General features: G+C 38.7%; 1 protein-coding gene across 1 annotated transcript; it reads right to left on the minus strand.

Annotated features, from left to right (window-relative positions):
• Positions 1-21,196: 21,196 nt before the first annotated feature.
• LRIG3 (leucine rich repeats and immunoglobulin like domains 3) lies at positions 21,197-98,582 on the minus strand. The gene is made up of 19 exons (XM_080392596.1): positions 70,849-98,582; positions 63,491-63,562; positions 63,102-63,176; positions 48,665-48,799; positions 47,877-48,020; positions 45,482-45,625; positions 45,017-45,160; positions 44,460-44,603; positions 42,998-43,078; positions 42,267-42,338; positions 41,822-41,893; positions 39,057-39,220; positions 35,260-35,580; positions 34,425-34,706; positions 33,373-33,825; positions 33,002-33,160; positions 31,755-31,898; positions 31,391-31,666; positions 21,197-28,298 (listed from the first exon to the last, which is right to left on the minus strand). Exons 1-19 carry the CDS (start codon positions 71,037-71,039, stop codon positions 28,054-28,056), a joined length of 3,318 nt encoding a protein of 1,105 aa, XP_080248722.1. The 5' UTR covers positions 71,040-98,582; the 3' UTR covers positions 21,197-28,053.
• Positions 98,583-144,179: the final 45,597 nt, after the last annotated feature.

A 144,179-nucleotide genomic window follows, 5' to 3' on the forward strand; every position in this document is an offset into this window, starting at 1 on the left:
ATTAGGAAAGTAATATATATATACAAAACCTGCTAGTATGTCCTTATTGCATTTTCCTCTAACCATTCTATTAGAAAATATACTGTTACAGACTTATTTTTCTAAATGGCTAAACTGCATGTAACAGCTCATTCCCAAGTAGAATAGTTCTCATTTGTTCTGCTTTGATGTATCTTCTTCTTTTCTCCTGGCTTCTCCTGAGACACTTCTCCTTCCCTGACTTTGTTTATCGTCTTGGAATTGTGTTCTGGTCAATGTTATGCTATTTCATTTAGCTGGATTGTCCCCGGTGAAACCAGGTGAGATGCAGATATAGCTCATGGAAGCAGTAGGTGAAATCCAAGAGAAAGCAAGTGTAGTTGATAGTAACAAAAGTGGGACCTGATCATTTTAGTCAAGGTTTGACCAATTTTGCTCCAGCTATAGTGTGAAACCATGGCCAGACTGCCCTTGCCACTTTCTTCTTCCTGGTTTCATAGTGTATATTCCTCAGAATCTTCTGCGCCAATAATCATAGAAAACTGGGGTACATACGGCCAAGGCATCATTTGGCCAGGGGAGATCTGGTAAAGGATGTCATGTTTCAGCCAATGTTAACTAATGTATTTAAAACTATTGATGAAAGTATTTACACTGAGAGACCACTAGCCAAGAACATAAATAATACTGGAATGAGGAACTTAAGAGACTTAGTTACAAGTTTTTGTACCATCCAAGGTAAGTTCCTTAACCACAAATACCTTCCTTTTTAAAGATGTCAGAATCTTGCAGGTTTGTCCTATTAGGGAAGGAAAACGGAATAAAAATATGAGAAAGATTTAGTTAAAAAGAAAAAAAACCACAGCCCTACTTTTCTCTATCAATAACACCTACACTGTTCATAGTTTATGCCTCGACAACCGAGGTCTTGTGGGTAAAATTTTCAAGAGCACTCATACATTCATGAACTATGACTTAAGCACTATAAAAAATATAAATCCTAAGAGCTGTCTGAAAGGGTCTTTAAGCTGTTACTGCTATTTTCAATAACTCTAGAAAAATGGGAATAATTTCAGAAACTGGAAGAAAATTAATGTTGTACCAGTATTTAAAAGGGATAAACAAGATGACTTGTCTAAAGATATTCTGTCAGCTTGATCTCTGCTCTAAACAAAATAGTAGATCAGACGGTGGAAGATTACATTGATAAATAATAAAATATTATTAGTGCCACTCAAACTAGTCTTCTGGAAAATAGATTCTGTCAAGCTAACATGTTGTGGTTTTTTTTCTGGTGGGATTACAAGTTGAGTTGACAAAGGTAGTAACATTGCTGTATATAACCAAAGTTCAGTCAAACCTTTGGCTGTGGATCTCAGGACATGTAGATTAAAAATACAAGATGCTACAAAGTTAACACAGTGAACAGTACATATATTATCCATTAACTAAGTGACAGATATCAGAGATAGCATCATCAAGCAGGTGTGTTTTTAGTGTGATCCCATAGATATTGCACTGGTAATATATTTTAATGAGTTTTTACCAATGACCTGGAAGATAACATAAGACTATCATTAACAAAGTTTGCAGTTATCAGAAAGAGTTAGAGCTTGGAATTAGAGCTTGGAAAATAATAAAGAGCAAATGTTACTGACAAAGGGCAATCTTCATTGCTATTGTAAGCTAGAAGCTTGCAAACAGTATGTGTTTTGATTTGAACAAGAAAAAAAAAAAAGAAAGAACGAGAGACTAAGAAATAGAGGACATAAACAGTACTAACAGGAGGGGAGATGCTAATATGGGAAACATCCACAGTGATGGTCCTGCTCTGAATTGATCTGATATTCACATAAAATTCTGTGTTTTGAAAGGTGAACAAGATCCTTGAATTTAGTAACAAGAGGGTACTGAGCAAGTGTAAAGCATCAGTAACACTTGTGTATTTGTACCAAAGTAAATATTAGTGGAATACTCAAGCAAATTCCTGTCTGCAGTTTTAGAAGGATTGATATTTGGAAAGAGTTCAGAGAAAATTTGTGAGAATAATTAGATTATAAGAAGATATGACTCATAACAAAAAAAAATCCAGGCAGCCTAATAATTTTATCAAAGATAAAATGAAGGTATGAGGTGATCTTAGCCTACATATACCTATGTAAGGAAAACCATAATAATAAAAAAAGGTTATTCTAAAAGTCATGATCTAGCCACAGTAATATCTAATTCAGGCTAACCTGATGTCCTATGTCACAGGTCAAGGTAGTTAACCACATTGCTTCTTTTTGAACATGTAATTTATGACTCATGCACAGCTATTTATTTCGAACCAAGCAGAATTACAAGCTGGATTTGAATAATTTGAAGTAAGGTTGTATTGCTGAGACAAATGTTAAAAGTCTTAAAAGTTTTTTGAGACAAATTTTAAAAGATTGGTCTTGACTGAGTTTGGACCTACTGAGCAGGAATAAAACCTAAAAGATTTGTCATTTTATAGGAATAATGAGGCTTAGTTATGGATAACATACCTGAAATAAATAGTGCAAATGACTAACAATTTTTTTTTATGCAGAAAATTATCTATTAAAATATAGTGTTCTTTTCTGGGTTTTAATCAAACAGACTTTTTTGTTCCGTTAAGGTCCAACACCTAATTCTTTAAGATAATTAGTAATGAGAAAAGTAGTTCAGTTAGAATATGAAATGCACCACCTCTGTCCCAGATTCCAACTAAACATGGATGACCATGTGAAGAATGAGGTCAGGGAAAATGCTCCCTTAGTTTAAAGAGAAAAGTAACTCATATTTCATATTTCAGAGCTTAGCTCTCAAACAATAGAGTAAAAATAAGTCACAGCTGCTGCCTGAACTGTAAGTGCAGCTGCATGGAGATACACAGAGGCAGGTTCAGAGAGAAACACAGCATCACTTCTGCAATAACAGACAAATGGTTAGTCATATTACTCAGTTACAGTCACTGTGCCAAAAAGGATACATACTGATGTTCAAATTGTTGCAGTGCACAAACCAGTTCAGGAAGAAGGACAATAACACCATCAACTCTTGCTCAGTTATAGGACGTTGCTTAATAACTTATCTGTCTTAGCATGAATGGCTTTATGGTTAGAAAATACTATGTTTAGTTCTTTCAACTGCCTGACCTGTATGGGCAGAGAACCAGTCAGAGATGTCTGCAGAAGGAAGTGCCACATCTATGAAGTGGTGTGTCTGGACTCCCGTTTAGGTGGGGAGAGGCAGAAGGAAGAAGCAGCTGATAAGCATTCAAACTTTGAATGCCTGATACAAGCCTCACTGGTCTAGAAGCAGGGCTGGAAATAACTCAAACAGGATTCCTTGAACAATTTCCAGAAGCATTTGGTTTTGGCTGGGTCAGTAGTACAGCAAGAATAGCCTTTCTGGGATATTTTGGTATTGCTGTTTCCTGTCTCAGACACAAACAAAACATTTGGTCTTTTTCTCCTCTCCTCCCCTCTTTTCTCTTCTCTTCTCTTCTCTTTTCTCTTCTCTTCTCTTCTCTTCTCTTCTCTTCTCTTCTCTTCTCTTCTCTTCTCTTCTCTTCTCTTCTCTTCTCTTCTCTTCTCTTCTCTTCTCTTCTCTTCTCTTCTCTTCTCTTCTCTTCTCTTCTCTTCTCTTCTCTTCTCTTCTCTTCTCTTCTCTTCTCTTCTCTTCTTGTTTTTTCTGCCTTCTTCTCCCCTCTCTCACCCTTTCTTTCACTGCCTTTAACATTTCCAAACAGTTCAGGCTGTGGTTCAGCTAGAGGTTAGGACAAAAGCTTGGATCAATCCCATTGCTTTGGTTGAAACAGACTCACCAAATGACCTACATGCTTCCTAAAGAAGACTGCCAAACACCAAAGCCCAGGACTCTACAGGGTACAGAAAGGAAACGGGAAGCTAATTAATACTATCATTCAGGAAAATGTATTTTTCTTCCTTACGCTTACTGTATATACAGAGATCCATATGTATACATATGTGTATACATACAGCCAGATTCTATCCTTGGCTATGCATACCGTGTTCTCATTGAAACACGGAAGCCACACACATGCATCTGAGGGCAAAATGTGGACCCAACAGCTGGATGATTGAATGTAGCCAAATTAATTACAGAGCTCAATGACCACTGCAAACAACTGAAACTCTGACCGCACTGAGGTCAGCATTGCAGTGCCGTTCCCAGCTCCTGGACGGCAGACAGTGGTGTTTGAGGGAAAAGAACACAATTTTGAAAGTTCTCACCTGTTCATTCTTTCCTTGCACACTAGCATTAGTACCCACCCTTCCTTTGCCAAGGACTGATAGTTACGTACACAGCCACACACAAAGCCTTCCTGGCAACCAAAGGGCTCAGAAACTGAGCACTGCAACCTACTTCGCTGGCAGCACTTAGTGCTAGGGTGCAACCAGGATAGTGATGTTGCTGACTTGGCGAGACATTCTTTAGCTGCTTCTGTTAACATTTCAAGGTTTGGCTGCCACAAGCTGCCTTCTTTACTGGCTCCGTTCAAAGGCCTGAGTGAATTGAGTGCATATAGACTGGGTTTACTTTGTCCTGGTATGTACATACACACACACACACACACAGAGCTGCATTTATTGAGCTGAAAGTAGTGTGTCCATACATATCCTTAACAAAAGTTAAACAAATTAAAATCAATTTTGAATTTGTGATAATAAAAAAAAATACTTTAACATCATAAAAATTGTGATATTATTATTACTAGGCAATAATGAAAAATCTTTGACATAAAATTAATACATAGTAAGTGTTCTGTATTTCTGGGTGTTGTATGAGGTCTTTGGAAATGATCACCTGAAAAAAGGCAATGTACTTCCTTGACTTAGAAAAGAATCTGACATCATACATTGGATTCTAACCCTATCTGCAGTGTCTTTGACAAAAGACATGCACCTTGGCCTGAAAGTCTAGTGGAATTACAGCAAGCTGAATTTTGCTCTCTGTGATTCATGAACTACTTGTTTACCTCTCCCTTTGTTTTAATGCACACACACACACAAGTTCATTCTTTCAGTGCATCCTTTTCTTAAAAATAAAGGGAATGCAAATTACTCTTCCCCCAAGAACTTGTACCACTGCACAGTGGCTGACGAGTAAGTTACTTTCAAACAGCACATCATTAATTTGCTTTGTTTGCCCAATGCTGAGTACAATTTTGGAACGTGGACGACAAGGTGAAAATGCCTTTAGAATACAAATAATTAGCTTGGCTGATTTCTTTAAAGAGATGATTCAGAGTCAGACAGACTGACTAATTTTCACCAGCTGGAAATCCTACCCTACCAGGCAAGAAGGAAGTAACACTGCTAGCATCAAGAGAAATGAGACAAGGGAAAGCATTGACACCACAAAAGCTCACCCCATCAGGGGAAATCTGCAGCTAATAACAGCTTTTAGGTGTAGTTAATTTGGTTGTGCATTAGTTGATTTTGATAATTTTTTTCTTCCTGAAAGTATTCTATATATTTAATATTTTAAATATTGTTCCTCCTGCATCAGAGAATTGTAATATGTTTTACTTATTCACATGAAGAAATATTGAGTTAATGCACAGACTCCACTACAGGATATTCTGTGGCCCCAGGTCAAAAATTTTGCTATATTTTGTAAATTCAAAATAAATTATAGTCTTATAATGAGCTATGAAATTAAACAAACCACACCACAGAACCAGTGGTATTCCAGTAAGGAAAGAAGCTGTGGTTTATACAGTAAGAAGCAATACCCAGTGCAATTAAAGTAACAAAGATAATGATAAAAGAATGGAAGATGGCTATGAAGGACCTGTAGCTGAGATATTTGCATTTGCTTGATGTAGACCTTGTATTCCAGATGCTCACTTAGCCCTCACCCTGTCTCTGCTCTTTCATTGGTGAGATTTGCTCATTCACCTCTGTTCTCTATACTGTTAATGGAAAGTGTCATCCCTTGACCCCATCTTTGTGTAGCTAAGGTTCTTAATTTTCTTTTGCTCTCTTAATATAACAGCCAGTGATGAGTACACCTAGATTCTTCATGTCTTCACACCTCCTTTGCTGTTCTTTAGATGAGGTATTTGTACTTGTTGATTTGTAGAGACAATGAAAAGAAAAAGAGAAAAAAAGGAACAGAATCTGCTGAGCAAATGGATTTCTGAAATCACCTTCCTTTTGCTGATTAAATGCAATTATAAATATAATATAGATATATAATATATGTTAATATTATATTATAAATATAATATAGATCTATTTAAATAAAGTTACTTTAAAAAAAATATTTCCTAAATGTTTTCTCAGGTATGTCACAACATATTCTTTAAATACACATTCCTCAGAATTATAATTTCAGGATATGAGAACCTTTGTTCAGAGCCTGTAACCTTTAGCATTAAAAACCTGATAATGAAGTAATGTTTGATCCTTGATATAGCTCTGGGGGAAAAAAAACCCAAACAAACAAAACAAAAAAAAAAACCCAAAAAAAACCAAAAAACCCAAAAAATCTCTGGCAAGTTAACAAAACATTTTAAAATATTCAAATGGTGGCTTTTTTTTAAGAAAATGGTATTTTGAAACAATGTACGCAGCTATACTGAGTGTATATAGAAATACTGAGCAAATTCACTTTAAAAAGGACATCATCAAACTTTTTAACTTTGATAGGGGAAGCCAGGTTAAAAATAACAAAATATTTATAGTTAAATTGTTTTGTTTGCCTTTTTGCCTTACTTTTCTCCATGGAATATGTGTCTGTTGCAGAGATTTCACAAGTATAAACATCTTTTGCTGTAGCTTGGACAAGTCTGCTGAAGAGATGGCTACACATGAGCAGGGCAAAGCAGTGTAGAAATACCATGTTAACTTTAATTGAACCACATTAAAGATGTGGGGCAAAAGAGTTTCATTAGTGGGTTCAAACACTATGGAAAAAAACTCACATCACTGCCTTCTAGTACACATATTGGCTCATTTAGGACTGGTTCTTATATCTCAGCTTAGCACTGCCTACTCTGAGTTTACATTTTGTGAGTTTAATGCTTCAATGGACAACCTCTGAACAATAACATCCTATGGCTTGGTCCAAGGCCGCTCTGTTTAATTTTGGTTCTGAATGTCTGAAGTTTGGACTGCATCAAATACCTTGATACAGAAGACAGCACTTGTCACTTTTAATAGGACAAAAGGGAGGATACTGCCTGCCTTGAAACCTGGTCAAGAAGCTGAAGGAGCAGATGGCAGAGATTTGCAGCACTAATCTCACTCCCCAACAGTGATGGGTTCATATTATACTGCTTTATGATTTTACTACCTCAACTGCTCCTTTCATCTAGAAATTCTGCAGCTAGACAGACAAGAAATATTTTCAGTTTAATATTTTTAATATTGTTATTTAAATTAAGTTAATTTTAATTCATCAGTTGAGATGGCCAGGAACAATGCAACCACCACCCTCACATTTTTGAGCAATTGCCAATGTTCTTGCCACCTGCTAAGTCACGGATATAAGTTTCTGTCTAAGATTATATCCATGAGTGTACATACATAGATACACTATTAATTTTAACTCCATAAGAATTTTTTTTCTTTTAAATAATTTTTGTGTGTGTCTTGCTACCTTTATCATAATCTTTATTGATTCATTTACATAAATATTTGATGATCATACTCAAGCATGTGATTAAATCTCATATCTGTATTGAAGCATACTGGTCAATATCTAATTCTCATTCACTGCAGAATTGTTAAGGGTCATGAATACACAACATATGCACCATTTTCATAATGAGGCATGCCATGTTTAAGAACACAACTCTATCACAATATCAAAAATTAGTGCAAAACTTCAACTTCTATAAAACTGTAAGTGGGATTAATCACAGTGAAATTTTAAGCACTGATGCAACAGGCAGGTACAGCTGAGTTACTCAGATTCTTTTTATTGTTCTTGGAGAGAAAAAGGCATTAATAAATCAGATTCTATCTGATGTTTTAAATCTGTTAATCAAGGTGATATGAGAGGCTTTCTAGGAGTAGGTATTTCTCATAGCAGTCTGCAAAAGGAGACTGGAATACCATGTTAGGTACAGATTTCTAAAGCACAGATATCTACACCAGAGACATTTTGAAAACTACCATTGTTGTCTCTGACTTTACAGGTGTCTTTTGAAATACAGCCTTTCAGAGAGAGCTATACTGGGCTCTTATATACATACTTTTGCTTGTTAAATTTAATTACTGTTTTTCCCTGTGATTTCCTTCAATTCACCAGACCTACCTCTTGGCCATACTTTTTTCCCTATGAATAATGCAGATCATGTCTCTCTTTCCTCTCCTCATGAAAAAAAAAAATTAAAACCCATGCAGTTACATCTCCATATGCAAGGACTAAAGGAGAGAAAACTGAATACAGTGGATTTTGTGTAGCAGACATATTCTATTAATATACGTAGGATAAATAGCAAGATAGGCAAATGAACTTCTTGTATCTGTTACTACTATCTGTTGTAATCTGTTGCTAGTATAGCATTAACTTGTGATAAGAGTGTCTGCTGCCCAAGTAAGATAGGAGCTGATAAAGAAAATAAATGAATTTGATTTATGTCCTCAAGGCCAATTGCCAGCCCGAAACATATTATGCCAATACCCAATGGTATGTGAAATGGCTCGTGTTAATTCAACAGAAACTTAGTCCAAAGACCTTTGCCTGTATCTTTTCCAAGCTGTGCTACTAAACCATTCAGATCAAAATAAATAGGAAAATAGATCATAAAGGAATTACAATCCCAAAGGTAGTTGACTGAGGCTGAGATGCTCTTGGCAGCACTACAAATGATGTGCATATGATCAGCAAAAAGCATGGAAAAGATGCAAAGGATAGTGACATATTTTGCTATTGTGTTTGTTTTTCTTCTATCTTGTTCATTATGTACAAAATTAGAGGTGGAAGCCACAGCCAGAAAGCAACAGTTCAATGCAAAGTAAAACATAAAGCCTATCCAAATAGCTGGCTGAAATAAACCGGGAACAATAACAAGAGCAGCAACAACACAGAAAAGAGGCCTAGGTAGGGGGAAAAAAACAAAACCAACCAGCAAACAAAAAACAAACCAAGATAAAGAAAACCCTCATCTTCCCATAGCTGTCATCAGTGACTAAAAATATTGAGAAAATAAATTTAAAAAACAATGTAAAAATCAATCATACTCAGTGTTTAATTCTCATATCACCTTCAGGACACATTTCTACCGGTAATCTCTAGGAAAATGCTGCAGCTTTCCTGGGGTCCCACTGGTTCCCACCCTCACCTGACTGCTCAGCCACCCTGCCGTATCATCACTGCCTGCCAAACAAAATTAAGTTGTTGGGGGAAAAAAAAATCTCCCTTAAAAACAAAACCAACATGCATCTGACAAAATTGCTTTCTATTTTTTGCAGAAAATGTCTTTATAAAGTGGAAAAAAATATAAAAAGTTGCAGTTTCTGAGCAAAAATCAATCTAAAGTTTGTTTAAAAGATATTTTATGCCAAATAAAATTTGAAAGACAAATTTTCCACCAGTTCCAACTTACTGTTTCCCAAACCTAGCTTTACAAGAATGTTTTGAACTCTTTAAATTCACCCTTTCCTGTGTGTGGTGCTGGAGGATTTAGTGATACAGGAGCCTTATCCAGAAAAGTTTATGTTAGTAACTTTTTGTGTTTTCGTTCCCAGGAGATACCTTGGTAACTGTGCTTGTGAGAGTGCCTGCAAAAACTGCCTTTTGCACAAATTAATTAATAAAAAGCCAAACACAAAATATGTTTTTGCCTTGTTCTTGTGATCCCCAGAAAAGTAACAGCCTCAAGAGCTATCATTCAGATGAGCCTGGGAAATATACAGCAGAGTAAGCACCTCAAGTGCCTTTCACTACCTACCCTTCCACTTCATGTTCTGAGTTTCTTTATTTCAAAGCTTCCCTGTGAGCACCATACAGCAGATTAAATAGAGGGTGAAAATAGTGCAGTGATGTTATTTTTTCTTCTTTTTGCATTTTAGAAGATTGGGGTTTATCCATCTTTGTGTTCTTCCCTCAGCTGGACTGGGTGCCTCAGAAATTTTGTGCACTTCCCTCTGGGTTCAAATTCAGCCTAGCCCAATGATAAAAAAAAAAAAAAAAAAAAGACATTTGGCTCTGACTTTCCACATGACCTTGATAAGTCACTATACAGTTGTCTGATTTAGTTTCCCCACCATTATAATTTTTAAACGCTATTTTCCTTTCTCTGATGTGTTGATCACACAAACTGAAATTACATTATTGCCAGAAAGCCTGTCACAGGAGTCTGGCAAACTAACAGAAATAGGTGAGAGATTGAATCCCTATAAAAATCCCTTAAAATAGCATTGGGGGCTATTCCAGTTTAGGGAAGATTGCACTACTAGTGCTTGTGACATCCCTGTTATGCATGTAAGGAAGGAAAATTGCTCTCTAGAACTGACAGTCACAAGCTATAAATTCACTACATAAACAGATAAAATATTAAAGCTTGCTTCTCCTTTCTCAGTTTGGATCGCACTCATAGCTTTCTTTTATCAGCTCAGCACTCTTCACACACACACACACAAAATTAAGGTGATTGTTAAAGACTTATAGGTCAAAACCATAAATAAACTATAGCCAGTCAATAGTTGTAATGTACCCCATCTTTTTCTTTTATCAGCCAAGTGTGAAACACAGGCACAGCCATTGAACATTGGTTTAATTGAATCACAGTTGCTTAAGTGCTCTCAAGAGGTGATAAATTAGAAGTGTTTTATGCATGAAATAAATAGGTTTCTGCAAGTTGGAGAAGCAATATGGCATGAACCTAGTAATAAATTGTTGGTTATCCACTAACACCAAATTGCTACCAATAAAAATTATCTATGAGCATTTTAACAAGGAAGGAAGAGTAAACATAAGATTCTACCCCAGACATGATTCTGTTTTGCTTCTTTTGCTCAAATTAGTGCTAAGTTAACTGGAGAGCTGGTCAAATTATTTCTTGAAGGCAATTATTTCAGTAAATGTAATTTATTTTGTCTTGAATAAATGTTCCCCAGAAGATCACTGATTAGATGATTTTATGATTATTTTCCAAATTTTGAGACCTTTACTTTTCTGTAATTTTTTTTTTTAATTCTTGTCAATTTTTAAAAGGGTTTGATTTCCCAAATCATATTGTACTCATTATGTAAAGTCACTGAATATGGATTAAAGGTTTACACATTTACCTGCAAAAATATTTTCTATATTTTATTGCTTTTTAAATTTTTTTCTTAGAAGTTCCTGGGTTAAATCCTGACCTGTCTAAAGCTAGTTGATTTCAGTAAGAGCAAGATGTCATATTGCACGTTTTGTAAGTAACTTAGAAATGCAATGGAATAAAACGGGAAAGGTACTTAAAAATCAGTTTAAAAGGATGGTATTAGGCAAATTTAACAATATTCCCCAATTATGGTCTCATACTGCCTTTTCCCTCTCTACTGGTTTTGGTTGGGATAGAGTTAATTTTCTTCATAGTAGCTTATATGGGGCTATGTTTTGGATTTGTGACCAAAACAGTGTTGGTAACACAGGGATATTTTAGTTATGGCAGAGCAGTGCTTCAAGGCCTTTTCTGCTCCCCACCCCAGCAGCGAGCAGGATGGGGGGGCACAAGCAGGTGGGAGGGGACACAGCCAGGACATCTGGCCCCAACTGACCAAAGGGATATTCCATACCGTGTGACATTATGCTCAGTAATGAAAGTCGTGGGGAAGAACAAGGGATATTTGGAGTCATGGCATTTGTCTTCCCAAGCAACCGTTACACATGATGGAGCCCTGCTTTCCTGGAAATGGCTGATCACCTGTCTGATGATGTGAAATACTGAATAAATTCCTTATTTTTATTTGCTTGCATGTGAAGCTTTTGCTTTGCTTATTAAAACTGTCTTTATCTCAGCCCATGAGTTTTCTTACTTTGACTCTTAGCATTCTCTTCCCCATCTCACTGAGAGGAGTGAGTGAGTGACTGGGTAGAACCAAGCTGCCTACCGGGGTTAAACCACAACACGCCCCTAAAATATGAAGAATGAAGTCTTCCAGTATATTTGGACAACAGTCGAAGTACGAAAAGATATTCAGTGCTGACAGACTGAATGAAAAACTATCTCATGAGCCTAACTGTGCTATAGTGGTGTACTGTAGAAATATTGTACAGGGTACAGTAGGATCCCAGTAGAGAGTCTCCATCTCTTGAGTCAGAGATTGATCAACTCCTCAGGTTCCAGCTCAAGCCAGCTCAGAGTATTTAGCTGCAATCTTATCTGGACTCATTCTTAGCAAACCTCATAACTAGAAAGAAAAAAACAATCTTCTTTTGTCTTTGCTGACATCTTGTTCTATATTTGTATTTTTTCCTCTTGTTTGTTTCCTTAAAGACTTTTCACAACCATCTCGCTCCCTTTTCTCATCTCATATGTGAATAGAAGTCTTTGACACAGAAGATTATAACCACGGCTTTATTAAAAACAAAGTGTAATAATGTTATTTCTTCAGAAGCCTGTTGAACAAGTAAGTGGAAACAAACAGATATAAACACACCCCAAAGTAATCTCAAACTGACAGATGCCTAGAGCTATTCCTCCTTCTCCCCTGCCTTCACATGGAGACTGATGGTGTTATCATTTGTAACAAAGGTCAGGCTGTGAATTCATCCAGCCAAAGATCTAAATTTCTCTTGTGAGATGCCAGTCCTTGTTTTGCACCACCCAGAGACATCCACTCAAGAGACCGGTGCCTGGCTCCAGATCAAGTGACACAGAATGGCTTGTGTGCATGCTGCTCAGGATGCTGTGCTACAGAACCCTGGCAGCAGCCCTACGGGATAGCTGTAGGCCTGGGTTGTCTCCAGGCTCCATTTGGCACCTCTGTAAATTTAAGATATCATTATTTCTGGAGCTTTTTAAAAATTCTTTCTTTCTTCTCCAGATGTAATGCCCTGAAATGGTGTAGGGACTGGGTCACAGCCTGTCAAGCCAATGGTTGTATGTCATGATACCAAGGGCAGGTGTTGCAAGCCCTGGACCTTGGTCTGAAGGCATGCAAGGCTCTGTGGGGGGAATGGTGATACTCCTTCCCCAGCTGGCCACTGGGAACAGCCTTGTACAGGTCCTTCCCAGAAATTTATCTGGATTTTATTACAGAAAGAACTGGTTGATTCACTCAAAAAAAGAGGTCAGGCCTGAAGAGGGAAACTGAGATGTTAAGACAGTGAAGATATTGTCACCCACCTGCAGGATCCCAGCCTGGAAACCTCGTTATGCTCTGCAAGTTTACCGATGCTAGGAATGAATCTTTCTGATATACAAAAGAGGCTTTTGATGTATTAGACCAGCAGATATTTCCTTTTCATCAGACAAACTGATAATGATGTTTGGACATTTCTGAAAACTTGAGGATACTACTTGGGAAGAACGGTAAAATTTCACTAAAGGAAACTAAAACTGAAAGATTCAAACTTAATGGAAAAAAAGAAAAGAAAAGAAAATTACTGTTTTTCAGTCTGCAACTATTTCAAAAGGTCAACTATTTTTTCAGGATTTTATTGACATAGAACAATATTTGCTGTGGAAAAAAAAGTGTTTATCTCTCTTTCAATTCTGTATCTTACAAAACACCTTAACTTTTTTTTATTTACCTGGGTGGTAGTACAAAGTTATAAGAGTTTTGCAGCAGCAAAACATAATTTTCCCATTCAAACTTAAAAATAAATAACTGCATAGTAGAACATTTTATAACAAAAAAGTAAATTAAATACAATACTGCTTCATGTTCTTTGGGCTCATCTCTCAGGATTCCTAATCAGAATGAATACATTAGGCCTTTGGGGAGCGTGTGTCTGTTTTCACATTTGTGTGCTTAAACAAAGAGTTTACGTTCCATCCAGTTTAATAACAAAATCCTAGCTGTTAGAACCTCACACATGAATACAACACTTCTGAATTTATGTTAGTGGTAAAATAGTCTCTCCATCATGTGAGAGAAGAGCAATGCAAAGCAAAACCTGAGGAGCAATTCTTGCTAACCCAATATGTTTTCCTAGGCCTCTGCCCCAAGGACATTTCGTTGTCATTAGAGAAACACAGGCATTTCCAAAGGACCATCTGGACCATGGGCTCAGCCAGCCTCTGCAAGGCAAGGATGACAATGCTTCCCTTTAAACACTCTCATCAAGTGTTTCAGGAATAATAGGATGAATCAAAAAAAGGAAAGACTTCAATTTTCTTTCTCAATTTGTACAATTTCTTGTATCTCTAGACGGTTTTGTGCTCAGCTGATGAGGAGTTTGAACAACCTTTTCAGTTAGGGAAGTATTAATAGGTAACTAAGCATTCTGTTGTGAGAAAACTAATCCCATTTAGATATTGCTGGCTGCCCAATATGTAAGGACAAAACCCTTCACCAAATACACAAAAGCAAAAATCAGACCACAGCCAAAGCTAGAAGTAAGCACCTATTGAGCTAACACAGATTAATTCCGCAGCTGCAGAGCAAAGGCACCTGCCCTATTTGTGAAATTGTGATGAGTGTGAGGAAAACAGAAAAAAAAGAAGCATCTGGTACATAAAGCTGGACCTGTGGAGTGAAATAACCTGGAACTGGGGAATTCTCTGCAGAAAGCTGTGAAGCTACTTCTGCTTACAGAGGACTGACCCTTTCAAAGAATAACCTGCTTTCACCTGCTTGGCCTTAGCTTCATGTCAGGACATGGACAGAGACAGAGGCATTTTGTAATTCAGATGATTATAAACTCAGAAAAGACCAGGTTTCTTTCATAAGTGTCTCGGCTGAAAGCAAAAGGGAGATAAAAAAGAAAAGCAAACCCACTAAGTTTTGAAGGGAGCAGTTACAATGTTGGACATGTAGGTGGTCTGAATATGACTTTGTTTGTTTAGTTAGTCACTTTCTTGGGAAAGCTGAGGCTTTTTTTTTTTTTTTTCCTTTCATTGCTGCCTTCTGTATGTATCATTTCAGGTTTAAGGCTAGAATGTTAATTTGGTACCGTGTAATTAAAATTATTTATGGGCTTTAAACAGCTAACATTTAGTGTGAACAGAATGAAGATCAGACAAGCTAACATGTCAGAGTGTGTTCTTGCTTTTCATTTAAATTCAGGTTTCTGAGAAATGACATATTTTGAATGTTGATCAGATTGATTTATTTCCATTAGTTGTAAGTGCCAATTAATTGCTGGCTGTGTTATGGAGAGATTAGATCATTTTAATAAAGTTCTAAACCCAGTACTCCATTGCACTGTTACCAGCCCCTCCAGTCATCCTATACTTAACTGCTAGAACACTAATAAAATCTTAATGTAAAGAAGAGGAATATACTATTGACTTCAAACGAGGCCACCTTGCACCCAGTGTAACATGACCTGCCTCAGAACAAGCCACTATCTTTTTGTGATCCTGCTCAACAGAAACTTGTTTCTTCCTCCCACCAACCACATCAGTTCTTGTAGGTCTGCAGAATTTGTTAGGGCTGTATTATAAGTTTGGTGGACGCTACAAGGGGACTTTAATCAAACACAAGGGATACACCTACATTCACTTTTTTTGTTTTTCTCCTGGGGGGGGTGTGGGGTGTGGTGGTGTTCAATACTTAACTCAATGTTCAGAATAAAGCTAACTTTTCAAATTACTGCCATTGTTGATTTAGAGAGATGTTTGGTTGGATTTATAAATTTAGAAGAAAGAGATGCCAAAAATGGGTAATAAACCGATAAAAAAATAAAAAATCATATTCAAAGGGAAGTAGAGAAATTTGGATTCTTTAGCTCATTAAGAGAAAGGTTGAGATGGAATACGCTTGGTCTTTATAAAAACATTGCAGTCTAAATACTGGATACAGTTTTGTCTACTTTCAGCAACTGAGAAATGTTATTCCAAAGAGCAAACACCTGTCCTGAGTAAACTTTGGCTGAAAATCAGAAAAAGATTCCTATCTTTCTGAACAAGCACATTTTAGAAAACCTTTCTAAGTGGATTGGACAATGAAAACCCAGATGGCTTCTATGGAGGACCATTTTCTATAGTAATTTATTTGTCATATTGGCAAAATGGACTGAATGCTGACTCTCTCTAGCCCTCCTGTCCTCCATTCCTATTATGAGCATTTAAAGTTACAGAAGAGGATATTGTGTTAATGATCTCAGCTTCAGCATCACATGCACCACTGTTTACAATTACATATCTCTTTTCTTGTTTGCAGCTTTGTCCTGGTTTCAGCTGGGACAAAGTTAATTTTCTTCTCAGTAGCTGGTGCAGTGCTGTGTTTTGGACTTGGTGTGAGAACAATATTGACAGCACACGGATGGTTTTGGTTCTTGCTGGGTAATGTTCACCCTAAGTCAAGGACTTTTCAGTTCCTTGGGCCCTGCCAGCCAGAGGGCTGGGAGGCATGGGAAATTGGGAGTGGACACAGCCAGGACAGCTGACCCGAACTGGTCAAAGGGATATCCCATACCGTATGATGTCAAGCCAAGTATATAAGCTGGGGGAAGAAGGAGGAGGGGGGACATTTGGCATTACGGCATTTGTCTTCCCAAGTAACCATTATGTGGGATGGAGCCCGGCTCTCCTGGGGATGGCCGAACACCTGCTTGCTGATCGGAACAAGTGAATGAATTCCTTGTTTTGCTTTGCTTGCGTGCACAGCTTTTGCTTTACCCATTAAACTGTCTTTACCTCAAGCCATGAGTTTTCTCACTTTTACTCTTTCAATCCTCTCCCCCATCCACTATGGGGGGAGTGATCGAGCAGGTGCCTGGGGCTCAGTCACCAGCTGGAGTTAAACCACGACAAGCTTTATAAACCTGATTGAGGCTATATGAAGTCAGCTGAACCTTGCTTTTTTGTGTCATTCCTACTGAGGAAGAAATATTGTTACAGCACAAAATTTACTCACCTACCCCTACATGTTTAAAAGTTAGGCTTTTAATTTAATCTGGTTGTTTCAAGGCTATCAGCAGAGTTGTGGGCAGCCTTGAACAGCAGTGCAGCTCCTCCTCAGATGGGTTTCCAAGATGCGTGGGAAGAAGCATCTCCTGAGGTACCTATCACTTACAGGACTCAGACTTCACTGAGTCCAGGGGAAACCAAAACAGTTACCAGAGGTTAGAGGCCCAACTTTCTGTCAGCTGAAATGAAGCAGAAAGAACCCTAGCCCTACCACTTGCATCCACTTGTTTGAGTTAAAACCTCCACTAAAATGACCAGACTGCACAGCATGGGCTCTTCACCGTGCATGTGAGAATGTCTTTCAGGTGTGTGGGTTGGGTGGTGTTAATACAAGACAGTGAAAGTATTTTTCATAATGATCTATGGCAGAGCAGTTTGATTTAACTTTGTTCTAAAGAGCTCAAAATGTGCAGAGTAGACCCTTCTTGTGGCAGTAGGACAAATGTCCAAATGTTCTCCTTCATCTCTGCTCACCCTCCAGCCTACAGGGTTTTTTTGGTAGCTGAACATCTCTATTCCTCCCAGTCTGTATCTCCCAGCACACCTATGTGGCCTACTCCTTATATTCCTGACACTCCTCCCTGGTCCCACTCTTTCTCTTTTCCTATACTTGCTCTCCTCCACATTTATTGAGTCTTCTCAAAAGCATACAAGCCACCACAATGCCAAACCCATATTTTAGCCCTTGCCTTTTCCATGCAAGCTGGAGGTCCAAGGCAGGACCTTGCCAGCGGGAGACAGTCTTGTGTGGCTTCTCAGCACTGACACAAAAGAGGGACCAGGAACAGAAGCAGTAACAAGGAGCTACTGCTTTATTACTTAAGGGAAATTATACTGGGTTTGATCACCTTTTGGACCAATTGGTTTTATATAGGACCTATTTTTTCAGTATGCCATTTTGCAACATGAAGGGTAAAAAAAAAATTTACAAGTAAGCTGATTTTGAAGTCTGCTGAGAGTAGAATTATATATTTTCACTTAAATCAAATACTTGGATGGATGGGAGGATCTCGGTTCAAGTGTGCTCCGTTTGGCAGTTGCTGGTATAGATACTGATAACCATAAAACAGTAGATAGCAGAAAAAAATAGAATACTTACTGTTTAGATTCCAATTAAATTAGCTGATTTATTCTGCTAATTCTAAATTCTAATAACCCTTGTCAGTTGAAGATCCTGTTGCATACTAGTGGCTAGACTGTATTTGAAATAAATTTAAGTGAAAGTACCAGATACATATATTACCAGATCTTGTTTCCAAGCAGCTAAATATAGAAAGTGCATGAAGACATTGAGAAGGCCAAATACTCATTTTTACCTTTAGCAATACCTAATTTTAAAGTCTGTAACTGTGAAAATATGCATTCTTTCAATGCTAGTTTTGTGTGCAGTTCAATGTTAGTCACCACATCTGTGGACTATAAATATCATTGTGTACTGTAACTTGGTATTTTGTTCTAAATCATGTTTCTCTAGTGACAATTGAAATAGTGGGTAAGAAGTTCTTAGGCTGAGCTTATTATTTGGTTGTGAAGCATTAATACATCCTAGCACTGATTATAATAAGAGGTGATATTCATAAAATCAGTGTTCCCAGAGCCTGGCTTTCCTGTCAGGTAGTTCAGCAGAACCAGCTCATCAAATTCTCTCTAAGATACCACCAAATGTTTTGCCCTCAGCTGTTGTGTAACAGCTCCTGTGTAGTCCTCATGGATTCAAAGGGAGCAGACAGAAACTATTTATTTTTGGGGAAAGGATGGTCTAACTCCTTGCCAGGCTCAGCACGTGTTCAGGTGAAAGATCAGTTCCCACAGGAGGGGCAGAAGGTTCGGCATGGCCAGGCAGGTGGGGTAGGGGCTGCCTTGTCAGCATGGACCATTCAGCTGGATTAGCTGCATTCCTAAAGGTGACTCTACCTTTAAGTAGCCTAAAAAACCTGTGGGATTCAAAACTGGTTAACTCAACGAAGAGGAAATACCCAAACATCTTGCCTCTCAGAATCGATTGCACAAGGAAACAGGAAAGCAAAAGATGTCAGGACAGTGCACATTCTCGTCCTTGCCCAGCACTGCGAACCATCAGCACAGTGCTCCAGCTCACTGCTGGGTTCTCTTGAAGACAAGGGGCAGCTCGGCTCAGCCCTCTGAGAAGCAGAAGCTCCCAGTGGGTAACTGAAACGGCTCTTTCATCATTACCTGAAGGGCTACTGGGAAGCTTGGCATAGCTTACCAGTGCCAGCTCGTACCCATAGCAGCGACAGCCTACTTGCTTTAATTTGCGTGCACACATGCTCTCTCTAAAACTTTGTTAGCAAGATTATTTTGATTTTAATGAAAGGATTTCTTTTTTTAATTTGCTTCAAGTAGCTGAATTAAATCATTGAAGCAGTGAAGCACCTAGGGAACCCTTTAGGAAGAATAAGTGCATGCAACTTCTACTCCCCACCCTCTACACACACACACGTGCGTGCACGTGCACACACACACACATTATTTATGACTTTGTTTCCACCTGTGCTGACATGGCTGGGAATTTATAACACCATTGAAAAAATTACAAGCAGTACCTCAGAAATTCCACATTTTACTGAGCTGCGTTATTATGGCACATTTGACAGGCAGCCAACTGCTATGTCGGCACTGTAATTGATTTACAGCAACATCTGCAAGAATATTTGAGGAAGAGGAGGAAACCAATGGCCACTTTTGAAGCCAGTGTTTCAAAGAAACTAATGGTGGTGGCAGATTCGCACACAGAAAATACAGAAATAAACAACATGTTTAAAGGGAAATATGCTAAACGTTACAAAAAAAGGGGGGGGGGGGGGGGGGGGAGAAGAAGAAAAAAGTGTATTATTTTTCAGACAGGAGAATAACCACAGCCTTTCCAGGCATGTTTTAACTTAGCTATATAAAACAGCTGGCCCTAAAAAAGCAGACTTTTTTTTTTTCCCCCCCCTGAGGAAAATATGAAGCTCAAAACAGGAAGCCCACATAAGCTCAAAACTCCTTTGTCAAAGACCTCATTAAAAAGAGAAAAATCCCACCAAATTTATATAATAGTTACTTTGTAATTGCTATGAACTATATGAACAAATCCCTACTTTTCCATTTAAGAATGTTTTGAGAGGAGAAAAGAGGTCCAACACTATTGAAGAGCTGGAAAGGCTTGGGTAGGGGAAAGGGGTAGGAATGCCTTTCCCAGATCCCTCTCCTCAGCCTCCGTACCTACAACTTGCTTGCTTCTTTGCAAGACAGTAAGATGTTGAAGAAAGCATGGAAGACAGCTGATGATATTTGGGAATGCTGAATACAGTTTCCATCATCCTGCAACACAGTGCTAAGTTGCTGTTTTTTTAAAAAGTAAACGAAGTTGATCAGACATTATAGACTTCAAGAAGTTTCCCCAGCTGCCTTGTTTAAGAGATGACTGTGTGATGCAGCCTTTGATTTGCATTTCAGTTTAAGGGAGTGAATGTTTGGGCAGTGCTCACACAGCCCCTGAATCAGAGGTGCTGTTTGAGTTCTGCTGGAGCAAGGCACCCCCAGGGTGGGGGTCATCCCAAGAGTGGGGCTGTCACTGAGGCTCCCCTGCCCACAGCACACACAGTGGTAACTCTGGAGAGTCCACTCCGTGCTTGTTCAGAATCAAACCACCTAGGGTTAATGCAGAAAGTGCAGGGACCAGCTTCCTACAATTCTCAAAGGGTACAGAGAGCAGAATATTCCCAACAGCACAGAAAAATATTAAGCCTGACTCTACAACTGTAGAAACTCGAGTCAGAACAGCTAAGAAGAAATCGGGAAGAGATACATGCTCTGGTGGCAATGAGAATCAATCCACAGGGACATGCCAAACTCAGATCAAACGGACCTGGGAAAAGGGATGTGTGGTGGGGAGAGAACAAGCAACACCGCTGCCCTCATCAGCCTCTGCACCTGGTCTGTGTTGCCCTGATAACCCAAAGGGCTCTGCATTCTTTATTCCAGTTCTGAGTGGAAAACTGAGAATTCAAAAATTAAAACAATTTTGCAACAAGTAATTTCAAAGACAAAAATCAAAGCATTTCCATTTTTTCAGATTTTTTTATGTTCTGATGTAAGTGATATAGTAAACCAAAAATCAGCATCACAGAGCTGCTTTTTGATTTCATCTTTTTTTTAAAAAAAAAAAAAAAAAAAACCAAACAACAAAACCTAGTTTGAGTGAAAATGCTATTTCAGATGAAACTGCTGGAGTGTGCTGGTAGGTGAAATAACACAGTTGTTACAAGCTCCAGTGCAATAAACAAACACATTTTTAAAATGAGGCACTTAAGAACCTCAGTTTACATTAAAGCATAATTTTATTCATGAATACAGCTTTCTGATTAGTCATATTTTCCATCATCACCATCATTTTATTACTTTACCTACTGCGTGGTCACACTTAGGTGAAATTTAATTCATTCTAAGCACTTTTTTAAACATAGAGGTTTGTCCCCTTGCCAAAATCTGAGAGCAGATTAACTTCTCCCTGCTTACAGCAAATACCTACGAGGCTGCTGTGTGTGCCCGACACTTTCCATTCTTTAGCTTACATGGAAAGCTGTGTAAGCTAATTATGATGGAGACCATGTTTCCCCTTTTCTGAGGGAAGGTTAACAGAGAAAGAAGTTTACACTAATAAAGAATACGATCAATGTGTGGCAGAAGCCAGGCTCTGGGCAGTTGACCACTGTAGCACCGAGGCTTTCTTAATGCTGTTGGCATACAGACCCACAGCAGGTAGCAGTGCAAGTACAGTTTAAGCCACAGAGTAGCTAGTTTCAGTTATAAGAGCTGGCTTGTTTATGTGTCTTCTACAACTTAAATAGTAGCTTCTTAATTGCTGTGCTAGTCAGCCACAACTGTTAAAAAACTATTTTTTAAAAAAAAGCAACCTCATTCGGAGATGTGTTACAATTATTATGCGGTACCAGTGGAACAAGTATTTTTTTGTATGAGCTTTCTGGTTTTCAACTATGCCAGTCAAGAAATAGTCTGCAAAATCTTTCTGCATGCAGTAAGTCATGTCATGAGAGACCTCCTCATACCATATGAAAGACCAAATCTTTCTGATTATTTATAGGAGTCTAGAATCACAATGAAATTGAAAAGCAGTTTCAAAAACTTCTCTAACATTTCTGGGGTAGATGTGCATATCTCTCCAGATACAATTAGCCCTGCCACCTAGATGGCTCTTTGTCAGCAACAATTCTGCCTATGTGGACCGAGCATCAGACAAGTATCTCACCAAGTATCTCCAGCTCCAACATACTGTGTCCTGCAGAAAATGGCACAAATGCCCCATTCAAGTGCTGATAGGGTGGCAGCTCTAACTCCTTGATAAGCTTATTGAACTGCATTGTGAGTAGTAAATGTTAAAACCGACACAAATTACTCCCTTGGAACAAGGAGATTATTTAGAACTTTATGATATGGCAGGAACTCCAGCCTTCCTCCCCTACATTCACTTTACAGTATCTCTGTTGCTCTGACTTACAGTAGCTCTGATTACTTCCCTCACACGTGGCGTGCCAGCACATTAGCAGCAGGACAGAATTTGATATGGCTGTTAAGTACTGGCACATCTAAGAAAATCAGCATGAAACCTTACCATTTGTTGAATGGTGGCTGCAGCCCTGAATTCTCCATGTTATAGCAATGCAAAATGGAAAACGGCAGCATAAACAAAACCAAAGGACATCAGCATAAATTCCCCCATTAGTCTTTTTCAGTAGATTTCTAAAATAAGTACACTGGACACAAGGATTACTGCCAAAGGTAGTTTCTTTAACTGAATAGGAACTGATGTGGTTTTGCATCATTTTACCGTGAAAGAAGCTGAAGCCTTGCTGTTCAAGGTATTATTTCAAATAGCTGTATAATCAGTACCTGAATTTTGATTATCCAGCAGCGGTCTCAAATCGTAAGTCAGAGCTTCCCCATGCACATCTACAAAGGAAGTGCAGAAAGTAAATAGGATGCACATTGCTATGGCAAATGAGGGGGTCTTTAGACCACGCTGATCCAAGTCTTTCAAAGCAAAGGCTTCAAAAATCTCACAGCCTATTCAGGGGATCTTAATACCTCTGTCAAGTAAGTAAAATCTTAATTTCCAGTGCCGTCATATTTGAAATTCACAGGGCTTTAAATCAGTCACCATTCATTTCCAAACATGGTATATACGGGTGCTCAGATTGCAAACTCCTGCATTGCACTTGTTGGTGAACAGCCCATGGTCAACAGTCCAGCTGAACTGGTGTAACATGAAAGCACTTGTTGTTGGCCAAGGAAAAGTGATCACACTGAAGTACCATCAGTAGTCTGTAATCTAGAGCAATTTATGGTTCTGTTCTCTTTTGTGTGCGAAATAAAAACCTGGGCTCAAGTCACAGTCTAAATTTGTTTTACAAGCAGCAAACTTAAATTACCACCAACTTCACTCTCAGGTCCTGCTGTCCCATAGCATTCTTGAATCACACTGATCACACACACACATTCTGACACAGTGAACCCCATGGACCACACGACCCTGGGAAACTATGCACTGTACCAGCAATATTTAGTCTGGAACACAAACACAGAGTAATGAATGGATTTTGTTTCTTGTCTACCAGAAAAGGAGATCTTACATGCAATAAGACATAACTCTTCAGATGACATGCTTTTTGGTGCATAGCTGCTTTTGGCATTTTAAAGCACAGAGGATAAGTGGAATTAAATACACAAAAAGTATTGTGAAGAACATGGGAATGCATATATTGGATTAAAGTATTTTATACCTCTCTCCTCAATTATGTATTTACTGCATATCCACAACAAGCGCTTCCTAAAGCTGTGGCTAGCCTGTCTCCCCACACTTCCCCTCCTCTCCTCCAGCACCCAGCCACTACGGACTTACTGCCTTCAGCTACAGGGTGCTCTGTAAACTGGATGCATTTGTAACCTCAGTGACAGGGCAAGCAAAGAAACTGGAAACAGAGTAGCGTGCGTTTACCAAAGAGTATCCCCAATGGACACAGGTGCAGTATTGAGTGGTGAGAGAAAAGGCAGCATGGGAAACGGGAGAGGCCTCCTGCGCCTGGGTAAGTAACAGGATGTGCACATGTTATTTCACTGCAACTACCGACCCCTAACACCTAGGCAGAACACCTGTAAGAAGCACTTTTTGCCACACGTAAGTGAACAAAGACACTATGACTTTTATTCCCGGCTATAACACTTCCACACAATATAATAAAGGAGGGTATCTGGTAAGCTTTTCATCTGAGTAAAACCATATGTACAAGAACTGCACCTTGTCATACATCCTGCCTTCACTAGACAGGCTGAGCCCCCCCCCCCCGCTCCCCCACCCCCCTGCCATATTTCCTGAATAAAATAATTTTACACAGCTGCTAAACTAACATCCAACTAGTCAGACGCATTCTTTATGACAAAGCAATACACAAAGTGAGAAGCCTTCACTGAGAAAACACAATTCTCTGAGACGTGCTATATCTGCAACAAGAGGTCTCACAAGTAAAACTTCTGCTTATATTTATACTTGAAAAGAAACACAATCCCCAGTTATGGTCCTGGCTTGTAAGGTTGGCAGAACACAAATGTTAGCAGTATAAATCTTTGGAAATCTTTAATGGATCTTGAATCTTAAGTCTTAGTTTTAAGCTTCTTTGGAGCAATTCAAGGAATAAGGTTCAAGATATCCCCGAGACTGAAATAAGAAATGTTTGGCAACACTACTAAGTATTCAGTTGGAAAAGTAGCAATATTCTTCAGGAGAGAGTTTGAGCCTAGCTCTTTGCTGTTGTGGCACTGTCAAGAACCATTTACAGTTAAGTAATTCATTCCAAGTTAAAAGCATTTGGACCTGAAATACTGTACTGCTCCTTAAGGTTTTGTGTGTTTAAAATAGTAACAGCCTTTGGTTAAGAAACTATGCAGGTATCCCCCAGTGTCATCTCAGACACACCATTTAGGTTACTCAGTTAGGAAATGCTTGCTCCAAAGAGATTCTGGTCACCAAGTAACTCCATTTATCTGTCTAGAATTATTAAAATTATTATTCATGACTTGCAGAAACCATTCAGCAATTATTTGTATGAGTTCATTGGGTAAAACATTTTGTTGTGTAAAGCATTAAGAGGATATCACCTTTGCCTTAAAGGAATATTTTACAAGTTTTAAGTGATATCATGACAAGATTCCAGTTGCCGCTGGTCATAAAACTGCAAAATGTCTGTTCTGTCATTCAGCAACACTTGTTTCTCATTCTAAGACTCTGGAGATGCAGGGTAAGCTTTACTCAGTGTTGGCCACAATTCCTCCCCCCAATCACATCAACTTATGATTTAGCTTTCAGCTGTGTAAATATCAAACTACCAGCTCCATAACATCTGGATCTTCAGAGGGGGAAAGGAAAGGAGAACAAAAAAAAAAAAAAAAAAAAAAAAAAGAGAATGAAGTCAAGAGAACTTGCAAGCCTTTAAAACAGATGTTTGGTTACATCAGTGGTCTTAAAAAGAACTATTAAGATATTGCAAGTATCTTGCAATTTACAGATTGCCACTGTATTTAAGCACAATCAACTTACTAAACATGAAAACACACTGGCAGAAAAGAGGACTTGGGAGCATCCATTTCCATTTCTGGATATTTAAGTCGTCAAATAAAATTTTAAGTCATTTGTACTTTTAGGATGCTAAATGAAACTTGATGAAAAGCAGTTAAAATTCAGTCATTGACCCTGAACATTTATTTGAGTACAGAGATCCACATCCTTGGGTGATTAGGATCTTTATGCTCTCCAACAGTGAGTCAAAAAAAGTACTTAAGGGAGAAGATGAAAAAAGAATAAAAATGACACTGCCACTGTTCCCAACCCTCCCCCACTACAGTAAATAAATTAAAATCCTGTTTTTCATGATGAACCTTTAACATGGAGTCTTAAGAATAAACATTAATTCTGGAATGAAACAAGTACTTACTTTTTTTAACTCTCTCTGTTTTTTCAGATATGTCAAAAAGCAATGTGTGTTTATAAACACAAGCTATCATGGCCCCCGGCTCTACTCCACCTAAAAAAACCCTAGGGTCACTGGAAGAGGGAGAAAAAAAGGAGTTACCAAGTGAAAAAAATTTAAGATTTCTTGCCTTGTTGACTTATAGCTTTGTGCTTAACTCAGGAAAAATTAATCTCCTTCAAAATGCACTTAATTATAATCAAATACCCATATCAATGTCTGTCACCACATTAGCACATCTGGCAGCAATGAAGACAAATTAACAATAAGAGTCAGAAAATCTGGCAATATGATCAACTAAAGCACGCAAAATCCATTCTCTACACTGAGACCACCAGTGACTAAGGATGGATTAACTTCCTGTCTCTCATACTGGTGCCTAAATTAAAGGGAAATTGCATCGCAATCTGGGTACCAGGTTTCTGGCTACAAATAACAAAAAGCCCTTAGCTCAGCTACAACAGGCAGCAAAACCTTTGCTCTAACATAAACTGTGATGTCTGTGATGGCCTACTCTAACAGCTGCTTTTAATTTAGTTTAAAAGAAGTGATTTGGCAACTATGTAAAGTTGCACCTTCAAAGTAGGCAGATTTAAAAAGCCACTGTCCTGTAACATTAACCATTTTGGAGTCTCACTGTTTTAATGCAGCAGTGACGAGATCCACAGCTTTTTAAAATAGTAGGCATCTGTACACAGAAAAACAAAACAGAGTGTTTTTCCTTAGTTTTAATTACTATTTTATAGTAAGCAATCCTCTTTCTCTGACTTCATCTAGTTAAAGGCACTGGGTTCATTACTGCAAATTTAATCCAGCAAGAATTTACAATTGCTCAACTTGACTGAGCAACTCAAAAAAGCACAGATCTCATCTCTGACCAGAAAAGGGCAGCTGAGTAAGGAACAGAAGCATGAGTTAAACCAAAGAAAACATTATCTTCTACTTGGATTACCTTCTCATGTTGGGCATAGAAGTGGTTGCAGAAGCAAAAAAAAGGGAGAAAGGGTATGGGAAAGCAAAGACTTGGGCATGTACTGCACACTTGGCAAGCACTTAACACTAAGCCTAAGACACTTAGAAAAGAATGATGCTACCAGGCAGACAAACAGTGCCCTCTTTTCTTTTACGAAATAGCATTATATGGATCCGTGCATATCCTCCGCCAGAGGCAGACAAGGTATTTGCACATAGGCATGGGCAAGCTGTTGGTACTAGCCCTGTGCACATGAAAACTGAAAACGTGGGCACACACATCTGATAGCGGGAGTTCACAAAGTGGATGATTTGCGCACTTATTTTGCCACAAATAGCTTCAACCCACCTTACCAGTAGTTGTGGCAGGACCACACCCACTCTTAGAAGGTGAACATATTTAACACAGTAAATCTAAAGACACATGTTTTAGTCAAATAAAGGTGCAAACACGCAACAGAAAGCACCTACGTATACAACACTATATACAAACATAATTCATTCATGATTTTCATTCTTCATATACTAATGTGGGTCGAAGACCACATGGCAGCATATTTTATTAAAAGTAATGTGCAAATAAGATGCATGATACCTGCAAACAGCATGGAGTTTCCATTTGTAAAAAAGTACAAGTAACAGTACAAAATTAGAATGCTTACTACTCATTTCAATAAAATGAAGTCTGACATAGAAATACATACGTTGTATTATTTACACCATTAATTTACAAACGATATTATTTGCATAAAACAAAGCTATAAAATAATTAGAAATATAGTACTCCCATAAGGAATGTTTTCCCTGTATAAAAATGTAGAGCATTTTGGCAATTATGCTTTATGTGAATAAAAACGTATTTATTTGTTCTGAATTCATAGTATCACGTGGTTTCTTTCTTCCCTTCTTCCTTTGTGTATTCTCTTTTTAAATAAAATTCCACACTGAGGTAGTAGTATGTCAAAGTATTTCTTTGGTTCCAGAAATCAACGGCAGGTCCAAAAGGAGCTATGTATCCAAATCACAGGATTGGAAAGTAGAAGTCCTAAAGTTTTCAAAGGACTGTTTGTAAGTATAAATGCTATTTTCTCCTCTAGAAACTGTCCTTTCCTTTCCATCTTCATCTGCCTCTGCATCAAAGTCCAGTGAGGCATGAGGATTATTACGGGAGGTTTTTGGTTGGCAATTTGCTGGCTGTCTACAACTTGAAAGAGAGTCCAGCTGAGGCCTCCATAAAGGCTTTCCAAACGTTCCTGAAAGACAGCAAATGAGTAAGTACAGAAATAGTGATGCTAACAGTTTTGTGTCTCACTAAGGGCTGCATGTTAGAATGCAAGCCAAGGATCGACACAAGCAAAAGTTCACCAAAGTGAGATTTTACTTCACTGTTATTTTACCCCTTAAAAGAAAACATCCATATGATCACAAGCATAAGGCAAGATTCTGCCACCTGAGAGATTAGAAACATTTCCAAAGTAAACGTATAGCCACACACAACTTCATTACTCCTGTTTTCATGACTACTTTCATGCCCATTTTTCTTGAGGGAGGGAGGTGAGGGTGGAGGTGGGTACACAGACCAACCTGCGAACATATCACAAGACACTTTCTAATGCAAAAGTCACAAGTCTCCCTGTTTAGTTCTCCAGTGAATGAATGGCACATGAAATCTGCCACGCAGTTCAGCAAAAATTACAAAACCCCAAAAAAACACCACCAACAAAAAAAAAACCCCAACAAAACAAAGCAACAAATGACAAAAAGCTAACATGTATAGAGTTATACAACACCCTCCTACCATGCAATCTGAATGCTAAACCAATCTTTTTCTGGCTAGCATCTCCCATTAATAACAAAGGTCCCGCCAACAAAATTCTCCATTCACACCTCTTCATTGCTTTGTCTGCAAATGGCTAGAAGAGATGTAGCCCAAAGAGAATCTGGCATTCAGTTGAATCTTTATTCGTAAGTATCTGGATTCACTAGCCAAAAAATAGTGTGTCTGTCACTCTTCGCCATTGGGAAGGTGTTAGCATCAACACCTCTTGAAGAAGGGCCCTCTCTTTTTTCACTGGATACAGCATCAAAAGTTATTGTGCCTGTAAATGACACTCAAAAGACTTATTTTCAGAGGACAATGTGCAACCGGTGGATTTTGAAGAACTCAGTTTTTATTAATTATTTTAAACTACAATCATTAATAAATTTTGCACCCAAAAAACCACACTTTCAGTTTTGCTTAGTTGATAGAAGCAAAGGTTTCAAGTACAACTGTAATCTAAGATGTTACTAAAATCAGATTTGGACAAGGTCCATATTTGCACCTATGATCTGCAGAGCAATTTAGCTCCTAATACAACATGAAAAGGTGTTCCTCACAGCACCAAAGCTACAAATTAATCCTGTCCTAAAAAAAAAAAATAAAATAAATCCAAGCTGTGAACTTTCTGGCTCATGCATCAACAGTGATGTTAACGCCAGCTGTCTTCTTCATTGTGATTGTCGAGGCAAAAGGGGGGGCTGAATTTTAAGACAATGATGCTGAAGAAGCCAACCCACAACTAACAAAAAGAGATCTATCACAACTTCTTCCACAGCCACCACCTCCAAGATCTAACCATAGGCTGTCTGACTGAAGAGTACTAATGATTATGAAGCATCCAAGGCAATGACATTGCAACTTGGGTGAGGTAGTAGCTCTGAGACCTGACAAAAGAAAGAAGCTCTGCATAGATTTTTAGGGCAGAAGTGGGAATATGAGCCCTTGAGGCTGCATTAACTCCTGGATATACCCACATACAGTACAATTAATTTCTGCAGGAGACACATGGTAAAGCCCTGTGTGCACAGTCCCACCACAGCAATAGTGGCAGGCAGCCAGGAGGCCATGTGTAGTCCTAGGGCCTCTGCCAGATGTCATGGCATCTGCAATGTTTTACAGTCCAAACATCTGGCTTTCGAAGGGGGAAAACTTCAGAGCTTGTACCTCCTTCCCCACCCCCTGAGAACAAAGAGCCCAGTGATGCACATTCCAGGTCCCCTTGCAGAGCCAGAAGACCGACGCCTTGATCAACCATGCTGACACCAGCCCGGAGACAATCCACGGTACCAGGGCTGCACTTGGTGCTCAGATAACACAGGGATGAAAACAGTATGTGGGTTTATACATGTTTTTAACCAACGAACCAAACCAATACCCAAAATGTAGGGAGCTTCAAAGGTAAAGCAACAGTCTTCTCATTCCCCTCACCTCTACCTGCAATCTGGATTAGAATTTTAAACCCTGAATTAAGCTTCAGGAGCTCTTGTCATACACACCATGAGTAAAGACGACAAAGGAGGGGTAATGAGGGCATTTTCCCACAGTACCTTACTCTGGAGGGTAAATAGTTCTGGCTCACTGTATTATACAATATATCCTCACACAATGGAGTTCAAGTCTCTCCAGCTGCCCTGAGCCCTCCTGGGGCTTTTGCCTGTCAGGCAAAACTCCTGGTATGCCTGAAGTTTGTTAAAGTGTGTTTGAGTATCCTAACATCAATAGAAATCTGCCAGCTATACTAAGGTAAGAAGATAAGAATCACTCCACTGATGACACTGTTATGTAAGTGTAACCTATCAAGATACCCTGGGTAATCTAAATATGCTCATTAAGCAGTTTTACTGTAATCACTTTTCTGTTGCTGAACTTCAAACATTTGGCATGTTGTATTTAACGGTCCTTAAAAGTCAGGCTTCCTGAGAAGCAGAACATGGCTCACAGTCACATCCAGAGGTGAACACGGACTACCGCATGTGACCTGTTACAGCTGACAACTGACGTGTCAGTTCTGCTTCTGACCAAGCCCCAAGCTGCCCCCTTTGCAACACAGGATAGGGTCCATCTCCTGGCTAACTCCTGGTAGGACCCAGCAGGCATCCTGAGTACTGCAGCATCCAACTGTCCTCATGCACAGCAGTGGTGAGAGTGAGCCTAAATGCAATATTGTAAGTTACTCAGGCAGGAAGAAAACAAAAAGACAAGAATACATGCAAAACGTCAAGAACAACTCTCAAACTGCCTTTTCTCAATTACTTCCTGTCTCTCTTCTCCTTCTTTCTAAAGTATTTATATTATACCTTAATAAATTCATGGACACCCACAAAAATAAGCTCACGAAAAATTGCACAAAATCAGTTTTTTCACAATGCCAGCTATATGAACATTTAAACACTACTACAGAATTACCTACTGTAAGAGTGGAAAAGAAGCAGCTCAGAAATCAGTTTTGCTTAGTGTTGGAAGTAGGAAACTACACAGCAAGGATATCAGCAGGTTGAATAAAAAGCAATAGCTAGAACATACCCATGAAAGTGCTGTTACTGATAACAGATGAACGTTCCAAACTTCTGTTTAAATCAAATGTGTCTGAATGCAGACTTTTGCTTTTCAGTCCAGTTCCTTCATTTTGAGTATAAATGGAGTTAATAAATTTGCTACTTGTAGCCTGCATCCCAATAATGCCAACACACTGGTCAAATGGATCTTCCAGTGGAGGCGAGTACTGATAGCATTCCTTTTTCTTTAAATAGCCAGACTCATAAGGGTCCAGGCATGCTGTTCTTTGGTCAGGGCTGCAACCTAAAAAAATGAAAAATTGTTTTTATATAGATTCATCATAGAATAAGATCAAATTATGACTAAAACTTTTTTCCCCTCCCCAACTTACTTGCACTGTATGCTTCAAAGGCTTCAGAGCCATATGTGTTCCCTTTCAAATACAAAGTCCCTGAAGTCCCCAGATAGTGGCATAGGAATGGATCTGCAACACCTTCAAGGTCTGCTTCACTGCCATTATCTAGATGGCAAATGCCTTAAAAATAAAATTGACATGTGAGCATATGGTCTTTTCTTAAGTTTCAGCTTATGGTTTCTTAACTAAGTTTTATTCTTTTAAGAACCCCATCAGTTCAACCACATTTCACAGTGTATTTAGAGCTTAAGTTTAACCTAATCTTTTGATGAGAATTCTAATTCTAGCAAGTGTTCAATTAATTAGCTTGACAGAGAATATGTCACACTGCTTCATTACACAGTCCCTGGATAACAGAACAAACCAAATTACAGGGATCAGAACCAGGGATTTCCTTCCTGTACTGGAAGCCAGGCTTATGCTCCATCACACAGCCACCTTTTGGAGCAGAGTGCTAACAAGAAAATCCCAGGTGGAAGAATCTGAGAGTCACTGGGTGCTCAAACAGCAATACTGACTTTCAGTTCAGTGGTTCCTGAAAGCTGTGAACATGGTCTGCGGTTCTTACTCCACAAACAGGCTGCTCCTCTCACTACCCTACAACTGCAGAATTATCTCACCACTACTCCATTCCCCCCCACCTCAAATCCTGACTGTACCCCTTGACCCCAACCCCTTCCCAGTAAGTTGCCTTTTCCTCCCTAACCCAGATTATGTTCTGCATTCTCAGGGGCCAGATGTATAAATATTAAGTACTGCAGCTTTTAAGTTGCAATCACCTTAAATCCTTTATTGACTCGGACACTAATGACTTTTCTAACAGGAAAGTTTAACCAGTTTTATTATACTAAAGTTACACTGGTATTACCACCTATGCCTACGCTCCATTAAAAGCATTCTTTTCAAGCTGTAACAGAGGAAAGCATGCTGTTGTAACTCCTTTCGGACACTCTTATTTTGGAAAAGCGATCATCAGTTTAATTTTACCTTTGAGACTATAGAGAAAAACTTCATGATTAAAGCAAAGCCATAGCATCATTTGGATGAACAGAACCAAGTTACTTATTACCTCATCGAAACAATACCAAGCAATACATTTCATATGCTCTCTTAAACTTTGTTGAAGACGTTTCTTTAATGTTATTTCTCTTAGCTTGAAAGACAATAGCCAAACTGCAGCAACTCAAGCAACATGGAAAATCTGCTTACTATTTTACACTTACCATTACTGTCCCTCTGCTGCAAGAAATACCCTCCCACAGAAGATGTGAGGAACTGATGATGACTGCCATTTTCAGATGAACCATATCCATCCTGCCTTTCAGCCAGTGTTCCCTGGGATGACAGGTAGCTTGGAATGTCAGCAGGCAAGTTTGTTTCATCTGTGGAGAAGCAAAACACACACAAAAGCCATCAGCATACTTCAGAGTTTGTAGAAGTATTTTTAAACTTGTCAGCAAAGCGCTGAAGGTAACAAGTAATTCACCCTTCTGACTCTGAGTCAAAGCACACAAATGTTCCTACAATAAAGTCATTGCAAAGCAACCACAAACATTTTTTTTTGCTTTCCAAGGCAAACCTTCAGTTTACACACCTGTATTTGTGATGCTGCAATCTTCATTTCTCCTTCTGGTGTGGTAGATGATGACCACCCACACCAAGGAAGTGCCCACCACACAGCAAACCACAGCTATGATCACAATGCCAACTGTAGCCCATCCATCATCATCAAGTGATGGGGCAATGTTTTGAGGAGAATCACAGGTGGGAGTAGGAATTACATTAAGACGGATGTTGCCCCGCTCTGTTCCAAGAGTATTAGACATTTCACAAGTGTATTTCCCAGCATCTTCCACATCTGTGTCCACAATAATTAGTAACTGATTGCCTGCAGCAAAGAAATGTCTTTCCGTTACCACAAGAGGGCTGTCATCCTTAGTCCAATTCAGTCGGGGTGGAGGGCTACCACCAGCAATACACTGCAAAACTGCAGTTTCACCTTTTGTTACAGTTCGATCCAGCAAAGGCCGCAAAAATGATGGTGTTTCTGAAAAGAAAGCATAAGCCATTATACTCTAAATGACCTTGCAAGAATGGGAACATGTCCCTTCACAGCTCAAGAGGAAAAGCTAAATTAAATGCATCAGTAAGGCCTAATAAAGCTTACTCTCATTCTCAGAAAAAACACACTCAAGGAATTTGATCTTAGAGCCTACAGTTTACTTGTCAATTGATCAGACCTAGACACTCAACTACCTTAGAAAGTAAAAAGGCCAAACATACATGCTCAAGATTGCAGAGAAGTAGCTCAAAAATGGTTAATAAAACATCAGGAAATGACAAGTTAAACAAAATCTCCTGTCTCTAAACAAAAATAGAAGCCCCCTTCCCTCCCTCCCCACATATCAGACATAGTGTACGCACTGAGAAACATAACAAACTTATTATTTTGCATCATAATAGTGGTTGTGTGCTGAAGTACGTATTTCTATCTATCTGTAAAGAGAAATTATTTCAGAATATTTTTGTTCCTATACAACACTTTCACAGCTTTGCTACTTTTAATCAGCTTATGAATTTGAAAGTGCTCAGCAATAGTTTTGCTCTTCAAGGAGATTACACCATCAAGGATTGCCAATGTCTTACCTAGTACGGTTAACGTTGCATTAGCTGAAATGCTTCCAGCAGTGTTTTGAGCTGTACAGCTATAAACTCCTGTGTCCTCAATCTTTACATCAACAATAAAGAATACATCATCTTCAGGCATGACATGCATGCGCCTCTTGCGCGCTGCAGGAAAATCTGTTCCACCATCTTTCTGCCAAGCAATCTGCGGGACAGGATGCCCAACTGCAGCACATTCCAAACGTGCCATTGCCCCAGCACGAATGGTTAAGTCCATAGGGATCTTTGTAAATGAAGGCAGCACTAAAGAAAAGTTAGTGATACCAAAATGAATAAATGAAACATAACATTTCGGGGTTTGCACAGCATTTTCTTAACTCTTAATTCTTGGGCCTAAAAGTGCTGGAGAAGCTTACAACCTAAATTTATCAGTAGCCACCAAAGAGAAAGGGAGAGATCTATGAAGTATGTGAGACCATCTAGATCAAAATCTCATTTCTACTAACAGCCTCCTACATGACCTTTCCATAGTACCTTGAAAAAGAGTATACACTTACCTCCTGTGAAGAAAAGACAAATGTTTTTCCATCTTATTACACAGATTTTGTCAGATTTACCACGAATTGTGATTTACTATTTGTTTTTTCCTATACTATGGTTCAGCACAATGAGGCCAGAGGTAACAGAGGTAAAACTGAATGGTGATCTTGGAAGCGGATATATTTTTAGAATTAATCTCAGCTTATTTAAGGCATCTTCTAAAGTCACATATAATGAGAAAGGAAAAAACTATGTTCACATATCTTGATTAAAATCATTCTACTTCAAGTCCCCAAGCAAGAAGTAGCATACTTACTGTTTACTGTAAGTTTGGCTTTGACAGAGTAGGATGAACCAAAATGATTTGAAATAACACACTGGTATTTCCCTTCATTACTGAATTCAACATTGCGCAGTCGAAGGATGGTGGTGTACTCCATCACTTCACCACCCTGGGCCCGGAGATGTGCATAATTCTCCATTTCAGCATCTTGCAGTAATTCATTGTCTTTCTTCCATGCAAAAGTCATTGGGGAATCGCTGCTGCTGGCTGCCGAACATACAAAACTCAAATTGGAGCCTTTGATTGCTGACTGGGTTTCTGGCTGGACAGTGATCTGTGGTTTAGGAAAATCATCTGCACAGAAGGATGAAGGGAGAAAAAGTAACACAGAGGAAGAAGAAAAAAAATACTATACGTGAGGCCTGAGGACTCTTTTAGAAAGCGTTTGTAAGCCTTGTTTTATCGGTTTGAGAGAAGAGTCAGATAGGTATTTATAAAATGGATATACAATGCCTTCGTTCTCAATTTTGTTAGCCTTAGGGCATTTAAAGATACCATATTTAGGAGTTTATTGTGCCAAGTCATCTCTTATTGAAGAGAAAGTACATCTAAAAGCAGACTGTACGTACAGTTTGCTCAACAGCAGCACTAAGGAGGAGACAACTACCCCCTGACATTTGTAAGAACTATTCTGAATGTCAGTCATGAAACTTACCCTTCATCTTTACAACACCTCAGGCTACTGTTGAGTTTTCCTTTATTGAAACCATAGTTCTTCTGCCATCAGAAACTGCAAGTTAATGTCGAGGGTTCTCCTCAAACCCACAAAAAACCATCAAGTCCAAAAGTCACTGTTCCAGTGATTTGTGGCTGCTTGGTCCACCTTACAAACACAGCAGTGCTGAAGTTCCCTTAAGCAGGGCAGCACACAAGAACTTCAGGAGATTAGTTTCTGGAGGTCCCTTTGAAGGTGACTTTCCAATAGTAAAGTGCCATTTTGTGAGTTTACAGAATTACTTGCCTTCTGAACTATTTATTCTTTCAATTGCATATACACTGCATGTACAAAAGGAGCGAGCAACTAAATGTCTGGTCTTCGGTAAGCAAAAGCCTTAGTGTATTCCTAACTTGAAAGATATTTCCTACCTCCTGACAAAGACACAGGCCCAAATTTCACAAGGACTGCAGAAAAAGCCCTGGGCCCCAAATACTCCTTACCGCAGCCCCTGCCTGCACTGCAGAAAGTCAGGTTTTACCTAGCCCCTTTACCTTCTTACGTCTTTATTTGTTTGGGAACAACATACCAGGGTCAACGCATTATTTCCTTGAAGAACCTGTACGCTGTGTGCTACAAAAGAAAATGAGATGGGCTGATAGCCTTAACATGAGCTGCCTGCAGAACACTTGCAAGGCTGGAGCTGCACTCCAGTGACAGGAAAATGTGGATCCCCTGACCTGGGACCCTAAGTATGGGCCTTAAGAATCTCCCAGGCCACTTGGTTTTCCTCCATGATAAACTATACCATTTGCAAATGGAGTTGCTAGTTATCCCTGTGCAAAGTCAGTGAAAGTAAGTAAAACATTGTAAATATTTAAATTAGCCTTGTGAAAGGACAGAACATACTTCATTCTGGTTTAGTTGTACTATCAATGGAGTAATAAAATATCTTCAAATCTTAATTATTTTGGCAGGAAGGGGGGATGAAAAGGTCACTCAAATAAGCAGATACTACTGACTACAGAAGAACACTCTAGGATGAGACTGGCAATGTGTTTTTTCAGAACAAACTGACAGTGTATATGAATATATGTATCACAGAAATGCACACACATACTTCTCATTTTATAGGAGCCAGTTGACTACTACATATAGAAGCTACCTGACTACTATGTAAAGAGAAACAAGTTATTCATCACTTAGATGGTACTTTCTTAGCATTGCTATGTTATCTTGAAGCAATTAATATAGGTCAAAAAAGCATCTATTCTGTTTTTATTCCAGTTACCTTTAGAACACAAATGTCTCATGATTTGTTTCAGCTTGAAAGGCATGATCTTAGGAAGCACAAATTATGCAGATTTTCTATTTTTTAGTTTCACAGATATGGAACCCTTGCCTAACACATGCTTTCCTTTAACAAATTTAGGGTGACTCCCTCCCACCTCCTAACTGTTGTCAAAAATATAACTTGGCTTGATTGGGAAAATTTATAAACTCATATAAATTCTATGTTAATAGATAATTAATAGATTGTTTGTTTTAATTTCAGACAGGACTTAACATGCTCCTCTTGAAAGTTCTGTAAAAGCAAGTGAGGCCACTGGAAACTTCTAAGACAAGGGATGTACAGCCAAATGTCTAGTGATGGCACGCTTTCAAGATTTAACAAACAGTGAAACACTCATTAAGAGATTCCAGTTACTTCTGCATGACAATTACATATTAAATGTAAGAACCTACTCTTAGTACGTCCTTTTTTGCTAATATATCTTAAAAGGTTTGAGATTAATTCATTTAAAATGGCATTCAGCAGCTCGAAGAAAGATCATGATTCCCTGTTGTTTAACAAATGAGATATATATTTAAATCCTCTAATTTAATTTCTTGCCAGAATGAGTTTCTCATAAATAAGGATGTATACTTCATATAGACTCCACTAGCTATTGAGTAATCTGTAATTTCCTGCACTATGTCAACTTCTCCTTTCCAGCAGCAGCCAGATTATGCACCACCCACTCATTATTCAGCATTAACATATTAAACATTTGACTGCTAATAAGGGAAAAAACATTTTTGTACACTATTTTATATTCTGTGCCTGCTTTCCCACTGAAAAAAGGGTATGAGTGGCAATAGTAAAAATTAAGCAGTCATATTTGCTATGAGAGGAAACAAGACAAACATGGTTACTGTTTTGTCACTGAAGACTATGAAGTTTTAATTTTCTTTAGTAAGAAAAATGAAACTTATACAACAGTAATACAAGAAATGCAGTTAGCTTTTAATTTCCTGATACTTTCAAAGTTCCCACTTAATCTATCAGAGTACTCAAACACACATCTTTACTCTTCCCTTTGCATTAAATAGAAAACTTAAGAAATAGGTGATAACCAATGTTACTAAACACACAAAGAAATTTCATTTTAAAGGCAGATGCTATCACCTCAAACTCTCAAGTCTTAAAGTAAAAGTATTTTACTAGCATTTACTCTCTGGCATATTGAAATACAAAATATAAGCAACGTAACTGTGGTAATCTGATGTTTTAAAACACAGTTTACATACAGGCAATAACTTACATGGTCCGAGTAATTTTTGAAGCAGACAACAAGCACACACAAAAAAGATCAGAGCTGAGGCCAGTATGGCTATTTTACCTTCAGATTTTCTCAGCTATGGAATAACCCCAAGACTGATGAAGTATGAAAATAATTTACAAATAATCAAACCAAAAAAATTGCATCTTGAGTTTGCCAAAATGTCTCACTTAAAAATGAAAGTTATCTAAACAATATCCATCTTCTAAATCTAGAGACGTATACATTTACCACCAGAAACTATTGAGCTTTCCCTTGCATGCTATGCTATGCACTATGTAAGCAAGCTGTACATGCAATAAGAGTTACAAAACCACCACTCCCCATCTTGTGCAAAGCCACAAGCTTTGAGCATCTACATCACAGTCTGGGAACTGAGAAGGAAATATTAGCAAATATTAAATCCTCTGCATTTTATTTGAGAAATTAAAACATATCAAAGACACCACAACAAAAATAAATGCATTTGGCAAAATTTGTCCTATGGAATGAGAAATAGAGGCTATACTCACCACAGACAAACCCATCCAGGCTGACAGCAAAAATATTTCTCCCTTTTAGCAGCTGAGGATGGGCACAACTGGCATTTACAAAGCTCTGAAAGTTGTTCTCTGACATCCACTGTGGTAGCCATTTCAACTGGCAGTCACACAAGAGACTTGACGTGTTTAGGTGCCTAAGAAAAAGCAGTTACATTCAAAGCCTGCTTGCTTGTTTTGTCTGTTTGTAATACAGATCTATATGAGCACATCAGTAACAAAACTAAATTTTTAGCCTAAATACATATATCACAAAAGAATTACAGCAATATTATTTAGCTCAGAAGTGGTGACACCATTGTCATGACGCCTACATTCCACGAAGCAGACATGGTATTCTGAACTCCCAGCTTCTGCTACAAATGTAAGGCCAGGCAGTCAGGCTTGTTTGTAGCATCTTGGGTACAAGACTACACTCAGCAACAGGACACACATAATGGGCATGTAGGAGAACAGTCCAGAAGGGAGGTGCCCTGGAAGCTAACATCAAAAAAATGCTGAGACAATTTCATTCCTTCATTTCCGTTTTAGTCAGAATTTATCTTGGGGAAAATATTTTAAAAGGGGAGTAGGGAAACGAAGAATAGTTAAGTGTTGAAATCTAAAAAATGCATCAGATTACCTAAACTATGTGAATAGCTACATTCACAGAGGGGAAAAGAAATAAGAAAGCAAAGGGATATTCTGTGAAGTATCTAGAACCAGGAGTTGAAGTAAGAGAGTTCTCAGTTTTACCTGAGAAATCAGAATCACCCTAGAAAAAACACATTAAAACACACAGTAACAAAATTCCATTTGTTCATATCTTACCTGTTTTTGGAGGAGAGGCAAAAATAATTTATGGATCAAGGGAGAGATACAGCTTTGAAGATAAATGAAGAGATACCAATTCTTGATTTTTTTCTTGAAGTAAAGGAAGAGCGTCTCTGTGCCATTTCCACACTAACACTGCATGGATAAAACCTAGGATGCCAGCTCACCAGTTCATATTGAGATGAAACAGGTCATCATTCACTGCAGTTCTAGGGGCATTCTTGTTATTTTTAGGAGGCAGAGAAACCACAGCATTTTTTGCTACCCTGATGCAGTGGCTCTCTGTCATATTATTTTCAGGTTTATTCTCTCAGGGCCTCAGAATAAAATTACCAGATAGGAATTTATACTTAATAATCTTTCTTCTGGGACAGTACTTTCTACCATCTGTCTATATCTTCTCAGACATAACGGATGTCTACCAGGTGTTTCAAGAAAAGTACAGGAAAAAAAAAAAAACCAACAATTCTTGAATACTTATTTCACTGAAGTGTTCATAGTCTGGTATCTTACAGCATTTTACACCTCCTGGAGCAGTGTTACCCTGTCATTCCATCACATTTGATCACTCTTCAAGTCATCTATATCAATCCCTATTTGTCGTCACTGTGCTCCCACCACTTCTCTTGTGCCAAATCTAGCAATTGCCTTGCAGCTGGCTGGCTGAGTTACCCTGCAGCTGGCTGAGTGAGTTCAGCAAACTAATCAAGCAATACAACCAGATCCAACTCAAGGAAGAAGAAAGGCAGAAAACAACTCACTATGGTAGAAGCATGGCTGCTGCTTTCTAGAGCAGCTGCAGCTACACTAGGATATGGGTAACATCAAACTGAACTTAAATTAATCAAATATTGTCTGGATACAAGAAAGAAATATTTCACAATGTGAACAGTCATATACCGGCAACCTCCCAAGGCATGTGATGGAGTCTCCAGCAATGGAGGTTTTCAAGACACACCTGGACAGGGTGCTAGATAATCTCATCTAGGCTCCCTTTTCCACAGAAGCTGGACCAGATGACTCTTTGAGGTCCCTTCCAAACTGGTCTGTTTTATGATTCTATGAAATACGCAAGGCTCCTTGTTAGTTTATCTATGGCAACCAACTAATATGATAAGATGAAGTAGAGCACCAGCTACTAGGGTGATACTTGACAGGAGTCTGGAGAACACAAATTAAAAACTTCAGACAAGCTTCAGGCAGTTTCTACTTATAATGAGAGCGGCATCTTTTTGCTATTCTTTAGCTTGTTGACAGATTATCCACAAAGCAGCTGAGAACAACAGAAGTGACTAGAGAAGGCTGATATGAATAGAGTTGTAAGATATATGCTAAAGAATTAGCTGTGCTCAAATCACAGAGAACAGTGACAACGTTTTTCTGCATTTATCCACAGAAAAAGAGGGCAAGAGGACAAAAAAAACCCCCAAAAACTCACTAGAAGAATACACCCTTCCCAGTGACCGCCTCATGACTTCTCTGAAGATCTGCCCCTTTGCGACTACAGGACAGAAAGACCCAATTACAAGCGATGACAACCAGGTCTTTACAAAAGAATTACAGCACTGTATTTCACTGGTCCGGTAAGCTTTAGCTCAGTGATAGCACTGCTGATCTTATAGCACATTACATCAAAGTCTCCCTTATCTAATACCTATTAGAGATCAGCCAATTTAAAATAAGGACTCCAGACACCAAATGTAGCAGAAAATTAATGCCTCCTATCCTACAGTCTCTCACTTAAATACAGTCATCACATAAAAACCGAAACCCCCCAAAACACTCGCATACCCTTAAGTGACTTCAGAGAGGTTACAGAGGGAGTTTATTATGGCATCAGGCAATATCTTACATGGCTTTCATTTACATATTTAAATGGATATACGTATATTTAATAGAGGTGGTGTGTTTAGACAGAAACTTACAATTCTTTGAGTTTCTTCATTTGTGAAAATGCATTTCCTTGAACTGACATAATTGCATTGTTACTTAGATCTCTAGGAAAAAAGAAAAATAACATTAGAGGAATAACATTAGAGGACTAAAGAGTAATTTATTAAACTGAATGCATTTAAGACTCAAGGAATAGTTTGCTACCTTAGTGATATACAAAGGATCCCCTAGCTCAAAAACTAAAGAGACGGGATTAAAGAGTTCTACAGCACGCTTAATACGTAACACTTTGTGCATTAATTCCAAAATTCATATTCAACATAACTCCAAAATAGAAGAACCTTCTCAAGATCACAGTAGTAAACAGGGTAAGTGTATTTTACTCAAAATCGTAAGTAAAGCTTGGTAGTCCTACTTTTAATTCATTTACTATCAAAAACTATTTTGTTGGGTTAAATGTTAATTTCTACTACTTACAGGTGTTCAAGTGCATCCAAACCAGAAAATGCCTTCTTTGTAATGGATCTAATCCTGTTTCCCTGGAGTATTCTGAAAAATGTAAGTACACGTTGCAAAAAAGATGCAATAAAATAGAAGCATTTTTGAGCTGAACAATTGCATTTTTGGCATTAATTTCTAAACTATGACTAATATTCACCACTCGACCTTCCCCAATGCAGCAAAATGTCTCACCTCTAGAAGATACTAATTTATTCCCCTTGAGTAAACACCTAGATTTTACAATTATTTTAGAAGATGTTTAATGCTTACAGTTCAGTGATATGGACTACTCTAAATGTACACGCATAAGCATCTTTTTATTTCATAGATGCGCATTTGAAAATTTCAGTGCAATGAAGCCACTTCCACTGAATGCTGCTTTACCAGACAACCTCTGTCACTATGCCTTTGTCATATAATGCACTTATCGCTTCCTATTATGGGAAACCCTCATTCTTTGAGAAATGTTTTCATAATTAGTAGTAATATTTAAAATATTTCAGATTAGTTTGACTTGAACAATCTGGAATTTCTTTTATAGGAAAAGAAAATTTTATAGAGAACAAAGTGGTAAGGGATTATAAGTAATTATCTCAGCTATGGAAAATACATTATCATTAAGTGTTAGGCTTGTCCCTTGAAACACACATAATCTAAGCTAATTTTTTTAAGGAATTATGAGCTACAAATATTGTAGCAATACTCACAGCCTCCTAAGTTTATCTAAGCCAGAGAAGGCGCCATTCATATCTTCAATAGTCCATGATATTTCATTGTTTTTCAGATCCCTGTTTAAGTGGGGAGGAGAAATCAAACCACAAGAGCAATTAAAAAGAACAAGGTACATAGTTCTTCAAGAATATGTATTATGTAAAACAATTTCTGAAATAGCTTTCTGGTAGGTTGTTTTTTGTTTGTTTGGGGGATGTGGGTAGGTGGGTTGGTTTGTTTTAAGAGAAGCTCTTCCTGATTAGCTATTTAATTTCAACTTTTACTGAGAGACTTTGAGGAATATTAGTACTTTTTCCACTGATAATTAAAGAGATTACAAACCTAACAATTTTATGAATTGTTAAAAAAAACAACACACATTCCTCTACAAAGGTATTCAGATACAGGATTATCTTAAGAGAAGGAGTATTATAGGAAGGGAAGGGATCAATGTTTGTCCCTTCGAAATAAAACATACTCATGCATTTGTTAAGTTCATAATATTAGCTAACACACAGAGAACACACAGAGATTTATTAATAAAGTGAATCATTTTTACATCCTACAACATCCACAACACTAGCTTAATTATCTGTGAAGCATTAAAGAGATCAGAGATTTGTGAAAAGAATGGTGTTTCAGCAAAGAATCAACAGGGCTAGAGGAGAGAAAAAAATATCTATGAGGAAAAGTCTAACAATTCCTAGACACTTCACAAGTCTCTGACTTCCTCTCTTTATGATCTATATCCCTCTGTATACTTTAGAAACATAGCATACATCCCTTTGAATTGTTTCTTTCCTAGATGCCCAGAGTGTGAGGATGTGAGCAAACCCCTAAAAGTAAAGTATTAGCACCCTTTTCAAAGCGTAGAGGGAAAGGCAACGATTCCATTCATCTGGCTAACAGATGAGTCAACAGTATGCAATTGGAAAACTTTAATGAGGTGGAATATATTTAGATTAATTTACTTCTTTCTTCCTCTTCCTTTACGAAATGTTATTTCAAAAAATGCTCAAATGCTTAAAGCAATTGCCCAGTCACAACAAGCATCAACATCCATAGTAATACAGAGCTTTGAGTGTCATCTTCTTATTTTTACCGTTAAGGGAAAATGTTGATTCAGTTAAGATACAACTATGATCCAGATCCCTAAAGCTCTGGGTAGCAGTGCTGCTTGCTGCCTTTGAATGGAGACGTGCCTTTCCCATAATAATGCTACAGAAAGTTCATATCATAATTATCACCATCCATTGTGCCCAGCCTTAACAAAAGAGGAAGCCCTCCCTCTCCCAACTATTCTGAAACAAATATCCTACTGTAAGAAAAACATGTGCTGATCTGGGATAGTTAATAAAAGGCCCTTGCATATTTCATATGGGAGAAAAGAAAGTATCTGTAAACACTGAGGGTTTTTCTTAAGGCTTTCGACCTTAACAATTGAGTCTGTCAACCTACAAGGTCTGTAGACTGGAAAGTCCCCGGAAGGCACAATCAGCAATGTAATTTACTTTGTTGTTTCCAATGTACAGTCCAACCAGCACGCTTAAACCAACGAAGCTTGAATCATCTAATCTTGTTAAGCGATTGAACGTTAAATCTCTGCAAATTCAAGGAAAAAATGTATTTTAATGTATGCTGCAGTGCTTATTACTCAGTTCAACCCAGGAGAATTTTCAAGAGTAAAGGTAGGACAAAGTTTTTTCCTTTACAGCTATCACAAAGCCTTTCTGACCACACAGCTTGTGTACTGTTTCAAACAATTCACAAATTATTGCAGATTAACTTCTTTCATTTGAAAATGACTGTTACAGTTTTGGTTCAAATGCCACAGTGAAATGAAGCAGTCACGGTTGGCTTCAACTTCTTTCAACAAAATATAACTGTCTCACAAACAAAAAAGTTGCTGTCACCTTGGAAACTTTGTTATGAAAAATTCACAGATCAGTGGTAAGAAGCTCATGCTTTGGCATGTACCTGGCTTTCAAAACTGGAATAGAATAAAAGCCACTCACAGCTCACTGAGTTTTTGGCAAAATTCCCAGGCATCAGGACTGATCCTGCTGATGGCATTTTGGCCGAGATGGAGTTGCTGCAGCATCAGCAAGCCATAAAGCCAGCCTTTGGTTACCTCTGTTAAGTTGTTATGGTCCAGCTGCCTACAAACACACACAAACATATACAAACAGATAAAAGACATAAGCTTCAGAAACTGTGACATGCACACTTTGCCAAGGGTCCACATCTGACTTCATGGTACTGGCTATATAGTTGCAGCCTTAGTTTACAACTACTTGTATGCATGCATTCAGATTGTGCTATCCTACACGTTCACCAATGACTGCTTGTTGCTTTTCAAGCCACACTAGAACAATTTAATTCGAAAACATCTTTACATTTTATCCAGCAATTCCATTTATTTCGTTCACTTCTACGAAGACGTTATCAGCAGAATCTATCAGCAAGAAGTTTATACTTACAAGACTTCCATGTTGGTCAATCCCCAGAAAGCACCATCCATGAGCCTAGTAACCCCATTTCTCTGCAGTTTTAATGATTTCAAAGCTGGAAGTCCTTGGAAAGTAAGCCCATCTATTTTTTTAATTTTGTTGCGATTCAGCTCCCTGCATCAATAAAATTTACAGTTAAAGCACAGTAAAGTTCACTGCATGCAAACAACCTTTCTTCCCTTCTCTGGAAACAAACCTTATTTAAATGCTTTTCTTGCACATAAACCAACAGAAACAAGATGTAATAAACCCCAAACATTTTACTGTAGTACATTATGTTTAACCATGCTAATACTGTTCTGCCTTTCTGATAGTGAGGACAAGTACTTGGTAGTTCCTTGATATTCAGATTTAAAGAATGTCATGGTTAATCCTGTTTGCTAACTCAAAAGTAAAAGCAAGTTCCTAGTGTTTATCCAGCAGCAGAGCCATTAAGGTTAGCTTGCAATTACAATCAATAATCTTCAGAAAGAAAAAGTTAAAATTTTTAGTTGTGGTAACTAGGCAAAATTAAATATCCTGCGTGATATTTCTTTTTTAAATCTGGAGCCAAGCATACGTTACACATTCCTCCCTCAATCTCCACAACTAGTTATGAATAGTTTCCTCCCTCCTTCTAAAGCAGTCTTAGCACTCACCCTTCTGCCACTACACACACCCCTTGTAGATCAGAAGCTGCGACCTGTGTGTATACTGGAAGGGAGTTACAAGGCGTAACTAGCTGGAGGGCAAGCTGCACTGACAGTAGTATTCAATATTTTCTATTTTCCTGCTCTCCACAACAATTTCTTGGCTTTGGTCTGTTTTAACTCCAAACCCTGCATCAACTCCAAGCAGCCTTCTGACTTTGAGCTATGTGAAAAGGGAAGTCTAGCTTCACACCGGTATAAAGAACTGAATTTTAAACTAGCTAACAGTTGCCAAATTAACAGGTTAATTATTAGCAAGAACTGATACATAGTACAAAGGGACAGGACTAGACAACAGCAAGAAAATAAGAAGAGGTCCTCATACAGTAAGTAACCATCTGCCCCTTCAAGAACGTATTACACCTATTAACCTGCATCCTACCAAACCAAAAAGAATCCTCTCCTTCCAAAACTTACTTCCCCTGGGGAAGTAAAGGCCTAAATAATTCTCTCCCTGTAGTTATACCACAATTATTTTTCAGTCTCAGTCTTCTAAGAATTCAGCTTCTCTCTCTAGCAGCCTGATACAAACCCTACCTGATAACAGACACTCAACAGAGAACCCTACTTCTCTTCCCATGTTTAAATGCACATAAGCAGTGAAGAACATTCAGAAAGAACAGCCTTCAGTTCTTCCCCACTCCTCCTCTGAATACTTCTTTCAGGTGATAACATAAATTTTTGTCCCTCATTGAAGATTAGCTACCTAACATAACTAGGTCATCTTACTGATTAAATTGTGAACCAGCAGAACTTTTTTAGGCAAGAATACCAACAACTTCCAAAATTTGAGTTGAATCTCAATATCAGAAAGTCTACTAAGATCATTAAAAAATCCTGAGCTTTGCAAGACTGTTCTCATACTCTTTTACCAAGGCTTCAGTTAACCTCAACCTCTTCTTGCATTTGTATACAGAAAAGGCACAGTCACTGTTTCCAGATGTGTCAAACATCCTAATGCTTCACTGTTCTTACGACCTTTCCCTTTCACGGTTAACCTAAGCGAGTTCGTACTTTTTAACTCTTGACAATCTAACATGGAAAATAATTATTCAGGGTTTGACAATGTGCAGTCCTAGCCCATCCTCTCGCCAACTTCCTGCACTCTTAAGTTGGGGGTTTTGCGAGGGGGTTTTGGTTATTTTTTTTTAAAAAGGGGGGATATTTCCCCAGCCTCTTCCATATTACATAACTTTACCTATTATTTATTTGGTAAAACTTTTGTAGGCAGCATTGTATCAGTGAAGCTGATGGAAGTCTATTTAATGAAACATATTGCTTATTGTCATACCTTGTGAAATCAAATAAATTCCCTTCATTTCACCACAAAAACAAAAAATAAATAAAGGACCACTGTAGCGAAGTATGTAAGTTTACTTCACTTAGTATTTTTTCCAACACTTTCTTACAGGAATACTGCTCGTACCTCTCTCTCCAGCCTTTTTTTTTTTTTTTTTTAATAGGCAAACATGATTTTAAACACAAAGACTATTCACATCTCACCAATATATAACACTAGTTTTGTTCAGTACAAAGCTGCAGTTAGTAAGGTTTGTAGTAATAGGTTTTCTGTGTCTGTCTCACTCTGCCTCTGGTTAAATTAAAGGCTAAAGTTCAAGCACTGCCAGTGCTCTGGAAAACCTGAAAACAATTAGTCAATTGTAGGTTGCACTTACAGGTGCTGCAGATGGGAGAGTTTAAACATCTTTTGAGGGATTGCTGAAATTTTGTTCCTGTTCAGTTTCAATACTTGAAGTGTGGTAGACAAATTGTCAAAGGTACCAGGCTCCATGGAGGTTATTCGGTTACTGTTAATGTACCTGTTGAAACAATGTCTAGAAGGTTAAATTTACAGTTACTTAATAAATTCTTAATACCAAGTAGTGAAACACAAAGCTTTTGCACTGCCTACTCCTTGAAAAATGGAATTTCATTTATCTTAGTAATTAGAGCTCTTGACAGCTCAGCCTATGGTCAAATAGTATTTCACCACCAACATTTTGCTCTACTCTGCAAGAGTGTACCACTGGCAAAAGATAGCATGCTGCAACACCATTACTTGATTCTCACTCAGTATAGCTCGGACATTGTGGTATTACTGAATAAGGATTAAGGCAGACTCAAAAAAGTCCACAAAACTCCATTGCAACTCAAGATTAGCCCAACCACTGAGAACTTCAGTTCATTTTGCTACATAATTATTTCTCTTGAGACACATCATTTTGTTTCATCTCAAGATGATGAACTTCACTTTTTAGGAATTAAAACATCTCATTACATTACAGCAACTCATGTATTCAAAGTTAGTTTATGTTAAGTGCGACAGGTGAAAAGTAGGAATAAATATTTAAGGCATGTCTGAAAGAAGGTTTAGTACCTTAACAAACCACTGCCAACTTAAGTTTTCCAACAAGTTTTTTAAAAGCAACTTGAAAGAAAAAAAGTAAGACTAAGTTTTGCTTACAGATACTTAAGCTGTAATGATGGAAATGATGATATTTTCAGCTCTGATATGTTGTTGTTGCTTAAGTCCAAAGTTTCTAGATTCTGAAACGGCTTCAGATGTTCAGACAAAATATTGGCAATCTTGTTACAGGTCCTGAAATTTAAGAACAATAGTCTAACGGCTGTCATTTCCAGAGCAAACACTTGTTCACTACATATGACTGACAAAAGTTAGTTCTTAATTCCCCCACTTGAAAATAAGGTTTGGTCAAAGAAAACCAATAAAGCATTATTTAAACATAACATTCATTTCTAGCCATCCCAAATCACAAACTGGAATGCTCTAAATAGATGTGTTCATCAACATTTCTGAAAACATATTCCCAGCAAACAAGATGAAAAAAATTGTGTTGTAATCCTATTACTGTAAGTCACGGCTTTTAAAACAAGATGTAAAACTATCATCATCTATTTCTGAACAGTAGAAATATCCGTTACTTGCACTCAATGTATGTCACAGTGAGATTAGAGTTGTTTTCTATTTTAATCAAATTAACATCACAGTAACTAGACATAGTGTTTGGGGTTTTTGAAAACTCATACGGCATGAAAATCAGACTGAATTCCCAAAAATCAGAGCCAGATTAGACAAGATAGGTGACAATGCACCCCCTCAGAAAGATGTTCTATAATTTTGCAATTAGACCTAAGATTTCATCCTATACATTTTTTTAGTAAGTTAGTGAAGAGTAGAATTTCTGCTTCTTACAGAGGTTCTGGACTTCATGTCTGGTCAAACTTTAGCTGAGCATCACACCCAATTCCACAACAAAAGCTCTGCAACTGTTAAAGACATGGGTATCCTAGTCTACTATAAGGAACACCCCTTCTTTCACTTTCAATGAAGTGTACTTTTTCCAGTAATCATATTTCATGTTCATACCCAGCAACCTACCAGGCTTTCCATCCCAGCTGCATAATGTAGAGAATCATTCACACACATCAGCAAAATTAATTGGGTTACTTGTTTGGGGCTAACAGTACATAGGGGAAAACAGATCACAACCAATTAAACAAATGTAGCCCAAATTGATCCTTATTACCTTTGGATGTTCAAGTCAGTTCCAGCTGTGGTACATTCTGTACCTAGTATGATGAATGATCAAAATTTAAGACTTCTCCCTAACTTCTAGAGACTTCAGGCAAAGATAATTTCAGTAAAATTATCAAGAAAAATATTGATTCTGGAAGGTGTTTGCCTTTATCAGAAGTATTTGCTCTGGATCAAATAGTAAGCCACACATTTAGGATAGCATGGACAACCCTCACAGTTTCAAGGCGTGGGAGGGGATTACTGCTCAAGACAAAAAAGTCCTGACTCAAAAACTGAACCATAAGTTAAATTAATGGGCCTTCTGACCACATATGGGAATGGGTAAGTGATCTTGCAGCCCCTCCAATACTCTGCTTGTATCGTGTTTCATTCCTCAGGCTGTCTGGTAGAGGTACACTGCATTTTTTTAACTCTTAGCTGAAAGTATTTATAATAAATGGAAACAAATTACTTTAATAAAAAACAACAACAAACACCACCACCACATCTCAGTTCCATTGGCCAAATAAGACTGTGAGTTAGATAACAGGTCATAGAGCCTTGCCTTTATGCATTAGTTTGTTTATAAGGTAATTACTAACAAGGTATTAAAACTGCCAATTACTTGAGTGACGAATAAAATTTTCCTTGCAGTAAAAGTGTGCTCCAGCAGAAGCCAGCAATTTCCTGAACTGCACGCCTCCGAAATTGCAGTGTGAAAGTGTTCAGTTATACAGATGGCTTGCACAGTGCTGTCTTTGTGTCAGCACTGCTCCATAAAACAGAAATTCCTCACAACTGGCAGGATAATAGCCCCTGTATTACAAAGTTTAGCTGGACCTAATGGAACCGAATAAAACTCTTCTACAGCCTTCAGATTAGCACTTGAACTATCTGGCAAATTACCTGACACAGACCATGTTACAACAAAACCAACCAAACAAAAAAACCAGCTTGTTTGTTTCAGGGAACATTTCTCTTTTTTGGAGATGGTAAGGCTATACTGTGGGGAGAAAGCAACTTCTTTTATTCACTGAAACAAACAGAGCTACACATGAAAGTCCTAGTCCACCTCACAATTAAAATCAAACTAGCCCTCCCTGCACCTTCCTGCTTACTCATATTTGTAGAAGCTACAAAAATGCAAAATACCTGAATGGTTCACTTCTTATTGCTCCACTCCTAGTCCAATTTTCTCTTCAAAAATAATTTAAGTGCCATAGTTCACACCTGGCAGGAGAATATCCAGCACTGAACATATCCTAACAGTTCTACTTTAACACCCAAATTTAGTTAAAATGAGAAACTTCAGTTCCAATTTTTCTTCGCAATCATCACTTAAGTAAATCAAATAAAAGCAATGTATCAGTTTCCTCAGAACTGCCAAATTACCTTCAAAATTGGTAAGGAAGGACGTGTTTGAAGATTCAAGCCTACCTGTCAAGGCAGAGCCAAACAGTACCCTCTGTGTTGTGTTGGCACAAGGATACACAAGTTTGTTCATGGGGGTGGGACACGACACGACAACAAAACGAAACAAACCCAACCCAAAACCCAGCTTTCCAGAAAAGTACTGCTATTACTGTGCTCAGAGAAAAGGAGCTGCACATGCACACACCGCCTTGCTTTCATTTCACAGACCCTCATGGGGAGATCAGAGCAACAGAGATCCCCTGCAACAAGAGAACCAGCACATCCAAGTTCTTACAGAAGGAGACCTGCAGCAACTTGATCACAATTTATTCACAGCAACATGCTGCAGCTTCCTTACATCTTCTGTTACAGCTGAAGCAGCAGGAGCACCAAGGAATGCAGATAAAACCATCCAAAATACCTGCATGAATGTGAACATGCTTTTTGCAATTTGAGTGCCTACACCCTGACTTGCAGCAAAAAAACCCAACCAAACCCTCAAACACCAACCCAAAAGCACATGCAGATTCATTTAGTTATTTTTATGTAAGCCTGTGTGAACACCCGGTTAAGACAGAGTATCAGTTTGGGTATGAGAAACATTAGCTTTCCCCTCTCAGCATTCATTACTTTAACCATACCACTAGGCCAAAATATCTACAACAGCCCTATCAATCATGGTCTCAAGATTCATTCTATATAAACAACAGCTACAACATATCTGAAATACTGACTTGCAGTTTCCCTGCCTCTCAGAAAATATAAATCAGGACAGCAACTTCCATATCCATTTTGTTAGGGATCTAGTTAACACCATTTAAACATAGTAGTTATTACATGCTGAAAAAAAATCAAAAAAGATCTGAAGATCTGAAACAGTATGATTAGGTATCTCTTGACAAAGATTGACAATATGTAAGGTTTTTCCACCTAAGAGAAATACCTATGCAAGCTTCGTTGCTCTGATCCTATAACATGGAAACCCCAACTCAGAAACAGATTAAGACCAAAAGTCCTAGCTTTTATTTCTATTCAAAGTCTCAGCACAAAAAATACCCTTGCAATTCTTTCTCCAGCATAACTCTTTCTTCCAGGTAGACATTAGTCTGCTGTGTTTTGAGAACCTCTTAAGTTTTGTCTTACACTATGATCCTGACAAGGAAAATGTGTAGAAGCCCGGAGGCAGAGCAACCTGGTAAAAAAGTTGCCTAGAATGACAGTTTTGGAGAGCTGCATCTGTGTACCCTGTTCTCCAAAGATGTTGGAGGCAAAATAATTGTTTTAACACCAGTGTGATTCTGGGCTAATATGGTATCTCCTGTCCCTCAACTAAGGCCTGAGAGGCAGGTTATATTGAATTTGCCCCACAAACAGGCAAATAAATTCATAGTAGGGTCTCTTGCTAAAGACCAACAGGATACCTAAAGAGAAAAAACACTCTGCTAGGGCTAGATATATCTTTCTGAGCTGTGCTAAAACCAAGACACTGGGATTCATAGATGTTTAGTTTGACCATCTTGTGTCTACATGGCTTCCAGATTAGAGCTGGCTTAGAGGCAGCCATATCAGAGCACAGGCAAAGCAGATGTGACTGTCCACATCTCAGCATGTATTGGGTGGTCTTCATTATGTGCCACTACAGCTCAGAGTCTCCTCTTTCATATTTCCTCAAATCATTGTGGCTGCTTCACTTGTTCTTCTCTCCACTCACCCACTGACATCATAGGACTCATGCATATCATCTATCTTTTCTTGCACTCCTGCTCTCGCCCTACCAAGCTCCTTTGACTTCTGGAGCTCTCGTAAAAAAGCAATGATGTCAAGATGCTGGATGGAAGCAAACTTAAGCAAAAAGAAAAAAATATAATTTATAGTAAAGATGAAAGATCAAAACTAATAAACTTCCTCAGAAAGTGCTGGAAGGCATGTGCTTTGTGGCTTTTAGGAAAAGGCTGGACAACTTTAAAGAGCACATATCAGAAGAAGGAGTGTCAGTAACTCCTACAAGAGAGAAAAAAGATTTGGGCTTTTTTTTTTTTATTATTTCTATTCATTTGACTACTAACATTAGCCAGACTGTAATGAAAAACTACATCATTTAAAATATTGTAATTATGGATTCAAGCTGAACTCTACCCTTACGCAAAAAATCCCATTATATGAATGAGACTATGTGCTCCCCCTACCATTAGACACCTGACTTCACTGAATTAAGAACATCCATTTTTTTTTAAATTTTCAATTGTTAGATACAGAAATATTTCAAGTGAAACTGTTTTTCTCCAAGATGAAGATGCCAGAAACAGAGCCAGGATTCTGGCTCATTTCCAGTCTTACTGGTAGGTCTACAAGTCTGATGCCTCCTTCACACACAGGCTTCTCACGTTCCTTGTGGCAAGCAGTTGTTCCTTATTCTGAAGGCCTCCTCCATTCCGTGATCAATGCCTGTCATTGCTCTTTCAAGCCAGATGTCAGCCAGTCTCTGCTCTTATTTTTGTGCTTTTTATGGTATGCAGGCATAAAGTAGAAAATGAAAATTCAGAACTCTGTAGGCTATGGATACCCAGTCCAAAACCTGAAACCAAAGGTTTATTGATTCCCAAACCAAACAAAGTGGGAAAAGGGGAAGAGAAAGATGCAGAATGAAACAACTCTGGGATCAGAGATGTTTCATCATCAAAAAGACAACTGAGGTAAATCCAAACTTCCAAACACCTGATACTTACATAGCAATTCTCTCCTGATTCCAGTCATAGTACCAATATGTAATTAATTAAACTTTGCCTCCAAACTTCCTTTTTGATACCCTGGAGTCTGTTTCCCATTCCACTTTCTGGCCTTCCCAAAATAATCACAAGTTATTTAGCATGTGATAGCCAAGTGAATGTGTAAGTTCATCATTTTATTTTAACAACACTAAACAAAAGTAATGCAGGCATAGCTACTTCAACATGAGCTAACAACAGGAATAATAACCCACCACAGACTTGGTGCACTCTGTGACTTAGTTAATGCTAAAATCTTGGACAACTTTAAGTATGACCCAGATTAAATCCAGCATAGTGCCCTCCAGTATTATAAATCATCTTTCTAATCCGATGTATGGACTCGTTAAGTAAAAACACCTGTCCTTTATTGTTACAGAGCCAGCCTTCCCTTTTTGAGGGTGTTCACCGAAGTCCAGGCTCTTCAGACCACACACCTTTCTAGATCTACTCCTAATCTCAACTGTTAGTAAAAATTGAGGGAAGTTCTCCTATCTGCTTCTATTTCACTCAAGGTACTGAGTCATTACATTTCACTTCTCTACCGGAACAACCACCTACCACTTCTCTAAGATATAACCTAATACTTATGCCTGACATCTTCATTCTGGCTTCCCTCATTCTCTGTACCATATGCCCTTCAACTTGGCACCTCCTCCTTAGCAAAATTTCCTACGATTCTTCCATTTTGTCACATGGGAACAGTGTTCTCTATTTTTCCGATGCATTATTATTCTTTTTAATTTATCTTTTTCTTTAACACTGTTGATCAGAAAATCGTGCCAGTTTTTTCCATTGCAACTAGCTCATAAAATTTGCATTCTTTTCCATTCTCATTGCAAAAGCATTTGTCTAGGCTTTCACTACTTCATATTTTTGCTACAACAAACTCTGTGTTTCTACATACTTCTTCCCTTTCCCATCATTCAGCCTAAATTGCTGCCATAAAAAAATCTAGTTTCCATGTCTGCCAGTCTAAGACAGGTTCCTTTTCAAATTCTTTCATTTACTTCCTCTTAGTCTCCACACCAAATATCAAAGACTGCAAAAACTAATTCCAGAAAGTTTCTTCACTCTAGCTTTTTGCTTGCAACTTCAGCCCAAGTCACACATGGTTTACCACCACTCTCATTTTTGGGACTTTCTCCAAGTACCCTTATGCCTGAAGCCCAGTCTGGCATTCCTCTACCCTTTCTTTCAATCCTTCTTCAAAACAAACTCTTCCAGGCAGCATCCAAATCTTAATCCTTCCCATAATAAAGTGGTAACTGAAGAGATGACAAGGATGTAAAGTATTTGACCAACATTTTCTTAATATTGGGAGCCAGACTTCAGTTTAGCATGCTAGCTTTACAAACACACAATACCACTTTCTCTGGCAAGCACAGAAGGGAAAGGCATCCGCTCCTACTGAATGTAAGCTTTCATTTTCAGGAGTTGCATCTAACCTTCTTTCTCGTGACTTTAACTTTCTAAATGTGAACTGCATTCTCCTGGATTTTACAGGCAGCTTCTAATCCCAGCCTACTGTGAGATGAGAGAGAGAGGCAGATTTCTCATACATAACTATTTCAAATAATCTTGCAAACATGGATTATGAAAAAAAATTCTGTCTTTACAAAAGACCCTTTGCAGGACTTTTCCTCATTAAGACACTCACACAGTGCAAACTATCACTCTTATTTTTACATTGCCAGCTGGGACAAATGTATAATCTATTTTGCATATTTGCTTCAACTTGTTGACTTTTACTTATCAATGTGACTACCTGAAGCATGATCTGGGATGCTCATTATCACAAAATATATTTAAATATACTCTTCCACATTTTGAACAGAAACGGATACACAATACTAAAACAAGATCCCTTCAAGGACACAATTCCCACTTTTCTTCACTAACTTTGCATAAAGTTAGATAGGTATTTAAAATATATGTTGGTTAATCAAGCCAGGACGCAACAGTGCATGCTCAAATTTTGAAGGAGTATCTTTCTAGCAACAAAGATTTTTTCAACAAAGAATGAAAATCCGTGACTAGTATATGCTCTATTACTATGCCTATGCCCCAAAAGACAAAGGTAAGACTATTTTGTTCTTCTTGGTAAGGAGAACAGAAGCATTCATGAAGCTGCCTAAAACAGAGATGAACTTACAAATCTCTAGTCACAGGCTCAGCATCTTGTTCAGCAAAGATCTATGATAAGCTACTCCAGCTTAAGACTTAGTTTTGAAAGCTATAAAGAAAAATCCTTTTTCAGATTATATATTTAATTAGGTAGCATGTACAATGCTGTTCATCCTGAAAGCCCTGTAAGTAAAGATACTGACACTGCAGTATCGTAAGCTCCACATGTGAAAGGTTTGTATTACATTGGAGTTAGCTCTTGTCTCCACTGCCTGATAGCACAATGCTTTACCAACCTCAAGAAACAATCAAGGTTGTAACCAGGTCTTTCACCAATGGGATTTTACTCAGATTGGAGCATGCTGTCCACTGAGGAAATTTTACTGATGACTGAAATCAGGATTAATGAGCAACTAAGCAAGGTAGCAGAAAGGAGCTAATATAAGAAGATAGAAAGCTAAACCTGGGCTCTTCTGATAACTTATTTTAAAATTTCAGAGCTTATTGATGAAGCCTGGTATACACTAAAACTTGCAGATCATCATCTCCAATAAATTCCCCACTGCAGATGTGTAGGTTAGATGAGCAACAAGTAGAACCTCCCATTCAGAGCGCAGGCTACCACCTGGATCTGAAAAAAAACTTTTTAGGCATTCCCTGGGGTTTTGTTTGTTTTCAGTTACCAAAATAGTCTTTTTGTTTTTAAACAAATCACTGTTGACAGCTTAGGTCATTATGCTATTTTATTTTCCCCTTTGGAGAGAATGACTTCATGCTTTTTCAGTACAGAAATTCACTTTAAACTTTTAGACATGCTTTTCAGAAGTGTTCACTGAACGCCAAAGGCTTGAGAATAATGGATCAAGTAATCATAACCAAGTAACCAGAGTCATTTTGTAGTGGCTGATCAGAGAGCTACATTTAAAGTTGAAACTATTTTGCTTACTGTGAAAACTTGTGACCCCTGCAGTCACCTAAGACTGGCTACTTTGAAATCCTTTTGTCCTGTTTTTATCTCCTGACCAATCTTTTTTGTTAATATTTTTTGTTCCTTTACTTTTTTAAACATCCAGGACACCAAATGTGTCTTCAGAGACGATGTATTTAAACTCATCATACACCAACAGAAAGACATTACAAACTGAAGGCTGTAGAAAGCTTTCAGAAAAGTTACTTGTGGATTCAGTCTGGCACCTAACAAACAAGCGGGCACATTTCAAGAAACCTCCACAATACTAGCAACATTTTTCATCATCTCAGAACTCAAAAGTGAAAGGCCATATGATTCCTTGTTTTAACTGCCTTAAAGGCTTCCTGTACAGATGGGGTTGGAGGGTCCCCTCAGCATGACAGAGGAAACCTGTACCACGTTGCACATTCTGTATGTCTCTTACAAACAAAAGATTTCACACTCTGAAAAAAGTGGGAACCTAATACAAACCACATATTAATGTAAAAGTTGAAAAAACTTTACTGAATTGTGAATCATCTGTGCTCCCTTTACTTCCACACTATGAACTTTGTATTTTCCACTCTGGCTTTAGTAAGACCAAATATCTGTTTCTGTTCTAGACTAACATGATCAGTCTTTACAACTTAAGTTACAAGGATATTTCCATCCAAATCAACTGCACTGTATGTACTAGTGCTTTTCAATAAAATAATTTCTATACAATAAAACATAAAATCACAAGTTTATTTAAAACAGTCCATCATTTAAAGGTAGCCTAACATTAGAATTTCACTATATGCACTATAGTCTTTGGCATGTACAGCCCTTCTAGTCTCTACAGACAGCAAGAGGATTACTACATAACATTCTTATTATGCTTATTAATATTAACATATTACTATATAACATACCCTTATTTAATATTAATTCTAACTTAATAGATATATTTTAGTAAGAACAGTAAAATTTAGTTGGTGAGGCAAGATACTTTTAAGACTCAGTGCTGTTCGTTCTCTTTAAAGTTACTGCTGCCTTCCATTTTCCACAGTAGTCAAGGATATAGCGCACTGATGTTGGACGGTGTCTACAATTACGTATTTTTAAGAATCCTGCAAGTAAAGTAGCATGGGTTTGTTAGTTGAACTGTGTATCCTTAAACAAAACCTTAAATAATGTTGCAGCATTTACAAATCAGTCTGTCTTCCTTACAAAACACTAATCACACTAAAAGTAGCTAACATTTTCTGAAGAATTCTAAAATAAAACCCCTATGCAAATAGTACTTGGCAGTTAAGCACCATGCAGAACTTCTATACAAGGCTGTTGCACTTCTATTACTCAGTTTCAACCTATTTCTGAATTCAACCTAGGTACAAAACTTTGTAGCAACGACTGACCTAAAAGGCAACACTAGTTTTCTTCTCATGTACCAGTATCACAGATTCCAGCAGATTTTCAGTGTATGTAGGACAGGACTGGTACATCTTGGATAAGGAATGCCATTGGTATTGGAACCAAATTCAGAACCTTTGCTTGTTCTGCTGGAACAAGGGCATTAAGTGCCCATTTCTCTACCTGACACAAAAGCAATCCACCTATCTAGAAACAATGAAAAGTAACTTGCTTATTCTCCCAGAACTGCACAATTTTCTACCACAACCATTTAAAGCAATTCTACATTAATTTAACTGTTTTGACAAGCACTTCAGAAATGCAAATTAGAAAACATCTAACTTATCTATCCCTAGTAGTAAAATAAACACACCTACATTACCGTGTGTGGCACCTGTACATTATATATTTGTAGTAATCGGTTGTTAAATCCAGCATTCTCCCCAAAAGCTTATGTTGTCCAGCACTTGGAGGGACCTGGCCTCCTGGCTCAAGCTACTGTGCTGACTGGAAGGTTGGCAGTCTCTGGGAAATGGCTGAACTTCTCTCTTTTTGCCTTGGTATTCTACTCTCTTCCTGTCTTCTCTCACAGAAGATAGAGAAAAGGGCTGGGTGGCTGAGCAAAAAGAACACCCTGCAATTTTAATTTCAAATAATTGACTTAAAAGGCCAAATATGCTGAAAGATGCAATAAGACCTTTGCAAGTAACATCACTTTAAGACAGGCATGCCCAAGTACATTGGCTAGATGTTTCAAAAATAAATTTTAGACATCTGAAAGTTACTTTTATGAAGCTGGGTTTCAGTAGGAAAGTCATCTGAACTATCTTAGGAAAGACAAATCCCTTCAGAGAGAGACTTTTCATCTCCGTTCAACCTGAAGAGGATCTACAGTTAGTAACTTCTACTTATGACATTGAACTTTCAAGAATTTAGAGTAAGGAAGATGAATCCTACTCTTTGCTCTGTCCAGAACATAGTATATCTCTTACCGTCAGGCAGGCAGTCACAGTTTCACAGCCTAAGGCCTCCTGACAAGATTTAGTCCAAAGTACCACCCGTTTAGTTCACAGCAGTTTCCAGATTCCCAGGAGGCTCAGAAGCATTCCCATGCCATGTGACAAGATACATACTCATCACATGAATAAAATCATAGATGGATCTCCAGCCATATAATGAGAGTGTGCCTGCATGTGCTTGTATACTCCTTCAAACAGACCTAAGGTCTTCCCAGGCTGGTGGGGGCGGTGTTCCTGCCTGGTGCTTTCCTCTCCCATGGTGTTTAACTTTCAACTGGCATCCATAAATACAAAATGTTGGCATCATTGTTTCATGTTACAGACAGACTGTGACCATGAGACTGGGAACATCTGCTGCTCTGGGTATGTTTACCTTGCATAATTCAACAGTATGTAAATATCTAAGCTAGATAATATCAATTAGATAGCTAGGAGTGAGGCAGCTCCAGAAATAGAAACTACACTAACATGATAATCCACCCATGCTTGTTCATACTGTTCAAAGAATTCAGACATACAGTGCTGTATGGAGGTACCTGCACTATTATTATTCACTGTAGACATACCAGCAGCGTAATTTCCTTTGCAGGGCAAAAATTTCTTGCAGAAAAGGCAAAATGCTAAGGCTTCACAGCTGAATGACAAGTACTTATAAGTGGGGAAAAAAACCTCTTGCAAGATAGTTTCTTCAACAATGAAGATTGTGGCAAGAAAGGAGGGCACCACTTCCACAGCATTCCTTGAAGAATCCTTGGAAAAAACAACTGGCTTTTCAACTGACAGTAATGAACCAACATATATGTATCTCATAAGAAATTTAATCAAATCAAGTTTCAGAAGACTAGCACCCTCTTTTCTGCTATTATTTGAAAGTCAGAACAAAGACTCAATAAGGAAACAGTGGATTGTTTTGGAAAGGCTCCACAAGCTTCTTTCACACAGGAGTTTAAAATCCTGAAGAAAGTCATCAGATGTTTCGAGTACAGTTATTCTGTGAAGTGTAGTTCTAAAAGTTATATTCTTATTGTTCCATATGTATTCTTTTTGCATGACTTCAGATATATTAAGTTAGATTCAACCCCTCCATATAACACACAAAAAAATAAGTGCAAGCATTTTTTCACATCTAAAAGTGTCATTAGATTATTAAATAAAATAGATTAGTCCATCTATGATAACACTATATTACAAATATTCCTATGCCAGAGAACTGCTGTATGTTTATTCCTCTTTATTTATATTCTCTTCTGTAAAATGAGATTTAACATCTTTACATAAATAACTTCCAACCTGTAAGAAAAGGAGGCTCATGGGAGACCTTAATTCTCTCCACAAATACCTGACTGGAGGTTGTAGTGAGGTGGATATTGGTCTCTTTTCCCAAGTAACAAGCGACAGGGCAAGAGGCAAGGGCATCAAGTTGCACCAGGGGAGGTTTAGATTGGATATTAGGAAAAATTTCTTCATGGAAAAGGTTGTCAAGCATTGGAACAGGCTGCCAAGGGAAGTGGTCGAGCTACCATCCCTGGAGGTATTTAAAAGACATGTAGATGTGGTGCTTAGGGACATGGTTTAGTGGTGGACTTGGCAATTTGGTTAATGGTTGGACTTGATAACCTTAAAGGTCTTTTCCTGCCTAAACAATTCTACGACCCTATGATTCTATTCTATGTTTTAAAGTTTTTTGTTTGCAAAAGAAACAAAACACTTTATTTTTTGAAGAATGTAATATCACTTTCTATGTACATCCATTTTGATACCAAACACTTAACTATTATACACTGACATTCACAAGTTAACATGAAACCTTTATATTACTTAATTAATTATTTCTACCAAAAATAATATTAAAGAATCTCTGCTGTGTTCATAGCATAGGTATTAAATCTCAGCTGGAGTGCACTTATATTCAATAATCTCCCAACACCACAGAGAAGAAACGGAAATCAGACCAACTTTAACTGCACTGGTAGTATGATAACAGCTTTTAGAAATACCTTCCCATTCCCTGCCTCATCTTTTAAGCTTCAGTATATATAGCACAGAGCACAGATCTAACAAAGGTTTTCCCATGTTTGACCACGTGAGTAAATGAACCAAGCTAGTGACCTAAAGATATGGAACAACCAATCCAGCCATGACCGATTTTCATTTATTCTAAGGAACACAAAAGTCTTTGCGCAGCTGCAGGATGATTTTAGGTTCATCCAGACTAGTTAAGGTTCCATGAGAAGGGCTAGAGGAGATGCTAAGACAAACTCTCAACTTTGTATTAATCAAAAGTAAGGCAAGAGGATACAAACCACTTGACTATGCTAATATTCCCAGCCTTGTGGTAAAAAGAACCTTAGCAAGGCGGTAAAAAAAAATAATATATTCTTTAGATCGATCATATGTTTAAACTGCAGAATGCTATGCCAGTGTAAAAATGTCAACACTAAGGCAATAGAAGATATTCTTAAATTCAAGAGTTACTTGTCAGACACCATCTGCTTTTTCTTTCATTCTTTTCTAATTCTGATCTGTAAGAAATCACATCAGTATCAAATGTCACTTAGCTCTTATTCAAACAGAGCAGTCCAGACACAGTGACTGCACCAGCTGACTTAGCTGACCTGGGCCTAGAGTAAAAACAAACCCCTATAAATCACCAGATGTAAGCAATTGAATAGTGATCAATTTAATTAACTGAACAGCTTTCCAAAGTTTACTATATTGTTTTAACCCTTCAGGGTTCTTCAAGAAAGGTAACCTGCAATTTGTATTCTAGGGCAGGCTTTGGCCAGAAGGCTACATATTACTAGCTTTAGGTACTTTAGATTCCTATTGATAAAACGCAAATCCCACGCATAAAAAAATGTGTCTTTTCTTTTTGCCAATGAATAGTATGACAGTAACTGTTTTTGTTAGCACTTCCTTCAACATTTTAGGGAAATTAAATCATGGGGTGGGGGGGTGGGGGGGAATCAAACTAATTTCAAGCTAAAACCTCAGGAATAAAATTTCCGTTAAAATCAGCTGGTTTGGTTATGGGCCCTATATGCTTTTTACAACTTTAGACTCATATTACAGATGCCACATCAAGTAACCTACTAATTTCTTTTAAGCAGAACAATGAACATAGACATAATCATGGGTCATAATTACATGTATTAACTTCAGCCATAAAAATATTATGACATGTTAAAATGGGCTTAAAAAGACATTTTAAAGATACTGGCAAAACATCTTTTAACCTAGATACTTGTCCTGAAGTTGCATCTTAAGGGGATTTCCCCATGTGGCCCACTGACATTGACAGAATTCTGCCACGATTTAACACAAGTGGGATTTCAGCCAAGATGCATAATGATAATATAATTCTTGTTTTAAAGTCTGCATTGTACAAGTTTGTATAACGTTTACTAATGTTTGTAGAGTGCCTAGCACAACAGAGCTGAGGCTTCTGGGCACTACCACAACATAAATTAATTCTAATGCAGTCTTTATATCTGAGGGAAGCATAAAAACTACAAAGATTAAGCTCAATTATACACATTTTAAACAACCTGCTAAGTAATATGACATAATCAACTTCCTAACCACAAACTGCTCTATTTCCAATTATTTCACTTTAATCTCTGTAACGCACATATATTCCACAAACCCTGCAGAGTTAGTTCCACTAACTAAGGACAAGAGTAAGACCTACTTACAAAGACAGAAGAGTTATATTTGCAGAGACTGGTCCCAGATCTGGAATGATCTCCAGTTCATTGTTGTTCAACTTCCTATTAATATTAGAAAAGGGAGAGTTAGTTTTGATGTCAAACAGAAGTATGTACACTGGACATGCTAAATTGCTGAACTGTGTCACCCCAAAATTAAAAAATAACTCGTTTCACTTAATGTAAAATATCAGAACAAACATCTTTGCTGTTCAGCCTAGAGAAATAGCTATACAACTGGCATACACAAACACTGGTCGTTTTTCTTTCTTTGGGTTTTTTTGTTTTGGGTGTTTGATTTGGGGTTTTTTGGTTGTTTTGGGTTTGGGTTGTTGTTTTTTTGGAGGGGGTATGTTAGTTAAGACAAATTAACTTACACTTCCTGAAGACTATGAAGGTGATCCAAAAGACTGGTCTTGATTGAAGATAATTTATTGTGACTTAAGTCCCTATGAGATTACAAAAATAAAAAGCCTGTCAGTTTTGTCATAAAATAACACGTAAAGCAATACAATTTCAATCCAAATTATGTTATCATTTGTTTCCAAGTACAATTTTTTGTATTAATAAAATTAGAATAGAAACTGATTTGAGTACACATAGTATAAAGAAGTGTAAATACCTTGATCACTGCCAGCAGTGTCAAAGAATTTCTGTACCTCTGAACAATTTAGAACTGTTCACTGAGATGTGTCTAAGACCCATGAAAAAAATCTCAAGATTTTGACTCGTATACACCAACAACAACCCCTCTTCCCTATCCCTTCACAACAAAAGATCTGGCTAAAACAACGTCTGGTTACAAGGAAAATTCATAAACCAGTACTCATTGCACTCTCATTCCTTGAGTTAATCATAGTATTTTTATCATTTGCTCTTCTTACTTACTTCTGTAAAGCAACACACAGATCGTAAGTACACAACGAGGACTGTACATAAACCTCAATCCTATATTCATACTTCCACGCAATTCAGGACTCCATTCCTACATAATCAAATTTAATGGAGATCATAAATAACAGACATAGGGAGGCCTAATTCTATTCTAAGGTATCGGTATACCAGTCACATTAATAACACTCTTAATTGCACTTGAAGAAGTAGCCCATGCACTTAGCTTGTGCCACTCTGTACTGAAGATACCAAATATATATTGATGCAGTTTGTAAGAAATCTTCTTAACATCTTTGTAGTGTTTGCTACAAAACAAGCCAGGGTAATAAGAATGCATTGATCACTGTCAAAAAATTATTTTCTCTGTAGACACCATGCATCTTTACCATATGTCCTATTGAACATTTCATAGTACCATAAAAAGGAGTCCTAAGAAACATTTGCTGCAGCCTCAGAAGTACTGGAAACATCACAGAAATAAAAGAATGACCATAGAACAGAAGGCAGAGAAGCTCATTACAGAAACTCAAACTTGCACGTCTATAGAGATCTGCACAAGTTGTACAGATCCACAACTGGTCTTGTCACCATGGCTAACCCTGTTGAAGACCTCCCTTTCCTTAAGTCATTCATCCACCAAAACATGCACCTTCTGGCTCCCACACTACCTGTCACTACCTCACCTGCACCAATTCAGCCACCTGCAAAGTATTCACTGAACATTTTAACACTGAGTTTATCCAAGCCAGCAAACAAAACCTGCACTATTTTTAAGGAGTTCTTAAGCTCACTTCAGAGTTTGCAATGTGAACACGTAAAGAATTGTATCAGTACACTTCAGCAGTGAGCTGCTGCAGCATCAAGTAAAGGCAAAGAAATTTCTCACACTTCATGATACTTTTTCCCATGCTAATAAAGGACTGAACAGTCATCCAACATGCCTGGGGTCCTTCCATGTGGGCATGAAGTATATTTCAAGTTCAATCTATGAGGAAAGTCCGGGATTCCTTACTTATTCTGGATAATATAACTCAGTACAGTCACCTATACTGAGCATGCCAAACACAGGCCTGACTGCCACGGACAAGTCTACTCTCGATCCACAGTTCTGGAAGTGAAGAAACCTGATGATCAGCAAATCCTTGCTGCACACAGACCAGAACTGGCTTAAATCAGGCCAGGTTCAGGGGCTGTGCTAGGTGGTCTTCTTCTCTGTGACTAAGCCCTGAAGAACTACAGAACTAGAGAACTCCGGTTTCTCTACATCCAGCATTGCACATCCTTGGACACAGGTGTAATGCTGCAACCCAGTCAGCCACCTAGGTTTCTTCAACAGCACATGCGGACAGTAAAACCATGTTTTAGACTCCCCCACCATTTTGGTGCTTTATGCAGTACCTGTTCAGTGCTGCTGGGAAAATTCCATTGTCCCTTTTGTTCTCCACTGGAGTCAGCATTTAAAAAAAACAATAAAAAAAAATCAAGCATTAAAAGTAATCCCAGTCACATATGGGCATTACAAGGGGTACCAACAGCATTCAGTTACAAGATGTGCTCTAAGCCAGCCACCTGCATCAGGCCCAGTGGGCTGCAGGGCTGTGGCACCAGCACCTGGCTCACAGCCACAAGCAGGGAAGAGGTACACATTAGGTTTCCCAAGCCAGGGCTGCACAGGATCGTGCACAGGGCAGACCCGCAGGTGCAAAAGACATTTTCCAGCACAAAAAAGTGGGAAGGTGAGCCACCTAGAGAAGGGGAACACCCTCCACCACCTTCAGGTGGCCAAAGAGGGAATGTTTTCCAAGACTCTGCTCTGGACTCAAGCACCTAATATACATCCATGCCTTCTTCCAGGTGTCTAAACCCCTACAGATTTTCCTCTTAAAGATGTAAAACCAATACTGTGAAACATTTTCAAAAATCCACAAATGCTAGTTTCATCATTATCATTTTGAGTTCTCCTGTAAATGAAGTTAACTACACTTGATTTAGAGGACTGCGTCTTTCACTGTTTTAAAAATCTAGTGCAAACATTCGTCTGGCCATAGACTGGAGAAAAATCCCTTTATTTAACATCTGAATACATTAGCTGCATAGATTTGAAATTCTCATACTGCATTCTTAAATGTAAATACTGGAAAAAAATATGTCGTTACAAAGATCTAGACAGGAATCTAACTTGGTCCTTTAAAGCAGACAGAGTAGAGACAATTTTTACCCTTAAACTTAATTCAATATTTGGCTTTAGTCTGTAGGGATTATAAGAACTATGCAAATAAACAGCCAAAATTCAGTGAAGTTATGGCTGTTAGTGCATAATATGTTACTGTTCTTCATGCTTCAGACAAGACTCAGGAATCAGTAATTATTTCAACAAAAAGCTTTCAAAGTTAGTGCTAAAAACCTGCATTTCTTCATTTCATCTAAAAACCCTGCAAAAGGTTTATTTAAAACATTTGCCTAAAGGACCTACCAGACAGTAACAGACGTGAGTAGATTTGTTCTGCTGGAGTTATAACATGTTAAAAAAAAAAAAAAAAATCTGGCAGAGTTCTTAAAACTATAAAAATCCTGCAATTACAACCACTGCTGTGCATGATCACCACACTGGAGCCAGACACTTTCACTCATAGCTCAAGCTCACATCCATCTGGAGTCCATCAAGCCAACCGTGAGCGTAACAACTTACACTAGGTTTCAAACTATTTTTTTTGTGTTTGTTTTTTAACACTAAAGATACCCTCAGATTTTCCACATAGCACCTATTTTAAAAAGTACATGCATAACAAATTCCTCATTCCTGGTTTACTCACAGCAGGTTGTCAAACACAAGTTACAAAAAAATCCAAAGCAAAACAACAATAAAAAAAAGCCTCCAGACAATACTGAATCGCCTGTTTCACACAGCTGTATACATGCTTGTCTACCAATTGTTGGATAAAATATGAATTATAAATATTTTACTAAACATTTTATTCCAGTACTACTGGCATGAGAAACTCCAGGGGAAAAAAAGCCTTGCAAGTTACATTTTTAAGTTAAGTCAGAGTGGCTGGAAGTGAACCAAGAGTTAAAATATTCGTCTTTTGCTAATATTCTAAGTGAAGCTTAAGCCTATAGAAGTTTCTGAAACTCATAACCACTGGATCTGAGGCATTTTTAAAATGTAAAAATCTATCATCCCTGTCGCAAAGCTACAAGCACATTTCAAGTCAATGCATTTCTCAACATATCTTAAAACAAGTATGAAGAAAAGGTTTGAAAATGAATCAGTATTTTTCCTTTGTAGAAATGGAGCTGACAACGTTAAAACACCAAGATTATTACTATGCATTTTCCATTTCTGAACTTTCCTTGTCTGTTAAAACCACATTACAAGTGGGAGAAAACCTCCTCTGTGATTACTTTTGCTACTAGAATTTCAAAGATGTTAACAGTGAATGCAGTCAGAAACTTCAGAAACCAGATTTATATTAAGAAATTATTTATAACAATGAAAAGTACATGTACCTGTTCCTCACCTCAGATTTCTAGTAAGTCATTGAGCATTTAACAGGAATTGTTTCCACTTTAAGAAGCATGCCAGTTTTTGAGGCCCTTTTTAGAACCTGTTTTATGTAAGAAACTATTTTTTATATTCCATTACGAAAAGACGGCCATACAAATGTAACTCACAAGTCCCTGCGTTAGAAAGCTGAAACATAACCCTGAACATCAGTGTTTATGAGACAAAAAAATTGAAAGGAAGACCTAAAGCATAAAGGGAGAGGGAGAGTGTTTCTTCACACATTTTATAAATATAACTTTTAGACTCTAACTTAATTTACAACACTTAGTCACAATTATCATCTTCTTCCTTAGAGAACTCAGAAACCTGAGCCCCGAGTCAAATTTTAAAATGCAAATCCAGCAACAGCTTCTTAATCAGTCCCACTGGGGCCTATAGAGCTGCTAATTCAGCAGAAATCAGGAGAGCTGAAAAACAAAAAGTCAGGCTGTAGCTGTTTTAAGACACTGATCCAAAGTGACTCATAAATCAGTTTGCTATGTTCAAGTTTTAGTCTGGAAAATATTGAAAAACAGCTGTGAAAACCATACGGCCCTTTTTTCTGGCAATTATGGTAGAGAACTAGTGGATTTATAAAATGTAAATACTAAAGATGTAATGCAAACACAAGTGAAAACCGTATTTCAGACTTTCCCTCCTGCCCCACCAACAGTTTTAGCATTCCTCGGTGAACCTGACGAAAGGTATGGCAGTGCCACCAGCAGCTTGCTTACACGGAGGACACTCTTCCTCCCTCCATCCTTCCATCTCTGGCTCTGCTATAACAGCTTTAGAAAGCCACATTTTTGCAATCTCAGGACACACATCCTGAAAGTAAATGGAAATCTAACTTCAAAACTGTTTTTACACAAAGCCATTACAAATTGTTACCAGTTTTCAGTGGACTCCTATCTTCCATGAAGGCAGAGTTACAGAAGATGGTATTTTTTGTTAAAATCATAGTAAAGCTCACAATTCTAGCCTGTTTACACCCCATTTTGTGAAGCCACTTCCATACAAAGCAGTAGCCTCACACTTGCCACCAAAAAGAAGGGGACATAATTTGGTACTCAGGCTCATTTTTATTTTTTTTTACTTCCCTCCCTGTCCACTCAGAGGTCACACAGCCCTTCCACAGGAGACACTCCCATTTTCTTTCACTGGGGAATTTGAACACAAAAGGCAAGAAAGAGTGAAATGGAGCTTCAAAAAAACCAACTTTGTCTGACCCACACTCCATCCAGGCGAGTAGACTGATGGGCAGAGGAAGGAGTAAAGCCCAACACATAACTAGACCTTCTCAGGCACAAAAGCTTTCACTCTCCTGCCTGGGAGATCTCACTTGCATATGTTGAGAACATGGTGTAATAGTTGTTGTTTTCTAAAGAGGATTGGAAAACCTGCAATAAAACTACTAGCCTTTGGCTATACCCGCTATGGACTTCCATGGAAAACACAGTAAACATATACCAATAAAATTCATAAACAGTCTTTTACAATTTGTAAGAGCACAGTTTGTTGCAACAATAACCCGGGCTAGTCAAACCTTTTTTGCATATGTAAAACTGAAACACATTATAATCTCATGGATTGTGCAATCCCAGCTCTCAGTACTGGGGTAGCTGGAGGTAACAGACAACGCTGCACTCTTCCTTCTCGTATTAAGAGGGGAAGGAAGAAAGAGCAGGGTACTTCTAAGGCATTTGACACAAACAAAAGAAATATTTACACAAAAGCGGCCAGACCACATGGTTTGGTGACACCTACAAAGATGTACTCCTGTGAGTTTAAGAGCAAGTGACACAGCTGTCCAATGAGTAATCAATCACAGCAGGGTTTCTTACAACAGACCAAAGCTTATTTATACAAGTGGAACTTATTTTCTCACACTTTTAAAGGAATGTGAACTTACATAAGGACAATTTATACTACCAAGGGAATTCTAATTAGAAAACCTTCACTGTGCTAACAAAAAAGCCCTGCAATGTGTTTTATTGTCTCTCAGTAACATAAGTGGAAAAGACAAATTTGGATTACCGCTAATGCAAAGTGGGGTTTTTAAAGCAACTCTAGAAATGAAGGTTGTGTCTTTTCCCCTTGTTTTTTTGTTTAGCATTGCTGTCACACCTGAATTTTAACTTAAGGCAGCTAAAGTCAGCTAAGCTAAAAAACTAAGCTACGAAGCTTAGCCTACTATCAAAAAACCCTTAGATTTTGTCAGAAAACTTATGCTTGCATACTCAAATAGTTCAAAAGAACAGGATGGATGAAACATAATAGGAAGCAAAACCAGTTGCTGAATGTAAAGCAGATCCTGTATTTGATTTGTATGCTTAAAACACATAAGCCAAAAGAAAGAAGAAGAAAAAAAAAAAAAGAAAAAAAAAGTTTCTTTCCCCTCACACTTTCCTATACCACTTCTGGAAATATTCAACTCCCAGAGCCATTCCTATGTTCAGTTCCATATGGTGTCAATACAGCCATCCACATTTCATGCGTAAAGCAGCATGACCTCCAGACGAGGCAATTGAACAGAATTAGCCACAACTAATTGAAAGTCGTCCTGTTTACTTTAAAGTCTTTATCTCAATCTGCTTTGGAAATGTAATAGAAAATTAATACGACTAATACAGAAGATCTTTGAGTGACAAGAGATTAAAAACAAATGTGAAAAGTCCCTCAGCTATCCTCAGGCTTTTAGAAAGCTCCCATAATTTATGCTTTGCCCATAAAAGTTTGTCGCCGAAAGTAGATTTTCTACAGATGCCACTTCAGCACGCGCAGCTGCGGCTCCAGCGATCCCGCGCCACCGCGCCGCGCGGGGCCAGCTCCGGGGTCACCCGAACCAGCACAGCCAACACCGTCGGGGAACGAGGACGGAGCGCTGCACAAAGAAAACCCAGCGCAGTTTTCCCGACACGCAATTCAGCATTAACTTGATGATGACTGCACGCTTTCCAAGAAAGTCATCCGAACTTTTTTCCTCCCTCGCTCACAACACCGCACGGCGCTCCCGGGCCCGGTTTCAGTCCGGGCGCTAACGCCACCGCCCCGCGGGGCCGCAGCCCGCCCGGGGCCGCTGTCCCTCTGCGGCCGCCCCCGCTGACAGTTGGGCCGCCGGCCCCCGGCGCTGCCCCCGCCCGCCCCGCGCCCCTCGCCGCCGGCACCTCCCGCCTCGCTGCGCCACGGAACCCCCCGCACAGCCCGCCCGCGGGCGGCACCGCGGCCCCCGCCGGGCACCTCGGCCCCCAGGGGCGGCCGGCACCCCCGGCCCCCCGCCGCCCCAGTACTCACAGCTGCACCGCCCCCCGCGGCAGCCGCTGGGGCAGCCGGCTCGGCTCCAGGCGGCTGCAGGCGACGAGGTGCCCGGCGCAGCGGCAGGGCGCGGGGCAGCGGGCGGCGGCGCGGCCCCACAGCAGCAGCGGCGGCAGCAGCAGCAGCAGCGCCAGGAGGGCGGCGGGAGCCGCGCGGGGCCGGCGGGGCATGGCGGGCTCGGGGCCGCCGCGCTCCCGTCCCTGGCGCTGCCTCACTGACGGAGCGGGGTGCGGCGCGACCTCCCGCCTCTCAGCGCGGGTGGCGGCTCCCGCTCATGCCCCGGAGCCGCCGCCAAGGGGGGAAGGCGGGGGCGGGGGGGTGTAGAAAAAAAGCGGAGGGAGCAAGCGGGATGGGGTCCCGCAGCGCCGCCGGCCGCCAGCCACTCCGCAAACTTTCCGCCGCCTCAGCCCGCCTCCGCGCGGCCGGGGGAGCCCCGAGCGCGGCCCGCCCCGCCGCAGCCCCCTCCCCCAGCCATGTGACAGCCGCAACCCCCGCCCGCCCCGCCGCGGTCGGGGGCGGCCGGCCGGCCTGGCCCCACGGGGCCGGGGCAGCGTGTGGGACGGTGGGCCGGGGCGCGGGCGAGCTGGCGTCGCGCCCCGCAGCTGCCGGGCCGACGCGGTGCCACCCCGGGCCCGCTGCCCGCTGCCGGGGGGGCGGACGATGGCCGCCCTCGGAGCACGGCGGGTGCACGTGTGGGCCCTTGCCGCCTTCCCCGGCCGCGGTGGGGGGGCGGCAACGGGCAGCGGGCCCGGCGGGCCGCAGCCTCGGGCCCCGGGGCCCTGAGCGTCGCCCGCGGCCTGCGCGCCGGGGCACTGCCCGTGCGGGGTTTCCCTTCACCGCCGCGGCCGTCGGGGCAATCCAGAAGCCGCTCCAGGTTCCCAGCCAAGCCTGGGGTCACTGGCATGTAAAAGGTGAGTTGAGGTTAACTCCTGCCTTCCGGGTCCTTCGCGGCTAGTCCAGACACCGTAATTAAGCCCATTATGTTCCCCACAGGATCCCGGTTCCAGAGGTTCAGGGAAGTGGGCAGGGCGTACAGATTCCACATCTCTGAGGTAATCTGTGTAATTTAAGTAAATACCTATTGTTCAAGTTCCATATGTAAACCCAGACCCTGCAATGGATTCAATTACTGTAGGCTTCGCATACCCCGCTCTGCCTCGGCAGACACCGGGCTGCGCACAGACCCTGGGCTTTCCTTCCCACCTCCGTGTAAGGTTCACCATGAAACTTGCAGATCCAAGGTTCACCATGAAACTTACACATTCCAAGGTTCACCATGAAACTTAAAAGTTCCAAAGTTCACCATGAAACTTACATGTTCCTTGCAGACATCCTAGGTGCTGGGAACCTGGAGCTCCGCTATCAAGATCTGTAAGGCTGAAACTTTGTCCCTGTTTTTGTTGATCCCATATGTATCTCGGGACACAGGTTAAATTAAAATTTTAGTCAGGAATCACGGATTTGCAAGCCAAGCAGGCAAGTCCTGAGTTGACTACAAACTTCCACGTGCCCCAGTCAAGGTGACTGTTTCAGGTGCGTAGGGTGTGCTAGAGTGGTGTGATGTGTTGTCAGCTTGTGCTGCAGTGACCACTGGTGCTCCTTAAGGAAATTCCTGTGGGAAAGCAAACAAACACTGCAGGTACGAACTTTTTTTTCTACACATCAAACAAGCAAAGAAACAAAATGCAGGCTAAAATTTAATTATTTTATATTTACAGGTTACTCTCATTTATTTATTGTAAATGAAAACTGCCTCAGCAGCATCGGCTGTCATAGTTTTTCAGTTTCTTTGCAGCTGCTTTCTTCCTTTCAAAAACGTTAGGGTGACATTAGATCAACAAAGCCTGTGAAACAATGAACTGTTCTAAACAGCCGGTAGGGCAGTGCCAAATTCAGGTTTTCAAAGCTATCCATCATTAGCCTTACCTGTTCCCATTGAAGTCAGTGGGAAAGTTCCTTCTGTTTCAGAAGTGCCAGCATTTGTTCTTGACAATGTTGTGTTCATATTTAGGTAAAATATGCCATACCTGCTACTTTAGTGAAGTGACCAAAAATTCAAGAGGAAGACCTTCATGTTTATATTGCTTCAGAGAATTATCGAGCACCTCACTAAAATTAAAATTGATTTAAAGTAACTAAGCCTTGTACTACAGTTCCCAAAGTGCACAGCAAAGGGCCTCTTATTTGGGAAAAGTGAGCTTGTCTTGTCTCCAGTGTTGGCAAAGGCAGTGATTCACGAGAGAGTGGCAACAGTCATTAAGTTGTCAGTTTTAACATCCAAGGGAAAGAAAAAATAGAAAAAAAGTATTTTGAACTTACTTTATCGTAGCAATCAATAATACACATGCTGCATATGTGAACTATGGAACAAGATAGAATCTAGAAAAAGAAAGCAGAAAAAAGGAGGTGAAAATGTTGACAAGAACTGGTTTTTGTAATTCTGAAAACCACTCATGCAGTCATGGGATATTGTGCCTTTAGAAAAACCTAATGCATATTTAGTGCTAATAATATATGAGCCTGTTTTAAATTAAGCAAGGTAAATCAATTCAGAAAATTAATCCATTTGTCTTTGCAGCTTCTTTTCTCAAAATACTCAATAAAACGTTTTAAAATGGATTATACTATGAATTCTAAAATACTTGTATGCTGTACTTTAGAGCCCATGACAGAAAGTCTTTCTTCCCACGGGGAGATTTGCTCTTTTCAGAAGTCTCAGGGACTGATTCTGTACCTGATATGAACGCAGCAAGTGCTGGAAGCTCCCAAGCCCAGGGGTCTGTCTTTTCATCTTTAGTTTTAGGTTGAGAGTGCACCATGACTGTACATAAGCAAATACAAATGTGTCCTTCACGTGTCTGGCTGGACTATATTTGCCCTAAGTGTGTATCAGAATGAGAGATGTCATGTTCCTCCATCCTATTATCTCTGCATGTAGCAAGGGATTTCTGCCGACCCTTGTTTGGCATCAGCATGTATCAGTGTACATGCATATTCAACAGGATTAAGGGACTGATTTGACTGAAATCCATAAAAAATAATAACACCACCTCCCCACACTTCAGTTCTGAGTTGGAATAATTCCCCATCCAGTTTTCCATGTAGCTGTGCAAGGAAGAGAACTTATTCATAGTGGTTACGCAAAGGCAGGCCCTTTTCCGTGGCAGTCTGAATATAGGTCAGCCTGAGGGGATGATGTTGAGGAGGGGGAAGCGGTGGCTGCAGAGGAAAATTCTCATAAAACTAGACCCTCAAGCTCTCTCCTTGGCTAATGAGATTAGTTTCCTTCACGAAACTGGGGAGCATAGTAGTCTGGGTGACTTGGGAGTGGAGGAAGGGAGTTGGCATAGTGAACTGTAGACCCTTCACTGGGATGTTGTGTGTTGACTAATGTTGTCTTTTTCAGTCCCTGATTATTTTAAATCAGATAAACAGGCGTTTACAGATTCAAGTCCAAACATATGCTGTTTAAAATATGCATTCACTTTAGGCAAAAGACACACCCAGAAGCTGTCTAAGTATGATTTTTCTACATATCATTAATGCATTGAAATCAGGCACTGCTTTCAAGTAACCTACCTCCAGAAAAGGTCAGCCTTAAATCAGGCTGGTTTTGGCAGATCATTGAAAGTAATTTACCTATTGGTAAGTTAAGCAAAACCAAATTAAGATACTATGCATTTTCTGTTCTGAGTAAAAATTAGAACATCTTTTATAACATCAATAACTTCAACATTTTGTTTAATCTAAATTAAGGGGGTTTAGTCAGTTTTTAAAGGATTCTCAAGCTACTACAAGAGAAAATTACATATAGATATATGTATTTATATATAGTTATATCTGCAGGATTTATATCAGAAGGTCCAAAGAAATGAAGTTACATCTGCTGAATTATTATGTCCATTAAGTCCACCCTGGGAATTAAGAGTCCCCTTATGTATTCCTGGATCACCAGGTAATCCAAATCTGTGTCTAGTATGCATTTCAGATTTTCTACTTTTCATGGGTAAATAAAACGATTTAGGTAGTGTTCAGCAGCAAAAAAGAGAAGCAAAGCAGAACAACATTGCTTGTGCCCTGACACATCTCAGTTCTGATAGAGTGAGATAGAAATCAATGGCCCATCTATCCACTTTCCTGTCAGTAAATTGCCCGATAGGAGTACTGGCAGAATTAATGTTCTGCCTAGTTATTCCTAAACTTCCCCCATTCCATTTCTAGTCAAAGAAGCTATGTAGGACTATCTGGGAGAAGGAAATGAGGAGTTCATCCTCTCAAGATCATCACTCCCTATTGCAAGTTCCCCAATTTAATCCATTAAAGAAGAAAAAAAAAAAAAAAGGCTAATAAAACTTTTTCTAAAGCCACAGCTGGAGAGAAAGATGGACCAGTGAGACCCATCTTGCTTAGAAAAACAGAAGTGGAGCAGGACATGGTTTTTGTGGAAGCTGCTTGCATACATGAAATAGCTTGCAGTAGGCAATAGGTTTTGCCTCAGGCAGCGATCTGAAAGTTTCTAGAGGGTCCCACAAAAAGTCCCTATTGGATGCAGAAGACCCTTTTCACTTCTTTACTTTGTGTGTGTGTAAACAAAAATTTGATCCAATATAATGGAATATTTTTCATGGAAATTAATCTAAATGCAAAGGTTTCCCACCCTCCTTCTGCCCATTGTGTATAGCAGTTGTTATTACTTTTAGTTTATAATAGCACTAAGACTTCATAACCATTGCAATTTCACTTGCATTAGAGTAAAGCAATGAAATGTTCTTAAATAATTTCTTAGTAATTGTGAATCTCCTGCTAGTGTGTCATAAGTCCATGGTGAATATCCTAAGGTGCATACAGCAATTTAATTTTGGTAGTAATTATACTTAACTTTATGTGATCCAACACTGAAACCATGAAAATCAAATTATGCATAATTTGAATGCACTGATTACAACCAGAAAAAACATATGAATTCTTTCTGAAAACTTTGCCTAGGGCAGAAAACGTTCAGCTTTTATAGAATTCTTCCAAACAGTGAATGTTTGCCTCCATTACAAATAAACTTAAACATCCTAAGGCAATCCACATTAGTGACAATTGTTAATGTCTTCAAGTCATGTCCTGCATGGGGCTAAGTGGGAAGTTAAGTGCATGATTGGACGGACAATTAAACAATCAACATCTACAGTGATGTAACTTCAAAGAGGAAAAAAGAAGAGTTAGCTTTATGTCATTAAGGAACGCTCAAGTTCAAATGTTGTCAATTTGAATAAAAATAAGTAGATGTATTTTCAGCATGGTGCTACTGTAATAACACCTGCCAGGTCTGTTCTACTCGTTGTTTTAGTTTGTTGGGTTTTTTAAAATAAGTATATGTTTCGTGGTAAGAAAGATCAAGAAGTGGCCAGAAAGGGAATCCAAAATAGATGCTCTGTCAAACCTAGCGGTGGCTCTCCCAGACAATAATGTCTTCAGTTCTTCCCTCCTCCCCTTCCTTAGCGTGGGGGTGCTACTGCACGTAGAGCTTGAACACATGTTCCCATCTGCAACAGGGGTGGAAGTTTCTGCAAAGGGATGGTCCGGGTGCTTAGAAGATATATCTACTTAAATCGTCACGGGCAGATGTGATAACTTTTTTGTCTGTTTTGCAGCCCCCCATGTTAAGAATTCACCACGGTTAGGTGTGTAGCTCTCATTGAAGTCAGTGGCTCAAAGGATCTCACAGTGAGAAATCAATTGGAGTTAGGGCCTAAATCTTTGAAGAATTAAGGTCTGATTGGCTGTTCTGGGGGGGGAACAAGCTGCAGCTGGGACTCATCTTGTGTAATTTTAGCAATTTGGAAGTTTGGTATCTAAAGCAGTTGTCTTGGTTTCTTCTATAGTCAGTTGAGGAAGACGTATCCAGACAGTGATTACTACCTTTCTAAAATAAGCAATCAAGGCATTTGGAATGAATCAACCTCTGGAGGATTTTCTCCGTTGACTAGAAAGAGTCTTATACCTAGTTTAGACTAGACCCTGGGTTTTTAGACGGTTCCCACTATGTGCCTTCAAACATACACATTAAGTAGCTAAATAGACTAATATGTAAGGGTATTTCTCAAACTTTTTCTATCATAGATACCTTAAATGTCGTTGTAACAGTAATAAGCAAAATTTCTCACAAATATGAATTATTGTAGGTTTTAGTTTTATTGCACTGCCTTAATAGTTTGCTTTGTTGTTGGCTGATATAATAAATTGTGTTAAGGATTTATTAGCAGGTTAAATCTTATCAGATTTAGTAAAACAAAAGGGAAGTGCTGTGCTTAAGTATCAGGTACAGATACAAAATCAGGACCCATAAAAGGATCTAGTAGTGCATCACAAACTAAATAAATATATGTCAACAATGAAACATCAAAGAAGGTGTTTTGGGGTATATCAGTTGGGATTTTCTATGTGAGAGAAAGAAATAACGTTCTGGTGATGAGTACTATATCCCATTTTGGGGGTCGGATATAAAAGGAGAGGAGTGGTGAGGAATGGAGTGGAGAGGGCTACAGAAAGCTGTACAGGCTCAGGAGGACCCAGTGTACTAGTTCTAACAAAACAAATACTCAGTGTCACAGCACAGCAAGCAGCACTTGAGATTTTGCATAAAGCTGTCCCACTGCCGTCATTGGGAAACCAGTAAGTCATAGCAGACTGTAACGTTGTCTGGACTTGCTCCCCCTTTGTGCTGTCTGCTGCCTGTTGCTTTCCCAATTATTTTATAAAACAAAATAAACAAGCACTGTCCCAGTAAGAAATTGGCCAAACACACATTGCATCACTTCCACAACTGCTCAAGTGGTTACTTGCAATAGCTGTGTTTGCCAATAAAGTCTGGCTTTCTGAGCCAGAGCATCAAAGAGCAGGATGGATCAGGCATCAGCAAACACAGCCTACTGATGGGGCTGGGCTGGGCACCAGCTATAGCCCAGCCTGAGTTGCAACAAACACCAGTGCTGTGCACCAGCTGGCCAGATTGGTGAACAATGGTCTGCAACATGGTCTTTGTATTAATCTTGTTAGTATGGAATTGGGAGAAACTGCAAGGGATACTAGTATGAACCCTGTTCGTGGCTCTGCCACTGTTTGGGAATTCTATACAAGCAAAACTTGTGTGGCTTCTTTTACATCTTTCTTTTTCTTTTCCACATCTTTTTCTGTGGCTTCTTTTACATCTTTCACATTCAGGCAACACAGTTTGGGAATCCTCTGAAATGCAGATGTCACCTTCCATTTGCTACCCACTAACACTGGGTGGTTGAGGTTTGTCCATTTCTTAATGGCCATGGCACTTCCTTTTGCCTCTCAGGGACTTTGTCGAGTGGGTTTTCTGCTAGGGTAAGCTATGAGAGCCATCAACACACATTTCCATGAATGTTGTCCGGTGTGAAGTTTTTCCTTTGTTGTTTTCCCTCCCAGGTTTGTAGCCTAGTCATTGCACCTTCCACTGGCCTCTCTACACTCTCCAATCTATCAAAGGAAATATTTAGCAGTGCAGAGTGTTATACGTGTTAAATCTTGAAATACTTCTCTGGTTGTGTGCTGTCATCTCCAAACAAGAAACTTCTGGTTCAGGGACTCTCCTTGCAGTTGTGTTCTCTATTGCTGTTGCAGCTTACGGAGAGGAAATAAACAGGATAAAAGGGTGCAATGCTTTAGCATTGCTACAAGGCAAGTAGCTCAGTGTACGGTTCTCTTTGGACTGTACCGACCTTAGTAGTAGAAAAAGCAACCTACCAGAGAGATGCCAAGAAGTGTCAGCATCCTACCACATCCTAGGTGGAAAGGAAGGCACAGTGCCTTGGCCCACATGTACAGTGTCAAAATCAAAGCAGTGCTACCACATACATGGTCAGGCTGGGCACAAGTCTGGCAGCCATGATTAAGAAACCATGGTTTTCACTGAATTGTAGATACTGGATAATTCAGTTATCCTTTGAGTGATTTATAATCAGAAAAGTCTCCATAATGTTGGCTAAGCTACTTCTATAGTATGAATTCCCCCCCCTTTTTTTTTGAGGTGGGAGGGGGAAGCTAGAAACTAAAATAAATAGGAAGAAGTTTGCTGATCATTTTAAACTTTGATAAAATTACATCTTATTTTAATCATAATGAAAAAAAATCTGCCACTAATATACCACGTTATCCACAGTAATATTTTTTCATTCTGATTTTTTGTTAGAAAAAACCTGCTAAGCACAAAATTACTTTCCTAGAATTCTGATAAAATCACACATACACTCACCAAGTACTACATGTGAGTAATATTTTAGTTATGCCACTGATGTCACTGAGATGGAATTAAAAGTGCTGAAATTTTCATTGATGGATATTTCACGGCAGCTGTGAGCAATGTGTTTCTCAGTGACTGTAATTCTCCCAGAGCAATGTTAAACCCTTGGACTTGTATCTTATTAGTAAAACAATACAATTAAAAAATAATATCAAAAGAGATCTAGCCAGGAAGCTTAGCCTTGTGTATATTTCAGTTTGTATGTAATCTCCTCAATTATAAATAAATGTGCTTTTTACATATATATATATGGCTGCATGTCATAAAAAATAAACCATGAAGTATGATAAAATAAAAACCAGTAAGAAGAGGGCATTCAAAGTTAAAACTAAACCCATAATCTCTTACATGGCTTTTGAATGTATGTTGTTGTCTAAAAAATGGCAACAGTTAAATATGAAGTGATAGGCTTTTTTTGAATTTTAAGTATAGCTGCCTGACTTCTTTTGCATTTTAAATATCTTAAACTTTAATGTTTTCCAAATACTTCATTGTCTGATTTATTTTCTTAAACATCTTTTCAAATTAGGTATATATTTAATTATAAAATACTTTAGACCAGCTCACACAAATGAATAATTCTACCAAAGAGGCTACAGCTGACTATTTTGCAAATGCAAACAATCTTTTGTTGTTATCATTATTTAGTGTTGTACACTGATCTCCAGAGCTGTAACAGACTATTGCAAAAAGCCCTGATACAGAAGATAATTTAAGCATCTATTTAAGAAAGTTTGGGCACAGAATGGAAAGCCCACTGTGGTGAGAACCCTTTTTGACCAGAACCCCTTCATGTATTAGGATCTGAGCGTGCAGACATTGGGTAAAGCAGACTTGACTACAGTTGGTGGGAAAGTCATTATACCTGCAAGCATTCTGTAAGTATGAGTGGCCCAAAGCTGTCTCTAGTTTTACTCCTTCAGCAAATCAGAATTGCCTGAATAGCCTTTAGCCTGTGGCCTAAGGGCTTTTCCATACCCACAGGCAGCTATCCAAGTGGGGAGGATGAGGGAGTGCAGCAGAATATCCCTGTGAAGGATTCCTCACACTGTTTTCTTAAGCAGCAGTGGCTTTGGATTTTCCCACCCAGCACACTGCCTGCTCAGACCTGCCCCTACTACCCTTTCCGTGGTGTGAGCACAGCTGCTTTTGTTGCCTTACAGGAAGCCAGATCGTGATTTTTTGTTGGAGTTATTTTTAACCTGGCTCTGTTCATTTGTTTGGTTTGTCATTTGGCCCTACAAATGATGCTGTGTGCCATAACATGAACAGGGAATAAGGCGCAAGGCATTAGGGGTCCTAGGTACACCCTAAGCCGTTGCCACTGAAAACAACATATCAAATAAATTGAGGCCTGAAGAAGCTGATTTAATGTGGTGGTTAATCTAGGGTTTGGGCAGTGAGTCTGAGATTAGCAATGTCACAGTCCCTTGAATTTAAAATCTCTCTCTCTTCAAATGCATTCAGTATTTTTTCCATAGATAATCTTTGTGCTTGAAACTCCCCTGGCTCAAAGGTTGTCTCCCTCCACTGGTTTAACTTTATCCTGGATCATCATGGATCTATCTGTGGTTCAAACAAAACTGGTATAAGATCCTAAAGATAGCATTAAGCATCATGCTGTCCAGTTTGGCAGCATACAGTCACATATTCACACTTGATCTGGCTCCCCTGAGCACTTCCATTTACTCCAGTAATGCTTAGGTCTGGTATTAACGATCATGGAACCTGCAGTACCAGAAAAACAAGCTCATTTTCATAAGCCTCACAGACATTTGTATTGCCAGTAAAAAACGTATAGGGGGCTCAAAAATTGAAAATTAGTTGAAAGCAAACCAGACGGTATGCACCAGTGCTTCTGTGTTAAGTTCTTCCATTTCTAGAGTTGTAGAAGCTTGTCTGAAGCCACAAAGTTTGCATGTATGGTACAATTATTTAATGTACGTATTTTTATCCTGTTTTTTTTTATTTAAATTGTGTGCAATTAATGCTCAGAACACCCATTTTTATATTGTGCCTGCAAATTCGTATATACACACATTTATATATACATATACACACAAATATATTTTATATGTACTTTAACTTTTTGCACACATGATATGTAACTTCATGTGCTCCGCGCATTTTTGTCAGGAGGAGTACGGTAGATTCCAAGCACAGCTGGTACAGCTTTCAACTGAGACTTATCTATGGCAGCCTCAGGCTCAGCAGCCTGGCAGGAAAACCTGCAAATCCTGCTGCACCCCACATACACTTCTGTCACTTGCAGTGCTGATAGAAACATCCTCTCTGCTGGGGCGTTAGAAGTTCCCAGATGAGGAAACTTTGCTTCACTCTTTCAAACTCACCAAACTGTTACAGAACTGCAATTTTGATCTCTTTGATGCTAAACTTGGAATATTTGTTATTGCCACACATACAGTAAATAAACATCAAGAAAAGGTGATGACACTGAAGCTAATGGTTGTTTTATTGCATGCCCTTAAAGAGGCTGTCATTTCTCCCCATCAGAATAATGCTGTTCTGTCCCGTAGTAAATAGCACAGTGCTATCTCATAGTGGCTAACAGTGACCTTAAATACAGTCCTACAGCTCCCACCGATTTGGTGAATTATTCTGCGAACATATTTGGTCCATTCCAGGAAATGAAGTAGAGCACTCAATACACTGCATCACGAAATCTGATTTATTTGGGTTTTTTAAATTGATCTGTCACAGATCAGGTTTTCAGCTGGAAACTTCAGGAAAGACCAGCAAAGGGTCTGAAGAGACATTGGAGAAAAATGTCCTGCAGGATGTGAGACTTGTATTCCTTGTTTTCATTTGTGGTCTCAAAGAATTTGTGTTATGTATGTTTATAATTGATAAAGACTTCAAACACAAGAGAGGACAGCAAATAACAAGTGTAACCTGGAGATATTTGAAATAGAGACAAGAGATAATTTAGGCCTCTGTTCTGCAAACAGTTATACACATGCTTAATTTTAGGAGTGTAAGTGCTCTTTTTAATTCCAGATCAAAAGTCACACAAAGGCATGGGAGTGGTGTTTTCTGAAGGAGGTTAATCATACAAAAATCAATCTATATAGTGAGTTTTATTCTGAAAGTTAGTTTGCAATAAAGGAGAATACTCTGAAGATAAGAAAATTAGCACCGAAGTAGGTGTACAAGTGAAAGATCAGGGAAGTACACTTCTGAGCTTACCACGCAGCTAACAAAAGACTCGATCCTATTTCACCCAGCAGGACATTTGACATTTTCCTTTCATTAAATTCGTATGAAGAGGTGGTTGTGACAAGCCATTTAAAAGTTAAGAAGCCTTTGCAAATAATTATGTTTACTTGTAGGAAAGAGGCAGAGTATTCCTATGTGACATGGAATAACAATTATAACTGGGCTTTTTAAAAGGTATTTATCTGCTATTTATTTGCTTTTTGAGGTTGCCTTTGACTGAGAGATCATAAGAGGCTTTCAAGGGCCGTTTCCAATGCATAGTACTAATTAGAGCTCCAAAGAGCAGGCCTATTAGCGCTTACTTTTGCAAAGTGCGAGACAATTTGAGATGCTGAATGCTCTCGGTGATTTGTCATTTTGGGGCATTACGGAGCCCGCGGGTGTTACGAATATCCGAGCTCTAGCACAAAGCGGCTGTCGCGATCCGTGTGGGTGTCGTCGGGGGGCGATAGGCGCCCGGCTGCGCTCTCATGGAAGTCCCTGGGTTGTTTGTTGCCTGCTGCTGGGAGAATAAGAAAACCCCCTGAATAAAGCGTTCAGCCAGACAGTATAGGTAGAGAATAAATGTGTTACTAAGCACTTTTTCCATTCTGAAAATAATTATGTTTGTACAATTAACCACACTTCAGCTATTAATCACTTTTGATTTTTCAAATTCCATTATATACCAGCAAGTAAAGACATTCCCTTTACTTGGGAAGACTTACTCAAGGGTCTTCACTATTTAAAAGCTGATTAATCAGCATATTAAAGGACACTAATCCTTCTAGAAAGCCTCTTGGTAATTAATTACTTTTTCAGACCGTCATTGGCAGCTTCAAGTCTTTTTATTCCTCTGAGCTCCCTGCACCAAAAAGCTTTTGGTATGTGAAATGTTTGCACCTTTTCACATTAGCTGAAAGAGGTAATAAAGATGTGTTTTAACTAAACAAATGGGAGACCTGTTGTGAAGGCTTAAGATGTTTATCACCTAAGAAATAAAATAAAAAAGGTCTTCTAACACTTCTCTTTAGATGTTACTTCAATTTTAAATTAATTTCGGAAGACTGCAAAATACTGGAAGAGAATAGAAAGAGGAAATTAAACCTAGAAAATTTTTTAAGTCAATGGGTTGATTGTCACTGTAAGGATTTTAGAAACTGTGAACTTGTAAAAAAACCTTTTTTTTTCTCCTTAAGGGATAGAGCAAACTGGAATAAAAACAACTGCATTTACATACTGAACGGAGGCATGATAAAACCAGTTGCACTTGAGGACTGCAAGGGCTTGACCCCCGTAGGTTTAAAAGGAACCTCTAGTAAGAGTTATTGAGGGAAAATACTGTTATGGAAACCAATCTTATCTCTGGTTGTGCTGGTGGGAAATTGCCAAATAATCCGTTACTCAAATGTTTTGCTTTCCACCATTCTACCACTGAAAGGGGAGGACCTTGTTTAGGGGAACAAGGTTTTGTATTTAAATAATGAGAAGAGAACACACAAACTTTTGGTAATAGAATCTTAAAAAAAAAAAAAACAAAAACAAAAAACCCAACCAAACAGCACCACCAGTTAAATGGAAATAACGGGTATCAGTAAGGAACTTGCAGTGCTTCAGTTTAAACTGGTTTATTTCCTTTTTTCTCAGCCAAATATTCCATTAATCAGACAGAAGATGATTCCAGGGAAAAGAATGGAAAACAGATCGTAAATCCTTGAGTCTGAAGGATGAATTGTGAATAGGCAGATGCCCATTTGCTTCACGCAGGTTTTGTGAACGCTCAGACTTTTGAAAGGATGGAACTCATGCAAGGACTAAGGACCATGTGCTTTAGAGACAGTCATTTGACAGGAAACTTGTCAAAGCTGAACAAAATAGATGTAAATCCTCCACCAAACATTTTTTTTTCCTTCTTAATGAAATAAGCAAGAAAAGTAACTTCCTTTGCTGTTTCTGAGTTGAAATTCAGTAACTAAAGTGCTAGTACATGTATTTTCAAACTAAACAAGACTTATTCGCCAAATGTGATAATTTTCAAGCCAAGGCAAGTCAAAGGTATAAAACAGCTTGAAAAAAGGGCTTCATAGTGGATGCAAACCTAATTACAGATACTCTATTGCCTCTCCAAAATAAACATATAATAAAAGAATAAGTAATAAATACGTAGTAATTACCCCATACCTGCATATAATAAATCAGGTATTTCAGTGCAGTGACTGATGGCGGTCTCTGGGAATCATGTAGCCTGTGGAGGTGTAAGTTTGTTTCTGAAATAATTTTGTCAAATGTCAATAGCAATAAAAGGTTGTGCTTTGTGTTTAGACATAGGTACGTATTTTGAGATTCTTTGATTCACAAGAATGAGGAAAGCTAGTGTCCAGCTTAGAGCCTGTTCACTGTGTTCAGTGTAGTCCCTGCAACATGGCCACGCAAGCTGGCTGCCACATGCTAAGATCCCCCAGCAGCTCTGGGTTGCAGCCAGGTAGAGTGGCAGCAAAGTTATCTGTGCTCCAGGCTTTGAAGCAGGCATTCCCTCTTCCTTGGATTTTACAGTGGAAATATGTGGGGTCAGTAGGGGAGGCTCCTGTGGCTAGCAGATGGCTCCCTCTCCTTCTGCTTTCCATCTCTAAAACTTTTGTTATCCAAAGGCAGGAGCTTCCACAGAGTGAAGAGACATGAGGTCATGGAGAGACTATAGATATCTGTAGACAGATCCAATAGGTCTCAGTTCTCTCCCTTACATAAGCAGAAAAGACTGTCTTAGCCTCAGGCAAAAATATGTTATAAATTGATCAAAATTTTATGTACAGAAAAGTAAAATCTGCATTTTCAAAATAATTTTGAAAGGGAACTACTGATATCCTCCTTCTCCTCCCTCCCTCCCTCTCTTAAAAACCTTTAAAAAAAAAAGCAGCACATACTTAGAAGTGATGTATAGAACGAAGTCACTCTCTGAAAAAAGGCAGAGTTTATCTCTGTGCTTTAAGATAAGTAAGGACATTGTTCCATATATATTTTCTAGATTATGAAACTGATGAATGCAGCTTCCATTCAGTCATGCAAGAAAGACCTCAGTACAGAGCTCTAGCATGTAAGTAAAAACTCAGTTTCCAACTGTGCCATTGACTTCAAATATACCTTTGAATAAGTGATTTAGGCCCATAGAAGCAGTCAGGTACTATAAATTAAAATTAAATTCCTAATCCCAAACTACTGTTATAAAATTCCTGCCTAGGTTTTGGTTACTGGAATTCCTTGGTGCACGCTGCACACTGCTTGCAGCAGCATGCTAAGAACTGGTACTTATTTTGTAAGCAGTTAATTCACCAAGCAAGGATTCAGAGATTCTTAAAGAACACTTTCTTGTAGACAAACATCTGCATCCAACGTTTGAAAAACTTATGGTGACTTTCTTAACCATTTCCCTGCATCTGTTGACATTTTCTTCATTGATTTCCACATTTGGTTGCTGTAAATCTGCCTCAGTGTAATGTAAATCCTAATACACATATAAACAATTGACTCTGTTTCTTAAGGAATACTCTCACACTATTTGTTTTCACCTTTGGATGAAGAAGAAAAAGCGCTTGCTGCCTCCAACATGACCATTGGAACTGTCTTGAGAATCTCTGGACAGACCCAGAAACATCCTCTTGTAGCACTAATGTAAAGTATGAGGTCTGGATTGGAGGTGTTTCCAAGATGCTGTTTTTGGAGCATGCACGTCTTAATGCTGATCCTTTTTCAGAGAAAATATAAACAGTCCTCATTGCATACTTTTTATTACATATCCCCACGGAGTTAGTATGAGCTCAGCATGTACTTCTTGAACAGCTTTGTGGCAAGGAAACCACTCTCCACAGTTTAGGAAGCAACTAAAGAACAGTTCTGGGCTGTATCCCTCCATTTGAGTTGTACATATAAGTTCACTTCATAACTACTGTGTGTTTTTTGTGAAAGCCTTTCATGACTTGCTGGGGGCAGATAGCAGCGGTGTGCAGATGTTCTAGGAAGCTATCCTTTCCCTTCATGCCATCATGGTTTTACTAGACTTCTCTATCTGTTTGTTTGGATCCCATTTAATGTAGCCTCTGGCTTGCTCTTGATGTTGTTTGCTGTTATCTGATGTCGTTTGCAAGTCTTGCAGAAAAATCAAAAGCATTGAGTGTCACCAGTCATTGAGATTCTTGTTACATTCAGATCCTGGCCTTGGCCTAGCTACATATGAGAAGACCAGTCACTGGTAACTCTTCGTTGCTTGCCTACTGCAGGGCAATCTGCCATGTGACTCCCATGTTCTCTGTTCCAGTGCAGCTTGGGCTTCCGCATTCCCCCATTCCTTAAGAGCTGTACCCAGATCTGCTGGCCTTGCATCTTTGGATCATTATCATCCCCCATCATTTACTGTTTTTTTGTTCTGTCATTCATTCTTCTGCTAGAGTGTATAAGGAAAACATTGTTCTTTGATGAGTTTGATAACCACTGTGACACTCCAGGATGTCTTGCAACCCTGTCTTTATTTGCTTTCAAAGCACCTATTAGATGATAGTTTGTGCCTAATTTCCCAATTGACACTGACTGATTTGTGTTCAACTGCAGGGCATGGAGGCCTGTTGTCTCAACAAGTCAGGTTTGCTACATTTTTTTCAAAGATCAAAAAGAGAGTCTGCCTGAATTTGTGTGTAAGCTGAGAATCAGTCCATACAAGTAGAAATTATGATAGGGAAGTGCAAAGAAGCAGTAAGAAACTCTTGGTCAGCGAGGTGTTAATGGTCTCAACACAATCAGAGCAACCCATTGACAGACTTTATAAGCAACACAGACTTTTTCACCAGTGACATTAGTTTTGCCCTCCATCCAGTCCACTTCCTAGAAAATGGAGTACTAATCTGTTGCTATCTTGTAGTTTCTGTAACTTTTAATCATGAAAAGATCTATTATAGATCTCCTAGTTCTGTTGACTGCTGGACTGTGAATATTTTTTCATAGATCTTAGCATGCTACTGATTTAGCATTTCTGCTTGTAAAGTAGCTGTTCACCCAGTTCATCTCAGGCATACCTCTTTCTCCACATGCGATGAATGCATTTGTGTCAACTTCCAGATACTCTGGAACTACTGCTTTATACCTGCCTTTTTAAACAAAACTGTCTTGTAGCTTTGTGTGTAATAAAGACTAACCTCCTGAGGCATTTGCTCCTCGAGACATGGCTAGCTCTGGAGTATGAAATTTTCTACTGTCTGCCATTCTCAACACTTTCAAAAGAGAAACAAAATTATTGCATTTTGCATATATATTCTGTTTTATAGAGCTGGAAGAATACTTGTCTCCAGAAGGCATGCCTTGATGTGTATCTCTTGTCATTAGTAATGCTGTTAGTGAGTTGTTCCTTATCCCTGCAGCATAACGCTAATGTTTCAGTAATGAGAACTGTGCTTAGTCTTGCAGTATGCAGTGTTCTTTTTTTGATGGTTACTGGTGATGAGACCACCTATCCCACTAACTAAACTCTTTCCAGAAAACATGACCTTGGGTTTTCATTCGGTGCTAATGGTGCGCCAGGCAGTGCAGTTCTAGCTGTCCTGTAGGGATTGTGTACGCTGGGACTAACACTTTGCTTATGTTCCGTTCTTATGCCTCTGTCTGCTTTTACACTGCATAAATAACTGCCTGAAGGATACATTGATTTCTCATAGGTAATTGCAGTATCTGAAAAGATACATCGCCACAGTCTGTTCTTTATTTTTCTTCTGGGCACTGCACTCATGGCTTTCTATGTCTCACTGTCTAACTGGAATCTGAACATAATTTTCCCCGAGTTTGCTTTCAGCCTGGTATTTCTACTTTAGCACCCGTGTAGGCATCTGCTGAAGCTTGGTGCTGTTATCATGGGCTGCTTCTCTCCATACCTCTCTCCTCCAGTAATAAGAATGTTCCTACCTGCTGTCCTGATTCATGGGAGTCCCCTTGATGCCTGCTTCAGTTTATAGTGAACATCTTCTCGGGCTGGGATGATGCCCATAGGCATTCATATCAAGTGCTACCGGCCAAGAAGTGTGGGAAAGGTTGTCAGATGGTGGGGTGGCTTATCTGGCCTGACAAACAAGAGCCCATTCTTGATGAGAGCTGGTCGGAAATTTTCCAGTGAAACTTGCTTTATTGGAAAATATGGGAACTGCTGTGTATCACCCAGGTGGCATGTCTGCTCAAAACTGAAGGCAAGAGACCCACCACAGAATAGTCTGGCTGGTATCACATCAATGGAGAAGAATATCCTTCATACCCATGCTTTGCACAACTAGTTCTTTGCGCAATCCTGTGGATGTCTGAACGACAGGATGACTAAATACTCAGTCACACCTCTTCAGACCCTCATGGTGCAATTGCTCAGATTTGTATAAGCATTTCAGGAAAAAATCCAGAGCTCTTACGCCGTGCTTACCTCTCACAGGTACTGGCTGCCCTGCTGTTTTCTTTACGCTTGTTTTGATCAAAACCTCCATGCTGAAAATCTCCCTTTTAAAAGCTTTTCATTAAAAATTAATTTTCTCTCTCAAGAAAGATCTGAAGCTGTATTATATTTTCTTAAAATTATCTCAAAATCCTGGATTAAATCTATCAGTGCCCTCATCACCAGATGCATCGCTGCTTTCTAAATTCTCAATATGACATTAAGATACAATGGAGTTCTGGTTTTCATACTTTCAATTATAGGTCATATATTTTCTGTCTTTGTTTTGCTTTCCACAATATGGAATTGTACCATCCTAGCCAAGACATTTGCAGTCAGTCTGTCTCTGTCTTGTGGTCTTTATCCTTGCTTATTCTCTAGGAATAACTTCAAACTGCAAATTGAGGAGGGAAAGTTGGCTCCTTGATTGAAACAGTTTGTGTTATTTCTACAGATAGATCAAGAAATCTTATTTGATAACAGTAATATTTACTGATGTCATCACTCCTAGACTGATCCATAATACTTATTCTTACATAAATCATGAATTTATAAAAGGTACTTTCTCTGTCATCTTCTAGAATATGAACCATTGCTGATGGAAGCTCAGGAAAACCAAATACAGTGGAATTTTTGAATCATGCAGTAAAAATATTTTCTAATTCCAGAGGAAAGAGGCAGAAGTACCTTTACTATTGTGTATGAAACTCTAACATACTGCAGTAACGATGCAATTTTTCATGCAGGATATGTTTCCAGGACTTTGCTCTCTCCAGGGGTAGCTGCAGTTCTCAGATGGAACTGACAATTTTAATTTTTTTATATTTTTCTGGTTTTGTTGTTTTACTTAATGCAGCTTATATAATAAATAATAAAATTACTTATTCCAGAAAAGAAAATATTGTCTCTGTTTCCCTGTGGAAAACATAACACTTCACATTTTCTTTAAGTTTGGAAACACTGAGCTGTTATTTGAACTTGTTTAATAAAGGGGAATTTCTGATACTGGCAGAGAATAACTCTGGAAATATCTTTCTCTCTGCAGTAATCTTTAAAGATTTAAATTGCTAAAGATACTCAATACTTTCAAAGTACCATTGGCATTTTCACTTTTCAAGTTTCCATTTGTGCAAATATGAGAAAACGAAGGAATGCATTTTGCTGCTTTGTTCCTTTGCAGAATTTCAGTGCCTCTTTGCTTCAGCTTGTTCTTTTAGCTCTGTTTGCCTGTGTAACTTAAAACTGAAATGGAAGTGAATGGTTTGAAAGAAAGATATTTGCTTAACAGCTAGTGGCTCCAACTAAAAAAATCTGCAGTGTCGCATTACTATCACACAGTGGGTGAGGCAGCTCGGGTCTGACTGCAAATCTTATAAAGCATTGGATACTTCTTGTTTAAAATAGATATTTTCTTGAGTCTTCTGCTGTGATTTTGGTAATATTTTTTGTGCTTTAGCTTATGTTTTCCTAAAGAAATTAAGTTTAGGCAGTCCTCCTGCATTTTTGTCGGTCAGATCATTCCCTATGATTTTTGAACTTATATGTTTTAACCAAGACAGAGGATGAGCAGGTTATATGCCACTAAGTTTCCAGAAAATAGGCAGAAGAGAGGGACCATTCTGAGTGGAATGAAGAGAACGGTTGAGGTAGTGGTTTACATTTAGTAGATACATGAGAACTCACACAGAGCAAAGCTGTTAGACACTGTTAGAAAGCACCCTCTGAGATGGAGAACATGGCATTTGCCTTCTTCAGTTTATAAATTTACAATATGGTCATCAAGTCAAACTCTAACAAGAGTCAACAGGGAAATATAAGCATTCATGGAGCTAGACTGCACTGATTTTGTTGACTAGATTGCCACTAATCATAGGGAGTGCACTTTTGTCCCCATTTTCCCTGCTTTAGTTCTCATTGCAGATGTATTCCAGGAGTGCACTCAGGAGGCTTCCGTTATTTAATGGGCATTTGGTGCACAGGACCAGACTAGAAGTAGTCCAAAATAAAGACATCTGAAATGCATGCAGCACCAGCTTGCGTCTACTGGTCCATACTACTTGCTCATGTCATGTGCATGTAGAACACAGGGTTTTCTTCAACAAATGACTGCAAAGGTATACTTTTTGTGCTCTCTTTATGGCTAGATCATGTCAATTTATGTGTCATAGTGTTTTTCTGTGTTCATTCTACCTAGAGTCAGGCAAATCAACTGTAGTTACACTCAGTATTGGGGTATTTTCCCATTTTCTATTGCTCTGCTGCAATTGCTATAGCAACAGAGGGTATGTTAAAGTAGTCCAGTTTAAAGGATGTTAACCTCTTTTTTGTGTCTAAATGAATTTTATGGTAACAAATTTGAGGTCTATTTATTAGAACTGTTCCACTATTGCTACTGTAACAGAATAAAAACAAATGATTCTAGTATCAAAAGTCTTTAGTTATGGTGCCGAAGAGACTTTCCCCACAATAACAAGTCTAAGATTTTTTATCTTTTTCATTCAAAAAGAGACCCCAGGTATTTTTGCAGAGCTGAGTTTTGAGTGTTTGAAGTATCTAGCTTGGGTATGATTTAAAGCTGCACAGGTAGGTAGGTTTAGGTAGAAGCCTAAATCTGTTACAGTTAATGTAACATCTTAAAAGAGTTACTCAAATCACTTACATTAGCCTCCATTCTCATACAAGGAACATATGATGGAGAAAGGACCGTCTGGCTCATAAAGTCCATTCCCTTGCACGCAGCTGAACATAGATTTACTCAGTTCCTAGTTTCCAAGTCCTCAAATTTTTGTAGAGTCAAATGTTTAGGCTCTTGAGGAATTGGTGACCTGAACTTTCACTTCTTTCTGTGTAGGAGATGCAGATGCATAGTTGTCTATGTGTATATCCACAAGTCTGGTATGATCCAGGCATGGGTCACCAAGGCTTTTCTTGTTGGTTACTGCCACTGGCAGCATGATGTCAGGGTATACCACACAGCAGTGGCAGCTCTGCGTGCTGTGCCTGCATGTATAATAACTTCATGTGTGACTCACGGATCATATCCGTACTACAGCTTGATTTGTGCTGTACAGTGCAAAAACCCCATACTTGCAGGTTCTTTGATGCAAATTTATGACTCCACACATTTCTAAAGAGGAAAAGAGTCACCAGTACAATTTAGAGCAAAATATGGTTCTTTGCCCTTGGAGTAATAACAGAATGGCTTGTGTTTATAAACTCTTGTTTGGGAAAGTCTGTTGCATTAAAGATTAAGTTACATATCATGTGAGTAATGTTCTGCATATTCCAAATACACACATGGACTAGTAAGGAAAATCAGTGAGCAATTCAAACAACACATTATTTTGACATAGAAGATCCACTGGTAGGAATGACAAAGAGGTAAATAGCTAATTCTTTTTTTTTTTTTTTTTTTATCATAGAGCTTTTTTGTTTCTCCTTAAAAATTAAAATGGGGAAGGTTAAATCACTGGCCTTGAAAAGTAATTAGAATGTAGAATGAAAAAGAATATAGGGAGAAAATAATAAAAAAAAATTATTTCTATTTTCTGTTCTGAAATCTTCATATATTTCTCTATTATTTTCCATTTTTCATTACTGCTTTTTCCTGGAATAACTTCATTTGACTGTATACCACTGATGAGTCTATATTGCTTTCACTGATACAGCAAAAGGTCAGAGATATCGGACACCAAATTCACCATTTAGACTGTTCGCTTCACTTGCTGAGTCCATTTATGTGGCAATCTCACCACATGCACATTGTGTGGTTACAGGTAAACAAACAAGCTCCTCTCTAGGTCAAAACATATGTTCAATTAAGCTTGTATTTCAAAATAAAGTATGTGTTAATCCTTTATAGCTTTTTAATTTAATGTTGGTTTAGTCAGTTAATAGCTTCAATAGTAAAAAAAAGAGATAAATATACGTGGCAAGACTGGTTAACATGAAGTCATGAATACTTTTGGAAACTAGCTTTGGAAACATGGACTATATTGTAACTGAAATTGTTCTTGTGCTATTCACTTCATTTACTCTGAAAATGAAAGCCTTAAAAAAACCCCAAAACATAGTAATTCCTCCTGCCTGTATAAAATAGACTTAATCTTCATCTCTGAACACCCTCTGTTTAGTACAACCCTAAGAAATGGCCTGAGAAACTAGTCCTGTATTTTCCATCTCAGGAGGCAGTACAGTTGTGATGAAATAGAATCAGCTCTGTCATTGAAACTGTTTCTGGACTCTTTGCATTGTGAACTGGAGTGAGGACTTAAGCCATTGAAAAACATGTTGAAAAGGTAAAGTAAAAAACCTCTCCCCAGATTCTGTATTGGATTTCCACCTTAATTTCTAGTCTACCTTAATCTACCATATTTCTTCTGTCCTTGTCTATCCCAAAATCCATCTCCCCCTGTCACCATGACCCTATCTCCCTACATGTTATTACCATGCTTCTTTACTTATCTTTTATCAAGAAAATAACGTTGTGGTTAGCTTCTGAAGGGTAGAACCACTCAAGACATCCTCTGTATGCATTTTGTACTGGATGCTGCTTGTCAGGTCCTGTGCATTCCTTTTGGTTTCAGCTGCTGCACTGTTTTCTTTCAGGATATTGAAAGATAATGCCTGATTCCAGCCCTCTTCACTCAGGGAAAAATCTGAGCAAGTTGAGTTTCCTAGTTACTGCAGATCCAATGTCAGAGAAGCACTGAAGTCACAAGCTCTTCAATACCCAAATATCCAATACGCAAGCATTTAATGGAATGCCAAATGAGAGTAAAACAAGCTGGATTTATCCTTTTGATTAGTGTGCACTGACATAAGAAACTGGATTGAAAAGTTCATTCACTTTATTGGATGAATTTTCACAACATCTAGCATGTCTCATTTCAATGTGTACAGAATTACCTAGATTTTTAAAGATTTCCTACATGTCAAAGACTTACTGACAATAGTGAGAGTGGGTAGGCACTGACCTATCCTGGTAACTTCTTCTCTTCCTTTCAGAACCTTAGTATTTTGAAAATCTGAATTCAGATATTCCAGTAAAGCGTATTTGTCCATATGGCTATTGGCTTTTATCCTTGTAATCTGGCAAACATATTTTAAATATTATTTGCAGTATTTTGAAGGGAAATGGGATGTGTAAAGCAATGTTTCAATGCTCAGTGTTTTCAGTGTTTGGAATTGAAAGGCATAATTAGAGGTGCAACCCCAGATTCATATCAAAGCCCAAATTCTATGTCAAATATTCTGAGTACTTGGAGAATATTGAAAAGACTTGTTCTTTGTAGTAATATAGAATTACATTTCTTTTCTATGCAATGCAACAATGATATTTTAAAGGAAGAACAAGTAGAGATTCACTAATATTCAAAATGAACATGAAATGTGAACTGGCAAAATCTATTAAACAGATGATAGAGCAACCATATATTTTACTTAAACGCTGTCACTGTATGTACTAGACTATGTGTTTAATTCATGGAAACATTAATTACAGTGCTAAACTTCTCCTGACAGGCAAAGTATAACAAGTCTTCAAATAATAAAACACACCTAATTTCATCACAACCCCTTTTCTATAAACAATTGCATGAGTGTGTCTCCAGAAATACAGTCTCATCTACATGGAAACCTAAATATTTAAAATTAGAATCTCTGTTGAGAGGGAGGGTGACTGTGAAGGGACTTGATCTACAGCTGCTGTTTAATACTAGCCAACTTAAATCTTATGCCAAAAATGTCTAGTGTTTGTTTTCTTCTGTGAAGAAGCAGATGATCATACAGATGATATCCAGATGATTAAAAGGAAGCTGAATCTGTATCCTATCAAAGCCCCTCTGAAGCTCATCCATAATTTCTCCTTTCTCCCACTATGTATACTTCTTTCATGTGCAAAAAGTTACAAAAGTCTCAGACAAGCCAGAGACTATTCATTAAACAAGAAGAATACACTAGTGTACCAAAACTGAATCTCTACAGTACATTGCTAGGTGATCGCTCTCTGATACAGCTCCTCTCAATGACAATTATCCTGTGTTTTATCCTATTTCATAAATGAACCCAGAAACAGCAGCTGATACAAATATCTTTATGGTCTAGGCCAACATGTGTAATATTTTAGCGTTTACTAAATAATAGTGCATTTATAGCAAATTTGTTTACCAGAGAAAACTTCTTTATGAGGCCTGTTTTCAAAGACCAAAACCTTCAAATCTTGTTATGTCAAAGACATGAGATTTCTGCAGTGGAGAACAGATTTTTTGAAAAATCGCCTTAAAGCTATTTTGAGGGACCATAATACTGATTTAGCACCTTAGAATAGCCCCTGCATACCTTCTGTGCAGAATAAGCACACGCCAGTTGTATTTTTATTTTATAAGTTTTAACAAATTCCACTTTAGAGCTTACAGGAGACACTAATTTTATGCAATTTTAGTCACCTTCAGTGTAAATAGCTGTGCCATGCTTCCTTTATTGAAATAGGCAATTTTAAAGAATGGTTAATCTCACCTGGTTTAGGCAGTTACTTTAGGATGGGATGAATTACTCTTTAGACTCTATTGACCATATAGTCAAGATTTCAAATTATTATAAAGGGAGCTTAAGCACATAGATGTCCCACAGGCACCTCAGTATGATCAAGTGATAGATTTTAATGCACACTGCATCCTGTCCTCCATCACCTGACCTCACAGGAGAAATAGAAAAAAAATCCCTCACATGATTTTATAAGCATCTCTCACATGGGTAAAGGCTGAGGGAGCTGAGACTGTTCAGCCTGGAGAAGAGAAAGCTCAGGGAAGGTCTTATCAATGTGTACAAATATCTGAAGGAAGCGTACAAAGAGGAAGGAGTCTGGCTCTTTTCAGTGGTGCCCAGTGACAGGCCAAGAGGTGATGGGCACAAACTGAAAGACAGGAGGTTGCCTCTGAACTTGAGAAAACACTTTTTTACTGTGAGGGTGATAGAGCACTGGCAGAATTTGCCCAAGAAGGTTGTGGAGTCTCCATCCTTGGAGACATGCAACCAGCTCTAGGTGACCCTGCTTGAGCAGGAGGGTTAGACCAGATCACAGAATCATTTCAGTTGGAAAATACCTGTAATGTCATCAAGTCTAACCATTAACCCATCACTGCGAAGTCCAACACTAAGCCATGTCCCTAAGCACTGCATCTAGACTTTTTTTGAATGCCTCCAGGGACAGTGATTCCACCATCTCCCTGGGAAGCCTGGGCCAATGCTTGGCCACCCTTTCAGTGAAGAAGTTTTTCCTAATATCCAATCTAAACCTCCTCTGGTGCAACTTGAGGCCATTTCCTCTTGTCCTATTGCTTGTTATCTGGGAGAAGAGACTGACCCCCACCTGCCCACAGTCTCCTTTCAGGTAGTTGTAGAGAGCGATAAGGTCTCCCCTGAGCATCCTTTTCTCCAGGCTAAACAACCCCAGTTCCCTCAGCTGCTCCTCATCAGACTTGTGCTCCAGACCCTTCTCCAGCTGTGTTGCCCTTCTCTGGTGATGACCTTCACAGGTCCCTTCCAACCTCAACCATTCTGTGATTCTGTGATACTACATCTGGATTCTGTTAATGATATTTAAATAAGGATCTTGATGATTGCAGACTATTGAAATAATATGTAGGATTCCTGAGGGCACAATTTTGCTTCACAGAAAGTCCTGCTACCCCTCAATTTACAGTCTTTCTGCTCCTCTTGCATAATCACCGGTGTTTTTGCTCACTTGAGTAAGTAGTCTCTTAAATGAACTTTCAGCTTTCTCAGTCAGCAGCATGTTAAGCCTGCAGGGGGCAAAAAAGAGAATAATTTTCTTCTTGTTTAACTTCTTGAACTGGCTCACATGCATCCCTAAAGTGTCAGAGGTGTAAGGGAATTCACAGCCAATGGCAGAAAGTAGTTTTCCCTTCCTTTTGCTATTGTCTGCAGTGTCAGACTCTACCCTAAGAAGAGGAATAGATTAAGGAGCAACTGTGTAATTTTTCTGTACATTCAACTACATTCTGTGTGGTCAACAGTTCTGATGGCAGTGTATGGATCTAGCAAATGGCTATCAGCAATTTACTGTACCCACTGGTAAAAGAGCTTGAGGTACTTGTGATCAGTATTGTCTTGGCTTAATGTCTTGGTCTGGACCCATGTACTCCAAATCTCAGCCCTTGTTGGCTGGAATTTTCTTGGAAAACTCATTTGGGTAACTTCATTCATTACCTTCTCTAAAAATAATGTGTCTGGTTTTGCATGATTTCAGGTTGAAACCAAGTGAAACTCACTGGTGGTGATTTCGTTTTGCTTAGACCTCCTGGGTGCGTGTGGGTCTGTAAGCGGGAGCGGGGCTGCACGGAGCAGAGCAGGGCCGAATGGAACAAGCAAATGAGCCAAATAGGCAGCTCCAGTCTTGCAAAGGGAAACTGCAACTTCACAGGCAATTTAGCTAGTACAATTTATTCTAATTTATTACAGTAAACTACATATTAGCAAACATTAACAAATCAGGGGCAGATTTATGATAGGGAAGGCTACTGTGCTAATGAGTGGCCCCCTCATTAGCATTGCCTGCAGCAGCATATGCTCTCAGCTTTTCCTTACCACATTTTCCCATTACCATCACAGCAGAAACAAGGCTTTCATATCCTGTAATCTCTGACTGGGAGGAACCTTATTTGGAAGCTAAAGAAGGGAACTGGCAGATGGCTTTTTATATGGACTGCAACTCCGGTTGTTTTTATTTGGGCATTTACTTGAAGCAGCACAGGAGTTACTGGGTACTGGGCACCTCTCAAAATGTGGGTCCCAGTTGTGGTTACTGCTAAAGCCGTTGTAGCTTTTATGTGTTGCATTGCTGCTAACTTGCTGTGACTATCTACAGTTCTATTCCTCTGTATAGAAAATAGGGTTCCTAACGCTTACCTATCACAGCAAAAGATTTTTATTTTATAAGATTTTTTTCATTTGTATGTATTTTTTTTGTTAGTATATATCAAGTCTTTGCATTTTCAGCATTATTGTATCTGGCTTAAAGAGAGAGCAAGGGTCTGTGGCTTTCGCTGATTAATTACTGTAAAGCATTTGAAAACTTGGATTGACAGGTGCTATCAAAGCATAAAATATGATCAACATACCTTTAAATCAATAAAAGACCCAGAGTATCACAATTCAGTGAGTAAACAAACCTAATTGTTTGCTCTCCACTCTGCTGCAGTCTGTAAGTGCAGACTTAAAATTAATGTAGTATACTTTGGCCACCCAGCTAAAAACCACAAAAATCCATATAAAACACTTTCCAAATTCTTCAATGCCAGATTATACTAGTTAAGAAAACTCTTTCTATCATACTTCTCTCACTTTAAATGCTTGGTCTTTTATGAAGTACATAGCAATTTGAAAGGACTGGAGTGATTTTTCTTACACAGATTCATAATACAGTTGTTGATAAAACTACTCCTAAATGTATCTAATGGTAGGCTTTGTACCCCTGCCCCCTCCCCCCCCTTTCCTGGAACAACTCTTAAGGAAAACTTTCCATACTGAATATCAGCAAACTGTCTAAAGACAACACTGACTTTTTTGTAACCCGTAAGAACGTGATTAAGTCCTGGTTTGTAACAATCTTTTAATTAATTGTTAGTCCTTTCATCAGGCAGTCTGGGTTTCACTCTACAGACATGTGCAAAGTTCCTAATTTTATTTTTTTTTTTCTATTCAGGACAATTTACATTTGCCATGTAACACTTCATTGAAGACAGGGAAAAGGAGAGCAGTGCAAATGCCCAGAGTTTCCAAATTGCTCTGGCTACTTCGAATCACCCCATAAAATTTCCAGATCCCTCTTCCTTGGGGAAAAGTTGCAGGTGGTGGTGGGCTGCAGGAGTTGCTCCTAAGCTAAGTGCCTGCCGGCCACCAGCAGAGAGGGTGCGGAGGGGAGGGCGAGGGTGTTGCTGGGGCTGCTGCTCACCTGCCATTACCCCGTGTGGGTCTTGGCAGCTGGTGGGACATGGGGCTGCTTAGAGCCGTGCTTGGGGAAAACAGCCAGGGCCTGCCAAAGCAGAGACCTTCCGTTTCCTTGGACTACTCTGTAATGTTTTCAAACCTGAGGAATTTCTGAGAACAACAGAGAGAGAAAGCTGGGGGTCGGGGGGAGAGAAGAGGAAGAGGACTAGAAAAGCAGTGAAACCCCTGGGCATCATTCATTCACTGGTGAAAGGGAGGGGGAAAGGGAAATCATGGGAACACAAAGTTTTGAACCGTTGACATTTTGAAATTTTCAGTTTGGAAAACCTTGAATTATATGTCAAATTGTGGAGATTTGTTTGAAATTTTCTTGTTAAAATAATAACTATAAACCTAATTGCTATTCCTTATATGCTCCACTGATCCTCTTGGGATTGATAAAGCTTTAGTGAGGGTAATTTTTTCCCCCTCTATGCATAAATTACTGTATTTTAAGATGAGAAGGGACTGTTCATCTGACCTCATACATAACAAAGGCAACTGATCTGCTGTACATTAATTTCTGCTTCAAGTCAGATAGCTCTCATTCAAGTGCAGCATACCACAGAGAAATCTTCCCACTTCAAACCATTATCCCCTTGTTTATGTGTCAATGAGCTCCATTATCCTTTTTGATACTACCACCACCACTTTGGGAGGTCTAATCCCTCACAGGGACTGTGAGATCCAGTAGAAGTCCCCTCCTCTTGGTCCTCCACCTCCAGTCCTGGGAGAATGGTTGTTAGTCTTTCTGATTAAGTACATGACTTTACCTTTGGTCATGACAGAAGTTATACCATTACCTAAGCAGCCAGAAACCCCAATGTCAGTAAACAAGCCATTGCATATTTTTTTCACCACTTCTCTCATATTTGTGCCAAAAGCAAGCTGTGGTGATATCTGGTGTGTTGGTGTTGTTGTTGTTATTTTCTCCTTTAAATAATTAATTAAAGTGTAAATTAAAATTAGGGTCAAAGATTGTCCCCGTGGGACTTTACTCAATAATTACTCCACGTTTATAGTAGCATTTCAAGACCTGCTTGTTTCTAAGTTATTTAGTGTGTGCCCTGTTGACTTTACAGCATTCTGGTTTATTGTTCATAATATTGTGTGGTGTCCTGCCAAAAATATATTTGATTTATTTACATTGTAACCTTTATCAAATCATAATTTCACTTGCTATTAAATAATTGATTGCCATTGCAGACAAATTGCCTCTTGGCTTTGTTTCTGTAGAGAGGAGGGGAAGCAGAGGTGACAGCCCGGAGCTGTGACAAGGCAAGAACCCAAGAAGGATACAAAGGAAAGGACCTGACTGAGGGCAGAATGGGCAATGAAGGGCTTTAACAGGAACACTTGAGCAGGGGCCCAAGTTAACGGCCTGGCCCCCTGGGAAGTGCAAGAGGGGAAGCGCTGTGGTGCTGATAGGAGTGTGGAGGATGCAGTGCTGTCTGACAGGCAAGGATGAATGTCTCAGACATTAGTATCTGCGAGTAATTCCTATGAATCTAAAAGAGATGTCTGCTAAAAGAGATGACTCCTCAACTTTCTCTCCTGTGCTTAATTCTGGCCTCCTCTAATGACTACATAAAAAATGTATTAAGCAGAACCATAAGATTTCTCCAGTTTCAGATTTCCTGTAAGTTATCACATGTACCACGTGATGGGATTATATGGTTACTGTTTGCTGCATGTACAGCATATTCAGGTCATAAACTCAATCTGTGCTCTTGGAACACAAGATGTATCAGTTTCTCCAGTAATGCATTTCTTTTCTAGCCTAGAAAAACATAAGAAATCAAGAATGTCATTTATGTTGTATCACAATCAACACCCCCTGATTTCATGAACCTTTGGTAATAGTCTCAGTAAGAGCCTACTGCTTTTTTGAAAATTACATTTTGCAAAATCCCTACTAATAGTAACTAAACAGAGATCATGCACACAAATACTTTCATTAAGTGGAAATTCTGATATAAATCTTCTGTATTTAACCACTAACTTCAAATGAATGCAGCACACTGGAAAAAAAAATCTGTTTTCTTTGAGTGGGTTACTTTTACTGGCTTCACTAATGCCTTTCAATATATATTCTCTGCTCAGTTTACCCACAAGCAACTTTTGACGGATTTATTTTTTTCTGTGAATACAGAAGTGATCAGAAGCCACAGAAGCAGGGCATTGAAGTTTGTCTCACTTTGATTTGCTCCATCTAGAAGGGAACATAGCCAGTAGTGTGCCAGCCTAAGGCATTTTCCAAGTTGTACACATTAGAAACTGCACCAAAGCACTGGAGTAATGCGCCAGCTTCCCTAATCGCCAGAAAGGTCCTAGGATGTGTTTTCCTCCCAGAGGAGGAAAAAGATGAAGGAGATTAGGTACTGTCCTACCACTGTGAGAAGCCTGATGAGAAAATAAAGGGATTTTCTGAACAAAGACTCCAAAGCATTTTTAAAAAGCCAGCTACAAAGAATAAAGAAAAATACATTCATTCTTCTAGCGCACAGTCAATATGAAAAGGTTTCTAACTATGAAAATATGTTTTTGGTTTTTTCCACTCAATTTATCCCCCCCTTTTTTAAGGGAGTAGTACATCTTTTTTAAGAAGATGTAGTTCTTCCAAGCTGAAATTAGTGAAATGGCTTGTCTCCCCACACATATACACAGATGTGAAGGGCAAATCATGCAGGTATTTCACAGAGCGCTCTCCAAGTGCTAAGTCCGGGGGGGGGGGTGGGTGGTGGTGGTGGTGTGTGGGGGGTGGGGGAGGGGGTGTCAAAGGCCTGGGCTCCTGTTCTGGGAAGATCCTCAGAGCCAGCATGTGGTCAGTCCTACGTCACACATGCTGTGTCAGGCAGTCATGACATTGACACATGGCAAGACTGACTCTTTGGACCTTCTCTGCCTACAGGTAGTGGCTATGAGTGTGTGCACCAGATGTATATTAAGTGCAATCTTGTTGAGTACACATATTAATAAAGATGTCTCTAGCATCTCTAAGCTCCTGTAGATTCCATAATTAATTTCTGTTTTTACACTCTGATGTATTTCCTTTCCTTTCCCTTGCTGGGCAAATAAGATTTTGCTTTCATGATAACTCTTACAGAGTCTCTGCTTTACCAGGTGACCCAGCAGTACAAACAGGATACAGATTAGGTAGGGGCAAGCAATCACATCTAGGCTGAATTACCCAGAGCATACAACAAAAAAATTACGTTGATTTTCTGCTTCTATGCTGGTTTTCTGGCAGCTCATCTGGTACAAAGTTGGAGTGGAGTGACAGACAATACCTGATCCTGCGTAAATCCTGACAGCACAAAAAGAATCCCAGGATTTTAAAAAAAAAAAAACAAAAAGGAAGACAAAAAAAAAAAAAAAAGAAGAGGTATATTAGAGAGGGGTTTTATTGTGTGGCTGAGATATTTTTAGAACAAGATACTAAAATTCCTAATCTGGATTTACTGTATCATCAGTCAGCAGCCTGAGTTTAATGGGAGGAAGGGTTGTTGAGAATGTATTCCAAGTCAATAGTGCAAAGTCAGTTGGAACACATGATTCTCCTATCAGTTTTTCTGTTGGGATTAGTGGCTCTGAAGAGTCAGCTGGAAGAGTGGAAAATTGCTCGTTGTAGCTTCCTAATTCAAAAAGGAGCCTACTATTTATTCAGCATTATTTAAGGCTACCTGCTTTTAAAATATACTGTTTACAAACAACGTCTAAGCATAACTATAACTACAAATCATTGAATCATTGCGGCACATCCTACTTCCTTGAACTGGCCTCTGTGTTGGAGGATATTACATGGAAAATGGCACTGCCAGTGCATGTCATCTGGCTTTATCTTCTCCCTCTCTTTCTCTCAGAAAGTAAAAATGTGGCAAACTTCATCATGTTAATTGCCATGGATTATATCCTTATCTCTGTCTTGATTCTCTAAAATACTAGTGTTTCAAACACTATGTTTGATATCCACTAGAAGAGGACAGACTTCAGTTAAAGAAAGTAGGTAGTTATTTATAAATGAGGTTCTGGATTCAAAGTTTAGAGTGAAATCCAAAAGTCTCAGTTAATTCCTTGTCCTTCCCCAGTACATGCCTGTGGAAACAGATACTTCACATGGAACCCCAGATCCAGCAGGCTGTGCAGAGACCTGCTCAGGGTCAGTAGAGAACTCAGGTATATATATTAAGCTGACATATTAAGCTTGATGCATGTCTGCCAAAAAGTGCTTCTGCCTTTTTGAGATCTGCCACTTGCTCCCCTTGTCCCTGCAGTGGAAACTTGAAACCATTCTCTTAAGTAATGGAGCAGGATTCACACTTTTCTCCTGAAAGCTATTGACTGGACAAGGACCTTTCTACATAACAGCCTGGGGATTATAGCAGTTGCAAAGGAAGCACTTAATTAATTTTGTTTCTCAGACTGAAAGAATTCACAGGCATATCTGCCATCTCCCAGGGAAATGTGAGTGGCCCCCAGCCCCACACTGGCAGGGGATGATGAGGGGAGCAGCAAGAAGGCACACAAAGTGCTCTCTGGCCCTTCTGTTGGAGCTAGACCACGCAATTTCACAAGTCAGTGAGCCATCCAAACCTGGCTTTAGAGTCTGGTGGTTAGTCACTCGTATGGAAAAAGGCACCCTGGGTTTTGACTTCTCTATTTTGTACTAAAAAACAAGATTCAGACTGTCTGTATGAGGATTTGTGCACCCACCCCTGCCTCCCCACTTCCCAGCCACGTTGCCGATGGCTGAGATGTTAACAGGCCAGTGCCAGCACCAATGCTGCAGCTTCATTTCAACTGCCGGTATGTGCTTGTTGCATGGAGTCCTGCATCCGTACAGAAGCCATGACTCTGCAGCTAAACTTACACTTCCCTAGACTTTCAAGGACCCTCAAAGATACCTGTTTGCAAAACAGTTTCATCTAGAGTAGTATGGTCCTGCTTTCCCCCTGTCCCATGATCAAGGATGCTCAGCTTGTGAATGTCCCCTCTCAGGTACATCAGTCACCTGACTTCTGTAGAGGATGCTACTGTATCAGGTTTTGGAATCCAGAGCTTTGGATTCACATGCCCTGTTCTTCCCTGATATTTTTTAGGTCCATAAAAGTTCTTTATGTGCTTGGAGCCAGGACTGAAAAACACTCCCTGTGAAATGCAATGTTAACAATGGGTGTAGGATTGTTCATATTTATATAGAATATAAAATATAAGTATAAATGCAAGTAAGAGGATTCCAGCTAATTTTTTGCTATTTACATACACAGAAGGTGCCTGTGACACAGTGAAAAAAAAAAATAATCATGGTTGGTCTGCTCCCTGTCTGAGGGGAAATATAAAGTGGTCAAATGTAATACAGACCTTACATTGTTAGGGAGAGATGGCTGCAGTCAGAGATGATAGACAAAACAAAATAAATGAGATTCTGATGACATTGGTGTTTCAGGATTAATTGAACTTCTGTCATTTTACAAGATCCTGCCCATTTTTCAAGCCTGTGGCCTCCACCAAATTCAGGAATTATTTTTTCAGATACTTTAGAAATATGACTGTAATGGTGCCAGTTGTTCTGTGTCATCTTAATTGATCAAAGTTTTACGCACATGGAGTTATGTCTCAGAAGCACGACTGGTTTGTCTGTGTGCAAATCCTGCCAGCAGTTCCTCTATTCTAATCTCACTTTTGCCATTAACTTATGTTATGGGTCTGGGTTAATCACTTAAGTTTAAGTGATTAACCGGTCTCACTAGAACTGGGGCTCTGTCACTGAATTCAATGGAGATAAGTTAGGCCTTTAGCCATTTTGTCTCCTTGCTTCCACATTACCAGGAACAGATGAAACATGATTGTGCCGGATGCTATAACAGTGGTCAGGGCAGAAATGGTATTATGCAGCTGTATCTTGAAACGTGTAGGTGTTTTATATTAAACCGTCACTGCCTAGTGAACAGAAGCCGTGTTGGAAGGGGGGGTAGGAGCCAAGCCCTCCCCCTCCAAACTGAGGGTGTAGACACATGGGCTGCAGTATGGACCTACCCTTCTTCTAGCCCTGGCATGCCTGCCTGCCTACTGGCTTAACTTCCCCAGGGGATGTGATCTTGTCTAGGTTATCCTGTTGCTTGATACCTAGCCATCAGTGGGCTGGAGATGCGTGTTTACTCCCTTGGGCCAATTAAGAACTGATTTTCAGTTCTCTCACTTCCTGGGTGAATGTTCTAGCAACTAAACAATTATGCACCCGGTGCTACCATAGCATCAGATGTGGTTAGTGGTAGCCCTGACCACAATTAACATTTCAGTCTTCTCCAGGGACTTTTAACTGAGTTCAAGTACCAATCTAACTAACCTATCAAATGAGAGGTGTAGGTAGGAGATAAGCATCCATTTTCCACTTCTGAGTATATGTGGGAGACTAAAGGTAAATGCCTCGGAAGTTTTCAAGCTAAGAAGGGAGGCACCTAATGAATTTATGTAGCTATACATAAGACAGTCCTGGAAATACAGACTGTATTTCTCTCTCAGGCGGTGGTGAAGTTTGGACATCCGTTTTACATTTTTGACGGAACTTGTTCAGACTGGATCTGACTAAGAGAATCAGTGGAAAAATTAACATTATTATGTTTTATCCCCAAGATTTACAAATGTATGTTAGCTGTAATATGATACCTTTTAACAGATTGTTCCTTCTTCAGCTTTCTGCTATGCTTTAGGTCTCCATACTTGTATGGGTTTAGTCCACTGGCTGGATCACTCACCAAAGACCAGACACTAGTGGGTGTAGACAGGAACTCTGATCCAATTCTCCTCAGCCTTTAACTGTTTATATACTATCTATATTAAATAGTAATAACTTATTAAATAGTGTCAGATGGGAGGCCTTGGAAGCCCAGAAACTTCAGAAACAATTATACTGAGATGCTAGAACAACAGCAAACAGTCTTAGATGCTAGAACAACAGCAAATGCTAAAAAAAAAAAAAGACTTCTCTTTCCAATGCTGTACTATGTATTATATTCCCAGTTCACTGGAGAGACAGTTCAATGCAAATTCCCCAGACAGGTAAACAAGCCTGGGAAAGCACCACCCTCTGGGAAAGTTGCCCTAGTTCACAAAGCCAGATAAAGGCAGAATTTTTTTAAAGACACAGGCTGGAGACAGGACCCCAGCCTGGAGAGGAATGGAGAGGGTGTGCAAAGAGATAGGCTGGAACAGTTTCATGAATTTGTGTTTATAGCTACCAGCAGACCAAACAGTAAGTTGAAGATGTGTGTGCAGACTGTTGACTGCCTTATGGCTTGTTTTCTCTGTATCTCTTTGTCCTAAACCAGGAGATACTCTCCAGCGTGACAGCTGCACGGTGGGCCAATCCACTACGTCACAGTCCCTGGGAGAGAACAGGAGTAATTCTGCTAAATTAGGTCGGACTTACTAGATTATAAACACAAAGAGTGGGGACCTGGACTGAACAGAAATAGCCATTTTAACACACAGAGCAGACTTTCAGGAACCACAGTTTAACCAGGTGCAGTAAGAACTGCTAAAAGCAGTTCTTATTAAGGTCAGCCCCTTAATAAGTCCACTCTTTCTCTGTTTGCCTTTCTGCAACTCATACAGCTTTTGGATATCTGCTAGCTTATATAATACATAGTGTTCACAGTTTAGCTTGTCTGCAGGAATAATATTTGAAAAATCTTAATCTGGATTCCTCATTACTTTTGCCGAATGAGAGTTATTGTCTTAGCTGAGCATTCCTCAGTGTCCTCTAAATCACCATGCCTTTGTATAATATGTGTGATTGAGTGCTTTGTAAATAGCTTTATGTTTAATAAGATTTTACAGAGAAGGACTTTTGAAGAATTAGTTGTCTTTTCTGGGGTCATAAAGTATTTTCCTACCTAGTCTGGAATGCATTTTGTTCCTTATGATGCATTCAGTTGAAGCATTGGTATTTCTGTAGAGAAATATTGTGAGGTTATAAGGTAGTGGCTACATTCACTATTCAGTATATTAGCAGCTCCCATCCAATTCTCATGGCCTTTACAATTTTGCATAGGATGATTCTCTTTCTTATGTGAAAGACCTAAGCAAAGTCTATTGAATCTAAACCCACTGATCAGTATAGTCTACTGTTAATAAAGTTTCTTTATCATGAGAATATGAAGGAAGTCAAGGAATATTAGTTTCAGCCAGTCATCTTTTTTTTTTTTTTTCAGTGGGACATCGATGACTTTACAAGATAGCAAATATTTTCCAAAACCCTTACAAAGTTTCTTTTGTGAACTCAAAGGATCGGATCCTTCACCGTTACCCATGAAATCCTTACATTTGGGCACCAGCTACCCTTACCAATTTCAGCTGATTCAGATGTTGCTGTGTGTGATGCTTTACTGATTTGGGGCACGAGATGCCAGGGTTCACAAAGAAGTCTTGCGTAGTGGTGGTGGGCTTGTGCAGTACTACAAAAAGTTCAGCCACAATGGGCACTCAGTCATAGGGCTTGGATACAAGACTGGGTTGAGGTTTCTTTCCACAGCTGTCAGCACAAAAGGTATTAGTCTGCCCTAGAGAGTAAGGAGTTGTCACTCAAATGATAGGAAAGGAGGTTTTATTTAGTGTGATTATTCTTAGCTATTAAGTCTTGATTATGTAAGAAGTAAAATAAAAGTTAGTGTAATCTCTTCAAGTCTGACTCCTGTAACAAAACCCTAACATTGAAGTACTGTAGTCTCCTCACCTATACAGACTTTGTGAGAATGCTTCCATATGGGGGGGCCCTCTTCACAGATCTGATTAATCTGGTGGTATGACTGAAGCAATAATTCTAGTAAATCACCTAGCTTAAATGTTATTCCTTGGTTAATAAGAGCAGTGTACTGAATGTGCTCAGGGGAGTAATCAGCTCAAGTGGCAAAGCTCCCAGATAAGAAAAGGAGTAATGCTAATTTTTTGTGGGAAAACGTTGTACCATTTGAGGCACACTGTAGTTCTGCCCACACTTAGTAATAAGAAAGCAGCGTAGTAAAATGTTATGATAATAGTTACTCAGAACTAGCATTGAAGTATAAACACCTGCATATTCCAGTTCCCTATCTTTAAATCAATTGTCAAAAAGCCCATCCCTTCCTAATGAGTTACAATGTTTGGTCCCACAGCAATCGGTGAGAATTTTGCCTCTGCCTTGTAATGGGCTCGAAGGAGAGCCTTCCCAGGCATGTCTGGCCTTTCAGCAGTACCATCTGGCTCCTCCAGCCCAAGAAATCTGATGAGCATCAGATTCTAAGAACAGTGTTTAAAAGGTTTAAAAGACCTTATTACAGCTAGTATTTCCTATAGCTCAGTTTATCTTCTTATGCTGGTATCAGAGACAACCCGTCTTTGACCACGCAGTTCAGAGGTCAGTCTCTTGTGAAACTATTAGTATATGTATGCAGTTAAAAGCAATTCCCACCCTCTCTTTTGTATGGCGTAGCTACAGTTTTAATTATTGTTACATTATCTGTAGTTATTCGATGCTTCACATCTTCAAAATGTTGAGTATTATTTAATTGTGGACATATGTGTTATAGAAATACTAAAGGGAGAATTATAATATCTGCATAGGAATTGCTAGAAATTTTCCAGCTGCCTTCAATGGAAAGAAATGTATCTGAATGTGGCCTGAATTAGAAGCTCAAGAAAAAATGTTCAGACTTGAGGCATTTCTTGTGATTTCAAAGTTTGGTTTTATTGTCAGGAGGAAGTAATTTATTTATGGGATTCCCACAGAAGCTCAGAGATTTGGCATGATACAATGTGGCACATAATGTTAGAACAACCAGTAGTGGATCAGAGTGAAGCACCTTGTCTCTCCCGAGGAAGGGCGATGGATGCCTCGGGAAAGGCATCATGCTGTGATACTTCCTCTGCGTTTTCTTCCAGCCTTCTGCAGTTCATAGATTTTCTGAACTGCCAGTGGTATCTTTGTACTTTAAGGTTATGGAAGCATTGTTTTCCTATAAAATTTTCTGTTGCTTTTTAACCATTTCAGATTTTGGGTTCTATACCATTCTTCGTAATGAATTCTGTGGCTTAATTAGTTACACATACTGAATGCAAGCTTCTTTCTTTTTTGCTTCCAAACTAGTGTCTGATAATTTCATTTGATGCCCCTTAGTTTTGTCTATAAACTTCTGAATAATTACATCCTGTTCATCTTCTACTTATGATTATCACCAGTGACCTCTAGCATAACCCTTTGAGTCTTCTGTCTTCCAAACTTACAAGTTCTAGTCTGCTTAACCTCTGCTGATACAGAAGAAAATCTGTACTTTTGATTATAATTGTTGCCTCTGTACCTGTTCTTATGCCACTGTATTGTTTCGACATAAATGTCATCAGAACAAATAATAAAAATAAAATATGACCTATGATAGGTTTATAATAACATAATATAAATAAACATAATAATGTTTTTGCTTTTGATCTCTATTCTAAGACTTTCACTAGTTAGCTTTGTAACCAGAACTAAGCGTTGAGCAGATTTTTACAGACTTATTCACTAACTCCAGGATCTCTCTATAGTAGTAATATTTAGTTTACAGCCCACTCCTGTAGAGATCTAGTTAGGAGTGGTCTTGTTTATGATCCTGCATTTGTAAACATTACATTTCCCCTGACAGTTCATTACCCAGCCAGTAAGTAACATGAATATTCATTTTTAAAGCCTGGAATTACCAGCAAATGTCATTGCCTTACAATCTTCTCCCTTTTGTAGATGATTTATTATTATATTGAACATCATAAGCCTCAGCACAGATCTTGGTGATCTTCTTTTCCCGTAAAATCAGCTGGTTATTTCTACTCTTTGTTTCTATACTTTCTTCAGATCTGAAGTTTTGAAGGGATCTTCTATGCTACGAACAATGTAAAATTGTTTGAAAATCTACATTCACTACATAACCTGGATTTCCCACATCTGCCTGTTCTTGAGCACCTTTCAAAACCTCTGGTAAATTTGTGAGGTATGACTTCCTTCTGCAAAAGTAGTGTCCACTCTTCCCTATTATAAAATGTTTATCGCTTTTTGATTGATGTTGGTAGTGGGATACTTTTATTACAAGTTTCTACCAGTTTTCCTAATATGAACATAAGCTTTCTTAGCCTGAAATTCTTTAAATCCTTTTTGGAAGATTTAAAAAAAAATATTTGTCACATTGATCATTTCTCATTACTCTGTTGCTGAGACCATTTCAAATATTAGCTCTTCCTATTTGATGAAGTGTCTATAGCTTCCTTTGCAAAACAATGGATGTGTCTTTAAGCATGCTGTGTAATTCAAAATGTAATTCAAAACAGGATGAAGATTTCTAGATCTCCTCAGTGTAGTAATCACAATCAAAAAATTCTGCTTCATTTAGAACAGCTACCTTGTCCCACTGAACAGCCGCTAAGCAGCTTTTCCTTCATGAATGAAACAACCAGGTATTAGTAATGCAGTTGGTCATTATGGTCGCATCCTTGCAATATGTAGACCGAGGCAAGCTGAGAACACAGCTGAATTGATGATTTCACCTCTGTTTACTTCAGTGAACAGGAATTAAGGACTCAATTGTACTGGGAGTTGGACGTCTGCATACTCACAGAATATGCTGAGAAGGATTGAAGTTTGCCAAAATAAGTCTCCAGCCTTCAGCCAGGCAAGATTTTTATTTGCTGCATTTATTGCCACCAATTCCTGTTTCATCTCTGAGTAAGATCTGAAGAGGTTTGGTTCAGATTCTTATGAAAAGCAAACTAATTTCAGGAACACAGTGTTAGGATTAGGATTTGGATGTATAGGACCAGAAGCCTTGGACATCTCTGACCAAAATGGTATATATGTTTACAGCTTATCTTTTCTGTGGCTGTGCTTTTAAGTTTGAACATTCCCCCCCTGTCCCACATCATTGTTTTGATTTTAGAAAGCACTAGCCCCAGTGGCCACTGTAATCTTCTGCCTTAATTAAGTGCATGCTCTCCTGTCAGCTCCTTAGGAAAATGTAACTGCATAAACAGATTTCTCTGGCCAAGACAGCTCAGAGGATCTACAGTGTAGAGTGCTGGCATGGGGAAAACGGCTTGGAATTGAGGAGGTTTTTGCTGGGCTGATGGAAACTTGGCACACTGCTTGATAACTTAATGAATGATGGTGGAAAACACACCCCAAAATCCTGGCAGCAGAAAGTCAGCCAGGACTGGAGGGTTAGTAAACAAGCTGCTCACGCACAAGCCCAGCTCTGAAGGGTGAGATTAGTGTTGGTCACTGCAGCTCCAAGTGCTGGCTGTGAAGGGGGAAAGGACCAAGGCAGACAGGAGCTGTGCAGTCCGTGCTTCTGTGGGATGGACTGCACCAGTGAGGCCTCCCAGCGCTGCCCTTGCCCTCCCTTCCCTGGAACCCTGCATGAGAGGGTGGCTGTCATGCAATCACTGTCATCTAAAGTGCTGAAATATTGCTTTAGGCCAGAGGCTACTTTGGGGATTTTATCCTTGATATACAAAATACAATCAGTTATCTGCGTGCCGTTTGAGTTTGCTAAGTCTAAAGTACATAGCCTCAAAGTGCCTACTTGGCTGTCACTTAACTCTGCAGAGGTTGATTATTATAAGTACTGAAGTTTCTATCACTCAAATTTCTTCCATGTCTAAGTGTTTGCAACTGTTCATATTCTGCAGTTGCCAAAAGATCATCACGTGAGCATCTTTAGCTTAGGTTTCAAACATATTTGAGGTATATAAATTAGACATCATTCTGCCTGGCTGGCTGGCAGGATCTAATCCAGTCAGCAGACTCAGATCAAATCTTAATTTCTGCTCTTCATTTAAAGTGAGACCAGACGGTATAATACCCCTTTCACTTTACAGCAGTGGTTTACTTTACAGTAGTTACAGCACTGTCCTCCAGTTAATTTTCTCCTCTGCTTGAGTACTTATCTCAGCAAGCAGATGATGAGGTATTCACTCTGACAGAGAGCTGTGTCAAGCAGCCACATGCATGTTCTGGGATAGTCAGTAGGAAAAGATTTGTGTTTCAGTTAAACAGTGGGTGCTCATTGGAGAGGTGGAGAGGGCCTGGGCTCTTGATCTTTTCCATCCTGAGTGAATATGTCAAGCTCTAGATGACAAGAGTTTCACTAGATGGTAAGGATTTCCATTTCTTGCTTTAGGTTTCGCTGGAGAAGGAAGGACAAAGTATCCTGCTCTGAAATGCTCATTAATCTGAAAACTGGACATCCAAAGCATGTGCATGTACATTCCCCTGTGCAGAAAAAGTATTAGAACTCTGTCTCCCCCCAGTCTGAGGTGAGGGTTTTAATCATTATGCTATAGAGGAAGAGAGGGGTAATACATTCCTCCTACTGTATTTTGTGATAAGGGGGTTGGTTCAGGGACCTGCAATCAAGGACAGATGCTTTCTGCTGGGTCCAGGAGTCCCAGTTCTGGTTCACAGCAGCTGCTCATCTTCAGGCTGTTATCACATGCACACACTAATTCGCTTTAGGCACATCAAAGGAGATCAGCTCAAATAATGCAGATTGTTGGCATGAACATGGCTGAATTTCCTTGGGGCGAGGCAGGGAGCTCCCCCACAAACTGAGTTAGTTGTAGGTGGGCTGGGACAGAAACCTCCAGCTGGGGAAAAGAGAAAACATCTGCTCCTGCCCTAACTTTGGGAGGGAGTTCAAAGCTAAAAATATCTCAGGCAGGAGGTTCTTCCTTTTGTTCTAGAACTCCATGCTGAAATCTCTGGTAAAATGGGTTTAAAGGCCCTGGATGCATGTAAATCCCTCTTTGGCACAGTCCACTACCTCATCGTGTCTTTCTCCAAGTATGCCCTGTTTCTTACTCACTTGAAGTCCGGTTCTGGCCTACTTGAAACTATAGCAAAGATAACCCTTAATGTGGCAGGAATAAGATTAAGGAATGCAGGGACAGGTGCTCTACAGTCAGTCACCTCTGCTGTACTGGATGCCTCCAGATGGGCTGAGGAGGTCCCTGTCCCTAGCAAACTCTGCTGCTCCTAGAACCTGGCTTCCTCCTTAAACCTCACCTCCTCTCCCTCGCATTCCTTCTTGGTTGCTTTTTCTTGTCACCTTCCTTTTACCAGCTCTGGTCTTTGGCTGGTCCTGCACTGAGCTGTTTTCTGCAGATTTAGGAGTTTCAAAAAGTTCTGTCAGGGCAGGAGGAGCCCGGGGAAGGGACAATGGAAGAACAGGGGTGGGGTGGGATGTATCAGAAGTGCAGCAGCCAGCAGTCAGCCAGTTAAAGAACTGCAACCCAGATCCATTGCCTCAACCGCTTGTGTAATTGCTCCTTAACCTAGTTCAGTCAGACAGACATCAATTTCAACAGATTAACTGCCACATAACTTGAATCGTTTTGACCAAACTGGGTTAGAAATGAATTACATTAGCACTTTGTCCTGGTGGCTCTGGAATGAAAAGAGGAGGTGGAGCTTGGGGTAAAATGAGCAATAGGTGTCTATAAATTATGACCAAGCTTAACTTTGGCCAGAAGGGAAAGTGCAACGTCAGTGTTGTGTGCCAGCAGGGGCATTGCTGACATGAGACTACATCTTAATAGTATTAAACTGTTTCAGAAGAAGATATAATCCGGGAGTAAATTCTAAGGGCGTACTTCTGGGTTTGTAAACTCCAGGTTACAGATTTCTTGATAAAAACTTTTAGCATATTTACTAGGGGTCACTTATATATAGTTATTGTGTAGAGATAAAGCAACTTTTCCGGATTCCTACTATCATTTCAGCCTTCATATATTTTTTTCTACTCTGTGCTAAGAAGGAAAAACATTGCTAATCTAAATTGTATATAAATCAGACAGAAAGAGGGGAAAAAAGAAAACTACTCACAAAAATTTTTCTTAGATGCCAACAATGGGAAAGTAGGAGTGGAGTTTTCTATGTGGTCTGATGGAGTCACAGGCTGTGATTTTCCCAGATAGTAAAATTAGCATCTATATTGCTAGGACAAAGCTCCAGATTATCTCTGTTAAGAAGACAAAGGGAAAGGTAAATAGGAGCTTTAAATATGGGTATACTTACTTCCTTTCAGACTTGAGTCATCAAAAGAAAGTTAAATTTAATTTCATTTGGGAGGTTAGACCAATTACTGTGTTGCAGAAGAGACAGCTAACACATGCTTTACATTTTCATTTAATTTGACTGGAAAGTGACTATACAACCATGTGAACAGAGTTTTAAGTCATTTAATATCTTTTCTGTACTGAATAAGTGGAAGTTGGCAAAAAGACAAATTCTGAGTTGATATCAGCAGCAGAAATAAAAATGTATTTAACACATCAATGGGGCTAACTTCTTTAGATATAAAGAACACTGTATTGCATGCCTGCCTCTAAAAGCCTTCTGGTAGGGTACAGATAGCATTAATTTCCAAATGAAAGAATTAATCTTACTGATAAAACCATGGAATTTTCTTTAACTTGATCTTTTTGAAACATTAGTTGGATGAACTTTGTTTTAATAAGGGTTGAATCTACATCTTATGATATTATACATCAAATGTATTGTAATTTAAAATACATATTCCCCATGAATATCACAGTGAGGTTTCAGTTAGGTTTCACCTTGTACCTGTGCAACATAAACAATCAAAACAGCTTTTTTTCCTCTATAACTTTATTGTTAATACTCTGCTAAGGATAAAGCAGTCTATACATAATTTAAAGTTGTCCTTTATTCTAATTATTTACAATATTATATTTTGTAGACGTAAATATGTATTCCAATTATCATCATAAGCCTGTGACATGCAATGATTGCTAATCTGCTGTATCCTTCAGTCTGCCACAGCTCATTGGAACTGTTATTGATATTGATGTCTCTTTTTTCTAGACACTAAGTGAGCAATTCATCAAAGAACAATAAAAGCTGGAATGGAAGGATAAAACATCCAAACCAGTAACTTACAGAGTGTCTCACACCTGAAAATGTGCTGGAACATACAGAAGCCATGAGCTGTTTTGATACCTGGACATGCAGGGATGGTTGTCAGTGCGAATGCAGGTGACTTGAAGTGCTTGCTGTGAACCTCCCTGCCCACCCCCCACCCCCCACCCCCCCCTTTATGTATTTCGGTAAAAAAGGTCTGCTGGCAAACGATCTGAGGGGAAAAAAAGAGAAAAAAAGACCTGATAATGAATATAAAATTATTTCCAAATTCACTTTTATGTAACACATTTCTAAATACATTTACAAACTTTTCAAACAGGCATGCTGAGACATGATGGTCCTGAAATGTGTTCAGCCCTTTTTTAAAAGTAGGAGCATAACAAGATTGGATGAGGTGTCCAAGCTCATGACACAGTCCAATGAAGAGTTATTTGGAAGACCACAGAAATCTGTCTTTTCACTGGCTATAAAATGTCCCTATGTGCATTTTTAGTGTCCACTGGTTGAAGCAAGCTGATGGGAAAAGGGTTTAGCATTGAAAATCCCATTATGTATGCTCACGCCACACTTCTCAAATACTAAATCCGTATGAAAGTCTACCTCTAAGTGCTGTTGGTTTTATAACTGAAAATTTTGGGACTAAAAGTGCTGCTCCTCCATTACAACAACCAAGAGTGAGACTTAAGGAAGTTGGAGGTATTTCAAAGGCTTCTATGCACAAGAAAATAACCACACTTTGCCTTAATTTGCGTAACTGGCAATTAGATGAAACAATCCTGAAATGAGCAAATGATATTTTGTTGGTATTTGAGATAAGAGGATGAATACCCAGCATGGTATTTTGATTCTGATTATTAATAATCAGTCTTGCTATTACACTGGACCATCCAGTAGTCAGGTCACTTCACACAAGCATGAAAATGCAACCCCTATGAGGAACTGATAATCTAATTTCAAGACTGTATTCTATGTATTTTTCCTTTTATATCTTTAAACATGAAAAAAAGCCCAACCTGGGAGTTATCGGTTTTCCCCATTAGCAGCTAAGGTAGAAGTTGAACAGCTCAGTGAGAAGATTAGTGGAACTTAAGTTCAAGGTCACTTTCTGGTTTTCCAGGTGTTTTCTTTCTAGTCTTTGAGCATCTCCTATTATTGTGACATCAGTTTTATTTCTTAAAAACATACATGCAAATCACTAGGTAGGACAGGAAGAGGATGTGTCATTTTCTAGCATTCTACCACATTAACGATGCCTTCCCCAATGTGATTGCATATCCAGTTTACTGCAAGTCCTGAATTTTTCAATGTGCTTGTAATTCTCCTGCAAATCCTCTGTTATAAAGAATTTAAGCAATGCTTTGGAGATGGGTTTCATTCCTTTTCAGGTCACACCAACATAGCAGTAGCCATGCCAGGATACTTGAATTGCAAATATCCTCTAACCAAATTTTCACTTTTTTTTTTTAACACACTCACATACACCCACATGCCCTGACTGTACGTGAGGTGCTAGTTTCCTTGCTCTAACTGGAATTTGTCTGACTTTATGCATATCTTTTATCTCTTCTTTGCTATTCAGTGTATTCATAATTAGGGAGCTGGTTGAAAAGCCTTTCCTTGCTTATAAAAGCCATGGGTTAAATTCCATTTTCAGAACTCTGGGTCAGCACACGCCAAAGTCAACATTGGTTATGGCTGGACCACATATGCTTTTCCATAGTTTACTCTTCCCAATGCTTACTACATCCTCTGTCAAAATGATCCATGTTGTCTAAAAGTCCCTATATAACCTGCTCAAACTAACCTAGCACTTACTGACTGGAGTGGGATAAAAATCAGGGCTAGAAGGAGTGGATGTGCAGGAGGAACCTCCTGCAGTATGCAAGGGATAGTTATGAGCAGCTGGAAAGAGATAGACAGAGGCAGAAGACAGGGAACTTGCCATCAAAGTGTTTTGAAGAAGTAGAAGTCATTTGGTGCAAACTTCAGCATCTGTCTCTGCAGTGAAATACTGCAGAGTGCAGCGCCTCTTACTACCCTGTGATCAGGCCAGTGCTGGGATTGATGGCCTGAGCTGTTTCTACAGCATATCTGCTGTCAATGAGCTGGCAGGATTTAGCTGTTCCACATTTGTTCATAAGGCAAAGCATAGTATCATGCCATTCAAAACTCCTCTGCTTTAGAGCGATGAGCAGACTATAGCTAGGCTACTCCAGAAGAAGGGCTGGTTACTTCAGTGATCACTTTTTTTATTAAGAGGAGATGATTCAAATGTGAACAGGGATGCAACTTAAACTGAAACATAATCCATTGCTAATTAAGCATTTACAGCATGGGCAATGGGACATTTCTGCACTCTAGCCCAGCAGCCAAGTGAACTCATCATCTGGAAAAATGAGTCACACCATACAGAGTCACTCCATCCTTGGTTTCAAAGACCTAAAGGGTCTGTAATGACCAGAGTGACTAAATTGAGATTGCTTTTCACAAGCAGTTTATTCCTTGTTCATTAGATAGTAAATAAAGTCTCATTCTTTTCTAACATACCCATTTTCCTTCTTATAAACAGGAACTATAGGCTGTTGACAACTAGTGTCTTCCTCTGACATAGTGTTGCTTGCCCTTATTCTGAAATATACCCTTCTACAATTTCCTTTCAGAGTACTGTGTATTTCTGGTATAACAATAATAAAAAAAAATACAAACAATGCATGCAAAAGATCAACAGAAAATCAAGCAGCAACATTAAAAGCAAAGAGGTAAATGATTAATTTGAGTGTGCTGGTGCACCGGGACGGTTTTTGTGTTCATGCATGCATATGCCTATACACAGATACCCACAGCAGGGGGGGACTGACAGTCCTACTAAGCATTTTCAGATTATTTCTTCCATTTGGGGCATTATGCCAGTTGAAGAGAGAAGATCTTCCAAGCAACCTACTTACCTTACCAGTGTCCTACATGACAAACTTTAGAAGATATCTCAACTCCTTCCACATTCTTTTATTGAGCAGCTGGGAGGGACAGAGGAAGGCTGAAGCCCAGCCAATGATAATTCTTCCTCTAGGAAAACCCCAGACCATTATAACACTGTTTAAGATCACGTATAAGCCTATCAACATTTGCTACTGTGGGAACTTCATGTCACAATCTGATAATAATAATTACAGAAAGCTGTGAAGTCCAGGTCACTTAGGGACAAATTCAGCAAATTTTGTACCATCATTTTGACAGTTCTGCTGAGCTGATCGCTTAGTTAAGACTGCGCTGCAATTGTGGAAACTAAATCCATTATTACATAATTTCCAAGGAATTTAAAGTAAGTCTGAAGCTAGCAAGGACTTGTCTGAACATGAAGGAAGAAGAAATCAAGCATCTCCAAACAAGCAGACTGATAGTTTATTTCCTTTTTTTCCCCCTTGCACAATTCTGAATTTGCTCCCTGCATCCCCTGCCTCCCCCCACTGCCCCCCGCCCCCCCCCCCCCCCCCAAGTTATTGATGGAAAATGGTAAGTCTGCCAGCCCTATGGAGAGCTGCCTTTCTCTGCAAGCTTCAGTTACTGCTGAATGCTAACCAGCAATTCTGTCTCTAGCGTTTCTGAATTCTGTATGATAAATCCAGCAAAATCACCAAAGTTCGTCTGTTAAATGTAGGATGCAGAACAGGACTGAAAGCTCCTGTCAGTGGTTATACATCTAGTTACATTTAGTATTGAAAGCAGTTGCAAGATACATGACATATTGGCCTTCAGATGAAGAATAATAGGACTTTGCCATCGCTGACATATACTGAGAATTCATTTTCATCTGGACTATAATGACTAAATTAACTTGATAAGGGAAAGGAAGAATGTTTTGGTTTTGCATACTACGCAATCAATAAGCAGAAAAGAATATGTCTGAAAGAAAAAGACAAATATATTTCTTCCATATGATAATCATTAATTTTTTAAAATTTCCAGCTGTACCTAGATACATTATTAAACAGGTCCTATTATAGATTTTTATCTGTAAATTAGAGTATTATGGATAATTTGGATCTTGGATCTTTTAAGATAGTACCTATCATCTGCTTGTGTTACTTTCTAATAAGTCTGAGAAGCCATGAAAATTTCAGAAATTACAATAAAATTACTGTTTCTGCTGATAGTTTTAAAAATAAAAGGGAAGGCACATCTTATTCTAGATAGGTTTTCTTAATTCTTACATAAGCAGCTAACATCTGACAGAGTAAATAATATGCTTAATGCTGAATGATGCTCATTAAACAATCAAAAGAAGGTCAAGATGGTTATTAAGATGATCCTGTCAAAATAACTTAATCCACTTGTTTTAATGAGATTGTAATTTTGAACAAAATCAGTGTTACACTATATTAGACTTCTGTAATGTATCACTTGGTATCACATAGTGAACACATGAATGACAAAAGATAAATACAGGACATAAGAGCTGGATTAAAGCAGTATTTGCAGTATGCAGTTGTTCTTTGTCAGTCACTACTGAAGCAAGGTCCCTCAGGAGTCACCACTTGGCCTTATATGACTCAGCTCTTACTAGACGCTTAGCTGGGCCTGTGTTCACTTGTACACTGTGTAAGCTCAGGCAAAATGTTATGATAAAATCCAGTGGAAACTAAATCCAAGTAAAATGAAATTAGAACTGTAGACACAATAGTTAAGAATGAGGACAATTAGTTACTGGAACCATTTCCCTAAGTCACGGTGGATGCTTCTTCAACCAATATTTTAATATCAGCACTTGGTATTTTTCTGAAATAAGCATAGCAGTTCAGCTAAGTCATCTAGTGGGAATCAGCCCAAAGATCCATGCAAGAGGAAAGACACATTTTACTAATCTTGTGGTGGCAGTTTATCCACTGGTGTTATCTATATGCTGGGTTCTGTGCTTATGTTCAGTCTGACAGTTTGTTTATAACATCTATTATTTTTAGATAGCACTTCCCAGACATTTTTTTCCCTCAAGTATTATTTCTTTAATTTTTAAGCATTCAGCTCCTTCCAAAAGAAAGGATTGGAAAATTAATATTTTCTACAATATAAATACATCAGGAATTATTAATTATCTTAGGTACTGAAAAAACATGACTACAAAACAGACATTGATGACAAAGACTTGAGTGTTGTTTTCAATTTGGCTATATTTTCAGTGAGTGTTACAAATATTACTTTGTAAGGCTGCAAGAACAGCTTTTAACCCCTGTTGGCATCTGGAAGCAAAATAAATGTGTTGCACACTGCTACTTTTTGTTGTAGATGATTGCTGTTGATACCTGTCATAAAAAGCAAATATTGGTGAAGATTTCCAAGACCAAAAAAGACATTGGACAAAGGCTGTTGCAAAATCATTCATCTTTGAAAATATCCACTGAACCACTGAACACAGTAATGAACAATATACAAGAAAGGTATTTGAGTAACTCTGAATTCACATCTGCTTGGAAATAGAAGTGACAATTCTCAGGTCAGTCCATTGACTTCCTGAAAATAAAACTTTTAATGTAAATGAAAAATAGTATTGTTTTCACTTATGAAATGTGCAAACATTTCCTGACTGGTTACACCATTATAAAGCATGGATTTTTTTTATCTAGAAAAGCCAAAACCCAAAGCTCTATTTCAAACAACCAGACATAAACCATAATAACAGAACTTTAAAGTTGTAGTGCTAAGTTTTCAAATACAAAGACATAGGTAGTCAAGTATGCCTATTAAGTCTTAATTTTGGCCCTTTGTGAATATGCATTATTAAACAGTTTTTAGTATTTTTACAGTGTACCATACCTTGCATATGAATTTGTGTTTTCTGAAAATAATTTTAAATGAATGAAACAATAATGTGAAAAGCTGTTTAGTAATGCCACACTAATTTTAAAATTGGGTATCTTAATTATGCTATTAGAGCATATACATGTAGTTAGGCAATATGGATATTTAATTTTGTGTTGATTATCATGTGCAAATATGAACTGAATAATCTTAGGAAATTATGGCCAAGATTGGCCCCTGAGCAGTTTGAACGTTCTCTGTCTTATGTTGTGCTTTTTGTAAATGTGCTCTAGAACATTATGTGTGTTAATATGCTAACGTCTTACCTCAGATCATGTACTGTATAAACAGTGGTATCCAGTGGGCTGCATGGAGACAGACTATGGTTCCTTCTCATACTATATAGCAAGTACTCACAATCCAGTGTTGAAATTTGCATTGCTCAGGGTTACTTGCCATACCCCGAACACATCCTGACTGCATTTAAATGAGGCTGTCTTACACATTTCTATATAGTAATCTTGCTATAACTCATAGTCATTTTCTTGATCTTTGAATTTAAGCCCCTCTTAAAAAAAACTGGCCCAGGCACTGGCAATATAAATATCAAGGTGTTCATCAGTATTCACTGAAAATTTAGCACTTAAACTAGCCCTGAAGATATCATAAGTGAAGATTTTGTTAGACCTACATCAGAACCAAAAGATACCTCTGCTTTACTAGTTCATATAAAATTAGAGAAGGCAGATATGTGACATTGGGTGAAGCACCTGGTTTGAACTATGGCGGCTTAGATATAAGACAGCCTATACCATTCATATAGGTCTTTATCTGAGCCCTGTGTAGGTGCTGTCCAAGCCACTGCTAGCGCAGTGTCCTCAAAGCTCCATGTAGTACCAATGTGCCTACACGGCAGTGCAGCAGCTTAGAAAGAGCAGATCAAGGCCATCTTGGCCAAGGACATCTGTCTGTGTATACAGATGACACCATTCAAATTTCTTTTCACCTGCCAGCTGCAAATCAGGGGCTGCCTGGCCACAACATTCAACCTGCTGGATAAAGGACATATCTGAAAATTTCCTAAGCTTAGTTTGTGTTCATATACATTCTTGCCATAACTCAGCACTTCTCTATTCCGAGACTGTGGGATAATTTCAGAAGTGTCTGTCATTTTTGATGATGATAATTTTGGATAGGAGGTGCGTACCTGTCCTCCCCAAATAGGGCATTGCTCTGGGTACATATGGAGCTGAAACCGAGGGGCCAGGAGCATGATGGAGTGAGATGCCTACAAGACAGGTAATCCTAGAAAGGAAGCAGGCACAGCTGTTACCTAGGAATGAGGTAGGCTCTTGATGAACTGTATCACACGTGAATACACAGTGAGTGATGCCCACATTCCTCTGCAACACTTGATGCCCATTACTGTTCAGCATGGAAGGAAAGCATGGAAGGAAAGGTGAGTGATTAATGTTGTTTCTTGATACCTGCGTAAGACATTAGTCCAAACAATTATTAGTGGTTTTAGTCAATGCATCACTTAACTTCTGACCAAATAAATGAAGCAGCATCAGCACCTGTGGTTTGTTGACCACAGATTGAGAAGAATTGTACTTAAGTCTGAAGAGGCCATATTGCGTATTTTCTTAGTTGCAAGGAAAGCAATTTTCCTGAAAGGAATATAATACCATGTAATTGTTCCTACTCATTGCTCCATCTTTGTCTGTTTTGCTGTTAATTAGCAGATCACACTGTTTTTTAAGATATCATATTACTTTTAGTTACAGTTATGAGCTGCACCCAGGGGCGCCAGTCATCTCCTGTGTTCATCTCAACCCAGGCACAGATAGGCAAGCAAACATATGATTTACTAGGCTCATGGTGCCAGATAAGATCCGGGAAAAAAAAAGAATTTCTATTAGCGTCTCAAGCTCCACTCACAAGTGCCACAACCTTCAGGTTGGATACCACCAACTGAAATATTTCAGGGTGATGATGTGTCAGAGGAGAATGAGTATTTGCAATGGAAGAATGGGGACCTGCATGTGGTACTGTTGTTACTCAGGACTGCAGCACAAAACTCAGTTTGACATTGAACTGTTCTTTTTAAGATAGGCCTCACACACTGTAAGCAACCAGGCAGAATGTAGAGTGTTTTCACACTCTCTCATGAATTTCTAATTGGTGGCTAATGATGGATTATTACCTGCATGCAATGAAGTTATTTTCCACAGGGTTATGGTGTGAACAGACATCTGGTAATGTGCATGTAGAAATGAAATGGAGTCATAAAAATTACAGTGTTAGTTTACAGGATTCTTTCAGGTCAACAAATTCCCTTTCCTAGAGATAATTTTGTTTGAATTCAATTTTGAACAAATAACAAAAATCAGTCCTGCAGGAAACAAGCAGTTTGGGACATGGCTTTTGTTTACACTATGTGTAAGCAACACAAATTGTCTTTATAGGGAATTAATATTCTGTTTGCATCCTCTTTAAGTCTGCTCTATATTGCTGGACTGCTGTAAAGGGGCCTTTGGGAATCCTTGAAGAAATTTTCAAATATGTTAAGGGAAAATACATTGTATTCACATTGGTTTTCATAAGATATGAAGCCAAACTTAACAGGCATTATCTTTAATCTTTTCTTCCCCAAGGTGAAGTATAGGAAGTACAACAGAAACAAAAATCAAAATCAAAATGTATTTGGAATCAAGATGTCACCCAAGCAATTAGTCAAGAATGTTGTTATAAACCTCTGTGTGAAAGTGTGTTTGCTTTTTTTTTTGCTCTAAATGGTTATGTGAAAAGAACAGGCAACTAAATGCAGAAGGTATGTGTCTTACGTCTGGTGTGATGCTGTAATGACATGTTCTAATGATTACAGAGCATATACCTGAAGGCATTTTATCTGACTATATGATTTCATTCAATCTTGTAATGAAAGTTTCTAGTGGATCAAGAGGCAATATTATTTGTTTCAGAAAGTCTTGATGAGAAAATGAAAATGTGTTAAAACACATTTCTTCTTTCTCCTCCAATGAAAATCAGAAGCAAATAAGTACACCTTTCAAAAAACAATGTAACTACCTAATCACTCAAATTTAATTTATGTGGTAAACTAAGTAAAAAAATGAATGCTTTTTGGATTTTTTTTAGATTTTTTTAAAAGAAAATCAAGACACCTTTGAAAAGGAAACATTTTATTTCAGCTTTTTCACTGCTGCAAAAGATCCAAGTGCATTAAAATGACACACACATCCCTATTAGAATGCTTCTCTTGTTTCTCCCCACAAAAATATGTAAACCGTCAAACAGCCATAGCACTGAATCATAGCACCAATTCAGCATTGCGAAGTACAGTATAGGAAATACAATAATATGAGCTGCAGGATAAAACCAAAATCCTTTCCACAGATGAAAATAAAAAAAATGTTATCCTATTGAGGTAGCTGTGTCAGGCAAAAAGTGTCAGATAAATTCTATCTTTGTTTATTATTTTGCACTTGGCTAACATGCACTAGACTTTTTTTAATGAGTAAAACATTCTGTTTTTTTCTTAAGTGGTATGTATTATTTTTGAACATTATTAAATAGTTGCTTTTATGCCCACCTGAGGTGACTGCATTTTAGCAAAATATGAAGTGTTTATTATGTAAACTGTATTTTAGTTATTTTACAGACCTTGAGGACAAAATATATACTGTGCTCCAAGTAAAGCTTATGAATAATACATGGTATGAAAATGAGGTAATACTTAACTTGGTTAAAAGTTATGTAGAACCTATGATATTGTAACAATTTTGCCTAGATTACTGATATGTCTTTTATCATCTGCATTTACTTGCATGTTTAAATGACTTCTTTCTATTCCCATAACCTCCTATCATTTTGTTGCTGTTACTGTGCAATGCTGAAAAAAACCCAGCCTCAAACAACCTGCTTCTGAATTATGGAACTTAATTTCCAATGAAAATCATGTTAGGTCATGTCAGATGATGCAGAGAATACCTCTTTCTCTGTTACATATGAGGTTATCTATACATATTTTATATATATATATATGTATATAAACACAATTGCAAAATATGTATTCTAACGTAGTCTGCAAGATAAAGGGGAAGTTTAGTGGACTTGTAATGATTTGATCATGAAATGCCCATGAAATACCCAGCAACATATGTGGGTAGCTGTATGAATGCTTACTATCAAATATTTAGAGACCAGTGAATTAAAAAAAACCTGAGAATTGACCCCACCAATGCTAAGAATTCCAGCACAAGCCCTGTTTAAAACAGAGTGAAAATCTCTTTGCAGATATGATTCTTACTGAGAAATTAGTGAAATGAGCTACCTAAGCATATGATGAAAATGCCTCATCTTGTATACCCATATACAACTAACGTGACCTAACACGTTAGAAAATAATAAATGTTTGGTAAGTCATTTTGTAAGAGCACAGATCTGGATTTTCAGATGCTCACTTTGTGTTTTACTTGGCTCAGACAACTCTGCTTTAAAGTCTTGCACCGTGATGGAATGATAATTGGGCGTTGATGAAAAACATCAATCATCATTGTATTGTGATTCGAGTTATATTTGTTTTAAAGTTGAGTGGTAAGATGTTGTGAAATAAACCGTATGGGTTTGATGATTACACTTTAAAAGCTCCCTCATTTCCAGACCAACTGTGAATCATTCCTTAAATCAATAGAGCTTATTGAAACTCTAGGATTACCTGAAAGAGTTTTGAAGAGTTTGTCAGCAAGAAAAAAAATATTCTGACTCCGTTTTAGTACATGTGTCTTTGTGTTCCATATCCTCCCTAATACTTCTGAACCCTTACCATAGACATTTTTCCACCATTCCTGCTGGGACAAGCCAGCCTGATTTTGAAGTTCTGTTTAGCCAAGTCATTCAGTGAAAGTGTTCTGTTATCATTAATTTAAATTATTCATCTGCAAAGAAATTAAAATAAAGACAAAATTACCCAGAGTTTCATTGATCTCTTAGGCTTATTTATGCCAGTTAGTTTAGATCAGCGGAAGGAGATTAATCTTTGCCTATGGTTGAAAACAAGCATCTAATTACATAAAAGGGATTATATAAAACTGAAACTGTGTTATATAGTAAACTGCTTTGATTGTTGCTTCCATGATAACCAGCCATTAACATCACAGGTGGTTCGTTGATCTTGTGATCTTGGATAGAGCTGAGGCTTGTCAGAGTTATTTTGATGACTCAGGAAGTCCAGAGCAAACATAAGTCTTACAAATGATGGCTACAAATGATGTAATCAATTTGCAGTGTAACTAGTGTGGCAGTGTATAACTTCATAGAGGAATACAGGTGATGATATAGAGGCCTTAATCCCTGGAAATTTCATCTGACTGCTGACTCTGGTTTTTTCCTCCTTTGATGCTGAGACCACAAGGAACACAGGCTAAAAATTCATTAAAATCTTGTTTTTTCCATTTAATATGTGTGGACATCGGAGCAAGAAACTTACACTAACATGAAGTTCTCTCACTCCAGAGCAAAGAAGCAGAATGGTGGTATTCTCTGTTCCTGCTTTCTCACATCCAGCATGTTAAATCTTCTGAGGCTCTTACTGGTGAATAGCCAGTGATCAGGAGTTTCTGACATTAGGGTGGGATGTACTTTAGATGAAGGAGGTCATATATATGTGATGATTTTAAACAGACATTTGCGTATGTCAGAAAGCATAAGAAGGTTCAGAGCTGAGATATGTTTCATGGAGAAGTTAAATGTAAAGAGGAGACATTATCATCTTAGGCTTTTGTTCTGTGGTGTTTCTACACTATAGAAACTAGGCTGATGTGTGAAAGTGAGTCAGAAAGTTTATGACTAGGGAGTTTGGTTGATCAAGGCCAAATGAAAAAGAGCTCAATAATGTGGCAAATGAGCTGGGGCAGCGTGTTGCCACTGATATGGCACAAATACATTTGAAGATGTTGAGAAAGGAGTGAACAGTGAAAGAGTTATATGGGAATAATTTTCCCCTTTTCACTCTACTGCAAAATGTCTGGGATGTTCACTCTCCTTTGTCTTCCTTTTGTTATCCATCTTCCCTTGTTCTAACTAAACCACTTCTCTTTAACCTTCTCCTCTTTGATTACAATATCCTTGTTTTTTCACTCTGAACGTATGATCAACATGCCTGGGAATGCATGGTGCAGACTGTTGGCTACAGCCCCTCACTTGTTTTGGCTACAGAAACTACTGTTAATTCTTACATTCCTCTGCGTCTTTCCCCCAATGAACACAAACCGCTTTGAAAATTATGAAATTAATTAATGATGCCACAAGACTTCTGCCTAATTTTGCTTTATTAAGTGTTTAGACTAATTTCACCTTGGGCCAGAGGCTGAAGTTGTCTGTCAGGATCATGTAAGTCAGATTTTAGCAGCTTTCAGCTTTTAGAATCCAAGAATCACCTGCTTTCGTGGGGGAAGGAAAACCACAAACAAACAAACAAACAAACAAACAAAAAACCCCTTTGTACAATGTTGTCAGTTCTGCTTTCATAGAAATAAAAATGACGCTCAACTTCTGGTATTCATATATTGCTTCAACATTCCCCAGCTGCCTTGCCTGCATGCATGAGAGGGGCTGTGCACAGTGCCATGTTCTCATTCCTTTCGAAATTCATCAAATGCTGAATGTGCAGCAAAGTTCTGAATACTGTGAACAGCAAGTGCCTAAAATCCTCAGAATGATTAACGTTTATAGCTAGTTTCCAGTTGCTTCAGACCAGCTTTTCAGAAGAGCTCAGGCTTTGCATAACCTTAACTAAAGAGAACATTTTGAACAGTGCTAAGAAACAAGAAATTCTGATTGACTGGGCTGTCAAAGATACTTGCCAAGGTCTAAACTTTTCATATAATGGCCACTTAATCTGATCCTAAACAGAGGTTGAGCTATTCTTGAGTATATGATTCTAAGTATTATAAGGTTCATAAATATATTGACCGCCAAGTTTTCTCTGACAAGAGAGGGAAATTTTTTCATTAAGAATAAGTCCTAACTTTGAATACTAGGCTTGCTTCCACATCTTGGCATGAACTTGAAATTTTAACTTGAAAATAATTTCTTAGCTATTCTCTAGAGGCATAAGTGTATAGTTTCTATGCCTAGGCATGCTAAGCCTTGGCAATTCTGGTTTTATTTATCTGGACTTGGCTTTGTTGTATTAATTTAGGTCATATTATCCTGCTTGTATATTGCATGTAGTTTATTTTTTCAAGTGGTATATTAAACTGGGCTAGCAGAGACATGCTGTTACTTCCTTCACATGAAAGAGGAACGTAGGGAGACCTAACCAAACTCACCAACTGTGGTTTTCTGCAGTGGCATTACAGATTATGGCAACAGCCTCTAGAAGAGTTTGCTTTGTTTTAGCCAATAATCATTATACCCTTATTATGCTTACCTTGTAATGCTATAAGTGGTAAAGAATTAGTCACCTTTAATTACCCTGAAACATAATATGAAAAAGATTTTAGGCTAGAAATTCAGTTAAATAAAAGGGTTCTAAAAACAGTGTTCAGATTTTAAGGAGTTCTGCTGCTTTTACAATGCCTGAACAAATGTCATCCCTGTGTTTCCAAACTACAATAAACCAAACGAAAATACCCACAAACTTTTCTGGTATTCTCTTAAGCTATCTTCATTTTCTTGAAGTATAACCTCACAGCAAAAAGCTGAGCCTGAAAAAGCAAGCAGGGGGCAGGGGAAAGAAGACTTGGGTTAAGAAATATTTGCTTCTGCGTATTCAGTCCTGCGTTAAGTGCTTGGCCTGTCTACCTATCTGTAAACACAGTGAAAATGCCCTATGGTATTAAACCCCAATGTGTCAGCAAATACTAGGAGTCAGGTGTTTAGTGCTCTGGATATGTGCATGCTTGAGATTTTTCCAGGCACCACTGAACAGCTTTCATCAGTGCATGGTTTATAATGTGAAAAATATGCTGAATAAGAACAATGGTGGAAACACCACAGTACATAGGCTCTCTCTCAGCTGGGCTTCAGTCTGATGTAATTCTTATTGCCCATAGCAGCAGAGTGATCTCAAAATACCTTCCTTTTCACTATGAATAGTTCAGCCTGCATAAACTGTCAGCATTGATTTTACAGCTGGGTTTTGAAAATTTACTGTGTAGGGGTCATAAGCAATTTTTGTACTTCCCTTAACTAAGTATGCAAGCAAATCTTTCCAGCCAGCTGCAAACCTCCTCACAGTTCTTCATTATCTCCAGCTTCCCAAGCAGTCTTCACTATCCCAGACTCTCTGGAGTTTATTGCTTTTGCCCCCCATACATATACTTTTTATTTGCAAGGATTCTGAAAACATCTTCCCCAGCTTCCTCTCTTAGCTGTAGAGACCAGCTGCCTGCAATCAAATTACCAGCCTGGGGCTACTCTAAGCATCCTGGAAGGAATGAGGGAAGTGAAACGTTTGTAAGCAAGTGTCAAGAAAACTTTTAACAACTAATGTGTGAATGAAGTTATAGAGATGCTAAGTGAAAACCACTGTCATTCCAAAGGAATTTATACTCTCCCCGAGATAAAAATCATGGTATATTTTGGTTTTGCTTGTAGTCTTCCCTTGGTATCTCCTATTAACTGAAGCATCAGTAAAAGGAAATAAAATCTACATCTATCTGAAAATACCACAAGTTTTCCTAAGGATTAAGGGAAAGCCCACAGAACCGAGAATGAAAATGGGTACAGCAGGCAACTAAATACAAAGTAGGATGAAAGAGAGGTTCATGAGAGAGCAACATCAGTCAGACCATTTTTGTTTGACCACAGGAGCCCAACTGACCTTTGCTCGACAAAGTATTGCAGTTTAGTTGGACTTAAGGTATGAGTTAGTATGTACATTCTTCTGAAAAAGTTTTTTATGAAACTTGTTATACATTTAAGTTGAACAGATTGTTTTGAAACATTTTTTGGGGAGAGATTTTGTGCATGTACCCTCTTTTGCTCATTTAAAAGCAATGTCTTGGTTTAGCATACATCTTTGAGGAGTAGTCGACACAGATATAGCCTCACCTGCCAATTCTGATACAAGAGCATTACTGCTGGAAAAAGAATGGAACTGGCAACCAGGAACAGTAACAGGCAACCAGGAACAGTAACACCTTAAACCACAGAGAATAGTCACCCGTAATTACTTGTCAAAACCCTAACACATGTGACGAATTGCAGTGGAAGTAACTACAACCCAGCACAGATAATGTGGGGAGCTCTATTCCAGCTATGTGTGCTTTCTTTGGGCAAAAATGTGAATCAGTAGGAGGCAATTGTAACTATGTCAGTGGACAAGGGAAGAGCTATGGATGTCATCTATTTGGACTTCTGAGGGCCTTGGACATGGTCCCCCATAACATCCTTCTCTCTAAATAGAAGAGATGTGGGTTTGATGGATGGACTGTTTGGTGAATAAGGAATTTGTTGGATGGTCACATCCATGTTCAGATGAAGATCAGTGATGACTGCTTTCCCTCAGGGGTCCATACTGGGACCAATACTGTTTAATATTTTCATCAATGATGTAGACAGTGGGATTGAATGCATCCTCAGCAAGTTTGCAGATGACACCAGGCTGAGTGGTGCAGTTGACATGCCTGAGGGACAGGATGCCATCCAGAGGGACCTAGACAAGCTCTAGATCTGGGCCCATGTGAACCTCATGAGGTTCAACAAGGCCAAGTGCAAGATCCTGCACCCGGGTTGGGGCAACCTTCAGTATCAATACATGCTGGGGGATGAAGTGGTTGGGAGCAGGCCTGTGGAGAAGGATTTGGAGATACTGGTGGGTGAAATTCTGGACATGAGCTGGTGCACTCGCAGCCCAGAAAGCCAACCACATCCTGGACTGCATAAAAAGAAGGGTGACCAGCAGGTGGAGAGAGATGATTCTGCCCCTCTACTCCACTCTAGTGAGACATCACCTGGAGTACTGTGTTCAGCCCTGGAGTCCTCAGCACAGGAAAGACATGGACCTGTGGAGCAAGTCCAGCAGAAGGCCACAAAAATCATCAGAGGGCTGGAGCATCTCTCCTATGACCAAAGGCTGAGAGAATTGGGGTTGTTCAGGCTGGAGAAAAGAAGGCTCCAGGGAGACCTTATCACAGCCTATCATTATCTAAAGGGGTCTTAAAAGAAAGATGGGCGTGCACTTTTTAATAGAGCTTGTTGTGACAGAACAAAGGCTAATGGTTTTAAACTTAAAACGGGTAGACTCAGGCTAGATATAAGGAAGAAATTTTTCACAATGAGGACAGTGAAACACTGGAACACATTACTCAGAGAAGTTGTGAATGCCCCATCCCTGTCAACATTCAAGGTCAGGTTGGACAGGGCTCTAAGAACCTTGATGTCGTTGAAGATGTCCCTGTTTATTGCAGGGGGTTGGACTAGATAACCTTTAAAGGTCCATTCCAAACTAAACTATTCTATGACTCTATGAACTGAGAAGAAACCAATGAGAATAACGAGGCATAGAAAAGAGAGGCTTTCCAAAAATGCTTGTATAGAAAACTTGAACAAAGTAAGGCTTTTCTAGCTTGACAAACAAAAGTCAGAAGGAGCTATATATGCGGTTGAAAATTTTAAATGTAGCTGCAAGAACGGAGGAAATCAACAGTTTTCTGCATACTTGTATAGGCATGGAGAGGTTTACATGGAGGCTTACATTTAAGCAAAAACTGTTCGGAATGGGATGGGACACTGTATCTTGTGGTACAGGAGTAGATTGCTCAGAAGCGTTATAAACCCTTCATCACTGGAGACCCTTAAAGACAGACTAAGTCACTTTCTGCTCAGGATGTTTTATATATAAATCACTGCTAGGGTTGGATCAACACTTATGAAACCTATATGTGGTGAAAGATATAAGTACTCTACCTGACTTGGTTACACCATGATTAAATCTTTGGTTAGGTTTGGGGTGTGTGTGTGTGTGTTGATTAGTTTTTGGTTTATTTTTGGTATAAATGTCCATTGTCAATCATAAAACTAACAAAATAAAAATAATTAGTCTAGACGGTGTGTCTGCAATTTTTCCTAACATTTGCTTCGAAAGACTTTGCTAAAGTCCAAAAAAAGACTGAAGTGAAGCTAGACTGACATAGAAAACTCAACCTCTTCCCACTGGTAAGTGAACAGTTTTGAGGATACTAGTGTTCAGAAATCATAATTAGATGATAATGCGATGCTTGTGTAGTACAATGTTTATATTTGTAGTCATTCGCAGAATAAGAGGAAACCATTCACACTGTCATGTGTACTGCTTCTTCAACCTACGATTTTTGTATTTATGTTTAGTATAGTAGGTAGACTTGCACTCATAAATTATTCAGACATCCTATACTTTTAGATAAAAAAGGACCATTATGTCACTTAATCTGAGTTTTTGTATAGCACAGAACAGAAACTTTCACCATGTAATTTACTTCATATAGCATATAATTTCCTGTCAAGGTATAGTATTTTAGAAAATAATCAAAATAAGATTTTAAGGTTTGATATGACATAGAGGGTACCATCCATACTCTACTGTATTTTACTTGTGATTATCAACCTTATTGTTAAATATGTGCAGTACTGAGTAAGGCTTTTCAGCCACAGCACTTGCTCTTAATCTGGCTTCGTTGCTTTGTAGTCAATACAAGCCAAACTAACATCTTCCTCAAATACAGACCGTAAGTTCCTAAGGCAATGTGTTAGAACTAAAGTACATCTTCCACATGAATTCACATTCTGTGTCATCACTGGTACATAATCCCATGTGCTTCTTGTTAGTTTCCCCCCCCCCCCCCATTTGATAGTCTTTAAGGAGAAATATATTCACCCACTTAAATATCTTAAAAATAAGAATGTCCTGCCTAAATAAACAACAGATGCTCAAGTATACCTTGGGGTGAATACATCAGTCAGAATAATCATTATCACATAATATGCAACCACATTATCTTCATCTGTTCCTGCAGTGTATTCCCAGGAAACCTAGGCAACATATTTAATTCTACCAGGAGACCGTTGGGTTCAAAGCAGACTCATCAAATCTTCACATTCCCTTTTTGAAGAGATGAAACATACGTAAACATTTCTAAAATAAGCAAAACCAAACAGCATGGGCAGCATATGAAATACATTTTAGCATAATTTTACAATAATTTTCACGGCTACCACAAAGAGGATTTTAAAATGGCAAATCCAGATTGCAACTTTTGAAAAATGACCTATGAAAAAGTGTGAGGATCTTCAGGATCCATGAGTGTGTACTCAGAATATTTGTGATAATCTTTACTGTGAAATACAGGTATGATACGGCATTGGGATCCTGAACACACTTCATGGTTTTGCTTTCCTTTCACTCATTACAGTTCCATTTCTATTCCTGAATCTCAAGACTTAAGTACTTGTTTATATAGTTCTGTGTTGTCTAATATCAAGTCCATGTGAAGACTAGACAGTAATGGAGAAAGTGCAAGTTTCTGGCCAGTGAACCCCACACATTTTTTTTCTGTATTGATCACAAAACCCTTGCATTTGGCTTCTGTGTGTTGATCCAGTTTATGCAGGGAAAAAAGTGCATGATTTAACGGTTCCAATAGTTTCATATTTTTCTTATAACACAATGGTTTAGCGATTTCACATTTGCTGTGGTACCAAAGCACTTTCATGCTTATATTTCAAACTCTAGAGAACCAAATAGATTTTTATTTTCTCACAGGTTTTAGCTATAATTTTATCTACATAGTTGAAAGGGAACAACGTTATTTTGAAGGTTCTAAAGATGTGAGCCTGAACACTGAAAAATTTAGGGTGAGTTGTACCAAATGTAGGTAAGTGCAAGTTAGTGTAGTCTAGCAAGTTGTAGCTGTGCAGAATCTGATTACCAGGGGTGGTTTAGATGATAGGATGCTCATGGTACTAACATAGTCTGTCTTTGAAGGAGTGAAATATTTATGAAGTGGTGTAGAACAGTCTCTTGGTTTTGAGTCAAATGTGATTTCAGAGCTAAAATATATTAATTATACAGACTCTTTAGAGTATCAGGGATTCAACTCAACTAAGGTCCAGGCAGAAATCTAGTCCATTTGCTTTCTACCACTTCCTAATTCAATTACTAGCAATAAATACTGCAAATGCTGCAGAGATTAGCCCACTCACAGAGAAGATAATCTCTGGGCTCTGCATAAACTGTTGGGTTTTTAACTCACACCCTGGGGGATTACTATTATTCCTAGCCAAGTGGATACTTAGACTGTAGCTATGGCTATCCATTTTCACATAACAGGAGGAAATGGGGAAGGAACCTGAGCTGAATTCATGACTGAGGCACACGCTTTGATTCCCACAGTCTTACCTGCTTGGTTCACTCCAAGTTCACTTGTTTCTTCACTGAGAGGGTGGTCAAGTAATGTAACAGACTCCCTAGGGAAAGGGTCTGTCAATGTTCAAGAAGCTTTTGGACGATGCTCTTAGATACATGGTTTAACTTTCAGGTTGCCTTGTGTGGAGTCAAGAGTTGGACTTCATCATCCTCTTGGGTCCCTTCTAACTCAGGATATTCTGTGATTCTATGATCTATGAGTCACACCAACTAGCAGCATCCCATGGCCTGATTGTCCCCTTGACATGTGTCCGAAATCTCACATATACAGTCTGAAAAGAACTGCAGCCTCCCATTTCCACGAGTTAGGTGCTTTGAGTACACATTACACAATGGCTGGATAGTGCCTCTACCAGGCTACCCACAGTATATATACAGCTTCTGAAGACTAGGCTCCATAGGGGTCCCTGGCTATTTTTTCCTATTTCTTCCTTCAGCTTTCCTTGGAAAATTCAAATGCATCACTTAACCAGATTGGATTGCTATCTGGACAGACCTAAATTAATTTGCCTGGATTTCTCTCTTACGTTTTCAGAAATACGTTTGTTGACTTTATGGGTAACTTAGGTAATTACTTTAGTTGGACTAGGTCATATTACCACCCCTTATCACACACCCACACACACACCCACACACCCACACACTCATCCATAGTAGACAGCTACTCTTTCGGTGAGGCAGAACTCAAGTTTAGACATATAATCTATGTCAATTGGATTACATCCAAAGTTTTATTGTTACAGTTAGACCTATGTTCATACTTTATGCCAAATTCTGCTCTCATACGTGTCACTGATGTCTGTGAAATTATGCCAGATTTATACAAATATGATTCAGGATCAGAAATTATAGACCACTCCAGACTCTGGGTGGTGACACACATTTGGATTCAGGTTGTAAATAGCCAGGGTATTTTCCCCAATTAAGTGTTCATTAAATCCCATTTTGAGGACAGAAGCCTTTGCAAAATGCTAGCTGGGATATTGAATTTAGAGTTACTTTAGGCAGAGTAAGGAATCAATTGGATCCAAATTCTGGTTACCACAAAAGCATTTCACTGAACGAGATCAACAGCTGGTCTTGCAAGAATCAGCTTTTGCTGTAAAGACAATGCAGCCCTTTTTTGGTTATCAATAAGATGATAATATTTTTCATGGCAAGATTTGTAGGTGCAAAAGAGTTTGTGGGAGGAGAAACAATAAGGAGGGACAGCAAGTTACTATTACAGAGAATTATGTATAATTTAAGTGGTTGTCCTTTAGCCAAAGGTTTTTGCAGTATCCAAATGCAAGATAGTGTAGCTGGGAATGAAGAATGAAGATGAGCATAAGAGGACAGGAAACCCTGTCTTGGAAAGCAATGAAGCACATAAGAATTGAGAGTTCAGAGCAATTAATGTATCTCAGTATAAGTGAATTATAAATGAAAGACTATGGCAAAAAGGATCCATGTGAATCTCAGTTACTTAAGAGATAACCAAGATATCAGGTGGAAGGAGACAAGCAATATTACTTCTGTACATAGCACCATTATGCTAGATTAGCACATCAGTGCTATCATCTATACTTGAAAAGAATGCAGATATATTAAACATTTCAAACAGTCCTGAAGATGAACTTGAGAGTAAAGCTTATAATGCAAGTTAAAAGGAGTTCAGTTTCTATGAACTTCTTTGTTCATAGAAGACAGCCCTTGTATTCAAGTGATACCGAGGGAAGTTTGATACTGAATGAGAAGAAAAATGTTGAAAGACCTCGTGAGTGTTTCTCAGTTCGGGCAAACTGAATGTTAAAGGAAGGTGCTTTTGTGGTAGTAGTTAAATGTAGAAATAGCTTACTGCAGAAAGGCAGCAGGGGCAAAATCACTTGGATTCATTAGAACAAGACTGGAGCTCTTTCTTAAGGACAAGAAGTCAAACTCCTGGAAGAAAGTCTGAGTGGGAAAATCAGAGAGGACAGAGGAGTAATGTGGTCATGGTGGTTCTTCTGGCCCTGACATCTAATTCTGCATTTCAGGGAACTGTCCTCTGCTTTCCATTTTTCTGTGACTCCAAAGAAGACATACATTTTGTATTGCCCTCAGAAAACACATGGCAATGACTACGATTAAACACAGCATGACTGAGAGCTTTAGGCAGCTATATGCAAGAGAAAATTAATACTTTTTCATTTCCCTTTACAAGTGACAGATATATTTTTTAGTTTCTTTTTTTGGCCAGATCTTAGTTTGAAGCCGCAGTAAACCTACAGTTCATACAAGATAAGTCACTTTAAAATTCAGAGAGGGTACAAAGAATTTTTGACTGGCCAGGGTTGGTATCCATCCATACACCAGAGCTCAAACTGGTTGTCAGGTTTTGGATCAAATGTTATCTTTTTGCAGACCAGACCACTATGAAACTTGTTTCATTGTTTTGTCTTTGTTATTGAGGAGGAGAGGCTATTTATTTACTTGTGATTTTCCTTGGTGTGAGTTATGGTTCATCTTCCTCAGATCATCAGATCATCTTCAATGAGCTCATCACTACTCAGAAGCCTCAGGCCATGGTCGAGCCTGGGTCTTTCCTGTTCACTGCTGGGGAGAGAACAGTTGTTTCAGCTCTCAAAAGTTGAAATGGTTTTGTTTAACTTAATTTGTTGGCCTTAGTATAAGCTATTTGGGTGAAATGGGTTGTGAATGGGAGGCTGTGAATACAGGATGTTTGAATACATGATCTAAAGGTCTTAACTGCTGTTAAAACTTACAGACTAGGAAAGCCATTAGCAGACAGATGTGTAGTTTCTCTTAGAAATGCCTTTCTTTTCTGTATTTATGTTGCACATCAATTATTTTGGTAAAAGCAAGAAAAAAATATAATACACTGCATGTGAAAGCTCTGAAAAGATAGGTAATATAAAGAGTTTCAAAGAACTTGTTTCACTTATTCTTTAGGACACAGACTAAATCTGTCAGCACCTTAATAGCCATCTTGCTTTCACATTATGTTGTCCCATACAATAAATGCATTATAAAATATTTCTACCACTCAACCCTAAAATGTAGTATTTATACAATCTGTTTCCCTCATTGGTTACTTAGTTTTATAGTCCTCTATTTGTATTAAATTTAGCTGGAAAATGTGTGTTACTAGATTTGTTACTCTCATTTCATCTGTAGCATGAAAAAAACAATAATACATCTTTAAAAAAATTAATCAGACATAAACAAAAGAAGAGACACTTTAACAGGAAGCCCACTACCTGTTTAGGAGTATAAGCCACTTCCTACTCCAAGGAGAAAATACCAGGATTCATACCACTTAGAGATAGGAGCTTGTTCATTGGACTTCATTTCCCTGTATTTATTAAACACTTCCCCCAAAACCATACATTTTGGGTTTGCCCATATTGCATAAACACTTTCCCCAGTACCATGCATTTTTTGCAAATAAGATTGGACAATTTGAAAGTGTTTTAGTAAAGTTTCCTGCCAATGAAATAAATAAATAAATATAATAACAATAACAACAACAATAATAATACCACTGATTAAAATATACACACAGGTATATTTCTTGTCTTCTAGGGGCTGTACAGAAAATACTATGTAGTTCCCACCTATATGACACACCAAACACTGGTTACGAATGTATGAACTGAATGTGTCTCTCCAAGCAAAATGTGGAATTTTTCACTCAATAAATATGGAAATAAAATGAATGCTATTTTTTTTATTGCTGCAAAAGGTGTCAGTATCTATATTGCATATAGAGCATATTCATACCTATTCAAATACACATATAAATGCAAGTCATGGTAATAATAGATATGTTCCCATTGGGTTTATAATTTTTTTCAATGCTGTAGGCATCTCTTTTGAAGAAGCAAATATACTGCAGCTGCACATAACCATAAAGGGTCTTAGTTAAATGTGCTTCCTTGAGTGGCTATTTTATTTTAAACAATTTTTGTAACCATAACTTCTCAAAAAGTGAACAAAAAGCCAAATCCATTTTTTCTTTCATATCACTTTAGAGCTAGGTAGCAGGTAGAATGCAAAAAAACTTTTCATTTTCGAAATTGAGAAAGTTGCATAATTACAGCTAAAATATTCTTTGAGTTTTGCTTTGCTATTTCAATCTTGGTGTTTTCTGAAATGGCCAAGTCATTAAAATGCTTCAAGTGAGAGATTGCAGAGTATGCAGCAGCCTTGATGAGACTTGTAGTACTATTTTAGAATACACAGGTATATTATTCTGAACACACTTTTTTTATTTTCAATTCTCTCCACAGCAGCAAGAAATAGAAAATATCAGCATGGGAGACTGTGTAGCATGAAATACTGGTCATATATTGATGAGTCAAAACATTCAATTTGCTGTAGCCAAGGTGAATTTAATTTGGGGGCTACGTTCAATTTATGCTTTGTTACATTGTTCCTTCCCTGATAGATAATAAAGCTGTCTTTATTTATTTTTAAAGAAATACTTCAGATCTGTAAAAATATAACACTTTCTTCTGTTCTTTATCTGCACTGAGATCCCTTTATGCTTCCTTGGCTATAAACATCATTTACAGTCCACACTGCCAAAGTACTTTAATTGAATTTTGGAGGTAAGTGAGGATAAGGCCCATTTTGCTAAACACAAAAGATAGAGTGTAAAATGATGGTGAACTATGTGACCACACACCTCTACTTACTGACATGTACAGTCTAAATGAGCCTATAGAGGATCAAAACTGGTGGAATTTACAAGCTAGGAAAAAAAGAAGAATGTGTAAGGAGGTGGAAATTAAAGCCAATTTGCACCTTCCCTACCCCTCATGCTAGTTATTTTTCCTGTTACCACCTTCTCTTCCAAATCCTTGGTATGCAGACTGCACCATCATATGCTGAGATTTACACATTTTTATTCTGATACCTATTTTCCCACTCATATACATTTATCTTTCAATTGAGACTACACTTTTAAAACTTTCTTTCCTTCCCCCTCTTCTAAATGATACTGACAAAAGCAGTATCACAAGCTGTGTCTTCCCTCACTGCTTTACCCAATGCCATTAAAGGTTTACTTAATCTCGCAGCAGAGATGGGACCATATGAGGCTCTTACTCTATTCAGGAAAAGTTAATGGTTCCCTGCAGGACTATATAACTTTACTTATATTAGGAATAGTTTGATGCTAGTAATACCCTGGCACTGCAGCCCTGGAAAAGGCATTCATCCTGTCTTTCTGTTTCTTGTTTAGTGAGTGGGATTATGCTATAATGGAGTGTGAAAAGGGATTTGAAATGTACTTTTTAATTTATATGTTACAGAAATGCTGAGAAGTCACAGAGGACTCTTCTGAATTAGCTTTCTTACTGAAATCTGCAGTTTATTATACTGAGAAGGGTCTCTAAAGAGCAAATAAAAAATTCTGGGTGTAATGACTTAGTGTTTACAGAATATAACTGCTACAAGACTGATTGCATGATATATTACTTCTTTCATTGTGAGCCACAAAACAGGTAGAGGCATGGTAGACTAATTTGGTTTATATATTCAGCTGTAAGGCTAGACACTGCATCATTCTTTTCATAAAGCAGGGACTGGAGGCATGTGGAGCCTGTAGCCATGACAACAATAAACCAACTCTGAGCCTGAGCTGTAAGCAAGAAACTCAGCCTTGTCTCCATCCCTTCCTGCTCATGACCCAACTCCACTAGCTCTGTGGAGTGGGGGCTGCGAGCTCATGAATGATCTATTGAGCAGAGGTACAGTACGGAGAAGCAAGTTTACAATGAGCCTTTTAGCAGAATTTCCCACTGTTACACCAACACAAGTGCAGCTCCACTCTTACTAGTGGTGACTGCAACTCAGGCATGTAAAACCTCTTGGCAGCTGCTCTACTTCACCATATGGATTTATTGATGTATAGTAAACATTGGTGATAGAAAGACAAATATCCTACATTAGAACTCCCAGTGTTGCTAGCATTGATGGAGCTGCAGGAAGAATGGTAAACACCTAGAACTCCAGCTTGAATCAATATAGATTGGAAATACTCAAAGGTCCTTGAAGACCAGACCCAGATTGCCTAAACTGACATTTTATTGGCATGAACAGGCAATATGAAAGCAATATAGGAAGTCTTGATGTGCTACATGTTAAAATAGATTATCTGTATATCTCACATGAAATAAGCACTAGTGATAAAAGAACAATTTCAGAAAGGAGGTCTGTTTTCAGACTAGGTCTTTGTTGCTGGTGGTATGTAGCGCATCTTGTCACAGTCCATAAAGACCTAGATATTACATGGTACCAACACATCCTCCTCTTTTTGTATGCTTGTTAGCATCAAAAGTTGGATGGAAATACATGGAGTAGTATAGAAATAACAAGTGGCAGGGAGACAAGGAATGGGGAGACAGGAATGACAAGAGAATGGGGGAAACTCAGGGGAACCAATTCAGCAGTTTATCCCATCATATTTTATTCCAAATGAGAATTTCTACAAATCTTATGTGGAATCATTGCAGTGCTTTTTGCATTCCTTCTTCTGTGAAGATGAAAATCTTCTTGGTATTTAATACATTTATTTTCTGTTTCTTTTGTATCACAAGAGATGTTAAAGTTCACATCATTATGTTTGCACTGTGCAAACTGATCTTGGTGGTAAGTATGACTACACCAGGACCTCTTTTCAAAGGGGTCTCAAGGTTATAAAAATCAAACGAGCAAGGTATATTATATTTTTGAGGACAAGTAAAGATTAATTTAACAATGTAATTAGTTAATGAGTTCTGTAATCATCTTTAACTGGACTGATTTTGGTAGTGACTGGTAACAATGCTGAGGAGGAAGGACTAAGATTATACATTCTCTTTGGAGTATTTGAACTCTGAGTCTGTTAATAGTTTTATTTTCATCTGGTTTTGCAGTAATAGTGGTTTCTGCTTTTAGATACAATGAATTGCAACAGTTTCTAATCCTAATTTTGTTAGTGTTGGAGTCATTACTGGATAATAATATTCAGTAAGAAACACTTTTGACTAACTGCAAATGTCAGCAGCTCATCCTTTGTGTTTCCCTCACTAGATGATGGAGTCTTGGTGGACCATGCTTTTTTAGTATGAATTCTTGTGATGTCTCTCATGAAGATAAGAAATCCACTCGCATGTCACATAGACTTACACACCACTGTTACTCCGAGGAACTTCTGTAATCAGCTCCCAGAAAGTTAATTGTTACAAGTTTGGTAACTGTTGGTGAGCAATTGTACGATAAAACTTGTGCCACAATCAGTGGCAGTAGGTCAGGCTTAAGATCTCAGTAGTAGTTTTCTGTACAATGCTTTTCTATTTGTTTCTCCATCTTTTTCACTCACATCCACTCATGCTATTCAGAAAAATCTGATGAACCTAAAATTACTTCCTACTATTAAGTTTTTCAGGGCATAAAAATAAATTAAGTGACTTTATTAAGATAATGATTTTCATTATTAATTTAGGAAATACATAATTAGAATTTTAGAATATAAGGCTGTGGATTTCTGTGTACAAACAAATAAAAGCAAAAGCTGGAAAAACAGAACAATGCATAACATGACTTGGAGCAATGCAACAAATACAAAAAACAAATTTGCCATCTCCACAGTCATTTTACTGTTGTTACTTGGCTATACCAGTTTGATTAGGTATCAAACTCTATCTGGTGTTTAATGGACCTTTCACTTTGTAAGAAATAAATGTATTGTTTTTATAATTGAAACAAGCTCAAAATTACATTTTACTTTTATATCAATAGTTATTTTGGAAGTATTGCAATCTTTCAACTGTAAACATAAACTTAAAAAGTACCATCTCTCTTATTTGACCAAAAAATATTTTATTTTAATTCAGGAAAAAAAAAATCTATGTATGGAAGCTAGTGTCAGAAATTCCAATCACAAAGGCTTAATCCTTCTCAAAAATAAGTAAACCACACACCCCCCCCCTACATAAGGCACTTAATTTTTTATATAATAGTGTTTCTGAAGGGTAATTTTTCTTCAGGACAGAAACAGAATAAATGTACTGGATATATTCGGTTTACAGTATTTTAACTGGCCTTTTTATAGCTTGTCTTTATAGCCTTGAAAAGATGCAGTTTGGAGTAGTCTGCGATATTTACCTGACTACCTCCAATAACAAATTAACATAGAGCATCCAGTTAAGATGTCCAGGCATTGCAGGTGGCAGTTTAAAGAAATGTTCATTCAAATATGGCATCCAGGTATCTAACAGTAACTTAAAAGGAAGGCCTGACTCTAACTTTGAATTTTCTTTCTGAGTTTTGTATGCTGCTGCATGCATGTCCTGAGGTTCAGACAGAGCATCTGACACATGGCACCTTCCCATTGCTTTCTTTAATGTAATATTCTAGCAATGCTTTTCAAAACAGAAATGATCTTTTTTTTTTTTTTTTTTTCTTCCTAGGTGTGATTGTGTAAATGGTGATGTGTTAGAAAATCCTCCCTGACAATAAAACTACAAGTACAGAAAAAAGGAACACTGGATATGTGATTTCTAGCACATATACACTGCTAATGACTGGAAATCCTCCTTGGCCTTACTTCTTCATCTGAGCATTTTTCCAAGGACACTTCAGTTGCTGAAGCCAACAAAAGGCTCCAGGAAAGTAACCATACACAGAATGTTAAAGTATGGCTATTGCTGAAGAGTCTGCTCGCAGATGGGCACTCTCCACCTGGGCGGGGCCCTGCGATGTCCCATGCTTCCTCATATAAAGTGGGCACAAAGCTGAAAGCAGAGGGATGCTCCTGGCCACTGTGCACCCTCACAGTCCTGACCGAGTCCCTCTGCACCTCACATGTGGCACTGGAGAGCTAGAGAGAAACTATGGTGCTCTGCTAGTAACATCTAACTTGTCCCTTCCATGACAGGGAAGGTTGGATACAAGCCTGAAAAATGTGAAGGTTCACTCCTACTGTATAGTTCTGTACAAAAAAGCAATATATCAGCATTTGAATTGAGGCAGAGAAACAATAAGGGAAAAAACCACATTTGGCACAGTAATAACTATAAAAAGTAATTAAATAAATGAGTTGTGTCTAAGACTGAACTGAGGATAAAAGCATGTTAAAAATGACTGTCTTTAGAATCAAAGACAAAATAAAATGGTTTGGTTTGCTGAAGGAAAAACAGTATTAAACAAATAGCAATTTTTATACCCAGTCCATCAATGAAACATGTATATTAAAGTTCAAAGTGCTAATAAAGCATCAGTGAAACAATATGTTGTTTCTGCTCCTTCAGTGGTACTACCTTTTAATTAGATTTAGATTAACATGCTAGCAAATGTAGGACTTTAAAGCAGGACATAAATTTAAATATACATTGACACAGGTTTTGTAGAGTACTTTACACAATTATATAGGAAGAAATTACTTCCTATTAAATAAAATATTTTGATGTTTTTATTACATAGCTTATAAAAAAATCTTCAAATACACACAGAAGGAAGTGTGTGTGTGCACGCGCACATGCACATATGTGTGTGCATGTATTTATTCACAAGCCAAGAATGTTACAGTCTGTAAAAAGATTTGTGTGTTTTGGTACTATTCACAGACTTTTAGGATAAAGGATAATACAAGCAAAGAAACTTAAGTGATAGAATCACAAATCTAGTCCTCAGTTTGTAGGTTACAAAATATTTTCATCAGGAATTGCACAACATGATTGCCTTCCAGTTTATGTACCTTACCAAAATACTGAACTTCAAATGGGTCCTTTTTGACAGAAGAAAATACTAGAGTATTTTTCTACAGCATCATCCTTCAGGGACCTCAGAATGCTTTGTAACCATTAACTGAGCTTCACGGTGCTTCTCCAAGGTAGGTATTTGTGGGTAAAATGAGGATCAGAGTGACTAAGTAATTTGTCAAAGTCACAAGAAGCCTTGACTTTCAGTGGGTTTGCTGACAAAAAGGAGTGGTTTTACCACAGGATAACTAAAGGCAGCAGAAGCACAGCAAACAGCTGTAGGCTTCAAGTGCAAGACTGGCCACAAGCAAGGCAGAATGTGCATAAACTTAGCTAACTGTCAGTAAAAACTACAACTTCCTTATTTATGCTATGACTTTTAAAACTAAGCAAGTACCATGCACATTTTTGTAATAGTCCTACCTTTC

The sequence above is a fragment of the Falco punctatus genome (genome assembly GCF_963210335.1).
Source record: "Falco punctatus genome assembly, chromosome: 6".
In the NCBI taxonomy this organism is placed as follows: domain Eukaryota; kingdom Metazoa; phylum Chordata; class Aves; order Falconiformes; family Falconidae; genus Falco; species Falco punctatus.

Bases quoted from the DNA above. Each gene is read 5' to 3' on its own strand.
- LRIG3 (XM_080392596.1), bottom strand. From the start codon at position 71,039: ATGCCCCGCCGGCCCCGCGCGGCTCCCGCCGCCCTCCTGGCGCTGCTG. The intron at 44,604-45,016 runs GTGAGTGGCTTT...TTGAATTTGCAG, and splicing joins TGCCAAAAACTCAGTGAGCT to AGATTTAACGTTCAATCGCT. The intron at 39,221-41,821 runs GTAAGTTTCTGT...GCTTTTTCTTAG, and splicing joins ATGAAGAAACTCAAAGAATT to GCACCTAAACACGTCAAGTC.